This window comes from Panthera uncia (assembly GCF_023721935.1).
Source record: "Panthera uncia isolate 11264 chromosome B3 unlocalized genomic scaffold, Puncia_PCG_1.0 HiC_scaffold_1, whole genome shotgun sequence".
Classification (NCBI taxonomy): domain Eukaryota; kingdom Metazoa; phylum Chordata; class Mammalia; order Carnivora; family Felidae; genus Panthera; species Panthera uncia.
Genome location: NW_026057582.1, coordinates 65,569,780 through 65,713,958, shown reverse-complemented (window position 1 = coordinate 65,713,958; position 144,179 = coordinate 65,569,780). Strand labels below are relative to the sequence as shown.

General features: G+C 37.4%; 1 long non-coding RNA gene across 1 annotated transcript; it reads left to right on the top strand.

Moving 5' to 3' along the window:
* The first annotated feature begins 51,326 nt into the window (after positions 1-51,326).
* On the top strand, positions 51,327-128,862 carry LOC125909610 (uncharacterized). The gene is made up of 5 exons (XR_007453744.1): positions 51,327-51,615; positions 64,986-65,056; positions 84,660-84,778; positions 116,070-116,153; positions 128,555-128,862. It is a non-coding gene; the product is annotated as an uncharacterized LOC125909610 (long non-coding RNA).
* Positions 128,863-144,179: the final 15,317 nt, after the last annotated feature.

Here is a 144,179-nt window from a genome sequence, read left to right as displayed (position 1 = left end):
CTTACTTGATCATTGTCTATATCTGTTGCCTCCACTTTCTAACCTCCCATTTAGACTTTACCTCTACTAGATTACTGCTACTGTTACCATAGCTCACCCAGCACCACACCCAATGACCTCTACTCAGACCTTATCCTATGCTAATTCTGCTGATAATCCTTCTTAAAGCTTTCTTCTTATGTGGCTTTATGCATCTATTGTTTTCTTTTTCTATTTCCTTACTTTTGCTGGCAGGACCAGGACCAGGGAAAGGTAAATGAGGCACTTGCCTTGGGCACAATATTTAAGGGGCTGTCAAAAAACTCAATAAATGATATTTTAATGCAACATTTCTTTAAATCAAAATTAAATGCAAAAAAGTCTATGATGAACAAAATGTCAAAAACTGTAAACAAAACAGGATCCATGTTGATGATTAGATCAAGTCATTATACATTAGAATACTGTTACTTCCCTCTTTCCCCATCTCACTGTGTCACACCCAAATCTTAAAGCTTGCATTAGTCATATTATTTGTATTTCAAGTATCCTTATGTAGTATTTACATTACATGTCCCCAATATGCTATAATGATCCATTCATACACAGACACATGCACACTTACATATATATATTCATCTTTTTTCATTCAATTATTGTTTGTTAGAGGTTTTCTTGAATATTCTCCCCAGATTCAGCATGTAGATAATACATTCTCTGAATTCTTATGCATCCTCAAATACTGTTCTTTTGCCCAAACAAGTGAGGAGTATCTTGCCTGGATTTAGTACTCTTAGATTGCCTACTTTTCTCTTGGTAATCTTTAGATATCTTCTATTGTCTCCTATCTTCCAGTGTTGTATATGTGAGGGCTGATTGACAGCTTCTTATTATTTTTGAAAACAATTTGATCCTTCATTCTGGAAGTATATACAATTTTCCTTATATCCTTTGAGCTCAGAAAAATTATCAGACTAGGCCTAGGTGGTGATGGTGGTGGCGGTTTTGACAATCATGCCTGGAACTCAGTGAGTCCTTTGAATCTCTGGCTCAAATCTTCCTTCAACACAGGGAAATTGTTTATTTGTCCAAGTATTGCCTCTTCTCCATTGATTCTTATTTCTCCTTATGGAGCTTCTATTATTTGTATTTTGAGTGCCCTGTACCTGTCCTCAGAAATCACTTATCTTTTCCCTCCTATTTTCTCTAGCTTCCTATTTTTATTCTCAGGTGTCTTTTTTTCCATTTAATTTTCCCAAACAGTGATTAAGAATTCAGGGGGGACTATCTTCTCTTTAAATTTATGTGTTAATTTTATTAATTCAAAAATTATGAGTTTTTAATTCCCAGGATGTGAAAGATTTTAAACTATATTCGAACCTCAAGCTCTCTTAGCAATTTTTGTTCAAGTTGTTTTCAGTCATCACCAGCGGTTCTTTTTTTTTTTTTTTTTTTTTTAGGTGTTACATATTCTGTATGCTCCTCTTCCTCTATCATTGCTAGATCCCCTAGTTTTCTTTGCCAACTTCTGACTCACTCTCAGATCTCACATCCAGAGTTTGGGGTGCCCTAAACAGAAGCATCCTGCTTCCATGGGTCATCTCTAAAAGTCAATTTGTCAGTTTGTTACCTGGGCACTGGAAGGAAGATCCTCATTTCCCCTCTCTCCCTGACAGTCAAAGTTAGGGTTTCTACAGATTCTAGAGTGGGGAGTCTACATTTACGTGCTAAGCTTCCCCCCACCCCAGCTCCTGGGAGCTAGGGGGAGGGGCAATTCTTCCTTGGGAGGCAGGTGAGGGTGACCCAAGGATCATCCACAAGCTGAGCCTTCTTCAGGATGCCCAGCATTCTGGTCCTAATTCCTGAGTGTTCTGTTGTAATCTGCAGGCTCTCCTCAGGCTGAGAGCAAAGGTTTTGTGCTTGCTCCCCCACCTAAGTGAAGGCCTTGCTCACACCTTCCACATTCTGCACAGAGCCAAGGAACTCCTCAGTGTGGCAGAGATGACTGGAACTGAAGACAGGAGAGTTGGACAAGGAGGCCAGTACCTATTCATTCCAGCTCCATTTTACCAGAACTGGCCACGTGCTCAATTTTCCAACTTATAAAACTTTTCTTTCCTCTTTTCCTTATTTCAGTTACTGTCATCAGGTCCTCCTATTATGCTGATGTAAAACATGAGTCATTTTTGATAGCTGCTCTTGCATATCATCCTCTTTCAATTGGCCTGCAAGTGTGTTGTTTTTTCTTAATTGTGTCCCTATACTAGCTCTTGAATCCACTTCCTCCTTCACATTTGCAGCTGCCATACCATTTTTCAAGCCTTTACTGTCCCCGGCCTAAATTTCTGCATTAACTTCATAACTGATTTATCACCCTCTAATTTATTCTATGTACTATTGGCACATAAAGCACAATTGTGACAGAGTCATTCCCATTATCTACTGAAACCAAGTCATCCAAAGTTTTCTACCATATATCTTTCTGAATTTATCACACATGTGCACATACACACACACACACACACACACACACACACACACACACACACACAAATGCACACACATCTCCTTTTCCTCCTCTCAAGACACTTTTTAAATTATGGTTTAGAACTTTCCTAAATCCTGGTTAAGTTTATCTTGTTCCTTTCTCCTCTATCCTACTCCATCACCTTTCCAACTTCAATTCATCCTCCAAGGCTCAGCTCAGATGCCTCCTCCATGAAGCCTTTCCCTGTCCTTTGTTTTATTTACTACCTACCACTTTCATTTCCTGCAGCATTTTCTTCAAACCTCTATTATAATGTGCATTTCACTTACTCAAACTTGTAAACTCTTTGACACAATGTGTGGCTTACCTTTACTTCCTACCCACTACCTGGAACTCAGCAAGTACTTCTCTAGTAGTGAATTGAATACAACTGTTCAGATCAATATTTATTTGGCTTCTTCAATATGCCAGGCAGTGAGCTAGTGCTTGAGATAAAAGATGAAATAAACACAGATCCTGTCCTCAGGGGTTCAAATGCCAAGTTCTATATTGCAATATTGCAATTAAATGATCTGGTATGTATCAGCATTGTGTCTATCAGATCATATACATATATCTCCATCTAAATGGAGAAACCTTTTGGAAAGTGTTGCCTGTTTTGCCTTGCTTCCTAATCCGCTTTTAGAAAGCACATGTTTATAGCAGGTCCAGAGATCATATCAGGGCAGAGGAAGTAGCTCCACAGAGAAAATTAACATTCAAGACAATATGGAAATTGCAAATCAGGTAAGCAACACATTTCAAGTCAATGTAAATAATTAGGCTTCAGGAAGAGAGGGCTGGGAAGAAGTAAGAAGAAAAATAATCTAAGGCATCTTATTGGTGTACCTGTAGCTTCCTTGATTTGGTTCTCACCTAATTGTAAGTAATTCTATTGGAACTTCCCTACAGAATGGTGGGGGGTAGAGACAGATAACAGGTATATGGTGAACATGGGGCTGAAGATTAGATAAAGGCCTTTTCCAAGAGTAAGTTGGTAAACTCAACTCCAAACCTCCCCCCAGCTCCCATTCCCCCCCCCCAAAAAAATTATGAACAAGGATAAATTTATCTTTGACCAATCCTATCTATCCTCTCTATCACTGCCCTTTCAGAATCACCCTCAGATACTGTCTCAGTATCCTTAAGGTTCAGACACTTCTTCAACTCCCTCCATTCAGCACCCATGGACCTGAACACCACACAAAGCTTTCTTCCCTCCACCTCATCAAAACATTTATCTGCTTGTTTCTTGGGCTGCACCTCTCCACTTGGCAATGTGCAAAGACGATCAGTAGATTTCAACTCTCTTAACCTGAATGAGAAAAATATTTTGAATCCAGATAATGTATAAGATTCTTTCTAACAAATTTTCTTATTAGAAATCATAATGCCTTAATCCAGTTAAACTGTACAAAAAGAACTTTAGGAAGAATTATTAGCATTGAAAATTTCACATCTCAGGGTTGGCCAGCAGTTGGAAGGATTACTTGTTTGTCTTAGTTCACAAAACCCACCACAGAGTATGGTCCAACACTAGCTCTGCCTATGCCTAGCTGCCCAGCCCATGTTTCTAGGCAGTGACCAATGTTTCCTTCAGTCTCTTTAGACTGAGAAACAGAAGATGTCTTGGGTTCCATGCCAATATCCTCATCAGTTCCTATTATCCTGATTCATAATCTTTTGTGATTAAGATAAGTACACAGGATGCACTTCTCTGTGGATTATCATTGCTCTGAGTTAGTAAACTTACTGAGGCTCTGTATTGGTTCCTGATTCTGACTTCACACTGTGAGCCTGACAAAACCATGACCATACTCTACTAGGAATTTACCCAAGGGATACAGGAGTGCTGATGCATAGGGGTACATGTACCCCAATGTTTATAGCAGCACTTTCAACAATCGTCAAATTATGGAAAGAGCCTAAATGTCCATCAACCGATGAATGGATAAAGAAGATGTGGTTTATATATACAGTGGAATACTACTTGGCAATGAGAAAGAATGAAATCATGCCATTTGCAGCAATGTGGATGGAACTGGAAGATATTATGCTCAGGGAAATAAGTTAGTCAGAAAAGGACAGATATCATATGTTTCTACTCATACATGGATCTTGAGAAACTTAACAGAAGACCATGGGGAAAGAGAAAGAAAAAATAAATAGTTACAAACAGAGAGGGAGTGAGGCAAACCACAAAAGAGGGGAAATGGGTGATGGGCATTGAGGAGAGCACTTGTTGGGATGAACACTGGGTGTTGTATGTAAGCCAATCTGACAAAAAATTAGATTTTAAAAAATTAAAAATAATTTAAAAAACCATACACATACTGCGATGGGAAGGCCAATAAACATGTAGTTTTTGAGAGCTCAGATGAAAATCAGGACTATGAGGAAGGAGTAGGAACAAAATATCCCCTTACTGATATTGTTGGAGACAAACTATAGGCCTGGCTAATACTTAGATCTGATCTAGTATAGAAGTGTTAGTTTAGGGCTGTCTAAAATGTAATATATATCATGGAGGTCATAAATTCCTGCTTGAAAGGAATTAATAATGTGCTGAGATCTACATTACATGATATGAGTTAAAATCACTTCCTCCTGAGCCACTTGATTTGAGGCAAAACATTTAACCTCTCTGGTTTCAGTTTCCCATTTGGTAAGACGGAGGACTAGAACCACTGACCTTTTAGCTGTATAGAGTGATAGATGGTGGTTCTGTGATATGTTCCAGAATTAGAAAATGCTAGGTAGACCTGAATCTGCTGCGGACCATAGAAGGGAAAGACAGGAAAGTCAAAATTCCATTTCAGAGGTTTGGGAGGAAGTGCACTACAAGGCAGCTTATTAACTGCTGACTATACAGTAAGTAATAGGAGACAGAATTCTGGATTCTTCTATTTACCATTCACTGCCTAGTGCACCAGGCTGTTTTGTTGAACACACATGGATTATTCCTCTAACTTCACTCAAGCAGAAATGATAGAAGATAATTCGAAACCATGACAGCATTTGTCAAGAAAGAAATGGGTTAATGTCAAGAAGCCACTGACCCTTTTGAATTTCAGTATCTAAATGGCTATTGTTCCTCCAGAACAGAATTTTCTAGAAGACAAAACACACACTAAAGATCTAAAAAAGAAAATATCCATCAAAGATACAAAGAGACTGGGGCTCCACTAATGTAGTATGAAAATTCAACTTGCAAGTAAGATGCCAGAGTTGGATTGATTGCTGTGTACAACAGTGACATGAATATAAAGACTCCCTAAGGTTAAATTGGGCTCCTGCATTGAAATTCTAATTAGAAATATGAGTGCCCTAACTCTGTGAAAGTACATGTGTGTTTAATTATTCTTTTTCACCTTATCTCTTCCATTATTTTACACCCTTTTCCCTCCTCCTTTCTTGCTTTTCTCAAGCAACCCGTGCTCCTCACTTAATCTAAGTGTAGGGCCTTTCTTTAAGTTGGCATTAATTGACAAGCAGTGTTTAATTATTATTTTTCATGTCTGAAGAGGGCTAATATTAACTCTCCATGGGCCTGAAGGCGATCTCGGCCCCCTTGTTTCTGGTGGCACCACTCTGCCTTCATCACTGGTGTTTCTTTAATCAGACAGACATGCCACATATTCTTCTTCATGTTAATGGTATGTACTTATATTTGTGCTAATTGAGGCTGCTGGGGACCTTACTTGTCTTCTACCATAGTTTTTGTAAAATTGGCACTTTGGACAACTGAAGATTACATGATCCAAGAGGTATATTGGGGAAAAAACATAGCCTCGAGGACTATTAATCTGGAGTCTTCTTAATACCAGGAATGTGCCATGTAAGACTGGCATCCTCAGCTGGCAACAAGCACCTTATATTGTAACATAATTGATTAACCAATAACTAATATCTCAAAGGACCTGCAAACCATATGTTTATGCATTGGTGCCCTGGACTAAGTGGGGACCTCAAATATTGTCATAGTCATAATAATCTGGCTTTTCCATAAATTAATCAGTAACACTAGAAATCTATCTCGTCTACCATCATAATGGTCAACGTTCTCAATCAAAGCTGGAGGACTCTCTGTTGATACTGAGAGAATATTTGCTTTTCAAGAACATACGTTTTATTCAGTCTTCCTTATCCTCTATGTTTCATTTTAACCTCAAAAACAGACTTATTCAGGGGACTTTCTGACTCCAAATTAACAGGCAAAGAAGTTCTTGGCCTGAAATCTAAGCCTTCTCTTAAACACTTCTGGGGTTACAACAGAACCTGAATTACTAAACATAAAGGGGAAATAAAAGTTACTCCAGTAAGTAGAGGTCAAATCCAATAAGGACAGCTAAAATAGAAAAGTATCAAAGATTAGGTATAAAGGAATAAGTAGGAGATCTAGTCCAAGATCAATAGGTACTAATCCCGGAAATTCAGGTGGGAAGAATAAAAAACCAGACAGGTTCAAAGGTTGGGGCTTCCTGCATAGTCATATATTCCCAGGGTCTCAATGTCCTAGGTGACACTTAGACATATTACAGCAAGTGGAAAGGGCATGGGGTCTAGAATCAAAGAACCTGAATTCCAATCCAAACTCCGTTATATACTGAATGCACGACCTTATGCAGAACATATCTTTAAAGTCATTATAATGAAGATCTTTTGCATAGGATTATTGTGAGGATCAAATGGGACATAAATATGAAAGCACTTTAGACATTTTAATTTGCTTTATAAATTTTAATTGTTAACTTAAAACCCATATTTCCTTAGAAGTAATGGAAAATAAGAGTTCAACTGGTGCTGCGGTTGAGACACATGGGATTTAATAGGCTGGTTTTTCTCTTTTGCTAGTTAGTTCTGCCATCTGTGGAACATTCAAAAAGAAACAACAAACTTTGGAAAACAAGCCATTCATAAACCAGGAATGGCATTTGTGATTGAAAGCCTTCGACCTATTAATACTCATAAGGGGCAGAAACTTGGAAAATATCCTATGTTGAACATTCTTCTTTCAATCTAGACCTATTAACTTGCCTTATTAGTCATCAAGTAAATAAATCACAGACTCAATTTATCTCTGCCAGGCTCCATAAATACCAACTTGTGTGCTAATAGCATCAACTAAAACAGTAACTATAATTCAAAGAAATTCATCAATGGTTCTCAAAATGTGGTCCCAGACCTGCAAGAGCAACATCACCTGGAAACTTGGTAGAAAAGCAAATTACTGAGCCCCATCAAGAGCTACTGAATCAGAAACTCTGGCGATGGGCCCAGCAATCTGTGTTTTATCAAGCCCTCCAGGTGATTCTGATGCTCTTTTGGGTTTGAGAGCCATTACATTAGGCTGAGAACAGAACTAGCATCATAAGCACAGTGTTTTTATTTGTAGAATTTTTTGGGGGGAACTACCTAGTTTTAACATGTTTTAATATGGTTAAACTTTCAATACAACATGTACAATTAAAAATCAGAACTAATAAGTGTATGACCAAGACCACATAGATCTTTAGTTTGTGTCTATAGGGCTCATTGTTCAAGGAAGTTCATTTTTCCATCCTTAGTCTGAATAGACATATGTCTTGGTCAAGTCTAATTTCCTGTAATACATGAACAATTCAAACACTCAAAAAATTTGAACATATTTTTATTTACTAAGGACTTTAATCAAGGAAGAAGATCTTACAATTGGTCTTGGTAATAGAAATGTAAATTGAAGTCGGTTCATTAATTTTAGCAATACTCTTCCTTCTTTGACTTTTAATAGTATTTAAGCCTAGCTATTATGTTAATATCTTGCCTTATAAAGTTTACAATATAATTCAATAATATAAATAATAAAATCACAATTTAATATTGTAAGGCAAGAACAAAACAGATTTTCAGGAAAAAATAAGAGGCTGGTATATTTTTTCTATATAATAATTAAAAATAAAATCTTATGTAACTAATGATTGGAGATAAAAGGTTAACTTTTCTCCTCTTATTCATTTTAACAAATTCAGCTACACAAGTGTCAATGAGTATGAAAATCTAAGTCAAACACTTCTTCCTTATTAAACAACATAATTTTTAAGTGATATGTAAAAATGAAGTTTTATTGCACATATTACACCAACATTTATTTTGCCTCATGCTTAGGTGTGAGGGTAAGGACACAGAGCTCTCTGACTTAGAATCCCAGCAGCCTCTGTTACATTTCTGGGTCACTGGAAGTGATGCCGAGATAGATCCTCAGGATGCCTTATATAAATAATATAAATATTCTATAAATATTTGTGGAATTAGATTTTCCTAAAGTTCCTCATCAACAATTATCAATATTAAATGTAAACCATAGTTTGTGAAGTTAAAAATAAAAGCAGGCCAGAGCAATCACTCCTTTAACCTACTCTCATGCACTCTCCTCATATACCTGGAACCAGTATTCAGGCTTCCTTCTGTTTTCCTATTCCTCAGTGCCCAGTGGCATCCTCTTGGGAGAGCCCAACCACACCCTCCAGCCTGACCATCATTTTATCTCCAGTGAAACTTCAGTAGAATTTTTAGCCCCTCACTATTCCACCTTAATCAAAATGTTGCTCCACACAGCTTCATATGACACTTCTTGCTTAGAGAAAGTTCTGTTTCTTCCCAACTGAAAACTGGAAACCACAGAATAATATTTCTAGCCTTAAAGAGCCTACTGATGAGAAAAATGGAGATCTAGGATTTAACATGTAAATCTTGGAATTATGGTATTGAGAAAAGGGGATCGAGCTGCTAAATTTATAAAAATACCATATATCATGAATAATGTAGGTATAAAACTTAACATATCTAAATATTTTTAAATAACCCTTTATAATAGCATTTTATAATTACATTGGGCCCCTCCGGTGTGTGAATTATGGTGTATTCATGTTTAGTTGCATTGACTGTACTCAGATTTTAGCCATGTGCCTAGCAACACACTGGGTATGAATTAACGTGCAATAATTCATAGCCTGTTGTGCCTTATTAAATATAGCATTGATTCAATTTTAGAACTGCAACATAATGACTCAAATATTTTTCAAAATGCTAAGTATCCCATACAATTTTCATTTGAGAGCCTGTTTTCACATTTGCATCCCTCACTTACAATAGTAATATTTTCCTACTGCAGAGTAAAAAACAAACAAACAAACAAAAAGGCAATTGCCCACCAAAAAGTAAAATCAAACACCATGAGGAATTACCTCTTGAATGGCCCTGTTTCCTCCAATAAATATGAGTCTCCAAAAGTCTGCTTTAAATGGGGAAAAAACATATTTTTTGTTTTTCAGGCCATTTGAAAAACCACTTTAAAAGACTCTCAATTTTCTTGTTCTCCATTATTCTGTGATGCAAAATAAAATAATCATATATCACATTTGGAGGGGACAGTGCCCAGAAGCAAGTTAGGAGAGCTGTGGTCCAGTTCTAATTCTACTAATTTACTCTCAAATAGCCAGTAAGTCACAAAATCACTAGGTGCTTCAGTTTCCTCATCTGTAAAGCATTTTCCTATTTCAGGGGATGGCGTGAGAATGAAAAATATAAATCTGTGCATATGCTATAAATAGAAGTTACTATTGGCAATATGCATAGCCTCACAGTAAGTATACTTTTAGCAAAAGAGCTTTCATAACCACTATCTCACTGATAACTCCCAGTAATGTTGTGGGTAGATAGGTACTATTACTCCCATTTCACAGCTGAGCTTTAGTCACAGAATGCACTTCCTCTCAGTGAAAGATACACATGAAGCAGTGAAACATCTAAACAGAATAAACCGTGATTTCCAATATCACAATCGGAGTGCCCTCACATCCACTGGACAGAGAAAGAAACAGAGACAAACTGGCAAATAACTTAGTGGCAAAATTAAAACCCAAATCCCAGTCTACTGTCTTTCAATCAGATTAGAGACTACATTTACATTGAAAAAACTGAACAATTACCTCACTTTGTAATTTCTGGATGAGCAAGTGAGAAGCCTCTCACCACAATCTCATAAATGCAACGGAATCACTGTTTTATAAATGATAGCGTGCAATCAGGCCAAATCTCATATTGCAATACTTTTCCAATGGACAGCCTTACATGTCTTCATGTTCAGAATAACATTTTTAAATGACCCTTTGTTTTAAACATATTAAAAGATCATGGGGCGCCTGGGTGGCTCAGTTGGTTAAGCGGCCGACTTCAGCTCAGGTCATGATCTCACGGTCCGTGAGTTCGAGCCCCGCGTCGGGCTCTGTGCTGACAACTCAGAGCCCGAAGCCTGTTTCAGATTCTGTGTCTCCCTCTCTCTGGCCCTCCCCCATTCATGCTCTGTCTCTCTCTGTCTCAAAAATAAATAAACGTTAAAAAAAGTTTTTAAAAATAATAATAAAAAATAAACATATTAAAAGATCTACATTTTATTAACCGAAGTTATAGAACTTTCCTTTAGTTACTAATTAGCTATCATATTGTTTGCTATATTTCTACTTCTTTCAGAATTCCAACATTCTGCAAGGACAAGCTATAAAAAAGCAATGACAAAACCAGTATCCCATACCCAGCTCATGCTTCTGACACTGCCATTTTTAGCATGAAATTACCTCTGGCACAAATGACTAAAAATAAATTTTAAATTTTGGCCCAAGACAATTTCATTATTTCTTTTGTGATATGAGGAAACCTGAGGAAAAATAGTTTGGCATCACAACTCTCACCAGTCTTAACTAGGATAGAATGTGCTATGCACTAGGGATCAGTGTACCTTGGTGAATCCATTCCAAACATGCAAACAGGGAACATAGGAACATGGAATTCCTTTAGAGTAAGTCAAACCCAGTTTCTAATTCCAGTTTTATCATTACTAGTACAATGGCATTGGAAAGTGGCCTAATCTCTCTAAGCATAATATTATTATTTCACTGTAGATGGGACTAATAATAGTTCTATCTCTACAGAGATAGACACATAGTAAGCATTCAAAAGTGCCAGCTAATATTAAGTTGGAGAAACTACTGTGGTGGTCCAGATTTCAGATAAGAAATGGATCCAATGTTAGTTATCATAGGCCAAATATATCTCAAGCCTCATCTCTGCTCCCATCTTAATCATGGTTATCATCATAGAATTTTAATTTTTTTAATTTTTATTTAAAAAAATTTTTAGTGTTTATTTGTTATTTTTGAAAGACAGAAAGAGATAGAGCATGAGCGGGTAGGGACAGAGAGAGAGAGAGAGAGAGAAAGGGAGGGAGACACCGAATCCAAAGCAGGCTCCAGGCTCTGAGCTATCAGCACAAAGCCCAATGCAGGGCTGGAACCCACGAGCTATGAGATCATGACCTGGACTGAAGTCAGACACTTAACCAACTGATGGGCAACCCTCATCATACAATTTTATTAAATATATGATTTAATCTACTTAATATATGATTGTTCCTAGCATTCTCTTATTTTATCACCATACATCTTTCCCAATGCACTCAGCACATGACTGCATTACAGTCCATAGTCTGCCTTATACCAAAGTTACTTGTACCTGTACCCTCCTCTATATAGTAAGCATAAGAGAACGGACTCCCTCTCTATAAGTTCAAGGACTAGGACAGTGATGTACATCAATCTAAAAATCCAATAAAGGTCGGTTGAACTGTGTTGAAGATAACTAGTTTAACAAGGTATTTGATGCAAGGTTTGGTGTTGGGACACCACAGAAAAAGGCATCTGCCAGCCAATATTTTCTCATTATAACAAAGCAGATAGTTTTGGGTAATGGAATTATTGCTTTCTGTTATAACTAGTACCAGAGGTGCAAGTGAAGACCATCTATGAACATAAGAAACATAGGGAAAATTAGACAGCTAGCCCAGTTCAATGGGTCAGGCTTTTTAGAATTCAAAAGATTCCTCCGAACCCTGGAAAACAAAGGGTTAGGCTCTTCGTGATTCTGAAACACCAATGACTTTTTCATTCTTCAACGCAAAATAAAAGCCCATTTAGACTTCCTTTTGCAATTATCACCTATTTGAATTCTGGTAACACTTATTTAGTTAGCAATCTAGCTCTTTTCCCTGTTTAAAAAAAAATAAATAGCTGAGTGAGGTTTTTTCTTTAATACATTGATATGAGGCATCCATGATTTTGACCTTCTTTAATATGAAAACAGAGACTTGTTTAGCTGCAACAAGTCTTTTGAGGCCTGATCTCTTTCCACTGAGTGAGCAGAGGAGAACAGAAGGCAGGTAGACCTCTTGGCATGAGGCCCTGCTTCTGAGAGTTCAGGTAGGTGGAATCCACCCTCCTCGCCCAGATACTGTGAGAAAGAACAATGGGGTGGACAACTGCAGGAGGGGTGATGCCAATTCCTGAACAAGTGAGTATCCCTTGTTTCTCCTTTACAGGGAACTCCCTGTTATTCCTCCCATTCTCTTCCTCTTATCAACCTTCTGGTTTGATAACACACAGACAAAATAACCATACAGATATTTTTGTGGAGTATGCTTAGAGATTTTCAGAAGAAAGCAAGATGGACAAAGCTGCCAATATTATCCCTGTCTCAAAGAAACCCTTACACGTGTAACATGGAAATTCAGCTGTCATCACCCTGCCTCCTTAGAGAAATCTGTATCCTATTCTTCAAAGCATTGGAGCACAAATTAGGCAGAGCAGCTAGTAGTATTGCTAAAATACTCTGACAGGTGTGGATAGACTTTACTGCTTTCCCCACACAACACACACACACACACACACACACACACACACACACACACAAAACACACACACACAATGTGTGCACATGCGCAGGCACACCACTCACCACTTACCTCTTTAGAGATCTCTATTCATTGAAAACATTTTCCAGTGTTCTGTCATCAAATCTCAGAGATCTTGCTTCCACCTCCATTGTAGGTGGCACCATTCTCCAGACCTTCAGCTGGAACCCCCAAGCCGATACCACTTCATGCTTTTATGGAAGTTATCCCATGGGATTATCAGAGGCAATGGAACATAAAGGTTATGCATGCAGACTCTGGAGCCAGACAGCTAAATCTAAATCTGGGTTCAATCACTTACAAGCTATTTTTTTTAGACAAATTTCCTAATTTATCAATGCTACAGTTTCCTCATTGGGATGACAGTAATAGCAGCTATTGTGAATGTTAAATAAATTAATACATGCTGAATATTTAGAAAATGCCTGGCACACAGTAAGTGCTCAATAAATGTTCTCACCTAATGATGTTCTATCCTCTATCATCCCCATTTTCCACTTGATAGGACTCTGTGCTTAGTATTTTAGTAATCTTAGAGTTCTGAACTTCAGATTTCTTTCCTTTGTGTGATATACTTCTAGAAGGACCTTCTCTTTTTCTTTTCAGTTTAAGGTACTTATTTGCACAGTCTTCTTATGATGGAAAATGAGATAGAGAGAAAAACTGCCCAGAAAGCTTGATCTTCAGACCAAACTCAGGGTTAAACAGGGCCTGTTACATAACAGGCTCTCAGTAAATGCTAAAACAAATATATTTGCTCTCCCTTTCTCATGGAGCACAAAGTGGCTAATCCCAGAAGAGGAAAAAAATGTTTTTCTATCAAACAGATATCAAAAAATATTTTTCTATATTTTCCAGTCAAGTGTGATTGGTTTATCTCCCCAAATAGGCAAAGGGACATAATATTGAAGCTTATAGTCCTTTGAGTTATTTGAGTGCTTCATAGAATCTGGGGCCTAATTCATTCATTCAACTGCAAACAGAGATGATCTCTCCCTATTTCTCTATTTCTTTTGAACACTTTTTTGCCTGCCCTCCTAGCCACCAAACTCTCCTGCTATTACTCCTACCTCCAGCCACTCCTTTTCAGTCTCTTTTTCAGATATTCCTCCTCTATCCAAACCCAAGAGCACATCTTCTCCCTCAGCACCCTCCTCTTCATATCCCTGCATACTTCCTGCATCATCACCTCCCATCCTATGGCTCCAAAGGCATTCTACATTTCCAGGACAAGCCTCTCCCATGAGATCTAGACTTCTAAACTCAATTGCCCTCTCACCCTCTCCATTCAAATATCAAACACACATGTCAAGTTCAACACATCCAAAACAAAAGTTTTGATTTCCTACTTAAACATGCTTCTCCCCCAAGCTTCCCAATGAGTAAATGGAAACAGAACTCCCACAGTTACTTGGACTCAAAATTTAGGCCCCATTGTTGATTTCTCTCTCATACACAATCCACCTTCTTATCACTTCAGCAAGTTTTCTCCACCTTCAGTATATGTCCCAAATCTAACCTCTCCTCACTGCCTCCTCTTCTGTCAACCCCATCAAAGCCACTATCATACCCCACCCAGATTGATTCAGTGACTCCTTAACTGGTCTCTGCTCCCAACCTTCCCTCCTCTGCCACCCTAACAGTCCACTTAATGTAGCAGCCAAAGTAGTAAAAACAAAAGTCAAATCGGGTCACACTCCTATTACAACATGTCAGTTTTTAGATTTTCCCACTTTAATGGAAGCTCCAAGAGGGCAGAAATTTTGCCTGTCTTGTTCACTATTTCTCCCTAGCAACCAGAGCAATACCTAGCACAGGATAGGTACTTAATAAGTATTTGTTGAATGAATAATGACTTAATTAAATACTCAGTGAGTGTCTGCTTGGTGTTTGGTCTTGTGCTGAGTTTGGGGTACATATCAAAAACAGAACAAACAAACATGGCCCATGTCCTCAATGCCTAGTGAGGAATGTAAACATTCACAAACATAAACAGTAACAGATAGGTTAATGTTACTTGGGTGTGATGGTTAATTTTACGTGTCAGTTTGGCTGGGCTCTAGTACACAGATATTTGTGTACACAGATTATTTAGGATGCTCCTGTGGGGGTACATTTTGAATGGGATTAACATTTTAATTGGTGGACTTTGAGCAAAGTGAATTATCCTCTATAACTTGGAAGGGCCTCATCCAATCTGTTGAAGGCCTTAATAGAATAAAGACTGACCTCCCTCAAGCAAGAAGAAATTCTGTCAACAGACAGCCTTTCAACTTGAACCGCAACAATGGTTCATCCCTGGTCTCCAGACTGTCAATCCACTTCATCAGATTTTGAACTCTCCATGCTTCCATAATCCTGTGAGCCAAATTCCTTATCTCTCCCTAGCACACACGTACCCTTCCTATTAGTCCTATTCCCCTGGAGATACCTGACTCACACATTTGGGGAATGAAGGGTGTTATAGGGGTATTTAGGTGATAAGTATATACGAGGGTGCCAAAGGGAAGTCAGCAAAGGTGTCCTTAAGTATACATCATTTAGGCCAAGATTTACACTGTAGGTAGATGTCAGATAGCACCAGTTTTACACTGGTTTCAGGGGAGCCAGAACTATTCTAGGCAAAGGAAATTGTATTTTCAGTGGCCCTACAGTAAAAGAAGTGCTTTCTAGGCTCTAAGAAGTCCGTCATTGGTTGGTTGATTGCCCTTATATGAGAGGTACAATCCAGATACTTTATTTGGCAGGCCTCATGCTAAGAAAGTCAAGCATACTGTCACACAATCCCTCTCAGCAGAGGTCGCAGTCAGCCTGATCCAAAGAAAAACACCATACATATTCATCTCTCCTGTTGGCAAAGTTCATGCCCTCCCTCTCTACACAGGGATATAATCAGTGAAGTCTGACATAACTCCAGGCTGCATACACCCAAGAAAATAGCAAAGTCCTTACAAGGAGAGACCTAATTCAGCCTCAGAGTAGTCCAGTCAGCAGTCACTCCGTTCTGAAACCTGTCAGACTGCGATGCTGCTCAAGGCTGTTGTTTTGACATTAGCTTGACACATTCACATGTCACCCTCATTGTGTGAACTCCTACTCAGTGTTTTGTAATAACAGCAAAGGCATCAATATTTAAAAACAATCAAATGTATGTTTGGTTTAAATAGGCAGTTGAACCACAATCACTTGCAAAAAAGTCTTTTATGTGTATTTGCCTGTTACATATATTTTAAATTAACCATTCATATGGGAAGTCTCTTAACTGTTTCAATTAACTACAGAGGGTCAATAATTTAATGTGTCCTCTTAAAAATATTGTAATCTAGGCATCTGACTCCTGATATCGGCTCAGGTCATGATCTCATGGTTTGTGAGTTCAAGCCCAGCACTGGGCTCTGTGCTAACAGTGCAGGGCCTACTTGGGATTCTCTCTCTCCTCCTTTCTCTCTGCCCCTCCCCTGCTTGCACTTTCTTTCTCTCCAAATAAATAAATAAACTTAAAAAAAATGTAAGCCAAATTATTTCCCCAATTTATATCCTGTTCCATTATCCCTTTAAAGACGATACAGGATTCTGTAGACTGAATGCCCTTAAAGTTACTCATAAGGTATAAACATCTTCAGACATTTCCTTCATGGAGGCAAAGTGCTGAATTCATTCATCTAATTTTCTCCTGTTTGGCAAGTGGAGATGAGGACTTATACCAGGTGCTTATGGAAGTGACTCAAGTGCCACCTATGTCCTAACACATGTTTCCTCAGGTCCCTAAGGTAGATAAAAGGCATATTTCAAAAGTCTGATGAATAAGGACTGTTTGGAAATTACGACAGGCTGAATGTGCCCACCCAGCTCACCAATGTTGGATAAAACCATTTTAATCCAATATTCTTTCTGTGGTATCAAGGTTGGAAACTTAAATGAAAGAGGATAGTTGGAAAGAGTCAGCTAAAGAACCAGTCTTGGTTGCTTGAAAGCAGCTTTTGGATCTTTGGACAGAGTTTTGAACTAGAATATACCCAAGGAATAGGTATACCCCTTGTCATTCATCCCAAGATGTTGGCTGAAGTTCAAAATCCCCTCTAGAAAAGTCTCTATAGGCATGATGTGGTTCTCCATATATCCTCAACCCTGGTAGACCCCAGAAAGTTTTTCCATCCTGCATTCCTCAATGTTGGCATTCCTCAAAGATTGAGTAAAAGCAGAAACAGGCATGTGAATTATATTTAGCATCGTGAAAGCCTAATGGCAAATATATATATATATATATATATATATATATATATATATATATATAAAATAAACATAAATATACATACCAGGTTTTCTTTCATTTTGTTTTCTGGGTTTTTTAAATGTTTATTTATTTATTTATTTGAGAGAGACAGAGACAGAGACAGAGACATAGTGTGAGCAGGGGAGGGGCAGAGAAAGAGGGAGACACAGAGTCCAAAGCGGGCTCCAGGCTCTGAGTTGTCATCCCAGAGCCCAATGTGGGGCTCAAACTCATGAACCATGAAATCATGACCTGAGCTGAAGTAGGACGTTCAACTGACTAAGCCACCCGCCCCATCTTTTATTTTGTTTTAATTTTTATGGCATTATATCATCAGTAACACTGGTTACCTGGTTATCATATGTCAATCAAAAACTCTGATTCACAGTTATCCCTAGCTTATCTTAATAAACAGGAAAAATAAAGCCATTATTACTTGATAAATGCTGTTTGGTCAACAAAATTGTTAAAGTGTAAGGTCCCTAAGGGAAGAAAGCCAATTTTTAAAAAGATTTTGAGGATGACAAAGGGAGGAAACCTTGCCCTAATTGTACTTATGTCTCCAATTGTCTGCATTACCTCTCTGCATTCACTTCACTTGAAATGATCTGGTTAGGCCAAGTCACTCTGAGTGAGGCAAACGTGAGGCTTAAACAAGTCATTCCTGGTCCCCATGTGCCTTCTCCCCTACCGCTCCTTACAAAGACCAAGTCTAGAGCAGAGGCAACCTGGACACCAGAGAAAAAGAGTTCAGAGAATGACCACAGTATTCCCTTAAGAATCAAAATTAGTATCTCTCCTCTGACACATACCTGCAGACAAGATGTATGCATGCACAAAAGGTGGAAATATATGACTTTTGAGAGGATACTGCTCATAATCAGCAAATGAGTGGTAATCAGGATCTAGATGGCCATCTCAATTTTTCACAGGAGGTCTTGATTCAGACCCAATGTTAGAAATGCCAAGTACTGACACAGAACATCCCCAGTGGCTCACTCACATAAAAATACTTAAATTTAATTTTCCTTTCATTATTTGGCCTACATTAGCCACAGTTATTCACCTCATTCCTGGCCTTTATTAAATTGTGCTAATAGTCAAAATAAGCCAGGCCATCTTATAGTGCAACTCTGAAGTCATCAAAACTGGTTTTAGTACCCTTAACATTTGGCCCTGCCACCCCAATCTCTTCCATCTCAGGTGACCCATATTTTCCAGTTCCTCTCCTATCCAGCATGGTCCTAGAAAAATGTCTTAGAAATTCATTCATATGAAAGGATAAATGATAGTTAGATGTGACTTGATCAGTTTTTCATCCTAGGGGTACTCTTCTCTATACTGGAGTCAGGATCCAGATGCTCTTGGTTAAAGGAGCTAGATGATCCTTTCTATTTTACCAATGTTTATTTGCGTAAGTAATAGTCACAAGGGCTTTGTAGCAGGCCCCTGGGAGGAGGCAGATAAAGTCAATGTAGGGAATGGCATGGTCTCTATCTTCACCTGCCTTCCTACTATCTACACAAAAAACCTAGCCTGATAGCCTGATTTTGAACTCCTATAAGAGACAAGGTTAATGTAAGAAACAGAAAGATCTATGTTCATGGTAGACTGAGAGAGAACTACTTTGCCAGCTCTACCACAGACAACAGCCTGCATGGTCAAGACGGCATTACCACCCCACCTTCCCACCCCCCACCACCAAGGAAAGGGCAGTTGTATCAGCAGGGAAGCATTCATATAGAGGCCACCAAGAAGAAGGCAATGACAAGGTCCTTTGACAAGGAGACAAAGACATCTGACGTGGCTCATTCTAGAGTACATATGAGACACGACCTGACCAAAGGGCTCCAGAAATACCTAAAGAGGAGTTTGGGGATAAGAGTAGTGTGAGGTTTGAAGCCTACTGAAGCTTAATTAAGAATTATACCCAATGAAATTTTCCCCATAATTTTATAAGTTAGGAGAAGTATTTGGGAGTCATATTGGCCAATCTTGTAGCTTAAGTTCACCCCTTGCAGGCAAATAACTTTTCAGGAAATCTCCCTTCGCTAGTTGTATCATCCAAATAAAATGTATTATTAGTAACATCATCATTATTGTCATTAGTTAATATTTATAGTTTCATGCTATTTTTCATACCTTCTATTTTCAGCTATGAGATAGTATGGCAACAAGTACCTTTGAAATTGGCATATCTCTTTCCTTCTGCAGCAGTTTAGTTGCCTGGTACCAAATCCTGAATTTAAAGAAAATAACTATGACTTCACACTGGCCCTGCCCATTAATGCCAAATGAATGCATTGCTGTATCAGTAAATATCAAATTCACTATGGAGTGTTACTAGAGCTCTTACAAAAGAGCCACTTGAGTCAGATCATACCTCAATCTCTGTGCTGCCTTTGCGTGTCATCTACCTACAAAGGTGATGCTTTGAAATCGTGTTAAGAATTTTAATCACAGATAGTCTCTGCACACTGTGTAGATAGGGAAGAAAAAGGGGCTCCTGCTTCCCTAGACTCCAGTTCAACCCCTGCAGTTTTCCTCACCTTGGATGATGTATTCAAGATTTTGATTCATTTTTCCATATTATAACCATCTCTTTCACAGCTGGGGTGAAGGGAAGGAGAGAGAGTGTTAGATAGCTACAGGGAAAGTCATAATTTAAGGGTCAGAAACCTTTTATAACTGGTGTGCTAAGGTTTGGGGTTCTTTTGTTCTACCATATTTAAGAGGGCTATGCTGCTGCCACTGACCCCTTCTATTCGTCATGCCAAGCAAAATCTGGCCATGTGTTAGCATCACTTGGCTAAAATTGAGCTGCCCACTCTGGCATTATGACTATAATTCTTCAAAAAATATTTCATTTAATTATTTCATTTAATCCTTTCAGCATCACGAAGAAAGCAGGTGCTATTATCAGCCCCCACTTTATACAAAAGAAAATGGCAGTTTGAAGAACATAAATAACCTCATCTATGGGCACACCAGCAATAAGGAGGAAACCTTCAAACCCAAGTCTCTGTGACTCCAAGCCCAAGTGCTAAATCCTGTGCTGGTCAGCTGCCAACGAGCTGTAACAAGGAGAATGAAATCCAGGGCCCAGCTAAATAAACACCAGAACATCACACTAACTATGCAATCTATTTTCCTCAGAAGGGGGCCCTGGTTTTGATGCCTTCAGTTCACATTTCTGTAATGTTTATTTATTTTTGAGAGAGAGAAAGTATGAGCAGAGGAGGGGCAGACAGAGAGGGAAACAGAGGATCCCAAGCGGGGTCCCAATGTGGAGCTCCCCATGCAGGGCTTGAATTTGCAAACCATGAGATCATGACCTGAGCCAAGTCGGATGCTTAACCAGCTGAACCACTCAGGTGCCCCCAGTTCATATTTTTAAAGCAGCAGCCCCAGGACTATGTGTGTTTGTGCCAATTACTTAACCTCTCCAAATAAACATTGGTTTCTTCAGCTGAAAATTCTAGAGTTTTTCAAACTGTCTGTGCTGAAGGATCAGATTGTTTTCTTTTTTTTTCTTTTTAAAAAATATTTTGGGGGAGCATATGCAGGGTAGGGGCAGAGAGAGGGAAACAGAGGATCCAAACAGGGCTTTGTGCTGACAGGCTGACAACAGCATGCCTGATATGGGGTTTGAACTCACGATCGGGACCTAAGCCAAAGTTGGACACTCCACCAACTGAGCCACTCAGGTGTCCCTGATTTTTTTCTTCTTTAAATTACCAGTTCATGTATAGACTGACACTTTTGTACAACACAGTGAAAATGAATTCCTAGAAATACTTAAAATTCAACAGATGTAAAATGATTCTGTCAAACTGTGAGAGTATCTCTCTCTCTCTCTCTTCAGGTGACCTGTTAGGGGGCTATGATAAATCTTCAGGTTCTAACTTGGCTACTTTGGTTTGTAAGAAATCAGCAGCCCTGCTCATTATTTATATTCAGCAGCTCCTCCACAGTTTCCTCCTTGTGTCCATCAGATCCTGTACAGTCAGGCCAGTTTGGAATACCATTCCTACAATTTTCATTTACAGTGGGGTTTGGAGTCATCACTCTATGCTGCACTATTTTTACTCCTTGAGTTTTACTCCTTGAGTGGGATTATTTCTGGCAGTTGGATTCTAAAACCCAGCTGTCAATTAAAGGACACCAGAGGGAATCTGCATGAGCGACATCAACATTTTTCCCTATCCCCTGCCTCATCAAGGGCAATTTATCAATAGCAAAACAACCTTTCCTAACTGGGTGGAATATGCCACAAAGAATCTCTGTCTTTTATAAAAGCATTCAAGTCCCCACCCCACCCCTGTCTTGACATTGTACTTTGACAAAAGAAACTACTAATATGGCCAATGTTATCAAACATCAGTAGAACTACTTTTTAAGACTGTGGTACCTGTCCTCTTGATTTGAAAGTCCTTAGAGAAAATCTCCCAAATAAACCAGGATAAATGTAAACCACCAATAGAAATCAAATTTGCAGACAGATTTGTCTATATTCAGAACCTCTGCTCCCAAACACTGGGCAAAGCAGAAAGAACTGAGCTGTCAGGGTATAAACATGTCTGTCTCCTGCCTACTCAAGTTGACAGGATTAAGGCTCTATGCACAAAAGACTGCCTTTTTATTTTTTTTAATTAATTTTTTTTAAACAGAAGATAAAACTAAAAAATATCTTGACCAAGAAATCCCAAATTACATTTCTGGGAGCCATGGGGTTTCTGGGAAGATCTCATATGATCATGAGAGATGGAGGAGGGAAGGAAGGAAAAGTCAGCCAGGTGAAGGGTAGGTCTCTGTTCCTTCTTTAATCATAGTAGCCTTGCTTTTATCCATTTCTAATTTTAGACTTCTCTGTAAGATTCAATGTGAGGAAAAGATTCTACTCTTTCAATTTTTTTTTTGAAAACTACTTATTTAAGTACAATTTTGTTCCTAAACATTTTGGTTTGATTTAAATCAGCAAGTTTTAAGCCTATTTTAGAATTGAATTGGATTTTGATTTTTTTTTATTTTTGTAACTCCAAACTTTTATTTCAGAAATATTTGGCTGTAGAAATGAGTCAGACATCTCATTTTAACTGAGAGACATTTTTGCCAAACAAAATGAAAGAAAATATGAATATTCTGTCCTCTTGAAAGAGAAATGTTGGTACAGGATCTGATTTTCTTTTGTTATAAGAATTTCTTGAAGACTTGTTAGGGAAAGTTTAATGATGAAAATGGGAAGACAGCAGTGTCCTGTCTCTACTAAAATTTTCATTTGCATTTTAAAAGATTCATTGAGCTATTTCGTAACTGAAACTATTCTCTAACATCTTGATCTGCAGACAAGAAAAAGGTTCTAGCCATGCAAGTGCTGCTCCACTGGGCTCTATGGTTAACCAAGGCCCTATGTTGATAACACTAGGAATCCTATAAAATCCATTGAGAGATACAAGTGGAACAAAATAACCCATGACATACTAGGTCTGCAACCTAGAAATCAATAAATCCAGGTGTGATGGAGCCATGCCCAGAGATATTTTCCATCTTGAATAATTCCCAAGTTACAATTTGGCATTTGGTCAGTTTTAAAACGCAAGTATTAGTACCACATTAAACTTATTATCACCTTTATAGAGCAATCTGGACCCCATTAAAAGGCTATTATTTTATAATTCTTTTCCACAACAATCATAATTACTGCTCTTGATTCTTTATGTATATTATCTTTAATATTCATGGTAATCTGGTAAGAGAAGTATTATTACAACCAATTTACAAAAAAAGGAAGTCAGGACTCTAAAAGTTAAATGATTTGCCTAGAACCATTATAGCCAAATAAATAGTAGCTCCAAGTCCTTCTAAGCAGAAAGGTCATCCCATGAGATTAGAATCCATATAGAATCCATATATCTACCTTGAGGGTGTGAAGGAGGATATGAGTTGCCATCACTTTTATTGAATGCTTACGCCAGGCATTGGGCAAAGCATTTTACAAACATTACCCTCCTTAATCCTCACAATGCCTACTATGGTATAGTAGATATTATAATTATCTCCATTTTACATATGAAAAATTAGCTGAGGTTTAGAACAGTTAAGCAATCTATGTCACACATCTTGGAACATATGAAGTCAAATCTAAATCCCAGATCTCTCTGATTCCAAAACACAAAAAAACAAGACCAAATTTATACTTCTAAATGAAGAATTCTTCTCAGGAGATTACATACTTAGTCCCCTGATGCTTCCATTGTTTATAATTTTTCTAAAGCTCATCCTCTAAAATTGCCTTCTTAGAATCAGTTTGTGAACCAATTGGGAGAAAGTGGCCCCTTAAACCCACTTTATGGCAAGACTATATTCCGGATGACTATTGAATTTGTCTGTTTTTCTCTTAAATAAAGATTTGACATCCCTGAAAATTTTTAAAAATGTGCCCCTAATTCCAAAGTAATTCCAAGAATGTTTTGAATAATTATAGCACTACTGGATTAAGTTTATAATTTCCCTGGATGCATACTATGAAAGAGTATACTCATTTAGGGACATAATTTATACATGTTCTTTTTAAAAAACAAATCAGCATTTCAGAGTTCATGATTATCTCTCAGTCCCATTGTTCAACACAGTGTGTTCCTACACAGTGCCTATCCCCAGGCATATTTTATATGCCTCCCCTCACATAATGATTCATTGAAGAAAGTCAGACATCTCTGTAGGGAAGGAGCACCAACCAACAGCAAGGAGTCAGGGGAAGTGATTCTTTGGGAGAACTCCTAATCACCCAGAAATCTCTCCATAACAGCTCAGAACTTTCCATTCTTCTTCCTATAGATTTTAAAGTCTAACCTGGCAAAATGGTCCCACATTCCCCTGGAAGTGACAGATCACTTTCAATGTTAGCCTGCATTTGTGGAAATCTTAAAGGGACAAATCAAGGTTCTATATCGGTAGCCACTGAGCATTGTGATTAAAATCAATGTAACTCTGAAACTCCAAATCACTCATAGGATATCACTTTTGAGCTAAAATCCTACTAAGTTGGGGAGAGATTGGCATTTAAACAGATGTCAGCAGTGTTTTGGGAAATGTAAATTGAGGTACAGATGGTGACTGCTAGGGAGTTAAGAGCATCTGTGTTCTATGAAGAAAAAACTATATTTGTGAAAAAAATTTTAAATAATAACTGAAATTCCCAACTTGATTTTGAGAGAAGACAAGAAAATATTCTCGTTGGATGGCACTGTTTGATAAGTTTCTTATCATATCAAAGACTATTTGCATTTCTGGGTACTGGATATTAATTAGATTCAAGATGGGGAGTTAAGCCTACATCTTCAGTAAGCCAAAATCAGAACTTTTACTTTGAAAGAAAACTACATAACCTTGGTAAAGATTGCAGATTCTTCTATTTCAGCCATTTTTGTACCTAAATTCAAGTTCTGAGGAAAATATCAGTTATCTGCCATATGTTGGTAAAGAGCAGGAGTCAGAAAGCCTGAATTCAAATTCTAGAACTACTGCTTGGTAGGTGTGTGACCTTAGGACACACTATTTAACTTCTCTAAGCCTTAGTTTCTCCATTTGTAAAATGAAGATAAAAATAATAGTACTTTTCTTCATAGGATGGTTGTAAGGATTACAGTTACATGTAAAGTGCTTGGAGCCTATGGTAAACATCAATAAATATTAGCTATTGTTATTATAGGTTTTCTTCCTACCTGGCAAATCTATAAAGGTCTAGATATCACTGACCTATTATCTCCCCAAGTATCACATCTTCATCCCCATCTAGACCTAACACGAACAATGACCTAGAAATCTAGATCAGATCCATATTTATGCAGATCATTAATAATCTAACAAAGGAACTTTGTTCTCCTTTTTAATGGGCCTCTAGACATTCTCCATCAAAGAATCAACCATTCCAAATAGGAACACTTACATTTTTTAGGTTAGGCCCTTTTGTGAGATGCAGAATCCTTTTCAGGTCACCACAACAATTCAAAAAGTCATATTCCTTTTAACATGATTAGCATTCTAGGAGCCTGAATGTGCTGAAACAGTTTTCCATGAAAAAACTAGAAGAGGCTGAATCAACACCTCTCCATTCTATGTATTGATTTGTTTGTTTGTTTGTTTGTTTGCCTTTAAGGATTCTTATGCTCAGCTGCTTTTATTAATCCAGTTTTTCAATAAGTTTTCTCTTTTAGGGCAAATCAAGAAGCAAAAAAGTTAATCAATTAAGTCATATTAGGAAACTATGTAGAAACCATATAGGAATCCAGACTCCCAGGTTAGAGTTTAATGTGCTATACACTCTGCCTGATTGGAATGAGTTTATGAATTAGATCCCATACACAAATGGATGCATTTATCTTCGTTCACAGCATATCCGCAAACTCATTTACCAGATCCATAAGCACTTGTAAACATTGCTAATGGAGTTTGCTAAATGAATATTATAAACGTAATCCAAATGAGCTCTCCATGGAAATTGCAAATCATATGAAAAATATAGTGCATTTGGTTATAGCACATTTCAGGAACGGTATATTTTAGTTAATTGTGTTAGTACATTATACATGGCTAAATGTCAGTGCTAGCACCTAGGAGAAAAAAATTACCTCTTCCTGCTTGCTTTATACCATTCAACCTAGGATACTGAATATTATATAACCCATCATTCAAGTTCTTTATTGCTAAGGCAGATCTTCCTGGTTCACACTGTATTCCTCAGAGGAAGCTAGGGCACTTGGAAACTGTGCAAGCTCCTTCAGCTGGTTAGAATTTTAATAAGATCCCTGAAACAGTTTTCAAAATGGTGCCTTGGTGGCAACTTTCAGGACAGCCTAATGTACACTGGGACTTGACTCAAAAGTTATACTCTTTAATTAATAAAATAAAAGTACAGAGGAAGTTGTAAACATATGATAGTCTTTTTTCTTTTTTAAATATGGTGATATTTTCAATTACATATTCTGTAATTTTAGAGTTATGTTATTTGAATGAAAATTGTGTTTAGTCACTTCTTACCCAAAGCACAAGCAAGCCATACTCTGAGACTTCCAAAGGTTTTCTTACTTGGTGATGTTTTATTTCAGGCATTTGAAAACTAAAAATCTATGAAAAAATCAAAGTCTGATAATACTTTTAAGAGTTCAATTCTCTGAAAATGTAAACTTCATTTTTTGTTTTATGCAGTGAGAGACTGAATACACATAGGGACAATGACCAGACCATATATAAAAATAGAACACTGACCCACAACCTGAAGCAACTTGCCCAGGAAACCAATTTGTTATCTACAATAGCCAGCCTCCTACAAGTCAAGACTTGTCGTAGTCAGACTGCTATCTCTATTAACAGTCCAGGAAACCAAACAATGAACCCTGTAACAGTCAGCCCCAAACATCCAGGTCTTGAAGAATAACTGACAGCTTCTCTAATTTTTGTTCCTGCTACCAACTTAAGACCAACCAGGAAAAGACAAATATGTGCCCCTAACCAATAACGTAGAATGCCTGACTTCTAGTTAGCTCACCTACAGCTTCTCCACTTTAACAGCCTTCAATTAGAGCACATTTGAAGTCTTCCCTTTTTCCCCACTCTAAAACTTTCCCATTCCCCTGCCTGCCTTTTAAGTCTCTGCCAAAATCCAAATGACATAAGTGGCTGATTTCCCTACTATAATACTCTCTGAATAAATGGACTTTGCTAGTTCTCATTTGGTTGGTCTTCATTATTTGTATAAGAGAAACATAGATGATGTTTTAAAGACAAGAACAAATGTTGAAATACATTTCATCTAGATTATGGAAAGGACTGTTGGGGTTTGTATCCTGGTAGAGATTATCCTTTGAAGCATTAAAGGGTCTTTGTCATTCTGGAAGAACCCATTCCCCAGATGTTACTTGTTATATATATAGACTTCCCAGGAAAGAAAAGCATGAGCAAAGCTAGTATACACATCATGAAACTTATTTCTTAGTAGCTATATTTCTTCAGTCAATACTCAGCCCAACTTGATTATTAATCTTGCTACCAAGTATTAGATTCTGCTCTTTTAGAGCTCATCTTGCACATTATTTCTCAGTCCTCCTTCAAAGTAAATTCAAACCCTCACTCCTCCACCTCCACTCCCTGCTCAAAAGTCACCAGGCAACCAGAGAAAAGAAAAGCAGTGCCTGACCTTTCCTTTTTTTAGTATGATTTGCTGTTTTATCTTTATCTCATTTTCCTTCTTTGTTAACTTGGATGGAACTTGGAGGCTAAACAGAGACTAGAAAACAACTATAATAACTTATCTTTGGTGGCCAATGGTGGAATGTGCTGAGTAAATAAATATTATGGTTAATAAATTAGTAGACCAAAAATAAATGCCCAAGCTTTAGGAAAATAGGTCAAATTTTATTTATTCAGCTATACTGAACTAAACTTGTTTGTATTTTTTGTTTGTTTAGTTTTGGATTTTTTTTTTAATTATGGAATTGTTTTAAGAATCAGGCAATGACTTGGAATTATCATTACGAATACCAATTACCACTAAAAAAGTGAAGCACAGACAAGTATCAGATCTGGCCCAGATAAGAGGTGTTTTCTGAAAAGACATTATAGGTTTTTTCTTAGAAGATGCTACCAACTTATACTACCTTCAACAAACTCAAGACACTATTTAAAGATAAAAATGTCTTGATTACCCAACTCTAGAAACCACAGTGCAAAATATGAGTGCTTACTTTCTCTTTAACAGGCATACCTCAGATGCTAAGAGTCAGAAATGCCTTTTATATCACTATAGGATTTTTGCAACAGGAGGTCTTTAAATGTGACATAAAAATATACCCTTCATAATGAAGCTTATCCTATATTTCTAATCAGTTTAGCTGACCTTCAGCACATTTATCTGTTTCTTCCATTCCATTTTTATGATGAGGTGACAAAAACTCAACATAATATTCTAGACAAGGATATGCTGTCAATTTATATAATGGCACCTTAATATTTTCCACATTATTCTCACTCCTTTTCCAGTGACTTATTTTTAGCACCACTGCACATTGAGCAAAGCTCATGATCTTTTTCTTGGAAGGTTAGGGCTAATTCAATATCCATCACTGTGTATGATTAGCTTAAATTGTTCTTTCAGATGTGCATCACCTCACACTTGCCTGTTTCAAATTTCATCTTCATCATATTGTCCAATTACCTAGTTTTGTTAAGTCTTGCTGGAGTCCCTTGTGGTCCTTATTGGACTGAAAATTTAGGGTCATCGAATAATATCATTCCTTTATTCACCTCATCTTATAAATGGTTAATAAATATATTAAACAACCAAAATCTTTTCTGGTACAGATCTCCAGGGCATTCTGCTATTAACCTCATTCTGCATCCACAACTAGGCCCGACCCCCATCCACTCAGGGCTCTTTTCTGGTCTTTTTAGTTCCTCGTCTGGCTTCTACCTCTAAGGCTACAATAACAAAGTTTTCTGATCAGGTGTTTGGAAGGTAATTTATCAAAATTCCTGCACAGGTCCAAAGAGCTCATATGTATTCCTGGCTGTGTTCTTGTGATCAAAACTTAAGTAGCAACCAGTGTACACAATACTGTAGCCAAAGTTATGCGGATGAGCCATTTTGTATTCCACTCTGTTTATTCCTTCTTTTTTCTTTCTGTTATATGAATAAAATGTTTACTTTCTCTAGTTATTTATAAGCCCTCTAGGCTCCTCACACTGAAGGTTTTATAGTCTTTGGACCTACCATCTGCCCACCCTATCACTTTATCTGCTTAGAATAATAATGGGATTTGACTTGAACTGACATGACTTTGAATTGGCTTATAATTCATACAGAGTGCATTATTTACCTTCTTCTATGGACACTACACATCCTAAAGAAAAAAATTAAGTTTCAATGTTATCCTAACAGAAGAAAAGGTTTACACTGCTAAATGATTCAATATGAGAAGTAACTCCAAAATGCATTCTAATGCACATTGACCAAGTAAGGGAATAAAAAGTCTCAAATAATGTGGCTATTCAAATCCAAGGCATAGTCTGACTTAAATATAACTTTCTAATAGGATGCCTTTAACCATAGAGAACCAGGGGTATCTCTTGATAGGTGTTTGACTCTCTATAAATGTGAACTCTTAACTCAGATTCACTGGCATTACAGCCTTGTCATTCTGACTGTGCAGAATTTTTCATAGTAGCCATATCTAACATAATTCTCTTTTGAGTCCTCCCAAATTCCAAAATGCTACTTCAAAGCTGTAAGGTAAGTAGTGTCTTATTTAATCACATAACTTGCAGTTGGAGATCACGTAAAGGGTGATCAATTCCATGTGTTTGAGATTCTAGCAGCAATTGAAAGAACTGAGAGGAGGAAGCAGTTATTGGAGCAGGGCAGCCATTTCAAAACATGTATTGTACTTTCAAAACTCCTAAAATCACTAATGGTAAGTCATTTAAGGGGTACAAACTCTTTCCTCACCAAGGAACATTCCCTTTGATTCCCTCCTTTGTCTTCCTATGAAATAAAATACATAGAAGCAATGGAAGGCTGTCCTTTTAAATCAGGAAAATAATGCACAGCAAGAGCAGATGAAATAACAATGTGCTTGGGAAAAAGTACATCCCATGTTTCTCAAATCCATTTTCAAACCTCAAATTGAGAGTTCAGTTTCACACCCACATAATGTGAAGATTTAGGCTATTGCAAAGCTGTGATGTGTTGTGAAATCATCCTTAATATCCTGATAAATACATTTAGTATTTATAAATAATTATGCATTTATTATTTTATCTTAATAAACTACATTTAGAAAAATGGTCCTTTAGCACTAGTATTGCTACTACTACCATAAATCAAATACATTGGGATTGTTTAAAGTGGGGAGAAAATCAAATCAAGCCAAGAAAGCAAACCCCAAAAAGAAGGTGAAATCCTCAGAGGTAGATAATATCTAAAAGGAAGATACCATGTCTTACATTTATTTCCTTCACTTCTCTATAGTTCTAGACATTTGGTTCAACAAAAAGCTGCTTTAGTGAGTTAGACAAGCTTGTGTCCTGGCTTGGCCATTCATTTCTCTCATTCAATACATTATTGACTGACACTAAACATCATTACCCACAATGCACAGGAGGCCCCACATTGCCTGGATTTCCTCACCCTAATTTTGCTTTGACATTTCTATGATTTCCAGACATTTTGAAGATGTGACCACACAGAGAACGGTGGTCAAGTACTTTATTTTCCCTTATTGGATTTTCCCTTGCCTTCTCTACTTCTTTTATAGAGCATGTAGTCATGCTAACCAAAGCATCCAGAATGTAAAATGCAACAGCATGGAGAACATGTTTTGGTTTTGGCTAAACCCCAAAAGCTTGAACAGTCATTGAAGATATTCACACAAAAACCTGGCTGATGTCACCCATTCCTGGCATCAGGATCCCTGAAATTATCAGTTCTAGTGAATTTCTATTTTCAAATCTATTTAGTGAAATGAAAAGTGTTTCACCATCAGTAAATTATTCTCTCATTATAAGGTCCTATTAAGTTTCAGATATCATCAAAAGACATGAGAGAAAAAGAAGAAGCAAAGTTCTAAGCTAATGCTATCCATGTTACTGGAGGGCCAGGAATCAGGAGGTAAATCATTTTCTCTTTGCGATGATGTATTTTAACACAAATACTTCATTTTATTTTTGCTCTTAATTTGAATTGACAGCATAAAAATAGCTTGGATTATTGATCCTTCTAAGCTATTTCTTTTTTGTGAGACTTATGTTGTCCTATTAAGGCCCTTTAATTTTTTTTTGTTCTGATTACTCAAAAAATCTCTGGTGCTTATGTTATGATAGACTTCATGCCATTTAGCCCTATCCATAATAGATGTTTTTATCACATTTTGTCATATTAATATACAAAAATATAGTATTTTAATTTTTATGAAGAATATTTCCAATGATTTCCAAACATTACAATTATTGCTACCCCCAAAGTCTTAACTAAAATTGCTCCACAGAGTGAAGCCACTTTTTCCTCCCTGATGAGGACTCTCCCAAAGCCTAAGAGGGACTCATGAATTGTGTTTCTCCCAGTTACCTCTTCCTAGTCTCTGACTATCCCTTTCATTTCCTCTCTCTCCAAATTTCACCTTGACCTTTTTCAACCCTTTCCAACTCAAGCAACCTGCAAAGTAGCCAGAACAGGATAAGGGAAATAAAGAGCACCTGCCAAAAAAATGAGGAATGGAGAGAAAAAGGAAAAGAAGCAGAAGTTAAGAATACTGACTGTGCTTCTGGATTTTCTGGCATTGCTTGATAAGAATGGCTGAGGTCCTGGTAAGTAGCCATTGGGACCTCTGTCTCTCTGTTTGTCTATTATTGTATTTACAAGGAGTGCTGAAGCCGTATTGCTAAACACTTAATCCAATCCTTATTTTCCTTGTTCCACAGCCTCAATTTGGGCCTCAAAATAGGAAGGGGAGAAGAAGAGATTGGAAAGTATAAGAATGAAGGAAAACATATTGAGTGGACCTTTGCCATTTAAAAACATCATAAAGGGTTCTGTTTATGATATCTTGAAGTCTAGTATTCATTCCTTCAGAAATTTATTTTCAAATGATATGTAAACCAGTAAAGGAACATTCCACCTGTTTCCCAGAACTTAGCACAAATTCTGGTGTAATCCAGTCTTAAGAAAAAAATAATATAAGGAAGCATATAAAGTTTTAAATAACTTATTAAGTTTAAAGTTTATCTGAAACTTTAAATAATAAATATCGCATAAATAGTTTAGGCAATAACATAAACTATGTCAACAACAGGTTCTCTATGCTACATAATGCAGAAATATATCATCCTTTTTCTAAAGCTGTGAAACTGAAACAAAAGTCTTCCCCCAAAACAACACAAAAAGTAAATGATGACTAACTACAGTGACTTGCTTCTAATTTTCTGACCAGCCTGTGCTGTGTTAGAGCCCTGCCCCACCCCAACCACAGGTGTTGGAAACAAGAATGACTCTCTGCAAGAAGCTTGTTACCTAGGAACCGCATGAAGGTGCTGAGTGTCACAAAGTAGGCTAGATTATGAACCTGTATTTGCCTCTCAAGTCCCTTGGTTTTATCATCCTCGGAAATAATCTCATAACAGCAAATGAAATGAAATAAAGGTTTATCATCAGGCAGCACTGAATGAGCTAGACAATGAACAAATAAACAGCAAATACAATAAAAACAAAAATAACTGCAAAAGAGTGTGTTTGTTAAATGACCCTATTCTAAATAACCCTACTTAAAAGTTGCAACAAAAGAATAAACAAAATTATTTACAATGTTTTCCTTCATTTCTAACACAAGAATAGGTAAATTCTCCTATTTTGAAGTTGGATCATTTACAAAAGAAGTCAAAAGTTTCAAGGTAGGTTTGATAGAACATGAAATATGGGGTTGATTAATACCTGGTAAAGACATACTGAGCTGAGGCATTAAGTTACCTTATTTAAAAACTCCTAAATATCTGGTCTACACTCAAAAAAAAAATTGTCCTTATGAAACGGAGTTTGGCAGGGGTCCAAGGCAGACAAAGAGGTGTGGGGACAGAAACATAGTACAGGTGATACAGTTGTCGAAGGGGGGCAGCACACAAATCCACAAATGCAGATGGCCTCTACAAGGAGGAAAAGGCAAGGAGATGGAATCTTTTCTTAGAGCTTCCAGAAAGAACACAAAAGGAAGGCTAAACATTGACTTTAACCCAACAAGATTCATCTCAGACTTCTGACCTCCAGAAAAATGGCCCCCCAAAATAAGATAATAAAACTGTGTTGTTCTAAGCCCCCTCCCCAAAAATTATTTTCAGAACAAGCATTATATAAAATATACACAGAATATGAGTAAGTTTGAGTAGGGAAAAACAGTAGTGACATTAAGCCCGTCAGCTCAGACATTCATCCATAGAACTAGAATTGTCTGAGCTCATTTTTTAATGAATACAAGAGTCTTTCAATAAAGCTTCAATATACCATCAAATATTCATTTCCCTTCGGATTTTTAGGAACTAATTTCTAATATGTTCTTTTCCTGAAATATTGTGCTTTTGAATAAACCAAACAAAACAGTATAATGTAAGCTGCTTCGGTGGAGCCTTTTCAAGCCTCTGGAATCCTTGAATATTTGCTTTGGCTATAAAGGTGGTGACCCAGGACCCTGATTTTGGTCATCATTTCACAAAAAGTCAATTTAGTGACTTGATTTAAAAAAAAAAAATTCAAGCACAGAGTCTGAATAGTAAATATTTCTACTCAAAGTGTGAATATAAACATGTTTTCTTAACAGTTTATCCACTGGGAAATATTTTTAGAAATAGGTGATGTTGTTCTTGCTCTAAGTGCTCCTAGAGCAAAAATGTGTGTGATTTCTTTCAAAATCCAAGAAACAGTATTAATGAAAAACCAGGTGCCAAGAACCTAACAAAATTAAATAGTGCTTCCAGTGCACTTTCCTATGTTTTATCTTCTATGAGCTTTTCTGGCCTTTGTTCAGTCCCTCCGGGTTCCCCTGTTGTTTGTTGCTTTCATTGCATGTTATACCCTAGGTAAGCCCAGATCATCATCCACATAAGCCCAAAGCAATTTTAATTAATAAAAAAAAAAGGGCATTCAAAATGTGAAATTCAAGACTTTAAAATACATAGAGAAGTAATACCAAAAAAAAAAAGTATAATTATTCTGTTGCTAGAGTCTAGGTAAAGTAGATTATTGTGGTTGTTGGTGCTTTGTGACCTGGAAGGTGAAAATGTCAGAAACCAAAACCTCTACAAGTTTCCATGTAAAATGACAAGTTGAGAGAAAACTAGCCAGAAGAATAAGAAAGTTTAAAAGCAGGGGTTTGTTACTTTACTAAAAACTCATTTGGGGGGTGGGGGCAGCCTGGGTGGCTCAGTTAGTTAAACCTCCAACTCTTGGTTTTGGCTCAGGTCATGATCTCAAGGTTCCTGGGTTCAAGCCCCGCATCAGGCTCTGAGCTGGCAGTGCAAAACCTACTTGACCTTCTCTGTCTCCCTCTCTCTCTGCCCCTCCCCCTGCTTGAGCTCTCTCTCTCTCTCTCACACACACACACACACACACACACACACACACACACACACACACAAAATAAATAAACATTCTGGGGGGAAAAAAATTGGGGAACCAAAAATCTGAATGGGAAAATCTTTAATGAAACAAAGAAACGTACCTAGAACAAGCTTCTCAGACCCTAAATATAATTTCCTTATGATGACAGGATGAGGGTTTGGGGGGCTTGCCCAACTGGCCCCCACATACAAATCTGAGCAGACAAAATAGAGAGGAGACACACAGCAGCAAAGCAAATCATGATGGCTATCTTAATTACTTAGCGGTCATGTTCATGACATGTTCAGTACAGTGACCCACTCTCCAAGGAAATAATGATAACTAAAACTTTTTTCTTAAATAAGTAATTTTTTTGGCTGTGATACTTTCAAAACCTTTCTAGAATCAAGAGCATATAGGAATTCCAAATATTTTAATATTTTATTCTTGTTGTTTCAAAAAGGAAGTGTGGCTTTATGTGCTTGATTTCAGTAAATCCTCCCACAGCACTCCAGGGTAGAGACTGTTTGATACAGTAGCCATCGTGCCTAAGGTTTATCAGAAGCAAGTCCAGAACCAGGACCCAGCTATTTTTTCTCTTAAGACTTAATATTACATTTAAGGCTATAAATGCCAGGGCAATTGGCTTCTTAACTTTAGGAGAGATAGGAGAAAACCTTAGTAAGAGATGTATGTACTGTTGTTGCAAGACAGTAAAAGTGGGAGCACTAAATGTGGACCTATGTGTCAAAGTCCACCAATAGGAGCCCCTAACTTATTTATCATCTGATTCTAGGTGGACAGTATTTTTAGCCATTCAGTATGGTAACATTAAACTCATTATCTTATTTCCTACATAATACCAAATAGATGCCAAATCAATGACATGAATTTTTAAAAATCTATTCTAACTCTCGCTAGACAGGTAGTAAAATGGATTTAGAGAAAGGTAGGGCCACTTCAAGACCACTCTTTCCATCCTGAGCCTGGGCACCACTGGCTTATGATACCAAAAATCAAAGAGCATTGTTTGGGGCAATAACAAAGGCAAACAGTTCCAACTTCTTTAAAATATGCCATTTTGCTGATGAGTATCTGAAAGTTGAGTAAAGTGTATGTCACGAGCATGAACTCACCTACATATTGCACTTGATATAGTCTTTACTGATTCTTTGTAATTTAATCATTTTTCTTTTTGAAGATGTTGAGTGATATATTTTGCCAATTAATCATTTTTCCCCCAAAAAATCAGAGCTGGTATTCAAACAGTTCACACCAGTATAGCCATACCAGTTGTTCACCAGTGGCATCCATTCTGATTAGTCAGAATTAGTGTCTGAGTTAACCAGCTGGTGAATATTTTGAGTATCATCCCTCTGTGCCTGAAGTCAGTATCTATGTTCATTTTTTCTATTACTTGTGTTCATTATTGAACCAGATGGAGCTGGTAGAAAAGCCAGACTTACCTTTGACAGCCTGGATTTTAATCCCAGCTCCAATTCTTAATTAGTTGAATGACTAATTTCTGGAGATCAGTTTCTTCATCTGTAAAATAGAAGCAATAATATATGTCATTATCATATACATATCTATAATAGGTCTACTGAGAAAATTAAACTAATTAATTCTTGGACTGTGCTTTAATCCGTGCTGGCTCATGGTAAAGTACTCAATTATTGGCAGCTATTATTATTAGGCATTTAAAGGCCAAACCTCGGGCTGCCTACACTCTTCCCACACACTTTGTACATTCTCCTACTGATAAAATAAAGGAAGGGAGGATGTAAAACTAACTTCATGATAACCAATGCAGCTTACCTGACAGAAAAGGGGGACAGCAGAGTGCAATTTTAGGATAACCTCTTGGAGCTCAGGACAAACTTCTTATAGAGACACCACTGCCTGGAGATAAGACACAGATATCAGGTGAGTTCAAACATGTTATATACTGTGCTTTCAAGTTATTTCGTTCCAAGAGCATTGGTTTGTATTCTGTGAGAAAATCTACTTTTTATTTAGTTAGTTTTTATATAATACAAGTCTTTGTAGAAATCTGTGAGCTAGTTTTTTCCTTAGTGTGATATATGCCCATCGGAGCTAACTGACAGTTAACATTTATTGAATGCTTATGAAGTATCTGTCACTATTTTAAACTGTTTTGTATATAAAACTCACTTAATTCTCCCAACAAACTTATAAGGTATAGGTACTATTATTCCAGTCTCACAGAAGGCTAAGTAAGCTAAGCCACAGAAAGATTTTAAAATTTACCATAGATTATACACCTAGCAATGTTGCAACTAGGATTCAACCTAAGCCATCGGGCCCTAGAGCTCTTGCATTAATGACTGTACTATACAGCCTCTCTTTGGAATACCACATATGTATAACTTTCAAAAGTCTTTTAGCAGGTCTAATTATTATTTCTTTGACATTCAGCTTTAGATTCACACCTGGGCCCAAATATACACCTACCATTTTGAGCTTTCTACATAGATTGTTCCAAGCAGGTATTTTAAATTAAATTGATTACAAAAGTCTTTGAAATAAATTTAAAAATTAGAAAGTTGACCAAGTAAATTTAAGAGGTAAATACTCAAAAAGGAATGAAAAAGGAACACTGCTAAAGCAAGATGTGCTTTCTTGGTTTACTAATGATATTCAAGAAAGGCATTACATATTATATTTGGATCTGCCTGTTTTAGGTAGATTTCTATTATGATACCTCATGGTTTTATTTTTTTAATAATATTGGCTTAGAGTAGAAAAAAAGTGACCTGTGATCATTGTTGAAAAATAGGAAATACAAAAAAGTACAACTGATAAACCAAAGTCACCCATTATCCTATCTCCCTAAAATAATCATTCATTAAATAATTTACTTGAGTTCTTTTAACTTATATTTTTCTAGGTGACCAAAATATTACATAGAGTACCATATTTTTAACTGATAATCTTATTAACATATTTCAATGTTATGCTATAGTTGAGAAGATCTGAACTCACAGTAATAAATTAACCATGCAAGGTGTAGGAAATATTCATAAATCCATACAAATGCAACAAATATATATATGCAACTACATATGAAAAATATACAGGCATAACTAAGAATATGGACTTTAGAATCATGGGTTCACAGAGCTGGCTATAGTCTTTGCTTAACTGTAGAACTTTGGTTAAGTAAGCTCTCTGTGCTTCAAATTCCTTGTCTGTAAGGTAAGAATCTATGCTGTAGGTGTCTCGGGGCCTTACAAGAAGGGATACATGAAAAATCCTTAGAGCTATTCCTAGCATTCCCCCTTCCTCCTCTCTGTGCTATTGGGCTAGGAGCACACTCATGTCTTCAGTAGTAGAGGACATTACTTACTTAATTATTTAGCTAGTAAGTCCAGTGATTACTTAATTCAACTCAAGCATGGGCAGTCTCTATCAAAGATCTATTTCTGCTAACTTTACTTCATTTCATAATCATTTATAATATCCAAGTTTCAAGATAAGACAGTATGGATTTAAACCTGAACAACTCACAAGTACATAACTGATGGCTTTGGCTTCAATTACAATTATTGATCTAAGCCTTCTGTGTAAAACCCAGCAGCAGCCAGCTCTTAGCTGAGTGTCAGTTGGTTAGGATGGAGAAATTAGGTAATTAGGGAAAACAATTTTTTTTCTTCAAAATCTCAGGTGAACTACAACCCAGTTTCAGATACAATTAATTTGATTCACAGGCCATATGATGGACAGGTACGGTTTTCAAAAACTCTCTGCTGAACGTGGCTAGTTAATGTCTATCTTTAAGCAGATTCTTCCTTGACCTCTTAGTTCTGTAAGGTTCTGAGACCCCCATCTCTGTTCCATACTATTGGTGTTTGGTCAGTTTCTGTATCAGAGCTGACTTCCTGATTGCAGAGTTCTTGGGCTCTCTGCCCATAATTACTCAAATTTGCCATCAGGGCTTTCTACAACTGCACAGACATGGTCAGCCATATTGCTATTGTTCTGACAATTCCTGATCCTATTTACTCTTACCTAAATTTCTGTAACAGAAAATTCTGGTGGCATAACATTCTTCAAGTGCAAGCTTTTCCTGTAAATTTTATATGCAAAATCACTCCTTTCGCCAATGAATGAGATCTTTAGATATTACTATGAGAAGAATGTTTTATTTTCGCTGTCTTTAAATGGGGTAAAGAACAAGTACCAAGCTGTTTCCTGGAAGATTCTCCACTGTTACTCAAAAAGTTTCCTCTAGAGTTATTTCCTTTTTGCTCTTTTCAAATATCTCACCTGTCCCTAGTTCAGCAGCTGAGGTTAAATCTCGTCCTTTTGCTGCCTCATATGACTTTATTGTTTAACATATATGTATATATGCATACATACTTACATATATAAACATACATGTGCATAATATACATATTTTATATACACATGTGCACATATTTATGTATCATTAAATTTTACCATAAGAAGTAATGACACTTGCAGGAATTCAACTTAAATGACGGCAAAATTAGTTTTCTAATTAAGTCACTGCATGTTGTTTTTCTCAGCAGCTCTGCTCTCAGATGAATCCCTTCCTCTCCTGAAACCCACGCACCATCCATAGTTTGTTCTCTTCCTTCCCACTGTGCCATCCTTTATCAACCGGAGCAGTCAAATCAACCCTTGGGGTGTTCTTAAAAGCACCATATGCCCAACAGAAGAGCACTTGAATTACTCTGCATACCATAACCTGCTGTACATCACAACAGATTATTAACAGAGACCAAAAAGTAGGGCATGATGTGATCTTAAAACCCATCAGAAACTTTCACCTGAGAGCACTCCTTGATCCATTCATTATATCTCCCAGAATCTCATTTCTATCAACTAAATGAATCAGGCACTTACAGGGTTTTTGGATGCAAATGACTTCTGACCTAAACTTTAGCCATATTTAGAAATATCCTGCCTATTTCTTTATATGCACCATGTATTTTTTTTAGAAAGTACTCGTGAACAAGCTGGCTTCTACATAATGAAAAAAAGAAAGCAAAGGAACTTTTCTAAGTAACTTACCTGAGTCACTTTCTTTGTGGAGTTTCCCCCACAAAGAAGTAGTGACAGAGCAGACATAATAGTTTAGAACTTAAATAACACACACTTTTTTTAATATATAAATACTCCTGAAAGATTTTTTTTTCAATTCTATGATTTACCTTTTATATTCAAGGCCTAGCCCTGCCTTGTGAAAAATTTTCAGATTGCCTCCATTGTGCTTTCTAACTTCCCTAGGCTTAAAAATTGTACCTTTTTTCACACAAGCCTGATAGCCTAAACAAGGCAGTATGTATTTTATTCTCATATCAATTAGTTTAGGGTCAGAAAGAGTGGATAGCCTCCCTTGGCCCTTACCTGCTTCCAAAAGGGAGTCACTTTGAAAGGATATAGGTATGATATGCAACATATCATTGTGCTTACCCTGCAAGCGAAGTATGTGATAAGCAAGATTAGATGTTAGAACCTAGTGAAATGCAGTTTAGTCTTGCAAGATGTGGCAGGTGAAAAGAAACCACAGAGGAAGCTTCTCACAGTGACAACAAAGAGAGAAGGCAGGGTTGGAAATGGTCACTTGACACAGCCTTGAAAGGAATGGTTGTGAAAACATGGCACTGAGCTTATTACAATGAAAGCTATGATAGAAAATAACAATTTCAGGGTCATGCTCTTCCTACACATAAGTTTTTCCTAGAAAAAAAATATATTTCATAGGCATGAACAGTTGATCTAAAGTAGCTGTTAAACTGAAGTATCTAAACAAACATTACACTTTAAGATAAAAACCCACACATGAAATTTGCTGAAGTCACACAACTATCCTCTGCCAGTTATATAAAATTACAAAGGTGAGGGGCACCTGAGTGGCTCAGTCGGTTAAACATCCAACTCTTGATTGCGGCTTAGGTCATGATCTCACCGTCGTGAGATCAAAACCCATGTTGGGCTTCGTGCTGAGCATGGAGCATGCCTGGGATTCCCTCTCCTCCCTCTGACCCTCCCCCACTCACATGCACATGCTCTCTCTCTCTCTCTCTCTCTCTCTGTCTCTGTCTCTGTCTCTCTCTCAAAAAATAAATAATTAATTAAAAATTCTAAAAATTGCAAAGGTGAAACTAAATTCTTAACATTTAGCATATCAAATTATATTCTCTGGGTATTTGTTTTCAGACATTTCATATTCATTAGATACATTAAAGACTTGGTTTCAAAGTATAAGGATGCCTTGAGAAACAAGTACTCTGTGGGATATTATACAAATGAAAGATGTTAGTACATAAAGCTTTGGGTACTTAAGAAAAGTTAGATAACTTACCCACACGGCCATGATGGATGGATTACAGAGTCAAAATAGTTTGAGTGCTGTACTTGTACTCTTTGGTTTCCCAAGGAATCAATTTTTTTTTCTCAAGAGGGTTTGGATGTGGCTATCAACTTAACATTAAGAGCACATTTCATACGTAGATATATAATATTTGGATAATATATTTATATACATTTTCTTTTCACCCTAAATGAAGTGACAATTAATTGGATATTAGCATAGTAAGCTGCCACATGAAATACACAGAGCTGGTCCCTATTAATCCAGGTAAGAAATTAAGATAGGAAATACTCTCTTTTCTTGCAAGAGGGAAAGGCAGGATCAGCAGGTGCAAAGATTTAAGTAATTCAGTGGCAACAAGTTGCTCAAGAACTAGAATTAAGTTCCTAAGCAAAATGAACTGCTAAGGAGAAAGGAGAAATTAAATATAAGAAGCTATAATTATCATTACTTGTGTCCTCTAAGTAGAAGTTAGGGATCAAATCCCATAGCATCTTGGCATCTCCTTAAGAAAAGCCATTCCTTAAATCTTCTTGTTATTCTGTATACAAGTTCTGCATCTCCCTACAGTGAGGCTACAATAAGGATAGAGCAAGATTTTGCCAAGCATATACCTTCAGCATAAATTGTGACTTTGTATGTCTTCCTGAACTGAAAACTACATCTCTGAGGCTGCCTTGCAGCTAGGATTCCGGATACAAATTAAGTCTCTCCAATTAAATCACTTAGATGAGATCTGAAAGGTGGCAAGCATGGGGTTTCTCAGCTTTATGTCCAGTACCAGTTCCCAGCTTCCTGGATATCAAGAAGCAGCAGCATCAATGGTAGGAACAGTAATATTCTGAATATTCTGTGTTCCCTGTCCAATTAGCAGCTTCCTGTGTGTTGAGAGGGGGTGGTGGTGGCTTCCAGATCCCAGCTTTCTGATCCCTGGGTTACAACTACAGCAGTGTGTTCTGGAACTACAGAATTTCATTTGCAGCTTCCTGATTCCTTCCATTTCCAGTTGCAGCAGCATAAGTGGAGGCTCAGTTCTGTAGTGTTCTGCGAGTCATTGCTGGAAGTTTGTCCTCCAGTCCTCCAGCAATTCTGTAAGCACCTAATTCCCTGTTATCATATCCCTTTATGCTAAAAATAGCTAAAGCAGGCTCTGTTTTATGAACTAACCAGTGATGATGAAGGTTTTGACTCAGATGCCTACTTCAATTAGTTGGTAATAGCTGCCTAGAGCAATGTATTTAGAAGAATTTTGAGACTGAAGCCCAAGCTCCATGAAAAATATGTTTTATACCTAGAATGGGAGCATTACAGGTTTTTCCACCTTAATATACACTTACTTAACAAATTGCTGAGTGTGTGGGTGTGGGGGGAGGAGTGTAGGAGGGAGGTTGTGTCTACATGAATAAACATAAAATTTGAAAAGATAGGTAATATTACAAAATTTCATTTGTATTCAAATAGAGATATAGTGAAAATGAACTAGGCATACCAAATTAAACACAGATTACATAGAGGGAAATGTTGGATTTGTTCACAGGAACTCTAATTGTACCATACACAAGTTACAATTTATTATACTCGAAACAGCAAAAGTTACCTCAATACAATCCCTCTACTCTAAATCCAATCTTCAAGGACACAAAGGTCTGGCCATTTTGTTCTCTCAACTTGCTGAATTGCTCACTGCTGGAAATGATTTTAAAGGATTAATTTTAAAGAAACTTCAAATGGAAAATCAACGTATTAGAAAAGAACGTTAACAACAACAACAATAACAACCCCTCTGTTCTCGGGACTTCATAACTGTTTACCTTGGAAGATAGGTTAGTGAGGGGTTTTTCCCCCATTCTGAAAGGCAATCATTTTTTTTCCTGAGAGTGTTAATACTTCAGTCATTTAAGCTTCCTAATTTGATGCTTTTTGGTTAAGAAGGAAACCTTAAGTGAGGAAAGGAAATGCTGAGAGGAAATTACTTGAACAGAACTTAATAGTTTTGTGATATGAAGCTGTGATCACATTTTTTTCACAGTATGAGTCAGTCATATAAATGTTTGGTTTACTTAGTTTCTTAATTTGATATGAGACTAAACTGGGCAAAACTTGACAGTAAAATGTTATTTTTCATGAGTTAAACTATATTCATTTCATTATTAATATACTATCTCATATTTGTAAGTGAAACTGGTATAAGTGGGTTTTGGTCAGCATAAAGCTCACTTTTAAAAGTATGTTTTTAAATGAATTACTGGCCTGTGCTATAATTTCAATAACGTTGCCTCACACATAGGGATTCGAAGATCATGGTTATACTTACTATTAGTGTCAACACAATGTAAGTAGGGTTCATTAAGAAACTCTCTGGGGATTCCTAAAGTGATTACATTCTCTTTGTAATCTACAAAAAGGAAATCTTCAAAGGATAACAATTCAGTGAGATGAGATGAGAACCATCTGGTTCACTTGTAAATCCTATCCTTATTTTTTGTGGTATGTCATTGCTGTTCTGTCCTATTAGCACCAGAGAATGAAATTCAGAAAGGTTGGTTTTTATCATTTTTTTTCCTTATAAAAATGGAAAAGGGATTGGACATCAGCTATTAGAGTAGCTCCCTGCCTAATCTCTGACAAAGGCCCCCATCAAACCCAATTCCCCAAACCACCTTTCTTCATACAATCATGTATGTTCCCTAATGGTTTCATGTTATGAACAAATATCCAGTACAATTTTTTAAAATTTTATACCAATCTTTTTTCATTTTTCTATTATCCACATACTATTCTCCTCAAGCATACTAATAGGTGATAACCAACTGGCACCTAGAAGACTCTCATGTGCTAAATATCTCTGACTCAAGTGCTATAGTAATAAAAAGTCTACTATTACCAAAACAAACTAATTTAGCTCATGATGACAAATGCCAACCTATATTGCCCTCATCAGCTTCTTTTCAATTCAAAAAACTAAGAAATTCAGTGGTTCTATGAATGCCTTTGGGTAATACCATCCTCTTTTTACATGCAAAATTCTTGGGAGGGGTAGCACACTGAGTCCCTACAATTTAGAAGGAAGTGGTGTAGTAAATCTCTTTCCAAGTGGGTAGAGGACAACATAGGATATGGGATTTCTAAGGTTCCTGAGGCCCTAGGAAAGAAGGTGGTGTTCCATCTAAGTCACAGACTTGATTTTCTGCCCCTAAACTAACTTTTCCCTCAGAGAGGTGAATTTATTCTTTTTCTCAAATGCAAATCTCTTTCTTCTTCTAAGGGAGCATTTCCAATGGAATTCAATTCCAATTCTCTGTCCAACCTCTTGTGAGAATTCTTCACGCTTCTATTCCACCTCCCACCTCACCATATCCTAAACCCAATCCCATCCAGCAGCATGCTATTTTACAGCTTGAGATGACATTGCATGGGCTTTGGAGACAGACTTAAGCTGGAGTCTTAACTCTGTCAGATACTGTATGATCTACAGCAAGTTATTTCACTTCTCTGAGACTCAGTTTCCTCATCTCTGTATTGGGGTTAATAATACCTACTGTATACTAGGTCTCCTGGGTGGCTCAGTCGGTTGACCATCTGACTTTGGCTCAGGTCATGATCTCACAGTTCATGAGTTTGAGCCCCACATCGATCGGGCTCTGTGCTGACAGCTTGGAGCCTAGAGCCTGGAGCCTGCTTGGAATTCTGTGTCTTCCTCTCTCTCTGCCCCTCCCCTGCATTCTCACACATTCTCTCTCTCTCTCTCTCTCTCTCTCTTTCAAATGAATAAAAATTTAAAAAAAATTAAATAATATGTACTGTATAGAGGTTATGGTAGACCAAATAAGGGCACCAAAGAAGTCCACATGCTAAACCCCAGAATCTGTGAATGTTACTGTACAGGCAAAAGAGACTTCAGAGACACAACCCTGCTGACACCTTGATTTTAGCTCACTGAGAACTGTGTCAGACTTCTGACCTTTAAAACTATAAGATTAAAAATGTGTACTGTTTTAAGCTACTAAGTTTGTGGTAATTTGTTTCAGGGACAATAAGAAACCAATACAGAAGTGTTGTAAGAAAGTATATGCAGAAGGTTTACCTTAGTGCCTGGCACAGATTAAGCCCTAAACGAGTATTAGTTTCCTCCAACAATTTACCTAGGAAATTCTAACTCTTTTATTTTTTCTTTTTTTAAGTTTATTTACTTTTGCAGAGAGAGAGAGATAAACAGAGCATGAGTTGGGCAGGGGCAGAGAGAGAGGGAGACACAGAATCTGAAACAGGCTCCAGGCTCTGAGCTGTCAGCACAGAGCCCAATGCAGGGCTCAAACTCACGGCCAGCGAGATCATGAACTGAGCCGAAGTTGGACACTAAACCGACTGAGCCACCCAGGAGCCCCCTGGGAATTCTAATTCTTTTATACACACACACACACACACACACACACGCGCGCGCGCGCACCAAATACCACATTCTTTGTGCCAGACACCATTCCAGAAACTCATGGAATTTACACCCTAATCAAAAAAACAAAATTGTTTTATATGCTGGGGTAATTTTTCACTTTCTACACACACCAGCCTTAATTAGACATTTGTTTTTCTCAACTATTATGCCACAGGCTCCCACATTCATACTCATACATTTCACCAAGACCCAAAAGAGGAAGCACTACAGAAGAGTCTGTTTAGACCAGCAGAACTGCCTGGCCTGGCCTTCCCCACTCCACCCTTCCTAGAGTACTTCCAAATTTATACAATAAATCCAGTGCCCAGAACCACAGTGGAGGTGACACAACTCTCTGACCAGTTCTTGGGACAAAATGCTTTTGAATGCAAGGGGCTAAGAAGTCCTTCATTATCTTGCCCATGCTGGATGCTGTAGCTTCTGTCCCAGAATGACTCCTCCTGGTAAGACTAAGGCGATTCTGCTTCTAGAAGTCAAACTTAAAGTTCTCTTTCCAGAGGTAAGAATTCCACCCCATACATGAACAGCTGAGAGCTAGTACCCCCTGAAGAGCACTCAGAGAAACACATTCTCACTTTGTGATGACCTTTTTAGCTTTACTCTGCTTCCAAGTATCCCTTTCTGCTATATTTGAATCCCAGTGAATACAGGGAGACCTACTAGAGAGGTGCAGACTTTTATTAGAGCATGGTCCCTGGTTAGATAGGTTAGCGTTTTCAGCAGGGGATTTGCCAGCCTCACAAAGTGATGTTTGCCCCATAATTGCAGCATCCCACTGTCCAGGAAAATCAAGTCTCACTGTCAGATAAGGAATCCAATCACTTCACTCTGGAATGATTCTGGGAGTCTGTTAGATTGGTGGAACTCTCCTGGTTATTTCTCTTTCTTCTCTGTGTGTAAATGTCTGTGTGATTTTTTTTTTAATGTTTTTATTGATGTCAAGAAGTTGGTACAAAAACAAGACTAACAGTGTACGATTCAGGCTCCTGATTTCCCACATCTCCCCATCTCCATGAGCAGATGGCATAGCTGGAGGACTGTTTACTCTATGGCTTATTTCCCCCTTATCTTTGATGTCCCAGGATGTCAAAGGTTGTAAATTTAATATTGATTTTATAAAGTAGTTTTACTCTAACATGTCAGTTATGATTAGCTTCAACCTGGAAGAAGCTCTAGCCACTGATCTGGATTTGCACGCAATGTGGCTCCCTGGCTTTCAGACTCTCTGAGTGAATGCTTTATTTATTAGAGTGGCAATCGTTTGTAAAGGCCAGGACAGCCTGCAGCCCCCAGCTCTCTCTGTGCTCTGAGCCTCCAGCACCTGGGCCCTTTCATTAAGCTTGAAAATCTAAGGAGATCAGAGAGCCATATCATTTGCTGGCATGTCAACAGACAGAAGCGTTTATAGATCACATTATACCCCAGTGACTATAACCAGAGAGAAAGGAATGAGAAGTCTTACTTGGATTTTCATCCCTCCCTTTCTTCAGTCCCCCAGTGCCCTCATGTTCCACCACCAGAGTGGGGGCTAGTGCTATAATAATAGTGATAAAAGCTGACATTTATTGAATATTTTTATGTGGTAATCACCTAATAAGCATCAGGCACTGTACTAAGGGTTTTCCATGCATCATTTCATTTAATCCTCACATCAGGCCTATGAAGTATTTATTATTACCATTATTGTTATTTAATACTATTATTACTTCCATTTTATAGATGAAAAAATCAAGGAACACCCAAGGTTATCCACTGCTACAACTCTTGAGGCTGGAACTCAATCCCAGGCAGTCTGACCCCACTCTTCCAGCCCCACTAGAACCCACACGTTCAACTCCAATGCTATAAAAAGCACTTTATCAGAAAATAGGGAAGTGACATTTTTGTACCAACCATACTAACACATTTCGCTTAACATTCTCTGTTCTCATATTTTGATACAAACTGATCTTGAAGCAAAATAGTAGAATTCATCCCCAAACTCCATTTTCTTTCTTAAGAAGAGGTAGGCAGGTGCCTGCATGGCTCTGTCAGTTAAGCATCCAACTTCGGGTCAGGTCATGATGTCACAGTCCAAGAGTTCGAGCCCCGAATCAGGCTGTCTGCTGTCAGCAAAGAGCCCACTTTGGATCCCCTGTCCCTCTCTCTCTCTGCCCTTCCTCCACTTGTCCTCTCTCTCTCTCTCTCTCCCTCCCTCTCTCTCTCTCTTTCAAAAATGAACATTAAAAAAATACATTCAAAAAAATAAGAAGAAGAGGAAGAGGTAGGCAACTGGTGTGTGTGTCCTGCTCTACTGATCCTCTCTCTCTCTCTCACCTTGGAACAATTCCTCTTTGCAAGATGAAGCCCAGGATGTTCATCGCTTTATGGTGGAAAGCTCTTCCTGAAGCTGTATATCCATGTTCCTAGTCACTAGGTGCCACAAAGGGGCCACATGGCCTTCTAAGTTGAGGAAACAGATCACAGCCTTTGTACCTTGAGGAATCTCAATTCATTGTATCTAGCATTGCTGAGACTAATTTACCAGGAGGCTGACAGAGGACACTTGGGTACTTTATCTCCCAAGTTAAATATGCATCTGGAGCTCACCTGTGTGCTAAAGGCCTCCATTCCTCTCTCCAGGCTGAGACAGACCAGGTGAAGAATCTCTCTGGAACTCCTTTCCCTGATAATTTCCTTCTTCCCTCTTCCTAGATCTTGACAAGGGGGGAGGAGGGGGGGATGTATTAAGGCAAAATAAAGATCAGGCCAAATTCTTTGACATGCCTTCCATTAAGAGGCAAGATGTCTATCCCATCCCCTTGATTCTAGGTGGGCTCTGTGACTGCTCTGACCAACAGAATACAGTGGAAATAATGCTGAGCCCATTTTCGGGCCAAGTCCTTAAGCAACTGATAGCATCCAGCTCATAGAAGTCCCAACTACTCTCATGGAGAAATCATATGGTGATACCCTGAGACCACAGGGAGAGGGACCCAGCTGAGTCAGCCAAGGGACCCAAACGTGTTAGTAAATCTGTCTTGAACCCTCCAGGTCATCCCAGAGACCAGCTGAATGTCACCAATGATGCCAATCAAAGCACAGGGAAAAGAAGTACCTGAATTCCTGATCCACAAAATTATGAGATATAATAATATAGTAGCTGTTTTGCAGTGGTGGTTTACACAGCAGAAGAGAACATGTATAGGCATGTAGGTGCCTGAGATGGACCACTTCAGTTTTTAAGGCTCCTGGACTTTTGGCATGCACTCACAGATGGAAAGCTGTTCTATCTAGCCCAATTCAGCGCATTCAAGCATAGGGAAAAACATGCTGCTTTCCCCAAATAGCTCTTAATTTGTGACTTGATACCATTTCTGCAAGACAAACACTGGTGTGCTGTCCTGTGGAGCAAGTCTTCTCAACTGATTACACACTGTTAACAAAGTATTAATCTTTTAGTATATTAGCATCTCATAATTCATGGGCCACTTGGAACCCAGGTGTAAGCCAAACACACTGAGCCTATGCTTTGTTTTTCCCTTTAATTTCCTGAGCTGCCACATTATTTTCAACAGTCAGAAAGTAAATCTCTTCACTTCGGAAGAAAACCCTGCTCCCAGGTAGATAAGGAAACACATTCTTTGTTGTAAGGCCTAAGAATTATGGCGAAAGACATAAAGGTAGGCACTTTTAGTTAATGGCTTCCAAATATAATTTCATTCTTCTATTTAATTATATGTATCTCAAAGTATACTCTAAATGACTGTGAGAAAGAAGACAGCATATTCTGGAAACATAATGCACTTTTTTGAGTATCCACAGTTTGTCAAACCATAATATACTTTCATGGAAATGAAATCAATAAGAAAAACAACCCAAGAGAGAGAAATAAGGGAGACTTGACAAGTAGTCAGTTTGGTTTTATGCACAAACTACATTTGGTCAAAGTATTTTTTGAAGTGAAGTAATTTACTATGGATGTGCTTATTTTCTATACTAAAGTTTTTGTTGTTGGTTTGTTTGGTTTATTGTTCAATTGACACAAAAACAAAAGCTGAAGAGAAAACTTCCTTCAAGAGAATCCCATCCCAGAATTCTATACAAAGATGTGCTAATCCTTGACCTTCCACACGCAGGTTAATATCTCTAGAAGCTTAAAGAAGAGACATTTATGAACCTTTTATTTCAGACTTACCCCGACAATCACAGAACACAGAACTCTTTGCTGGCATGGAGAGATCAGTCTCTTAATCTGTAAATTGAGATTGATAATATCCAACCCATAGGTTTTGTTTTGGGAATTATATTTTGGAAGAAGAGGAATTAGCCAAAACACAAGGAAGGGTGGGGAAGAATAACCAAAAGGCAATGTCATATAGAAGTTAAGGGAGAGGATAACAATCTTTTATCTGGGTGGTGGGATTTGGGTTGCTTTTTGTATTCTTTGTAATTTTATATGGCTTAATTTTTTTTGTCATTAACATGTGTCATATATTTTAAAAAATAACAAGCCAACTAGAAAATCAGGAAAAGAAAATATTTCAAGGAAGTGTAGTCAAGAGGTTTTAAAGAGGCTCAGAGATCCAAGAAGACAATGGCTTTTTAAAATACAAGTACCCCTTCATCCATCCTAAACTTTTTGATGGTACCTTGCTAGGTGGAGGGGAATCCTACCAGGAGCCAAATCAAAGAATGACTGGAAATACTGGTTTGTAAAAGTCCCTGTTTAATGATTAATTGCTGTACCTTATACCCGGGGCTTCCCAATTTCTCCCATTTTATGTCCCATATCTCTGTATGGGGGAAGCTTGGCCATTGTTGTAATATTCTGGATTCAAAACAACCAAAGTAGTTTAGGATATGATGCTGATTCCTTTACAGGTAGCTGTAAAGTTTTCAAGATTTTCAAGACAAATTGGATAAAATCTACAAATAAAAACTTTATGGTCTGTGAATGCTATTCCATAACTAGTTAAAGCTCTTTTTATTATAACAGAACACAAACATGACCTAAGTATATTAAATGCAGCCTATCTTCATCTTATTTCAATTTTATGAAATGTTTAGTATTTTCCTATTAAATAATAAGCTTTCCAAAAATTTAGGATGAACAATTTTGCATGGCCCGCTTTAAAATGTGCAAGAAGTTCTGGGGTGCCTGTGTGGTTCAGTCAGTTAAGCATCCTCTCTTGATTCCAGCTCATGACCTCATAGTTCCTCAAATGGAGCTCCACCTCAGGCTCTGCACTGATAGCGTGGAGCCTGTTTGGGATTCTCTCCCTCTCTTGGGCTGTCTCTCTCTCTCAATAAATAAATAAATAAATAAATAAATAAACTTTTAAAGAATAAAAAAGTAATAGGCTAAAAACATGAGGAAGCTAACAAAGAGGGTATTGGTGAAAAAATTAAAAAATGAATAAATAAAAAGTGCAAGAAGTTTTACAAAATTCTTAGGCTATACTGGCTTAACAGAAGACGTCCAACAGGTTTTGGAGGTTAAAGTCCTGGGTTTCAATGCCGGATTTGCCACACCATGGGTGTGTAACTTACCGAGCAAGTTACTTCAACAGCATTCTCTTCAAGTACAGACTGAATTTTCTTTAAGCAGCAGGCATTGTGCTAACAACTGAGAATTCAAAGAGAACAGGGTACAAATGGTTCTCCCTCATAATTTCTCTGGGCCTCCCCTATGTAAAATACTTACCTGATATGACTGTTACAAGGACAGGAGTGTACCGTATAGGGTTCTGACACAAAGTTGTATAACAAGCCATATTACTATCATTGTGACTCTAAGGGCAAAGGGTAAGAGGTCGTACCCTGCGTAAAGACCATCGACCCCCACGATGGGGAAAGCCAGAGGAAAGCAGGTGTGGCCTTCTGCCCCGGAATCCTCACCTCCTCTCAGACCACTTTCCACTAGAGCCATCGCTGTGGTGAGCAGCCAGCGCTGGAGGAGCAGGACCACGCCTGCGGCCCACGCCGGTTTCCCATCTGCCCTCTGGGCTCTACACCCGCGCATGCGCAGCCTGTGAAGGTCCGGCTGTTGGCCCTGAGGGGCGTTTCCTGAGTCCCGGGGAGATGGGTTGGAGCTTAAACGCCCGGAGTTCTACGGCTCTGTCGGTAAGACCCCTCAGACGGAGAGAACCCACAGGCCCACAGTGGGCGCAAACTCAGCGAAGCACATTTGTATGGACTTTCCCGCCTTCTCTGTTTGACTGTCTCCGGTCTCAGTCCTGACATCCGCCATCACTTCCCTAATGAATGACAGGCATGCAACCCCTTGTCTCAGGCTTTGCCTTAGAGGGAAAACCAGGGTAAAATACTATCTATAGAAGGAAAATATTAACAGAATTTTGTTATTGGAGGAATGTGTGAAAATTACTATACAGTGGGGTGCCTCAGTGGCTCATTCGGTTAAGCGTCGGACTCTTGATGTTAGCACAGGTCCTGATTTCACTGTTCGCTCGAGTTGCAGCCGGCCTCCGGCTGTGGGGAAATGGCACCCAGCCAACTTGGGATTCTCTCTCCTTCTCTCTGCCCTTCCCCTGCTTCAGTGCTCTCTCTCTTAAAATAAATAAACTAAAAGAAAAAAAAAAAGACAAGGGGAGCCTGGGTGGCTCCGTCGGTGAAGCGGCCGACTTTCGCTCAGGTTATGATCTCAAGGTTTGTGAGTTTGCGCCCCCTCCAATCCCCTCTTAGCCCCCTCCCTCAGTAGGGAGGGTTTAGGGGCGTTCGGAGGGCTCCGTGCTGATGACTCAGAGCCTGGAGCCTGCTTTGGATTCTGTGTCTCCCTCTTTCTCTGACACACCCCTGCTCACGATCTCTCTCTCTCTCTTTCTTTCAAAAATAACCATTAAAAAAATGACTATACAATGAAATAATACATGGCCATTGAAAAGAGCGAGGTAAACCAATCCAGTTAATGTTAGAAACTTCTAAAACATACTGTTAAGAAAAGGAAGATGCAGATCAGTTTATGTAATATCTTATTTTGTAAAAAACAAAAAAAACCTCAAAAATTTCTATATCTGTATGTAAATATACTTATTTATAAATGTATAAAAATGTAAACGTTTATTTTTATTGTATTATATTAATATATTATGAATATATATATAAACTTTTAAAAGGATATGTGCTAGTTTGTTAAATGTGTTTGGGGGTTGGAAGTAGAGGAGAGGAGCCTTGTTAAACAAAAAGAGGTCTTTATTTAAAAACCGTATATGTGACATATTATTCCATTCAGGTAAAATCATACAAATATGAGTATGTGCTTATGACAGATGAAAGAGGGATAGTCACCAGTATGCTAATGATCATCATCTCTGGAATGTGGGATTTCAGGTAGACTTTTACTTTCTTCCTCACACTTTTCTTGTTTTAAGTTTTTCAATAATTGTAGATTTAAAACAAAATATAAAGAGGCAGTGTGGCATAGTGGTGAAGAGTACAGCATCTGGAGCCTGATAACTACATTCAAATCTTAGTTCTGTCACTTAGGGTTGTGTGATCTTGGACAGGTTATTTCATTTCTTTGGGCTTCAGTTTCCCCAACTGTAAAATGAAGATAATATAGTACCTACTTCATTAGGCTGTTAAAAAAATTAAAAGGGAAATAGAGGTAAAGCTTTCAGAATGGTGCCTGGAACATAGTAAATGCTACATACAAGTTAGCTAGTATTATTTCTTGATATTCATTGAAAAGAAAAATAGCTGATGGACTTAGATGCACCTCTGGTTATGCAGTGAGAAAAGATAGCCTTCACTGTCATCATGGCCTGGGGAGCCATTTACACACAGCCACTCTGCTCCTGTAGGTCAGCAGCTTCTGCTTCCAGAAAGAAGGGAAAACAAAAGGGAGAAGAGGAAAGAAAGGAGAGAGAGACAGAAAGGGAGGAGAGAAAAGAAGGAGAAAGAAAAAGAAGGAGGAGGACAGGGACAAGGAACGGAAGAAAGGAAAGAAACAGAATAGTTCCAAATGTTCCACTTGGATGCTGGTGGGACAAGGCAAACGTCCCCCTCCTCCCAGGTTTCTGGACTGGCTCTGAAGGATTCTCTTCCCAGGTTCCTGGTAATCCCAGTTCTTCAAGAAGTGTGCAAATTCATGTTGGTGGCCTATTTTCTTAATTGAGATGTAACTGTTAGTATTGTCCATATTGCTGACATTCTTGTCATATTCCTAGATATTAGATAAAAAAGTTTTAATCAGTTATAAATGAGAATGTACATACAATAATTCTAAAACTGTGTCTTCATCAAAGTTTGCTTGCAACTATGATACATGTGGCTTTAGTGCCAATTCTTATTAAGTGTGCAATGCAGTGTGCTGACACCCATGACACATTTCCCCTTATTCAGTCACAAAAATACTTCTAATTAGCCATAAATGAGAATGTACACACAACATTTCCAATAGCTACTCTGCTCCTATCAAAGTTCACATCAGAGAAAATTTAAACTGTTGCCACTGAGCTGCCTTGCCCCAATTCCAACAACTCTTATTTCAAAAATGCTTAGAAAATTGAATCTTTAGATCTCGCTGGGTAAACAGATCTGAGGTAGATTTATTTCAACCCAAGTCCTTTATTTGAGATATGTGTGCTCCTGAACCCAACTAAAATGCATACCATAGCCATTTCAAAGGCAGTGATAAAATTACTTGGTTAAATATTTTGGCTAGATTTCCTGTTTCCAGAGACCTGGGCTTTGTATTCTGTGGCTTCTGCATTGCCATGTGGTGATGTGGGCGGTATTAAATGGCACCACATCTGCCAACCTCCATAAGCACTATGCCCCACAGGGAAAGCCCTAGGCACCCATTACCACTGCGAGCCACAAGGACAAGACAACGCCAAATCCCAATAACCACCTTGAAATTCTCAGACCTTTGGCTTTCTTCAGGAATCCAGGCTGTAAGCTTCTTAGGATGACTACAGACCACAAAATACCGCCTCATTTCAGTGTGGAGTCTATAAAATCACTTTAGTTATAATTCAGATATTCTCCAAACTTGAGGCTGCGAAACATTCCGATCTGCTCTTAGATTTCTGTATAATCTCTCCTTCGTTTTATAACATTCTTTGTCTTCTGTTGCTCTGTGCAAATACCAGTGCTTTACAAGTCATCAGGCCATGATTTGTGCATGGCCTGATACATGGAGGTGAAAGGGGAGCTTTATGTGCGGCGGGGAAACGGTTCTGTTAAACTTTGCTTGCTTTCACTACCTTTAAAACTCATTAAATACGATTCTGCCTTTTACTTTGCCAAAGTGTTTAAAACCCATTTTAATGAAAAATTCTAATCCTATATAATCACACCATAAGCACTTTCTTTCTGTTCAAAGAGGAAACAGTGTTAAATTTTAATGCATACCTCTGGCAGGCTGTATTAAAAGTGTTTAGTCAGTTTTAAATCCGATTAGTGTAACTGTTACAGATTAGAGAAAAATCCCAAGTGATTGGAGCAAGTCCCCAGCTCAAGGGAACTAATTTAGGGCCCAGGCCTGATCACGCCAGAATTAAAAGGAACCTCAAGACTCTTGCATTCAGGTTGTCCAAATTTTGTTCATAAGCTAATAAAATAAGGTCCTGTGCTAGGTATTGCAGCAATATAAAGACAAGTTTTCAAGTAGGAAGCAGATGAGACATAAAGCAACGCTAAACAAAGTGGAATGAGGGCAAGAGCAGAAGTGAGAAGCCCCTAAGAGAATTCAGAAAGGACAAAAATCGCATCCCAGGGAGAGAAACACTGACACTTCTTAGAGGATGTAACTTCTAAAAGAGGCTTTCAAGGAGAGACAGATTCCATAGATGGGGAGACACTGCTAAGATTGGAAAAGGTAGAAAGTTTTCCAAAAAATAGAAAAAGTCTGTTGACAACTTGAAGGGAAGGGGGATGCCTCTTTGTTGAGCAAAGTGTTGAGAAGACACTATACGAGTCATCTACATCTATTTTCTCATTTACCCCGCCCCCACAACATTCCAAGGAGATGGTTATTATTATCCCTATTTTATAGATGAGAAAAATGAGCCTCAGAGAGATTGTCTAAGGTTAAACTTGCCTAAGGTTAAATAGCTAGCATGTAGTAGCACTCAGGAGAAAAATATGTTTGAGCTTTTCTCAGTATTTAGTCTCAGGAACTCCCTGCATCACACCTTCCTCTTAGCCATTATTAAGGCCCAATTTGTTGTAAAAGACTTTCCTGACCACATGAGTTAGAAATGAGATTTCCAGTCCCTGAATTCACAGCACTCTTATTGTCTGTTACCCAAGTGGCATTTACTCTACCCTGGCTTCTATTTTTTTTTTTCTTTCCTCATGCAAATGTTGACCTCAGTGCTTCTTAATTGGTTGGGTCAGTTGAGCAGGAATACCAAAAACATCTGAGAAAATATGCATATATATATTTAAATATTTATATTTTTGAGACTGCCCTCCCACCCACGTCACTTTGCCTTCCTCAGTAGTCTGTTCTAGAGGAGAGGGTAGTTATCCAGACCCTAAGAATGCATGCCAGCACTTGTGAAGGCACCAGCCATCAGTGTCTTTTAATATTCCCTTAGTAGTCCTCATTCCCACCCCATCCCAGGTAAGAATAATTAATTAAGCTAGCTGGACTGAAAATCAGGTGATTTGACTCCAGGCACCTGGGTGGCTCAGTCAATTGAGCAACTCATTTGTGTGTGTGTGTGTGTGTGTGTGTGTGTGTGTGTGTGTGTGTGTATGTGTGTGTGTGTGTTTATTTTTTTGAGAGAGAGAGAACAGGAGAAGGGAGAGAGAGAATCCCAACCAGGCTCTGTCCTTGAACTCAGGAACTGTGAGATCATGACCCGAGCCAAAATCAAGACTTGGATGCTCAAGGCATCAGGATGGCTTAGTCAGTTAAGCATCCAACTCTTGATTTCAGCCCAGGTTATGATCCCAGGGTTGTGGAACCAAGCCCTGCATCGGGCTCTGTGCTGAGCATGGAATCTGCTTAAGATTCTCTCTCTCTCTACCCCTGTCCTCAACTCATGCTATCTCGTTCTCTTTCTCTCAAAAAAAAAAAAAAAAAAAAAATCAGGTCTCAACTCTGCCACTTAGTAGTTGTGTGATCCTTTGAGACCCACTCTTATCATCTATAAGTTGAAAATCTATGTATCTGCTTTACCTACATTTTAGAATTAATGTAAGAATCAAATGACTAAGTCTGTAAAGTATTATGTAATGATATGGTATTAAACGTGTCTGGATCAGAAACACCTTGAAAGCAGGACCACGCATCTTGATTTTATATATATATATATATATATATATATATATATATATATATAGTGTATATATAGTGTATATATAGTGTATATATATATATATATATATATACACTAAGTGATTGCACATAGTGGATATTTAATAGTGGTTATTGACTTGCACATGTATGTCTTAGAACCTTACAGAAATAAAGCATATTCAACTAAAATGTCAGGAAAAGTACTGAAATGTCCTCCACCTGGAATACCATTTACCTCCCAACCGCCTCTCCCACCTGGATACATTTTAAAGACAATGCCTGTTTAAAAGTCACGGATGTCTCTGAACAGGCTCCAGATTGTCATTATCTATCATCTTTCTTTTTTCTCAGTCCTCATTCGGTGCCTCCAAACCAAGATGCTCACCTATATCTCAGGCAAGATGGAACTCTGCCTTAATAAATTAATGATTACTCAAGAATAGAGGACATGTTTTACCTTTCAAAAAAAAATCTTCTAGTGAATGGTAAGAAAAAAAATTAATTTCCTCATTAAAAAAAAAGGGCCAGGAAGGGGAAATGAAAGCCAAATACAAACCCCCCCTACAGTAAGAGAAAGGACAGGAAAAAAATAAAAACAAGGATTCATGAATGCAGGAAGAAATTAAAACAAACCTGCAGGCCCTCATAAATACAGCAATCAGGCAGCTCCATGCATGCATCCCATATTTGAATTTTTATTTTACATGAAGTATTTTTGTATCTGCTTTGCCTAAATTTGGCCTCTTACCAAAGCCTAATGACTCTACTTTATGTTAAGCTTTTCGAAGGATCTAAACTTAAAACTAGGGGGAGAAAAACCTGTTAATTTATCTTGCAGGAAAAGGTGTTATAATTTGAATGAAAAACAGCAAGCAGACAGATAAAAAGGAGCTGGCACAGAGCTCAGGCAATCAGTAACATTTTTTGTACCTGCAGGCTGAGAAATTGTCTCCAGTGTTGTATGATGTTATTACCATTGCCTATTTTCACTTGTACGTTAGGTTCAAGCATAATTGTGTGAAGATTTGAATGTTCTCCACAGATTTACTATTTTAATAAGCTCATAATGTTAAAACACTATATGTGTTGACAGTGGTACTTACACTGTATTAAGGAAACAAATCAAATCATTTCCTTTAAAATGCTAAACAGCCTAATTTGACCTTTCTACAGGCCCTGGTCATATCAGAAATAGTTCAGATAATAGTCTTCTTTCTGACTTTTCTTTTATCCCATCCATCAGCAAAGGTACTGTCCTCATAGACCATATGACCTTATCGCTCCAGAAACTGTCTTTGTCCTATTGAAGTTTATGGGGCAGAGTGGGGCCACTATGAGCCATATTCCTGAATATTCATAGTAACAAAAATAAGCTCAGGTACCAAAAAGCAAGTGTGTCATCTCGTTCATAAATCTAGTTTATGAAGTGAAATTTAGGACACGGTAGGATATGGATGTATTAAAATAGCAGGAAACATTAAATCCATGCAGCAAGCAGAAGGGAAAATCATCGGCATAAGTAAATTCAAGATCAGAGACAGCTGGATATTGACATTGAGTTCAGTATTGAAACAGAGTCCTGTCCCCATTATGAGCAGATGCTTTTGGTCTCTTCTTTAGTTGAAGAAATAATTTCATAATATTTGTTAAAATACAGATCTGTTTTTTTAAAAAACTCAAAAATATACACAAGCATGGAGGAAAAAAAAAATCAATGATTCTATCTCTCAGAAATGATCCTTGTTACTGATGTTAGATCTTATTATTCCAGGCTTCTTCTGTACATGTTTGAATCTAAAACAAACTGATTTTTAAGTTGGTATTTCTCTTTCCACTTAATGTTTTAACATTTTTCCATGTGATTAAATACTCTCCAACTACAGTAACACATTAATAGCCATATAGTATTCCATTAAGGAACACTGTGTTGCCTATTCTTGGATATTTAGGTTGCCTGGAGAACCCAATTAAGATGGTACTGAACTTATAGCAAGTTCTTTTTGAATACCAAAGCCTGTCCATCTGCACTCCTTGTGTGACATTTTGTAGCTCTTAAAGCCTCTGGCTTTTGTGAGTTTAGTGACTTGAACTTTTCTATTGACTTCCATTTAGTTTTAAAGATATATTACACAAAACATCGCTTTTGTCTCCAGACTTGTCAAAATAATTGTATCTGCTTCAATTAACATTTTACTTCTACAATTCAGTATTGTGTACTTTGTATATAGTTGTTTCTGCAACATCATCCTTAGAATAAGTGTATGAAATAATATGCACACTTAAGAAGCACTGCACCAATTACTTCCACCTAATCCAAAGACAACTCTCATCTATTTATTGATTCATTCACCAAGTACTTATTGAGCACCTACTGTATAACTTCTATGCCATGAGCCATGGAAGAAATATTTAAGCATCTACACTGGGTATGTCTTTACTTCAAAGTCAAAGCCACTAGGAAATGTTTGTTTTTCCTATATTTTCCGCAAATATCAGAAGCAATATTTAATTTATGTTATAAAAAGATGTCACCCTACTTTTGAGTAGCATGTAGACCTTTTTTAGCTTGTTGACCAGTTAATTAATCATAAATTCTAACATATCTCTCTTGACGGAAATGTAATCTATACCAATTTTAGCCAAATCACCAGGATTTTCAGCAGTTCTATACTTCTGTGGCCCTTAGATAACGGCCAATAGATATGTTATGCAAGAGACTCATCTTGGTAAGTGTGATGGGCAGTTATAGTAACAAATTTTAAGGGTCCCATCACCTCCACATTAAGTTTTAGAACCTACCCATCAAGATCATCCAATATCTCTCTTGGCTATCCTCAAGCTAAACTATGTTCCTTTATCCCATCATTTCACTTTTTAAAATGTCTACCTTTACCTTATCATTTCTTCAGTGATTCAGCTCTAAACCTAAGACTTCACCTATTCTATCTCCCAGCCTTCAACACCCTCCCAAACTCCCATCAAACTAAACAATGGCCCTTTTCTAGTGAATACTTCAAAGAACACTCAAAGCTGGCCTCTTTCTCAAAATCTTTCCTGACTGATTGGAAGATAAAGCAGCTTTCCAAAGAGTTCCATCTCAACAGCATGCCATTCCCCATGGAATGTGTATTTGGATATAGATAGCGTTGTTACATATGTATGAGAATATGTTTTACTTATTCACCTGCCTTTTTTCAGCCTGATTGCAAGCCCCTGAAGACTAAGAACATGTTTTCTCTCTATTCTGTAATGATCCCACCCCCACAGAGTTATACTGCTAAATGTTGGTGCCACCTTTCTTCAAAGCATTTATCAATAATCAAAACATTTTAACTAGCTAGATCTTAGAATACAGATTTTTAGAAGTAGGAGACAATGTTAGAGGTTACCAAGTCCATCACCTTCTTTTTCTTTTTAAAGCTCCAATTTATTTAGGATCTATTACATGCCAGATACTATGCTAATCTCTTTATGTGAATTATCTCAGTCTTCACAAAAACTGATACGGTAGAAACTCTAAATATTTCCGTTTTTGTGTGCATACCAAAACCCTCCTTACACCTTTTCACAATAAAGTACACATAAATGAAGGAATAGTAATAGCTTAACATAGGCTGAGAACTAGAATAAGATAGGAGAGGCACCAGGGAAGCAAAATTTAAGGAGGCTTGCTCTTTCAGAGTTGTAAAGCACCTCCTTAAATTTGAACCTCTAGATACCTCTCTTGCCTCACCCTAGTCTCAGCCCTAGCCAAACCTTATTGTATGTCAGGTACTGCTCTAAGCATATTTATGTAGTTAATGTAACAGTCTTATGAGATAAGTAGTATTATTCTCATTTACAAATGAGGAAATGGAGATGAAGTAATAATATGCCTAAGGTCTCACGGCTAGTAAGTAATAGGGATGGAATTCAAATCCAAGCATCCTGGTTGGAGATAGATAATTAAATGAATACTTGAAAGAAGGAATGGATGAATATTTTTTAATTTTTTTTTAATGTTTATATTTATTTTTGAGACAGAGCGCACATGCATGAGCGGGGGAGGGGCAGAGAGAGGGAGACAGAATCCGAAGCAGGCTGTCAGCACAGAGCCCCACGCTGGACTCGAACTCGTCAACCATGAGATCATACGTGAGCCAAAGTCAGACGTTCAACCAACTGAGCCACCCAGGCACCCCAGGAATGGATGACTATTAAGGCCACACTGAAAGTTTTAGGCAGAACTGAACCCAGAATCCTGATTTTCTGACTCTCAATCTAGTACAGTTCCCCCATACCTCTAAATATTAAACTTTCTTTGATGGCTTATCAAATTAAATGTGAGCAATTGTTGATTTTTCTCCAATTGAACAATTTTTTTAAAGCAGGTGATAAAGATATTTGAATCAAGCACATGTAAAAGGTACCTGTCTATAATTTCTAACATTAATAGACATTTTTTTCTCCAAATTATTTAATCTCCATAGGTGGGTCAAAGTCAAATTTCCAAACTATTAGAAAAATTATGAACTATAACTATATGCTACCAGACTGCTCATTTTCTGCCAAAAATTATAGATTTGAGTATCTTCTCAGATGCTTTCCTGGACCACTTTCTAGGTTGTTTCTCTGGTTCTGGTAATACTTTAGTGGATTCCATAACCCAGAACAATGGAGATTATCTTCATAAAAAGATCTAATACTTCACAGAATATTAAGTTGTTGCTTTATCTTCCATAGAATATTTTTTCTCTGTCTTAAAGCTTTCTTCTCTTAGTAAGACCATCCCTTCCTTGATTTTATGTTACCTTGGTAACTCTCACATTGCAGGAAGTTCCCTGATGATGAAGTTTATAATACTTGCTTCTCAACAAAAATCAGTGAGTTTGGTTACCATTGATATTAGCTTAGTTTTTTAATTTCTTAATCTTCAACTCTTCGAAATGAATCTGATTGGCCCAGATCATCTTTCTAGGCAGGCCCAAATCACCTATGTCTAGCTGCCTATGGACTAATTCCCCTTAAATTAAAGATCCGTCTATAATCTAATCAGGCTACAGAGGTAAGGATCCATAGTAGGGGCAGAGACCCATAGAAGAGATATTGGCAGTTTAGGGAAGCTTCATATAAATGGAACAGATTGGAAAGTGAAATAAATAAGCAGAACAAGGAATTTTTTTTATACTTTGATATGTATTTCAGAAACAATTTGGAATAGGGTAGTCTCTGTGAATTAATTAGAAATAAATTGGTTTTTAAAAACTGCTCAGTGAGTGTTATCCTCTAAATACAGAGCTAGAACAGTGGGAAAACTTGGAAAAATCAGGAAAATGTCATCAGGAAAATGTTGAAAAAGACTTCAGTAGCAGCAACTGTCATGAATGAGTTAGAACATGTGACCTGCCAGTCACTATTAACACCTAGATATGAACATATAAGACTGACTTCAGTCCCTAAAAGTACATCCAAGAAGTTCATGGACACACTTGATAATATTTCACAGTTGGAATGTCAACCATTTTATTTGAATGCATTTATGTCGGTTTCATGTCCTTTTAGAATAAAAGTTTCTGAAGACACTGCTTTGCTATTTAAGATTTGCCTATGCAGCATCTAACCCCACACATCAGTCCAGGCAATAAATAAATAGAACACTATAAAATGTTGGGAAATAGAAATATTTTTATTTTTCATATTTATTTTTAAATTCATTTCTCCATTTCAGGGAAAAAATAATATAAGCCTGCATAATAAAATGGAACCGGGTGCCTAGGTGGCTCAGTTGGTTAAGCATCCAACTTTGGCTGAGGTCATGATCTCCTGGTTTGTGAGTTTGAGCCCCACATCAGGTCCACACTGAAAATGCCTGAGATTCTCTCTCTCCCTCTCTCTGCCCTGCTTGTATGCACTCATTCTCTCTGTCTCAAAATAAATAAACTTAAAAAAAGAAATGGAACTGCTATAGATTTTGGAGCTAGACAGGACTGGGGTTTTTTTAATGTATTTTTGAGAGAGAGAGAAAGAGTGAGAGAGATAGAGTTCATGGGCAGGTTTGGGGCGGGGGGGAGGGACAGAGAAAGGGGGACAGAGGATCCAAATTGGGCTCTGCACTAACAGCAGCAAGCCCGATGTGGGACTCAAACTCACTAACTGTGAGATCATGACCTGAGCCGAGGTTGGATGCTCAGCCAACTGAGCCACCCAGGTGCCCCTAGACAGGACTGATTGTGAACAGTGCTTTAACCTGAATGATCTCATCTTATAAATTTTTATGAGGATTAACCATAGACTATGTAAAGAAAGTACAATGCCAGCACTTGTTAATACGTGTAAAGTAACTTTTAGTATTTCATCATGTATATTTATGGAGGAGAATCACAGCATAGAAACAACAACAGACTGATATATCTAAATGCAAATGTGGCCAACATAGACAAATCAAATATTGAGGAATTCTGTATCAATCAGGGTAGGCTAAATTAATGAATGAAAAACCTGGCAGTGTCTCAGCTTCATTTACTCAGGGACTAGGCTGACAAAGATACTACCTTCTAACAGCTACCCCTTCTGCAACATGCAGACTCCTCAGTCACTAGCAGGGTAGGAAGGCACTAGAGGGTATCAACTGCTAAGCATATATCAGTATTAGAAATGATATGTATTAGTTTTACCCACAACCAATTGCAAAAGGTAGTCAACATGGCCCCATCTAATTGCAAGGTCTTAGAGCAATGTAATCCTTTCATATGCTTGGAAGGAAAGGAGAATCAGACATGGTGAACACTAGAAGACCCTACCAAAAGCATTTCCTTAGTTCAGAAGACTATCAAAAAGGAACCATATAATTGAGTTTATAATAAGGTTTTGTTTTTTAAGAAATGCATTTTATCTTCATGGTGACTTAGCATGCTATTTGGTCATTTTGGGTGTGGGGAAAAACCTTACAAATAATCATTGCTGGAGTTTCCCTGAGTATACCAAAATAAAAGAAGTTGCCACCCAGAAAGGAATTTTGTACAACAAAGTGTTAAATGAAATACTACCAGACAAAAAAAGGTAATACTCTTTTGCTGTCTAGCACCACACAAGATGCTAACTAAAAGAGTAAATAAAAACATTCAACATGCATTTAGCTTTCATAATTTACCTTCTGCAAGGTTGATTTAGAGTATGCAGAATATGCCACATTATTTAAGCTGTAAAAAGGAGCTGCTTTACACTACCTGCCATGTACAATTATAATAATCTGTCAGACAAATATAATTACAGAGTGTGATGTCTGTTTGAGTGTGAAGGCTTTGATTGTGTGGTATTGTCTGCTCTACACTGTGGCACAGCATAAACAATTGTACTCTATGGTAACTCTCAGCCAGGACTGATGCTCGCATCAGGAACGCCCCATCAAACAGCACAGATGGTTGGGTTTGTTTGTTTTTTCCCCAAACGCTTTTCCAAGGCAAACTTGACCACAGTAAGCCTTCTGCAGTACAATGTGATAGGTCTCCAAGAAATTGGTAATAAAAGTGAGCAGGAATTGGAGACCAAGGCAGGATATGGTCAATTAACAAGTACCAAACATTTTAATGATAAAAAGTAGGTTGTGAAAGGAATGCAAGGGTCACTTTAATAATTAAAAAACATAGGTGACACTCCATGGGTTTAAAAGATTAAGTTGATATTTTATAGAAGAAATTGTTATTGTAATTTATTACTAGACTCTCACACCAGCTGACAAAATAGAGAAGTGTCTTTAATAATAGTATTAAAGAAATTGGAAGGGGGCGCCTGGGTGGCTCAGTCGGTTGAGCATCCGACTTTGGCTCAGGTCATGATCTCACAGGTTGGTGAGTTCCAGCTCCACATTGGGCTCTGTGCTGACAGCTTGGAGCCTGGAGCCTGCTTCAGATTCTGTGTCTCCCTCTCTCTGCCCCTTGAACTCTCTCTCTCTTTCTCTTTCTCTCTCTCTCTCTCTCTCTCTCTCTGTGAAAAGTAAATAAACATTAAAAAAAGAAGAAGAAGAAATTGGAGGTATGTTAGGCTTTAAATTAATTGTTTTCTTGCCATACCATGTATGCAGGTTGGATCAGGCTATTTTTTTCTTCCAAATTTTTATTTAAATTTTAATTGGTTATATAGTGTAATTTTGATCTCAGTAGAATTTAGTGATTCATCACTTACATATAACAGCCAATGCTCATCATAACAAGTGGGATCAGGGTATTTTTAATTTATTTTTCAGTTGATGATCTCATCACTGTGTCTGTGACTTTCAAACCAGAGATTCTGCTGTGGGACTTCTCTCTCGACAAGGTATACCTTTTGCTCTTTAAAATGAGACTTGCCTGGAAAGGATTTAAGAGGTATTCACTTAGCAAATTCTGCTCTGTTATAATTCGTGTGGTAAAGAAATTTTATATTATAATCCAAAACACTACACCTGAATAAATGGTCGGCCCAAAGTAACAATCTCGATTTGGCACCTTGTTTTCTTTTAAATTAAAAATATATAATGTTCTGATTATATCTGAACCAGCTCAGAAAGATCAAACAGCTTTTCATTAACAACACAACTTTCTCTTATCTCTGAAAGAACACTGATATTCTGTCTCTTCCAACCATATCTCTCCCAACTAATCCAGAGAGTAGTTCTTATACAGCTGATACCTTTATGCTAGAGATGTGAGTTTTCTGGATGAATTCACCATTGAGAAGAAATAGTATTTTTATGATGTTTCAGTGTTTGCGTCTTCCATTGTAGGTCCCAAAGACAATAGCAAATCTATCATAATATAACCACGGAATCATGAAATCTTTGCATTGGAAAGACCTCTACCTAATAGAAATTATTACTTCATTCCTTGGACTTTAATGTGACCCGTGTAGCTTTCTTTTATGGTTATTGAAAGGATAATATGCCTACTTATATTGGTCTACAGATTCCTTAAGACCAGAAATTATTCTTTACTCCTCTTTGTCTCCCTGATGCTTAAAATAGGGCCTAGGGTAGCACGAATAGCTGAATTGATAGATGGATAGAAAAAAGAAAAAAATACTATATTGCAGTAATGGATATTTGTTGGACCATCTCCAGTATCTACTCCCTCCCTTCCTTTCCAACAGTCCCAATTTCTGTTTGAAGATTCAAGTCATTTCAGAGAGGCTCTTATTATCTCCAACTCCAGGAGTAGAATATGTAATCTAGGTTAAACCAATTAGCACATTCCATCCATCTAACAAGTTTTTGGCTCTGCCTTGAGCACATGACCTAACTAAAGATTTTCATTCAGAGTGAATCTCAGAATTATTTCTGGGAAGGAAGAGACAAAGATGCCTTTTGCTGGATGCAAATGTGGAGGCATGCAGCCCTGGAGCTGATGGCAGCCACCTCAGGAGCATGAGGGCAAGTCTTAGAATAGAACCAACATTAAGAAAGGTATATGGAAGAGACAGAAAGAAACTGGAAGCCTCATTTGAACCTAATCTTATCTCTGGACTTTTCAGCTACAAAAAAAGAAACAAAGAGGAAAGAAAATTCCCTTATTTTTCATGTTAGCTTAGGTCAGATTTTCTGTTTCTTACAACACAAAGCATCCTGATTCAATTGTAAATAATGCCATTGAACAGATGTGAGCTGAACAAGCACTATGTACTTCAGAAATATTGGCAAGCCCTAATGCAAACCATTCCACAAACAAACCACAAACCAAAAGTGATGAACACTCCTAATTTCCATTTCCCACTGAAAGAAATCAAGACTTCCTGAAGAAATGGTTAATTCCAGGTCTTGTGTAGGAAAGGTACAAGTTGAGACTGGGATATCTAGTTATGTCAAAAGGCAAGAAAGTTCTCAGAAGCTACTATGCTAAGCCAATTTGAAAAGGTTCCTATTAGCCAAAAGTGGGACAGCTTGAGCATCAAATAATAATAATCAGTATTACCATTATTATTATATATAAAATGAAATATAATATATTAACAGTACAATAATTTATAGCTATTATATTATTATAGTTAATTATTATTAATTATTGTTATAGATTGAAACTGATCACATATGTTAAAATCAATGCATTCATAGTGGTACTAAAGGAAATAAACCTCAATGATCAGAGAGAGTATTAGGAGACCACCTAAATAAAGAGAAACAAATATTTAATTTGACTTTCTTGTAAGAACTATGCCTCAGGGAAAAATAATAGTTGTTAAAGAAAAGTTTCTCACTATAGATATTTTCTAGCAAAGAAATGAAGAAAACTCCATGTTGCAAACCCTTAATGCAATAATAGATCTAGGCAATAAGCATCAGTTGATGCTTACATCCGAAAAAATAAAAACCACACATTATGTGTTTCTTGATGGAAATACACTATACCACTTATGAAGTATTCTTGTCAAATAATCAAACCTGAATCATATCAAGCCTCTTAGTCTAACTACTATTCCACAGGAAATAAAAAAGAGATGCAATCAACAAAATCCAAAATGTGGGAAGCTCTACAGAAAAAATGACCCAATTTTTATAAATAAATTGCAAGGAAAAATAGAGGTATAACTTACAGATTAAAAGATTCTTGGCGCACCTGGGTGGCTCAGTCAGTTGATATCTGATTCTTGATTTCAGCTCAGGTCATGATCTCAGTCTGTGGGTTTGAGCCCTGCATCAGACTCTGCACTGACAGTGTGGAGCTTGCTTGGGATTCTCTCTCCCTCTATCTCTGTCTCTCCCTAACTTGCACACACACACTCTCTCTCAAAAATAAATAAAAAATTGTTTAAATAAAAAAATAAAAGATTCTTAAGAGACATAACAATCATTTGGTAATGTGCAGATCTTGCTGACATTCTGGTTTGAACAAACCAATCATAAAAAATAGGAGACAGATTATTTGTTTTTCAGGTGTGGAGTTTGGTGAGTTCTTTATAGATTTTGGATATTAGCCCTTTGTCTGATATGTCATTTGCAAATATCTTTTCCCATTCAGTCGGTTGCCTTTTAGTTTTGTTGATTGTTTCCTTTGCAGTGCAGAAGCTTTTTATCTTCATGAGGCCCCGATAGTTCATTTTTGCTTTTAATTCCCTTGCCTTTGGAGATGTGTCAAATAAGAAATTGCTGTGGCTGAGGTCAGAGAGGTTTTTTCCTGCCTTCTCCTCTAGCGTTTTGATGGTTTCCTGTCAAATAATCCAGTGAAGAAATGGGCACATGACATGAATGAACACTTCTGTAAAGAAGACATCCAGATGGCCAACAGGCACATGAAAAGATGCTCAACGTCACTCCTCATCAGGGAAGTACAAATCAAAACCACACTGAGATATCACCTCACACCAGTCAGAGTGTCTAAAATGAACAAATCAGGAGACTATAGATGCTGGAGAGGATGTGGAGAAACGGGAACCCTCTTGCACTATTGGTGGGAATGCAAACTGGTGCAGCCACTCTGGAAAACAGTGTGGAGGTTCTTCAAAAAATTAAAAATAGATCTACCCTATGACCCAGCAATAGCACTGCTAGGAATTTACCCAAGGGATACAGGAGTGCTGATGCATAGGGGTCCTTGTACCCCAATGTTTATAGCAGCACTTTCAACAATAGCCAAATTATGGAAAGAGCCTAAATGTCCATCAACTGATGAATGGATAAAGAAGTTGTGGTTTATATACACAATGGAATACTACTTGGCAAGGAGAAAGAATGAAATATGGCCATTTGTAGCAACGTGGGTGGAACTGGAAGGTATTATGCTAAGTGAAATAAGTCATACAGAGAAAGACAGATACCATATGTTTTCACTCTTATGTGGATCCTGAGAAACTTAACAGAAGACCATGGTGGAGGGGAAGGGAGGAAAAAAGTTAAAGAGAGGGAAGGAGGCAAACCGTAAGAGACTTTTAAAAACTGAGAATAAACTGAGGGTTGATGGGGCGTGGGAGGGAGGGAAAAGTGGGTGATGGGCATTGAGGAGGGCACCTGTTGGGATGAGCACTGGGTGTTGTATGGAAATCAATTTGACAATAAATTTCATATTAAAAAAAAATAGGAGACAGAGACATTGGGATGCGGACTGGATATTTGATGATAGTAAGGAATTATTATTTTTATTGGGATGATAATGTTATCATTTTTGTGATTTTTTAAAATTTCTTATCTTTTATTCATACAGAAATAGTTATGGATGCAAAGACATGGTATCTTTAATAGAACTGTAATAGAGGAGAGGGGAAGTAAAGGTAAAACAAGATTGACCATGAGTTCATTGTTGAAGTTGAGCAATAGGTATATGAGGGTTCATTATACTATTCCTTCTAATCTTGGGTAATATTTAAGATTTTTCACAATAAACTTTTAAAGTATATCATTCCATTATTATTCAAAATCATATACACATGCCATCCTTTCTTGCTTTCACATAAACAGACTGTCATTCTTCAATCATGTTTTAATTTCTCTACATCGTAATTTACCCACATACCTACCATAGTCTGTGATATCTGCATACCTTCTTCCCAGACAGTGGGCATTATCCCATACATGCACACTCATCCCCATGGAGGAATTATAAGAAACCCATCACTCTCCAAGCTCATGTACAAAGACTTCATTTTTATAGACATGATTTTCTTCCATTCATTTCCTTATACCTCTATTCTACTTTAATGGCACTGTTCATTCCAATTCCCATACCCCCCTTTAAAAATGAACCATACTCCCTAACTCATCCAGAAAGACCTATAGCCAGCACTAGGTTGAAAATTTCCAACATCTACATTTCTGTGGGCCTCTATACATAATCTGGCTCAGTGTAAACCTCTTAAGTGAAATGCTCTCCTGGAAATAAAACCTGCTCTCTATGTTCTTCTATTTTATTTCAAACTCAATACAAAGCAATGGTCCCCAAAGAAAAGTTATGCTGGAGTTAGGTTCACACTATTTCCCTGAAATGTAATATGAGATTTAAACACAGATGATATGACTGGTTAATAAATGTCACCATTGAGTGGCTTTGTTCACCTAATAATATCATTCAGATCATTATAAACAAATTGAAGGGGTTCTTATGTGAAACAAACACGGCAGGACTTATTCCTGCGAAACACAAGACCAAGGCAGGGCAGCCAATCCTAATGGCCTTCAAGAAGGGGCAAAGCTGGCGTGCAGCTTTGTGGTATCCCGGGAGGATTTTATTTCCAAATATAAAATTCATGCCATGCTCACAGGCAGAACCTTAGAATAGTCATAATGATCTAATGGCAGCATTACTATGGAAGGCTGCTACTAATACTTTGAACCACTGCCGTTCTATACAGATCCAGGGATATGATTTCAAAGCTCATGTGGAATGAAGACTGCCCCAGCTGAAAGCAATCCACCTGAGTAAAAAAGAGAAGAAAGAAAAGAACAGGGCAGAATGCAACTGAAGCCCACAATTTGGGATTTCTAGGATGGGGAGGTCGGAGTTGGTTCTTTGATTATGGGGTTTCTTTTATTATTGTTGTAGTTTGAAGAAGGAGTGGCAAAGAAAGAGAAAATATCTCTAAATTGGAAGGCATTGCCTGACTCTGACTTTTTGAATTACCTCTAACTTAAAGATTATAATGTGTTTATTTCCTCATCTAAGAAGAGAAGGATAGTAATTGCCTCCCTCACCCTCATGCTCTTTTCCCTCTGCTGTTGAGGGAATAAGAGCTTATCGATGACAACTCCCTTGTGCTCAATCTTGCTTCACCACTGACAGCAAAAATAAAAGAAATAGCATATTAACTGCAAAAGAATTGGGAACCCCTATAAGTCCGACCTAATAAACATCCAAGAACTGTTGGGTCTGTCACTTGACTTTTGGACAAAAATAGCTGTTGTTGTATTTCTAGAAATCAAGGGAAACATCAGATCCTTTGCAAACAAGAAAACTGCAAAACAGTCAAGTGCCTGTATTTATAGGTAACATTCACTGTTTCAAAGCTAACCCTGAAATTCTCATGGAAAGAGGTTCTGACAGAGCTAACAAGCCTGGAAAAAAAAAAATAAAAAATAAAATAAAAAATAAAAAAATTAAAAAAAAAATATATATATATATAATTTTTAAATGCTGCTAAAACTTCCTTTCATTCCTTCAATAATTTACAGTTAGAATTCATAATTTTAGCAGTATTTCTCACATATAATGCCAAATTTGGAAACACCTGTTTAAAGTATATTGTAGCGTGTTTAAGACACATTGAGTCTTTGGAGAAAGGTGCTGTAGAAATCCAATAAATGAAAGCTCATTTTTGAAACTTTATAAAAATACACGCATTTGAATTCATTTTTAGCTAGACAATCTCCTTGGCAGGTAATATGTAGAGATCCCATATGCCTCAGATTTTAAGGCTGTGGAGTATGGGAAGAAAAAGGTCATGGCCTAAAGAAGTTCATTCTGAGTGGAATAGTTCTCAACAAAAATCCAAGAGGAATGCCAATTTTGGCCTTGAAAATGCATTCACTTATGCTATTTGGAATGTGAAAGAAATTTCAAATATATAAAAAGTAGAGTTATAAAGGGCAGCTGGATTCAACCACATGGCCAAATTTGAATCAGCAAACTGACATTCTCTGAGATAACACACATTATGTCCTTTAAAATTAAAAAAGGAAAACAAGAGCCAAGTATCATTACTCATTTGTTATTTTGTGAGCTGGTTCAACTCAAGAATACATAATTTTCTGGTTATAATGCAAACTAAGGAAGGATGAGAGCCAGATATAAACAATCTCCTCCTTCTGGAGTAAAATATACAGCTATCCAGGGATTCGACATGATTATGAAGACAGACGCTTTGATTCTTGGATGCTATAGGACCTGGCCTGGCAACCTATAAGTTTATAATCAGAGAGGTAAAAATGAGTCTAAGAGATATAAAAAATGTAAATAAAATGCTTTGTAGTGAGCTAAAGTGGGGTTGAGTTTATCATAACCAAAGTAGGGTGATGCAGAAGGTGCAGAAAAAGGTTTCACCAGAAAACCAGTGTAGTATCATCTTAGCTAAAATACGACATTTGAACTTTTACACAGAAGCATGAGTTTCTAGTGCACTAAGCTTTGGGATTATATATTGGACAAGTTCTTACCCTTATTTTTAATTTTTCTTTGATGATTTTGTTGACTATTATGTATTACCAGTATATATATAGCATGTGATTAATATGTGTATTTTGCAGAGATGTTTTATTTAAGCCAACTAAATAATGTCATTCATACATAACTTCCAAATTTAGGACAAATATAGAAATATTTTTTATGCTACTGTCATTTATTATATTGAAATTGCCCTGATCATTTAATTTCCCTGTTTGCTAGAGTTGGAAACAGTTTACATACCACACCATAAATGACTTGGTCTTCCAGTATCTTATTTTCTTATTCTAAAAGTGTAATATGAGATTGAGGGCAAAGTTGGGAAAATGACAGTAAGAGGACCCTAAGCTCACCTTGTCCCATGGATACAACTAGATAACACATCAGCATAAATAACCCAGAAAATGACCCAAAGACTGGCAGAACAAACTCCACAACTAAAAATAGAGTGGGTAAGAAGGGCAGAGACTTGGGGCAGGGAGTGGGAGATCCAGGGGCATGGAGAAGGGAGAGAAATAGATTATAAAACTGGAGAATCCACATGGGGAAGATGAACCCCCTATAACATTTTGCTTTGAAAGTGAGAGGGGGTGAATTTCGTGGGTTCTTACAACCAACAGGACTTAAAGCCTGAGATTTTAGAAGTCAGTGGACTCAGATCTGGAAGAGCCCAGAGGGTGAGAGGAAGCAGAGTCCCCACCCTTAAAGAGACAACACAACAGTCTGAGGAGATAAAGCCTAGAAGCAGCAGTTTGAAAAATACCTGGGACATACGGAAGGGAGAGGAGTTGACTCATTTTGGAGCACATCATGGAGTGGCAGGAACTGCTGAGGAACTTCTCCAGGAACAAAGGAACTGGCTGGCACCATCTCCCTTCCCCATCTCCTAGCATAAACACATGGCCAACTGCAGGAGCCACCTCTACGCCAGCATTCACTATCTAACTTTCTACATCAAGCCTCACCCCCTCACACTTTGGTGGATCCACTCTTCCCAGTCACTTTTGCCTCAGTCCCAGTGCTGTGGGCCTCCTCCCCCAGAAGACCTGTGCAAACCTTGCCAACACCTTGTCTCCTGACCTGCATGCTTTGTTAAGCCTCAGTCCTCATGGTGGTGGGGGGGCAGCTGACACTGCTGAAGCCTGAGTCACACCTTGTTAAAATCGCATGCTCCACCCCATCTGGAGACCTAACACTTTGCCACAACAGGCAAAGAGAGCCTCTGCATGCAGCTGGACTGAACGAAAATTTGATCAGGACAATGACCTATGCATGCGACACACATAGGAGACACCCCTTGAATTACCAGCTTCTGAGGAACATGGTATACCACACTGCAGGGCACTACAGGACCTCTTCTTCATAAGGCCATTGCTTTTAAGAGCCGGAGACATAGCTGACTTTCTTAACACAGAGAAACAGACACAGAGAGACAAAATGAAAAGACAAAGGAATATGTCCCAAATGAAAGAACAGGACAAAACCACAGCAAGAGACTCAGCAAAAAGGATATAGTAATATGCCTAATGGAGAATTTAAAGTAATGATTATAAAACTACTCCCTGGACTTGAGAAAAGAGTGGAGGACATCAGTGAAATCCTTAACAAAAAGATAAAAAAGAACCAATCACAGATGAAGAACACAATAAATGAAATTTTAAAAATATACTATATGGAATATAGTGACCCCAAGACCAGTAATGGAAAGTAATCAAGCTGGGCAGGTGAAAAAAAATTATACAAGATATGAATAGACTTAGGGAAGTCAGTGACCATCAGCATTATAGGGATCCAAGAAGAAGAAGACAAGTAAAAGGAGGCAGAAGAAGAAATAATATCTGAAAATTTCCCTAATCTGCAGAAGGAAACAGGTATCCAGATCTAGGAAGAATAGAGATCCCTAAACAAAATCAAGCCAACAAGATCCACACCAATACACATATTAATTGAAATGGCAAAAAGTAGTAATAAAGAATTTTAAAGCAACATGAGAAAGAAGACAGTTACATACAAGGGAAACCCCATAAGTCTATTAACAGATTTTCAGCAGAAACTTTGTAGGCCAAAAGGGACTGGAATGATCTATTCACAGTATAAAGGAAAATATCTACAGGTAATAATATTCTATTTAGCAAGGCTATCATTCAGAATAGAAGGAGAGATAAAAAGTTTCTCAGACAAATAAAAGCTAAAGGAGTTTATGACCACTAAACCAGCCTTCCAAGAAATGTTAAAGGGAACTCTGAGTGGAAATAAAAGACCATAAATACGAGTAAGCAAAGCAGTAAAAATAAATATATCTATAAAAATCAGTCAAGGGATTCACAAAGCAAAAGGATACAAAATATGACACAATATACCCTAAATATGGGGTTGAGGTGAGAGGAATAAAGAATGGGTTCAAACTTAAATGACTATCAATTTACTATAGACTGCTATGTGCATAAGATGTTATATCCAAACCTAATGGTAACCACAAATCAAAAACCAGTAATAGATATGCAAAAAATAAAGAAAAAGGAACCCAATATATCACTAAATAAAGCCAGAAAACTATGAGAGAGTAAAAGCATAAAGGCTCAGAGAAGAACTACAAAAATAACCACAATATGAGTAACAAAATGTCAATAAATACATACCTATCAGTAATTACTTTGAATGTAAATAGATTAGACATTTCAATCAAAAGACATAGGGCAACAGAATAGATTAAAAAACAAGACCCATCTGTATACTGCCTACAAAAGACTAATTTCAGACCTAGGAACGCAGGTAGATTGAAAGTAAGGGGATGGAGAAACATTTATAATGCAAATGGATGTTTAAAGAAAGCTGGGTAGCAATACTTATATTGGACAAAATAGACTTTAAAACAAAGACCATAACAAGAGACAAAGAAGGACACTATATAAAGGGGACAATCCAACAAGAAGATCTAACAATTGTAAATATTTATGCACCCAAGCTAAAAGTACCCAAATACATAAACCAGTTAATAACAAACATAAAGAAACCAATTGATGGTAATGCAATAATAGTAGGGGCTTTAACACCCTACTTACATCAATGGACAGATCATCCAAACAGAAAATCAATAAGAAAACAGTGGTTTTTGAATGACACACTGGACAAGATGGATTCAACAGATATATTCAGAACATTCCATTCTAAGACAGTGAAATACACATTCTTTTCAAGTACACACAGAACATGCTTCAGAAAGTATCACATTATTAGACCACGAAAGAAGTCTCAACAAATTCAAAAGGATCAAAATCATATCATGCATCCTTTCTGACCACAACATTATGAAACTACAAATCAATGACAAGAAAAAATCTGGAAGAGCACAAATACATGGAGGCTAAATAATATGCTACTAAACAATGAATGCATCAACAAGAAATCAGAGAAGAAATCAAAAATTGCATGGAAACAAATGAAAATAAAAACACAATGGTCCAAAAATCTTTGGGATGCAGCAAAAGCAGTTCTAAGAGAGAAGTTTACAGCAATACAGGCTTACTTCAAGAAACAAGAAAAATCTCAAAAAAACTGACCTTTTTAATCTAAGAAGGCTAGAAAATAGGAATGAACAAAACCTAAAACCAGCAGAAGGAAGGAAATAATAATAAACATTAGAGCATAAATAAATGATATAGAAACTGAAAAACAATAGAACAGATCAATAAAACCAGAAGCTGGTTCTTTCAAAAGATAAACAAAATTGATAAAGCTCTAGGCAGGCTCATCAAAAAAAGAGAGAGAGAGGACTCAAAATCCGAAATGAAAGAGAAGAAATAGCAACTGACACAACAGAAATACAAATGATAGTAAGAGAAAATTATGAAAAATTATATGCCAACTAATTGGACAAAGTCCTAGAAACATATACCCCACAAAAACTGAAACTGGTAGAAATAGAAAATTTGAACAAATTACCAGTAATGAAATTGAATCAGTAATCAAAAAACTCCCAATAAACCAAGATCCAGGACCAGACAGCATCACAGGGAAACTCTACCAAACATTTAAAGAAGGATTAATACTTATTCTTCTCAAACTTTTCCAAAAAATAGAAGAGGAAAGAAAACTTCCAAATTCATTCTATGAGGCCAGCATTACCCTGATACCAAAACCAGATAAAGACACCACAAAAAAAGAACTACAGGCCAATATCTCTGATGAACATAGATGCAAAAATCCTCAAAAAAATATTGGCAAACCAAATCCAACAATACATTGAAAAAATCATTCACTATCAAGTAGTATTTATTTCTGGGTTGCAAGGGTGATTCAGTACTTGCAAATCAATCAACATAATACAACACATCATTCAGAGAAAGAATAAAAACTATGTGATCATTTGCCAAAGCATTTGACAAAGCACAACATCCATTCATGATTAAAAAAAAAACAAAACACCTCAACAAAGTAGACTTAGAAGGAATATACCTCAACATAATAAAGGCCTTATATGAAAACCTACAGCTAATATCATAATAAATGAGGAAAAACTAAGAACTTTTCCCCTAAAGCCAGGAACAAGACAAGGATGTCCACTCTCATCACTGTTATTCAACATAGTACTGGAAGTCCTAGCCACAATAATTAGACAACAAAAAAGATTTAAAAGGCATCCATATTGGTAAGAAAGAAGTAAAGCTTTCACTATTTACAGATGTCATGATACTATAAACAGAAAATTTGAAAAACTCCACCAAAAAACTACTAGAACTGATAAATGAATTCAGTAAAGTCACAGAATACAAAATCAATGTACAGAAATCCATTGAATTTCTATACATTAATAATGAAGCAGCAGAAAGAGAAATGAAGAAAACAGTCCCGTTTACAGTTGTACCAAAAATAATAAAATACCCCAGAAAGTAAATCTCCCAGAAAATAAAATGACAAAGAAATGTGTAATAGGAAATAAATGAAAAAAAATTAGAGGCCTGATCCAAGAGGTCTGTATCTAAGTTCAAAAAGAAAGAACAGGGATGCCTGGGTGGCTCAGTTGGGTAAGCTTCTGACTTCGGCTTGGGTCATGATCTCACAGCTCGTGGGTTTGAGCCCTGTGTAGGGCTCTTGCTGACACCTCAGAGCCTGCCTGCTTTGGATTCTGTGTGTGTCTCTCTCTGCCCCTCTCCCGCTTACACACTGTCTCTGTCTCTCAAAAATACATAAAACATTTTAAAAATTAAATAAAAAAAAAGAACAGAGAAAATAGTAGAGTAGAATTGCAAAAAACAAGAAATTTTTCCAAATTGAAGTAAGTCTAAAGGTGGAAAACAGCAAAATGAATAACAACAAAAAAACTCACATGAAAGCACATTATCCTGAAATTTCAGAACAATGTGAATATTAATGCTACAGAAAACAATAACTTTATTAGAAAAGAAACACAATCATGATTTTCTAGTTGACTAATTATGGCATCTGACTGGAAGAGACAACATAGATCTGCCAGAAAGTTTGCTTTGCATCAGCTCAGGGGTTAATACTGCCACAGGTGTCTATACATTGCAACTTCCTGTCCTCTCTTACTAGCTGGTAGTCAACTGTCCTGATTAACTAGACAACATAGTGAGTCAGCTGATGTTTGATATTCAGCATTTTAGGAGTATCAATGTATGATGTATGAAAGCATGAGTCATATGCTAGATGACTGTTGTATGGAAGTTGAAGATGGTCTGTAATAATAACACTAACATTTATTGAATTCTTACTATGTTCCAAGTGTTTTCCTTGCTTTATCACTGAAGGTGAACCTTATCTATCATCAACTCCACTTTACAGATAAAGAAATTGAACTTTAAAGAGACCAGGCAACTTTCCCAGGTTGCTAGGCCTCGGATTAGAATGCAGGCAGTGTAGTTTCAAAGTCTGTGCTCTCGACTGCTGTTCTCTTCTACCTAAATACATACTTAGAGAAATACTGAAAGGGATAGAAATTTGGGAAATCAGGGTGGAAAGAAATCTCCTCTGGTGGAGGTTGTAGTAGAATGAAGTGAACTAATGCCAGACTGCAGGAGTCAGGAGGGATAGGAGGCAGATTTGTCAAAATTGAGAACTGGTGTGATTTTGTTAATGATTCATTTAACTTATGGAGAGATGCTGATAAGCTTCTTTACTGAAGAAGGCAAGAACATTGGCATCAAAATGGGTCTTCTGAGACTCTCCCTTCATCCCTTCCGTGTCTTTTTACTACCATTTCTTTCACTTCTCATTCACTTTAATCACCAGGCTTCCCATTACAAGCAGAGAAATCCAAGCCTGGCTTCTCTTCTTTGAACTTTTCTTCGCTTCCATTTGCCCACAGCAGTCTTGGCAACTAGGCACAGTGATGGCAACCTGAAGGCAACGAGGACCTGGTTCTCCCTCCCACCCCCGGCCTCATTAAATATGGTGCAGTTCCTACCAAGAGGGCTGGGGGTGGAGGCTGTGTGGGCAAAAGACACAGCTTCCAAATGTTCCTGTAAATATTCATAAAAACATGTCAGTGTTGCTAAACCCACAGCAAATGATAATCATCCGTCCCCCTATACCCTGAATCCTTTTGCTGTTAATCCTTTTGTCTGCCTTGAAATCTTACCCACAATTGTTTCTTCCTCTATCTTTGTACATTTGAATTGCTGCTAGCGACCCCAGCCTTTGCAACCCTTCATGAAAGTCAGTGGTACCCTTTTAAAAACAGTAGTCCTCTGTTGCCAGCAAGAGATGTAAATGACATCCGCCATCCTAGGGATGTTGCTTCGTCTCATCTCAATTCCTTGCTCTTGGGGAACACAGCAATTATTCTGCCCAGGAACTGATGGGGATTTCTGAACAACCTGGCACATCTAAAACATTTTTCTGACTCATTGAGCTGGCATATACTGCTAGATCAGCACTGGCCCTGCTCCACACAGCCTGTCACCAACAGTGGGTGTTGTTGTAAGCACTAGTTTTGATTGTGGCAAGATGGGCTCTGTGACTCTCCTCTTGTTCTGTTGAGTTCAGAAAAGGCATCTGGACTCCATTCACATTACATTTGACAAGAGTCCAAACCCTAAATGAATGTTGCTAATAAAGAACTGTAAGGAAAAAACATGTTGAGAACTACTGAGTGTATTCAACACATATCAAGCTTAGAGCAGGGGGATAGGGAGGAGAATAAATGCACTGGGTTAGGATCACCAACTGGAGGGCAAGCGCTCTGGGCTCTGTTCCTGGCTCCATCCAAGAATTGTGCCTCAGATTGCCTTCTTTAAATTGAGAGTGCTCAAAAGTGCTTTATGATGCAGAAGAGACTACATGTAACCTTGCATATGTTTAACTCTGCTGTTGGTCAACTAAGTTTCAAATGAGCTAGTATTAATTGAACAACCACTCTGTGCCTAAGTCAATGGCTGCCAAGGGGTGGCTTTAGCCTCTGCATAATCTTTACTGGCTCCTTCTCTCCAAATTCTTTGATCTGGATAACTGGCATGTCCTCTGTCTTTTATATAGTACATTTAAACTTGGCCTATGCCCAGGTCCCTTTTATCTTTCACTGGCATATTTCTTGTGTTTCAAACTCTATCTTGGTCCCAGAAGACTTAACCAGCACAGAAGAATTTATTTCTAAATTGGTCAGAGTAGGCTGAAAAATTTTAATACATGTAAACTTAAACTGTATGTCAATAAACCCCCCATTGAACAATGATTATTTTCTGTCTAAATATGAATTATCTGCAAACTATACATAACCAGAGTAAATGAGGAAACTTTTGAAAGAATATCTTAAGTTTTATGAGGGTTGCCTAGATGACTCAGCTGGTTGAGCATCGGACTCTTGTTTTCAGCTCAGTTCATGACCCAGGGTCTTGGGGTCAAGCCCAGTGGGATTCTCTCTCTCCTCTACCGCTCTGCCCTGCTCATGCCTGTGTGTGTGCTCTCGCTCTCTCTCTCTCTCTCTCTCTCTCTCTCAAAAAAAAAAAAAAAAAGAATATCTTAAGTTTTAGGATAATTATTAAATTCCTCTTTCAGATAACATTTAGCTAAAATAAAATAAAATGATGGATTCTAGATAACCTTAGATAATCCTGATAAAAATTATATGATCTATATATGAAACATTGCTTGTCTTTATGTTATCTAATATAGAGGCAATATGCCTGGCTCATTAAAAAGTGCTTTCACATTCACTGTTATTCAACATAGTATTGGAAATCCTAGCCTCAGAAATCAGACAACATAAAGAAATAAAAGGCATCCAAATAAAGAAGTCAAACTTTGACTTTCACAGATGACATGATACTCTATGCGCAGACGACATGATACTCTACATGGAAAATCCAAAAGACTCCACCAAAAACCTGCTAGAACTGATCCATGAATTCAGCAAAGTTTCAGGATATAAAATCAATGCACAGAAATCTGTTGCATTTCTATACACCAATAATAAAGCAGCATAAAGAGAAATCAAGGAATTGATCCCATTTACAACTGCACCAAAACCCATAAAATACCTAGGAATAAACCTAACCAAAGAGGTGAAAAATCTATACACTGAAAACTATAGAAGGCTTATGAAAGAAATTGAAGAAGACACCAAAAAATGGAAAAACATTCCATGCTCATAGATTCAAAGAACAGTGTTAAAATGTATATACTACCCAAAGCAATATACATATTCAATGCAATCCCTATCAAAGTAACACGAGCATTCTTCACAGAACTAGAACAAATAATTCTAAAAATTGTATGGTACCAAAAAAACCCTGAATAGCCAAAGCAATCCTGAAAAAGAAAACCAAACCTGGCATCACAATTCTGGACTTCAAGCTATATTACAAAGCTGTAATCATCAAGACAGTATGGTACTGGCACAAAAACAGACACTCAGATCAATGGAACAGAATAGAGAACCCAGAAATGGAACCACAAACATATGGCCAACTAACTAACCTTTGACAAAGCAGGAAAGAATATGCAATGGAATAAAGACAATCTCTTCAGCAAATGGTGTTGGGAAAACTGGACAAGTGACATGCTGAAGGATGAACCTGGACCACTTTCTTACACCATACACAAAAATAAACTCAAATTGGATGAAAGACCTAAACATAAGACAGGAAACCATCAAAATCCTAGAGGAGAAAATAGGCAACAACCTCTTTAACCTCAGCCACAGAACTTCTTACTCAACATGTCTCCAGAGGCAAGAGAAACAAAAGCAAAAATAAACTTACCAAGATAAAAAGACCTCATCAAGATAAAAAGCTTCTGCACAGTGAAGGAAACAATCGGCAAAACTAAAAGGCAACTGGCAGAATGGGAGAAGATATTTGCAAATGGCATATCATATAAAGGGTTAGTATCCAAAATCTGTAAAGAACTCACCATACTCCACACCCAAAAAACAAATAATCCAGTGAAGAAATGGGCAAAAGACATGAATAGACACTCTTCCAAAGAAGACATCCAGATGGCTAACAGACACATGAAAAAATGCTCAACATCACTCATCGTCAGGGAAATATAAATCAAAACCACAATGAGATATCACCTCACACCTGTCAAAATGGCTAACATTAACAACTCAGGCAACAGATTGTGGCAAGGATACAAAGAAAGAGGAACCCTTTTGCACTGCTGGTGGGAATGCAAACTGGTGCAGCCACTCTGGAAAACAGTATGGAGGTTCCTCAAAAACTTAAAAATAGAACTACCTACAACCCAGCAATTGTACTATTAGATATTTATCCAAAGGATACAAAAATGCTGATTCGAAGAGACACATGCACCCCAATGTTTATAGTAGCACTATCAACAATAGCCAAAGTATGGAAAGAGCCCAAAGGTCCATCGACAGATGAATGGATAAAGATGTTGTATATACAGATATACAATGGAATATTACTTGGAAATCAAAAAGAATGAAATCTTGCTATTTGCAACAATGTGGATGGAACTAGAGGATATCATGCTAAGTGAAATTAGTAAGAGAAAGACAAGTATCATATGGCTTCACTCATATGTGGAATTTAACATACAACACAGATGAACATACGGGAAGGGAAGCAAAAATAATATAAAAACAGGGAGGGAGAAAAGACATAAGAGACTCTTAAAGAGAATAAACTGAGGGTTGCTGGAGGGGTTTTGGGTAAGGGGATGGGATAAATGGGCAAGGGGCATTAAAGAGGAGACTTGTTGGGATGAGCACTGGGTGTTATATGTAACTGATGAATCATTAAAATCTATTGCTGAAATCATTATTACACTATATGTTAACTAACTTGGATGTAAATTTTAAAAAACAATAAAAGTGGCATCACATGAATAAGAAGCAAATATTCCCAATGAATATTTTAACTGCTTTGTTCAGAGAAATTTTCTCTATCTAAATTTTTGCAGAAATAGTATGATGCAGGCAAGGTATCTATATGTTAAGACTGTTTAGTTTTAGCCTATGACTCTAAGACTTTAACCAGTTCAGTTTAAAGACTAGGAAAAGTAAATAAAAGCTATAAATTATCTAATGTTGCTGTTGGTGGATTATTTCATAGTAGATAAGCATGTCAACAGCTTGTCTACTCCACAGGTGAAACACTGGGCCAGGAATTTAGAGTTGTAATTTGTCAAGCAAACATCTAGTATACAGTGTTGATGGAACATTATTAATAATGCCCATATTATTTTGGGGTAGTAGAAGACTGCCCTTTTTGAGGATGGAATGTCTATACTTGGATCTAGCCATGTATAAGCACATCTGAACAAGTAAGGATTGGAACACAGCATTCATAACATAACAACGTTCAAATATCTCTATAGGTAAAAAGTCTTCGTAAAATTGGAAAAATATATTGGCTGACTTAAAGGGGGGAATAGTAATGAGTACAGTTGCATATGTGGTAAGTTCCAGGCACTGGTGAAGCAGTCAAGCATCAAGGACCCTGAAGTAGCTAGAAAGGTAAAATTATAGGGTTGAGGGATAGATTTGGGATTCAGCTGCTGAAACCATATGAGTTGAGCTCCTAGAGAAGGAGCATACACAGGAGAGAACAGGGGTCCAAGGCCTGAAGCTTGTGGGACTCTTGTGACTACAAGTCAGGAAGGGAAGTTGACAGAAATGTGGAGACAAGTCAGAGAAGATGATAATTGAAGAATGAATCTCATATTTGGGTTAAAGCAAATCACTCATTTAGATAATCAGCTATTAAACCAATATTTAGAGTGCTTATTTGTACCTGCACCTGTGCCAGGAGCTGGAGATATAAAGATAGAAGGATGCATGTCTTGCTTTTTAGTGTTGGAATAGAAAACTAAGCAATATTATATAAGATGATAATTGTTTCTATTATGAGATACTCACAAATTACATGGAACTTTTCAGGGATGTCTTCTTCAACCCTCAATTCCCTCCCATTTAACCAAATTTCCTCTCTCCATCACAGCCAAATTTTGACATTTGCTGTTTCCACTTCTTTACTTCTTATTCCTCAACTCATTCTAGGGTAGCTCTTGCAGCCACCACTACCCCAAAGTTGCTTTCAAGTGTCCCTGCTAAATTCCAAGGTAATCTTCAGTCCTTATATGCTAGACCTCTTGTCAGAATTTGATATCCTTAATCATTCTTTCTTTTTAAAATACTTTCTTTCTTTGGCTTTGCAAGGCAACACATTCTCTCTCACCTTATTGGCCAGTTCTTTGAAGAACTTCCTCTACACCATAAATATCAGGGATCCCTAGAGCTCTATCTTATTTTTTTTTAAGTTCAGTTATTTATTTTTTAGAGAGGTGGGGAGGGGCAGAGAGACAGAAAGAGAGAGAATCGCAAGCAGGCTCTGTCATTGCAGAGCCCAATGTGGGGCTCAAACCCACAAACCACAAGATCATGACCTAAGCAGAAATCAAAAGTCAGATGCTTAACCTACAGAGCCACCCAGGCGCCCCTCTCTTCTTGTTATGTGTACCCAAATTAGTTCCTCACCATACTCATCATACTTCATGTTATTTCATTGTCTTTCCTACCACTGTAAACTTTGTGAGGCCAGGATTATGTCCCTGCTCTATTTCCAATGCTAGCCCCATGTATGACATGAAGTTTGTGCTTAATAAATATTGACTAAATGAATAGTGACTAACTCTGAGAATCCTTTAAAAGTCATATTTGAATTGAGACTTAAAATAGTAGGAATATCAAGAAAGTAGATGGTAAATGAATAGAGACATTTGTGGAGTTTTGAACAGATGAGTGATATACCAAGATTTGAAAGTTGGATCACTCCAGTGGCAGTGTGGGAATAGATGGGAGAAGAGGATTCAGGACAACTGATATTGCAGTAGTTATAGTAAAGAGGCCAATGGCTATAGAGATAAAGGAAAGGGGAAATGAATGGTTCAAAACATAATTAGGAGGTTGAACCAATAAGCCTTAAAGATGAATTGGCTACAGGAAGTGACAGAGAGGAATCTTGGATGCCTTGGATTCCTTCACTAGCATAGGACACATAGGAGAAAGGAAATTGGGGAGAAAAGATTAGGAGCCAGTGAGATCTAGGTTTTTAAGTGTTCCATTATGGGTGCAGAAGTTAGAATACATTATAAAGTCTAGGAGTTCAAGAACCATGTCAGTTTAATCACATAGTTCATCCTAATGTTGGTGCTTGATAAATTCCTTTGATGGTATTGATGGAATACCACATTGCCAATACTGCATTGCAGTTCCATCTAGGGGATCCCCCTTATACAAAGACGTGTGTTTATTTACTCATCCCAGTGGGGCTTTATGACTAGGTTGCCCTTTAGATGAACATTATCTATTTTTGCAGATGCTGTTTCAAAATTGATTAGTTCTCCAACCCGCCCACTGAAATCATCCAACCTATTGAAGAAGCAGAATGGGATGTGGATTATAGGGTTTCAGATAACACCAAGTCCCTTGTGAAAGGTATGTTATTTCATTGCTTTGTTCTGCTTTTGGAAGAGTGTAGCTGTGTTTTCTTTTCTCCAACTGTATAGGTCACAGCAATTTTTTTTTCCACCGGGAATTACAAGCTATAAGGAAGATTTCCAGAGTAGAATCACAGTCTCACACAAATGCTAAATACAACTAATCAGGGCCTGGAAGGTACACAGAGGGTAATTAGTAGGTTATATTTGGGTCAGTACTAAGGTCATTTATGAGATACTACAAGAAAAAGACTGTTTGCCTTTCTGTAGAGAAAAATGGAAATACATTCATTTTGTGCACTATAATATATGCATTAAAATGGGTTAAAGGCATTTTTGGTAATTTCACATGTATATGTATCTCCGTATGTAAGATGATTTTAAAGCACAAACTGAAACGTTGTACTCTATTCATAATGAGAGTATTAAAATTGGTAACAAGGAATTGCATAAGTTTGTCCACTATGCTATAACTAGTGTCAGAATTGACAAAAGGGGATGTTCATTCTTAACATAGTAGGCTTCTGCTACTAAAGAGATAGATACTTATTTGGCAGTCTTAAAGCCTTCACTGTACAACTATCACTAATGAATTCATAATAATAAACCATGTCATGTTTATAGTAGATCTTAGTTCCATGGCCTTTGTGGGCTTTTCAGGGCTTCCCTGACTACTGTGAACACTAAATGAGAGAAAATAATGTTAACTCAAAGTGCAAATGTAGGATACACATTTAGGAATCACTGAAGACAGTGTAGGATTATCAAATTGGTGAACTACAGGAATGGACTAAAAACAAAGACATAAAATCTCTTCTTCACATACTCATACAAGTTGATCTCATTTTCACCCATTGCTTTAGCCACCACTCTCATGGAACACATTTCTCCTCACTCTCTCTCTCTGGGTCAGACCATCCCTCTTAAAGTACAGATCCACAGATCCAACTGCCTTCTATATCTACATCAATTTCTGTCTAAATCCACAACTTTATCAATATCTTTTTATTCCAGTGTTCAAAGTTAAGCTCATTATCTTCTCCCATAAACCTCTCCTTCCTGCTGAGGTTTCAAATAACCCAAATGTTTAGACCTGGGTATCACCCTCCTTTCCTCTCTCTCCTTCACTGCTTGTGTATAAACAGGCACTTCTTAGAATAACTTGGCCTAGGGGCGCCTGGGTGGCTCAGTTGGTTAAGCGGCCGACTTCAGCTCAGGTCATGATCTCGCGGTCCGTGAGCTTGAGCCCCGTGTTGGGCTCTGTGCTGACAGCTCAGAGCCTGGAGCCTGTTTCAGATTCTGTGTCTCCCTCTCTCTGACCCTCCCCTGTTCACGCTCTGTCTCTCCCTGTCTCAAAAATAAATAAAACGTTAAAAAAAATTTTTTTTAAATAAAAAAAAGAATAACTTGGCCTATAAATATCTATGGAGACCATTCCTTTTATTCCCTTTTGTCAGTCTTAATTCAGGTCTTCATGATTTTTCCCCCAAATGATTCTAATAATCTCTTAATGGATCTCTCAGCTTCAGTGTTTTCTGATCTTCTCTCTTTAATTCATTCTTTGAATCTCTACCAGAGTGTTTTAAAATACAAATCTGGCCATGTAACTCCCCTCCTTAAATCCTTAATCTGTCTCTCTTGCCCTCAAAAAAATGACCCTTAACTTCTACTTCTCACATAAAATAAAAGGCATCAACCATGAACACTCTTTTTTTTATGTTTATTTAGTTTTTTGAAAGACAGTGTGAGTAGGGGAGAGGCAGAGGGAGAGGGAGGCAGAGGATCTGAAGCAGACCCCATGCTGACAGCAGGGAGCCCAACACTGGGATCCAATGGGAGATCATGACCTTAGCCAAAGTCAGATGCTTAATTGACTGAGCCAACCAGGTGCCCCAAGCATGAACACTCTTAACTTTATTCACCTCTTCCTGTGTGCGTATGTATTTTCACTATTCCTATCTGGCAAAAGCAAAGTTCTGGGCCTGTGATCTGTGTCTCTTTTCTCCCTCCCCAGGGCTCTCAGACCATCATTTGTAGCCATTCTCCTCATTCTCTACTTCTCTGCTGCCTCATTCCTCTTAATATACAGACATGTCCAAGTTTCCTTGATCTTAAACAAATGAAAGTCATCCCTCAGATGAAACAAGGCCAAAACAGAACTCACCATTTCCCCATAGCACCTGTAGTTAACTGTTTTTTGTCCTTCAAAACAGAGCTCAAGCTGTACTCCCCACTCCAGCTCTGTGCTATTATATCATCTTCAATATTTACCTATCAAACACTTCATATATCAGAGTTAACTATTTATTTGCTTGTCTTGCTTATTAGACTGTGAGCTTCTTAAGTGTGAAAACAGGTATTATATCATTATTATCAGAAATTAATTAAGTAATGAGTATATATGTCAAAACATAATCTCAGGTCTGGACACTATTATTTGTATAAAGTTTCTATTTTTAGCTCTCATTTTGTGAGAAACTAAAGTTAATCAATCAGGTTTTTTACCCATTCCCCTACTCCCTAAAGAGTTGTGTATAGATTCCAGGCAGGTTATAAAGTACTGATGCTGGTGGAGGTAGGGCATGGGACATGTCTGGTCCCAAGTTGCCCAGGCTGCATCTCTGTGATTCCCCATTCCTGCCTGGTCTCCATTTAGTGTACATTCAAATGTCTGCACCTTCCTGATCCAGACAACAAACCGACCTGATTTCTCTCAACTACTTTCTTCTCTCAGGAGACATGAGAGAAATTCTCAGGAATTTCTCTTGTTCCTTTTCCATCCTGAGATTAGGACAGGGGTTGAGCACTGAGTAGGACCTCATCCCAGGAAATACCAATTTCTTAGCTTTTTCTTACTCTCTCTCTCTCTCTCTCTCTCTCTCTCTCTCTCTCAATCTGCCTCCCAGAAACAGCTGTTATCAAGCTGGCTTTGACTGTTGCTTCTAAATCTGTTAGCATAAACTTTATGCCCTGAGTATTTCAGGGGTTAGGTCTTTGAAACTCCAAATCCTAGTGTATTAGTCCTGATGCTTTCTACTGGAAAAGAAAAAGAAAGAAGGAAAGAAGGAAAGAAGGAAAGAAGGAAAGAAAGAAAGAAAGAAAGAAAGAAAACCCGAAACATAGCCTCCATAATGAAAAGCTTTAATGATCTCATATAAGAGGAGATTCAGGGGTAGGGGGCAATTCTTGGTTTGGTTCACAGACCAGCATTGTCAATGATTTTTCAGGTTTTTTCCTTCTCTCTGTTACTCCATCCTCTGTATGTTGGCTTTTTTCTCAAACTTGTTTGAGACCTCATGGTCTCAAGATGATTGTCTTTCTTATCATTAGGGAGGAATATTTATCATACTTTTTTTATTTAATTTTTTAAATTTAATTTTAATTCCAGTGTAGTTAACATACAGTGTTATATGTTAGCTTCAGGTGTACAATATAGTGATTCAACAGTTCCATATATTACTCAGTGCTCATCAAGATAAGTGTACTTTAATCCCATTAACCCATTTTACCATTCCACTACCCAGGTCTCCTCTGCTAACCATCTGCTTGTTCTCTATAGTTAACAGTCTGGGTTTTTTTTATTTCTCTCTCTCTCTCTTTGTTGTTCTTCATTTGTTTTGTTTCTTAAATTCCACATATGGGTGGAATCATATGGCATTTGTCTTTCTCTGGCTGGCTTATTTCACATATCATTATACACTCCAGATCCATCCATGTTATTGCAAATGGCAAGATTTCATTCTTTTTATGGCTGAATAATATTCCATTGTATGTATAAATAGATACAGATGATACAGATATAGATGGATATATAGATAGATATATAGATATAGATGATGTAGATACCACATATTCTTTATCCATTCATCAGTTGATGGACACTTGGTCTGCTTTCATATCTTGGCTATTATAAATAATGCTGCTATAAACATAGGGGTACATGCATCCCTTTGAATTAGTGTTTTTGTATTCTTTAGGTAAATACCTACTACTGCAATTACTGGATCATAGGGTGGTTCTATTTTTAACTTTTTGAGGAACCTCCATGCTGTTTTCCAGAGTGGCTGTGCCAATTTGCATTCCAGCAGTAGTGCATGAGTGTTCCTTCTTTTCCACATCCTCACCAATACCTGTGTTGTTGATTTTAGCAATTCTGGCAGATGTGAGATGATATCTCATTGTAGTTTTGATTTGCATTTCCCTGATGGTAAGGGATGATGAGCATCTTTTCATGTGTCTGTTAGCCATCTGTACGTCTTCTTTGGAGAAATGTCTGTTTATGTACAGAAATCTGTTGCATTTCTATACACCAATAATGAAGCAGCAGAAAGAGAAACCAAAGAATTAATCCCATTTATATTTGCACCAAAACCATAAAAATACCTAGGAATAAACCTAACCAAAGAAGTGAAAGACCTGTACTTTGAAACTATAAAACACTGATGAAAGAAAATGAAGAGGACACAAAGAAATGGAAAGACATTCCATGCTCATGGATTAGAACAACAAATATTGTTAAAATGTCTATACTACTCAAAGCAATCTACACATTTAATGCAATCCCTATTAAACTACGGATAGCATTTTTTATAGAGCTAGAAGAAACAATCCTAAAATTTGTACGAAACCACAAAAGACCCTGAATAGCCAAAGCAACCTTGAAAAAGAAAAGCAAAGCTGGCGGCATCACAATTCTGGACTTCAAGTTATACCACAAAGCTGTAATGATGGTACTGGCACAAAAATAGGCACAGAGGCCTATGGAACAGAATAGAAAATCCAGAAATAAACCCACAACTATATGATGAGTTAATCTTTGACACAGCAGGAAATAATATCCGATGAGAAAAGGACAGTCTCTTCAAGTGTTGAGAAAACTGGACAGCAACATGTCTAGAGATATTTTAGAGTGAAACAATAAAAAGCTAACTCAGAGTGATTATTCAGAAATCCAGACTTTTCTTGAGGAGACCCCCAAATATCAATATTCATAGATCTTTTCTTAGGAACTGGTCTCTTATCTTCTGCCAGGCATATATACACCTGGCAGCCAATATTACTGGAGCTTAGCAACAGAAGAGGCTGTGTAGGTCTTCTCCCTTTCTATTATAAAAACTTTTATCCAGACTCTGTGCTTTCAGTGAGTATCTCACCCCAGCATTCCACTGTGCTTAGTGTGCCAAAGTCCAAACGCTCTCTGATTCAATTTCTCTAATAAATAAATAATGTAATATCATATATATATATACAAATAACATACAGGTGGCGGTATACTATCCACATTACTCTGTCTTACTCCTTTGCTTTAAAGACTTGTCACAAATACTATTCTGTGTCAGTACACATAGCTCTAACCTCCACTAAGGGTATCTGTTGCCCAAAGGCATCATCCTTAAAATGAAAATTGAGTATGAAAATCAGGTTACCTCTTTAAGCAAAACTTCCCAATCAAGTGAAAACTCATTTGCCTAAAATTGGTATGTGATGTTCAATAGACCAGTCACATCTGACATTATCTTAAACAAACAATAAAATCAAGATGTGTCATAATTTGTTATTTATGTTCTCATTAATATCATTTACATTTAAGTTCATCCATCCTTACCACCTCTCCACTACTCCCAAAATCACTACACTTCGAGAACCCAAAATCTTTTCATGAAAAATCCAGTGAATACCCGACCCACATGCCTCTATTTTAATCCAAATATAGATTTCTATGTAAAGTAACAATGAAAAAAAATTAAGTAGGGGGAGGTACAGACTATACAAATGTCTTTAAGCCTGTTGATTAAATGTTTAGCTAAGTAAAGACTCCCTCTCTTTCCCCTCCCCCTCCCCAAAAAAAAGATTCCCTCTCTCCCTAAAACAAAAGAGTAAAAGCAAATTCCAATGTTTCTTAAAAAAAAAAAAAAAAAAAAAAAAAAAAAAAAGATGTCTCATTTTTGCAATTTTTTTTCTGAGGGGTTTTAATGGGGGTGTTTGGCTGCAGTTATTAGAATCCACTCTTACTATGTTAAGCCAGTAATTAATATATTAAAAGACATTAGGTTACTTGCCAGGGAAGACTAGAAAAACAGACTTGAGGCTAAAAGGTCTAAAGTTAAAAAGATTGCCATTGCACCATCACCCTGCCACTTCTTTGTCAGGAGTTTACCCTGACAACCACTGATGTCCCCTAAAGCAGGACACCTTTGACACAAGCGAACAAAATGGAAGCTATTCTATTTTGTTGCTCATTTCTGAATTAAAGTGCCTGAGGATTTTTTTTAATAATAAGAATGGTAAGCATGTGTATTAAATGCTTTTTAAGTTTGGCTGTTCCCAGTGCTTTACAAGTATGAAATCATGAATGCAAACATCATCTCAGCTCTCATCTTTAACAAAAAGTTGAATTATTCTTCTTTTAGAATTTCTTTATTTTTTCCTTTGGTTTTTGTAATTTTTTCAGCTTTAGTAAGTTGTAAATCGATAGTGCAGTAAACTGCATATAGTAGAGGTATATAATTTGATACATTTTGACATATGTATACACCTATAAAACCATTACCATAAAAAGATCATGAACGTATCTCTAGCCCCTAAAACTTTCTCTATACCCTGTGTAATTCATTCCGCCTCCCTCATATTTCCCTGTGCCAGGCAATCATGAATCTATTTTCTTTTGCTTTAGTTTTCATTTTCCAGAATTTTATACAAATGGAATTATAGTTATTCTTTTTTATCTGGATTCTTTCACTCAACATAGTAATTTTGAGATTAATCCATGGGATTTTATGTATCAATAGTTCATTCCTTTTTATTTCTCAATAGTATTCCATTGTATGGATATAGCATATTACATTTATCCAGTCATTGTTGTTGTATATTTGGGTTGTTTCCAATTTGGGCCTTTACAAATAAAGCTCCTATGGATATTCATGTGCAAGTCATTGTGCAGATGTACGCTTTCATTTCTTGTGGGTAAATACATAGAAGTAGAATGTCTGGGTAAGTAATATATGTATATCCTACTTTTTAATAAGTTGCCAAATTGTTTTCCATAATCACTACACAAGTTTACGTTAGCATAAGCAGTCTATAAGAGTTCCAGTAACTCCAGATTCTCATTAACAGCTGACATGGTCAGTATTATTAATTTAAGCCATTTAACTGGGTGCTTATTATAGTTTTAATTTACATTTCCAAATTGATTAGTGATGTTGAGCATATATTTGTGTGTTTAACTGCCATTTCTATATCTTCTTTGATGAAGTGTCTGTTCAAATATTTTGCCATTTTTAATTGAGCTATTTATCTTAATATAATTAAGTTGTAACTTTTCTTTGTATATTCTTAGTATAAGTTCTTTGGCAGATAAATGTTTTGCAAATATTTTCTCCCATTCTGTGGCTTGGATTTTCATTTTTCTAGCAGTCATTCAAAGAGTAAAAGTTCTAGTTTTTCTTTTGTAGTTTATGGCTTTTGTGTAGTGTTTATGAAATCTTTGCCAAATCCAAGTTAACTAACATTTTTTCCAATGTTTTCATCTAGGAATTTTATAATTTTGGCTCTTATATCTTAGATCTATGACCCATTTTGAGTTAATTTGTGTATATAGAATGAGATCATGGTAGAGGTTCACTGTTTTGCATAAGCTATCCTGTTCTAGCACCATTTGTTGAGAATATCATCCTTTCTCCAGTGAATTTTCTTAGTATATTTGTCAAAAATTATTTGACCAAACCTATTTAGGTCTATCTATGGAATCTCTATTCTATTCCATTGAATTATATGTATATCTTTATACCTATACCATCCTGTCTTGATTATTGTAGCTTTATAATAACAAATCTTGAAATCAGATGATGTTAGTAGTCAAACTTTCTTTTTCATGGTGTGTGTGCATGTGTGTGTATTTGTGATTAATTTAGGTTCTTTGCATTTCTATAAAATTTTAGAATCAGCTTGTCAAAAGAATGCTGGGATTTTAATTCTGATTCCGTTGAATATATGGATCAACTTGGGAATAGATGACATCTTAATAATGTTGAGCCTTATGATCCATGAATACAGTAAACCTATCTATTGATTTAGGCTTTCTTTAGTTTCTCTCAACAGTGTTTTGTAGTTTTCACTGTACATGTCTTATACAAATTTTGGCAAATTTATCCCTAAGCATTTAATATCTTTGATGCTATGATGAATGTTTTGGATTTTTTTTAATGTTTTATTTTTTGAGAGTGAGACTAGGACAGAGTGAGAGCAGGAGGGGCAGAGAGAGAGGGAGACACGGAAGCTGAAGCAGGCTCCAGGCTCCAAGCTGTCAGTACAGAGCCCAACTGGGGGCTCGAACTCATGAGCTGCAAGATCACGACTTGAGCCAAAGTTGGACACTTAACTGACTGAGGCATCCAGGCACCCTAATGGTACTATTTTAATTTCAATTTCAATTTAATTTAAATTATTTTAATTTAATTGTTTACTACTAGTATATAGAAATACAGTTGGTTTTTGTATATTGACCTTGTATTCTGCAACTGTTCTAAACTTACTTATTAGTTCTAGTAACTTTTTTGTCAATTCCATAGTATTTTCAACATAGATCGTCATGTCATCTGTGAATACAGATAGTTTTACTCTTCCTTTTCCAGTTTACATACCTTTTTTTTTTCCTTGCCTGACTAGAATTTCTGGTTCAGGGTTAAAGGAAATTGGCAAGGGACCTAGGAATTCTAATTTAGGTGGGCAGAACTTATAAGTTAAGAATTTTCCCAAATACGAAATAAACTACCTAAAAGGAGATGGAGAATCATAAATATGACAGTCACTTCAAGAGAGGAGAGATGGGCAGCGAACAATAAAAGGAGAGTCAAAGAAATAAATCAAAACAAACAAAAATAAAAAAATACCTTTGCCAGGGCACCTGGGTGGCTCAGTCAGTTGAGCATTTCACTTTTGCTTAGGTCATGATCTCCTGGTTCATGGGTTTGAGCCCAGTGTTGGGCTCTGTGCTGACAGCTCAGAGCCTGAAGCCTGCTTCAGGGATTCTGTCTCCTTCTCTCTCCACCCCTCCCCCACTTGTGCACGTTCTCTCTCCCTCTCTTTCTCTCTCAAAAATAAATAAACATAGGGACACCTGGGTGGCGCAATCAGTTAGGCTTCCAACTTCAGCTCAGGTCATGATCTCATGGTCCCTGAGTTCAAGTCCCACATCACGTGCTGTGCTGCCTACTCAGAGCCTGGAGTCTACTTCGGATTCTGTGTTTCCCTCTCTCTCTGCCCCTTCCCCGCTCATACTCTCTCAAAAATGAATAAATGTTAAAAAAAAATAATAAATAAATAAACAAACAAACATTTAAAAAATGTTTAAAAATACCTTTCCCCTCCAACTTTTTTTTCCAGCTTGAGTCTTTCTACAATAGATTAAGAAAATGGGCCCAACTAGGAGGTTAAAAATACAATGCTAAAGGTGAAGTAAACTGAACGACACATGTAAAATTTATTTTTACAGGAACATTGAATTAATTTCTCTCATAAGCATCTATGACACTCAACAACTGTTAATTCACTTTACTGCTAATTACACTACAATGAACAGTTTTGATTTTGTGCATTGTTAGGCTGTTTAACATGTTTGAGAGTCTCTGGTTGAAAAGTGCCCCCTCAAAATTCGTGTCCATCCAGAATCTCAGAACATGATCTTATTTGGAAATAGTCTTTACAGATGTAATTAGTTAAAATGATCATACTAGATTAGGGTGGGTCCTAAATCCAAAGACTAGTGTCCTTATAAGAATGCCATGTGAAGACACATAAGGAAGAAAGCCATATAATGACAAAAGCAGAGATTGAGTGATGTAGCTATAAGCAAGGAATGCCAGAGGTTGCCAGGGAACACCAAAAGCTAAGGAAGAGGCAAGGAAGGATTTCCTTCAGAGGGAGCACAGCCCTGCTGATACCTCGATTTTGGACGTCTAGCCTCCATTACTGTGACAGAATAAATTTCTGTTGTTTTAAGCTAGCCAGTTTATAGTACTTTGTTACAGAACCCTCAGAAGCTAATGCACACATGGTACTGAGGAAGTGGGCGCTCCTATAATAAATACCTAAAAATGTAGAAGTGGCTTTGGAACTGGGTAATGGATAGAGGCTAGAAGAATTTTGAGATGCATGATAGAAAAAGCTTAGATCGCTGTGGGGAGAAATGGTTAGTAGAAAGATCGACATTGAAGGTGATTTGATGAAGTCATTAGAGGAAATGAGGAATATGTTTTTGGACACTTGAGAACTGACAACCCATGTTATAAAGTGTCGAAAACTTGGCTGATTTTTGTTCTAGTGTTGGGTAGAAAGTAGTACTTAAAAGCAACGAATTTGGATATTTAGCTAAGATTTCCAAGCAAAGTGTGAAAACTTCAGGCTAATTTCTCCTTACTGCTTGTTGTGAAATGCAAGAGGGAAAAGATATATTGAAGAAGGAAATTTTAAGCATAAGTTACCAGCACTTGATGATTTGGAATATTCTCAAACTACCCATAGAGCAAAAGATGAGAAAGGGTCTTCTGGAGAGAACACCAATGGTGTGGCTAAACAAACTTTTGGTAAAGAGATTAGACATACGACTAACTCATGGATCTAAGCAACCATCTCAACAGAAGTCCAGAATGAAGATGGGTTATCCAAGAAAGATTTGTAGAAGACCCTCTTGTGTGATATCTTGGATCCCTATGAAGTACACAAAAGACCAACAAGGTTTTTGAGAATGTTATATCAGCAGAAACACTACCAACTTGGATTAAACAGACATCACTGGAAGGAAATGAAGGAAGAATTAATCCAAGGGTAAAGCCATGGATTCAGGAGGCATCCTTGAACCCAGACGTGGAACATGAAGCTATAGATGACTATTTTCAGGACTTAAAACCTAATGTAATTTGCTTTGCTATTGTTAAGCACTGGACCCTAGTGGCAGTTTTCCATGATGTATTCCTTACTAAATGTATTTTGTACATGTTTGTGATATATGGGCATTCTCAAGTATAGGCTCCAACATTGGTCTTTTTTGCAAGTGTTGAAGTCTAGTGTTCTTAAGTAAGTATTCAGTAAAGGCAAAATGGCAGTAATTTATATTATCTTATATCACATCATATATTTATGTTATATTATATCATATCATATTATATCATATATACACATATATTATACACACACACACATATACATATATAACTGGGCTCATTCTTCATTGGGTTTATCCTTAACTCAATTAGCCAGTGTCCAAATTCAGTATATTAATTTTTATTAGAGGTCTCTATTTTGATCTATTTATAAAATTAAATGCTAAATTTTTACCTTTTTAATATGTTGGTAACTAAGCAATTTTACATGGTTTTTGTGGAAGTCAGATGAGACATTTGATTTATTCTGATTTTGTGTGCATGTTTATCAGATAATACATAAGTTATGGCTATTAATTACATGCTGTGTCTTTAAAAAAGTATTTTATTGGTTGAGCTAATTGATAAACACTATGTCAGCACATTTATTTAAGTTATTGATTAGAGTTAGATGAATGAATGATAAGGTCAGAACTAATACATGTGATAACATGAAAAAATGAAAAGGGAGGAAATCAGCATCTATTTTATCTAATTTATTCCAAAACAATATTTTCAAAACGATGCCTGATTAAATAGAACTAAAACTTAGAAAGATGCATTCAAAGGGAGTTTGGAATCCAGGTTCCTGACACAAACAGGCCAAACCATTTGAGAAAATTAGTGTTTCTCCAAAGAGATAAGCCATGACAGGTTGATCGTGACTGAACTTCTCAATGCACCAAATGCACATACAATGTTTCAATGAATTTTAACATTCTGAATTGGAATCTGTGTTGTTAATGGCTTTGCTGCATAATATTCACAGAGAAGCCTCAATAGTGAGCAAATGATCAAAATTAACATCAATGTGCAAAATAATTTAAGTCAAAATACACATGACCCAAGCCTTTTAGCAAGTAATGAGTTATTTTAATCATTTCAAATTATACTTTAAAAAGTTATTCAAAATTCTAAGTGAATAAAATACCTTTTTTCTTTTAAAATCTTTTTTTCATATTAGCTTGTCAAGGCCAAAATGATATATCGTTACACACCTCAAATATGACTGCTTTTCAAACACAAAATGTCTACAATAAAAATCAGATTTACCTGATTAAATTAATACTAGGGCTTGTGAAGAACATTTTTTCAATAAAAGACATATTTTGAAATATACTCACTGCTTCATACCAGTTACTTTATATAAAATCAACACATTTCAAATAAAAGTATTCCAATAATATGTTCTTAAACTCAGCTGAAATGAATTTGAATGTTTTATCTTATAGTTGTTCTCCCAAATTATAGGGCATGAACATTTGACCAGTTTGAAGGGCGGCTCTAGACAAAACAAGCATTATAGTCACAGTGGTTCTAAAAATAGGAAAGCAGGAGCAGCTGGGTGGCTCAGTCAGTAAAGCACAACCAACTCTTGATTTCAGCTCAGGTCATGATCTCTCGGTTCGTGAGACTGAGCCCTGCTCTGTGCTGACAGTGCAGAGCCTGCTTGGGATTCTCTCTCCCTCTTTCTCTGCCCTGCTCTTGCTCACACATGCTCTCTTTCTCAAAACAAATAAATAAACATTTTAAATAAATAATAGATAGATAGATAAAGGAAAGCAGTGGCCCACCAACATCGAATCTTTCTCTACCTCTAAAATAACCATGGACGTTCTGAGAACTGTATTTCCCCAACTATGGAGTTGACGAGGAAGTGACCTGCCTTTCTCCTACTTGACCTTGACCAAATCAAAGCTGTTAGTTCCGTGCTGCTATGACAGTACCGTGCTTTATGCAGTCATAGCTATTCATAAAGCAAACAGTCCTTGAGATTTTTTTGTTGTAAAAAGTTTACTTAATAAATACACAAATCATGTATGAAAAAGCAGAACAATATAGAAAATCAGAAAAGAGGAGTTATGGGGAGGGAGAGAGATTAATTACTGAAGAATGTTATAACAAGTAACTTAGAAAAATATAAGCATATGCCTCTTAACACAAATTTTACATTTTAAATTGTTTTAACATGATAGCTTGTGTAAGACAACATAGTATGTAAACTGCATGCCTTTTGTTTCCAAACTCCTTCTGTGGGCAGTGGGTGTTCACCCCAGGGTGAGGAGTTTCATAAACTAGCAGATACAAAGAAAATAATAAACACCCACAATCCTCCAACTAGAGATAATATTTGTGCTGGTTAATTTCTGTTTGGACCTCTAGATCCACTCTCCATAATTTTCTGCCCTGCTCTGCTTCAGAAGGCTGATCTCTAAGGACAGCATTACCAGGTTTCACATATGCTGTGCCTAGTGGGATATCAGATCACAGGATAGGAAAAGAGGGAGGTTAGGATCTTCCCCAGCTTCAGCTCTGGTTACTGTTCCCTGCTTTTGCCTGCCTGGGACTAAGGCTGGTCACACCACCCTCTGTTGCTAAGTCCCTGGATGGTTTCTTAACCCTCCCACACCTCTATAAATCATCCCTTTAAACTTTCTTCAGCTAAACCCTATTGGGTGTGCCATCTGTGTCCTCCTGGGACTGTTACTTGTGGATCACAGTTAATATTTTGTTTTATTTCCATTTAGTCTTTTAAGTGTATGCTTTTATTTTGCTTAATGTATTATAATAATTTTCCCATGTTATTGAAAACATTTTGCAAAAATCATGTGTGACCTAATTTACTTAACTTTTTGTTGGACTATCCAGATTTTCAATAACATAAACAATGTTACAAAGAACATCTTTGGATATAAATCATTGGATTTCTGATTCTTTCCATGGGATGAATTCACAGGATATGATTACTGCATCAAGAGTAAGAACACATTTTAAAAAAAAAATTTTTTTTTAAGTTTATTTGAGAGAAAGAGAGCACATGCAAGTGGGAGAGGGGCAGAGAGAGACAGGGAGAGAAAGAGAATCCCAAGCAGCCTCTGCACTCTCAGTGCAGATCCTGATGTGGGCCTGAAACTCATGAGCCGTGAGATCATGACCTGAGCTAAAATCAGATGCTTAACCAACTGAGCCACCCAGGCACCCCTGAAATTTTTTATATGTGCTTTCCACATTGTACAGATTGTCATAGTTATCAGCATAGTGCTCAACATGCTACATCCCTGACAGCATTGAATATTATCATTTTACATCTTTACTAATCTCGTAAGTGAAAAGGTATCTTTTTTTCCATTTGCATTTTTGTATTACTTATAAGGGGAAATTTTTTAACATTGGTTAGTATTTTTCCTTTTATTTTTTTGAAATTATTTATTTTGAGAGAGAGAGAAACTGAGCACACAAGCAGAGGAGGGGTAGAAAGAGAGGGAGAGAATCCCTAGCAGGCTCCACACAGTCAGTGCAGAGCCCAATGCAGGGCTTGAACTCATGAACTGTGAGATCATGACCTAAGCCAAAGTCAAGAGACCAGTGCTTACCTGACTGAGCCACCCAGGCACCACTCCTTTATTTTTTTTGAATAGTCTTGTTTGTATATTTATTTTTTAATTGCTTAAAACAGGCTTTATTCTGAAAAACTTTAACTATATTTTTTAATTAGAAAAAAATGTTCTAATGAACCCTAATGGATGCATTATCCAGCTCTGACAATCATCAACACTTACACTGCCTTTGGAAAAATTCTTAAACAAAACCAGCACAGAACAGGGTTCTCTAAAAAGCCAGTGTTGCCCCATTTCTGATACCCAGACCCCAGTGCTTCTCACTCTCCACTAGACTGTCTACTTTACATACTGCTCCCGCTTAACCCTCCCATAGTCCTTCATTCCCAGCAAGATGTTCATTTACAACTTACTCAGCGTCACTAGCTACCCATTCAGGAGCTAAACCTCAGCTCAGAGATGAGGCTGAAGTTTCCTGGCTAATAAGAGCCAGTTTTGGTTTGGTTGGTTGGTTGGTTGGTTGGTTGGTTTTTATTTTATGAGAGAGAGAGAGAGAAGAGAGTGAATGGGGGAGAAGGGGCAGAGGGAGAGAGAGAATCTCAAGTAGGCTTAAGCTCAGTGAAGAGCCCGACATGGGGCTCAATCCCAGGATTCTGGGAATGTGACCTGAGCCAAAATCAAGAGTTGAACAATCAACCAACTGAGCCACCCAGCCTCCTCTATAAGAACCAGTTTTTGTTGTTATTGTTGTTGTTGTTTTAATGTTTGTTTATTTTTCAGAGGGAGCTTGTTTATTTTTCAGAGGGGGTGGAGGGGCAGACAGAGAGGGGCACAGAAGATCTGAAGTGGGCTCTGCACTGACAGGAAAGATCCCCATGCAGGGCTTGAGCTCACGAGCTGTGAGATCATGACCTGAACTGAAGTCGGACACTTAACTGACTGAGCCACCCAGGCACCCCTATAAGAACCAGTTTTAAAGCAATAGCTGGCTACTCTTCTTCCCTAAAGAAATGCAGTGCCTTTAAAAACAAGCAAAGCTACTCTTTCCCAAGAATGGCCCTCCTATTTTAGTCTTTTTCCCCCTCTTTTCATCTGAGAATGAAAAAATTTTGAGACCCTATGCCTACTCCATACCCCTCTAGCCACCCCTGCCTACCTTTTATGGTGCTGATGATAAAGCAAAGAGGAAAGAGGCAAGTCAGAGAGATAAAAAGCCACCCCAGTAGCTTCCTGGCCTTGCCTTGTCTTCCAGGTGGGACCTGACATCTTTCTAATTGATTGTGGAAAATGCTAGGCAGTAGAGATGGCAGGATCCAAGAGGAAAGAAAAAGCTCTGGTTGAAGTGCTTTTTCCCAGTACCCAGGAGAGGAGAGGAAGGCCAGTGTCCTAGGAGTGAAAGCACCAGGCCCATTAGTTTCCAGGCAGAACCAGGCTCAATGGAGACCTTTCTGATGCTAATTATTTTTAGCTCAGATTCTTCCTTCAGAGGGAAGAGGAGTGGCCACCAGGAGAGACGGGGTCCTCTAGCTTTATTTGCCATTTTATTTACAGCTTGTCATAAGGATAATTGATGAAGGCCTCAGATCCCATGACCTAGAAGAGCCAGGATTCTGGGGAGATCCCAACTGGAAACAGGCAAGAATGCCCTCAAGTTCTGGCTCAGGTACCAGTTTCTCATCCTCACCCCTCTGTTAAAACTTGGGGTTTGGAAAGCCACACCTCACAGGATGGTAGAGAGGGCTCAAGAAGATAAGACAGCACATGTGAAGTGACTGGCATAGAATCTAGCATGTAGGAAAAACTCCATAAATGGTAGCACTGCTGCAAGCTGTTTTCTTTCATGTTCTGCAAAGGATGTAAAAATAAATCCAACAAAAGGCTCCTCCACCCTCACCTGACTGCCCTGGCCAGGCAGCTGGCCACTAGAGTGGCTCTACCTTCTTTCCCCACACTGTGACCTCGAATGCTGACCCTTTTGCTGGTGATTTTTCCCACAGAGAGGGAGACAAAGGGGAGTGTGTGATCCAAGGCATCTCCCAGATGAGAACCAAGGTGGATGGATTTTGACAATCTGATTACAATCTGATGGAGAAGCCAGGAAATGACTAGGAAGAGTGCAGCACCCTTTGAAAGGATGTTTTATTTCATGATGCAACACAGTGGGACTGAGCGCACATTCTGAAGATGACCATCCTGGGTTCTACGGGGGCTCAGCCACTTACCAGCTATGTGCTCTGGGACAAATCTCTACTTCTCAGGCCTGTGCTTCCTCATCAGGTATTGCCCTGAACCAGGCCTGATGGGGCTACCAGCTGTAGGAAAAGCAGAGTGAGCACTTATGGCCTCCAGTGCTGACAGGTGTGAACATCATGGGTCCTGGATCCTTTGTTGCAACCTTTGTAAACAGGAGGCAGGAGACCACCATGGTGTATGCTGCTTGGAGGTGGCAATCCAAGAATGGTCCAACAGGTAAATGGCCAGATAGATTGCCAGGTGTTAGCAGAGTCAAGATGTCCGCAGAGAAGCTCTTCAGGAGTGGAAAGTGGGCTCAGAAGGCAGGTAGTTTCAGCACCAGTGCAAGGGATATCTGAGGAAATGTGCCCTTCCCACCACAGCTCCTCCATCATCACAAAAAGAGCACCATGATCTGAGGCTACTGGGTCTCAGGGCATATTATATCCCTTCCCATGCGTGCATCTATATTCTTTATTTATCTACTGCGATTTGTATCTTTAAATAGATTTATATCATTTCTATTGCAAATATTTCCCTAGCCTGTATCTTGTCATTTAATATTGCTGATTGTACAGCTTTTTTTTTTTAATGTGGTCAAATCCATCAATAATTTATTTTTTCTTCCCTGTATGAAGCTCACAAAGTTCCCCTTCACTTGGAAATGAAAAATATATTCACCTAAAAAATATATATGCATATCACCTATACATTTTTTTATAACTTTTTGTTTCAAAATAACTTCAAATACACAGGAAAGTTGCAAGAATAACTTAAAGAGTTCTCATAGACACTTTATCAAAATTCATACATTTTTAACATTCTGCCACATTTGCTATTTTGCTTTATCATCTCTCTCTTGCATGCTCATTCACTCGCTGTCTCATGTATGTGCATGTGTGTGATGTATTTTTTCTAAATTATTTGAAAGTAGAATGTATACATCATGTTCACTTCCTACTGCCAGGAATATTCCTACAGCCACGGTACAATAATGGAGTTCAGGGAATTTAACATCAATACAAGATTTTTATCTAATCTGCAATCTATATTCCAATCTTTTCAAATGTTTCAGTAATGTCCCTTAAAGCATTTTCTCCTCAAGCACAGGATAGAATCAAGAATCATGTACCACATTTAGCTGTCATGTATCTTTAGTCTCCTTTAACCTGAAGCAATTTTGCAATCTTTCTGTGTCTTTCATGACATTTTAATTTTTCAAAAACATAAGCTTGTTATTTTATAGACTATCCCCCAATTTGAGTTTTTCTAATGCTTCCTCATGAGTTGGAAGTTATACACCCCATGAGATGTGCCCTACTCATGTTATCACATCCAGAGGTACATAATATCATCAACACCAATTGGCGATTTTAATTTTGGTTCCCCAGTGATGGTATTGTATGATTTTCCTACTGTGTGATTAAGGATTTTCCTTTTTCAATGAATAACAATCATTATTATGTTATTGCATGAATAACATCATCTTTATCAAACTGTCTCCCTAGATTTAGCATCCACTGATGACTCTTGCTATAATCAGTCTTCACCATGTAGTTGCAAAATACTTATTTTCCAACTCTACTACTCCCTCTACACTAACTGGTGGGCAGAAAAATCCTCTTCTCTCCTATTCATTTGCTCATTTATCTATTTTTATTAGTATGTCTTCATTTTTATTCAATGTTTATTCTAGTTGCTTGATTTTAAATCTTTTATCTGCTTTGTTAATTTTTAGTACAGCTTGTTTTATTATTTATTATGAAAAAGCTTTATTCTTAGAGAATTTGCAGAGGCATTACTGTAATTTCAAAATATTTTCATAATCATTATCCATTTTATCCCCATTTGAGTTCTCTGTTGCTGCATAACAAAGCATCTCAAGCACAACAATTTATCATTTCTTATAATCCTGTAGGTGAATGAGGCAGTTCTTCTGCTAATCTCTCTTGGGCTCCCTTATGTGGCTTCATTTAGCTGACAGGATGATACTGAATAGCCTCACTCATGTATGGGTCATCAGCTGGGGCTCTGTCACCACCAGGTTTAGCCTGGGCTTCTTCACATGGTGGCTTCAGGGTTCCATGAAAACAGGAGTAGAAACCGCAAAGCCACTTATGGTCTTGCTTGAAAGTCACATGTCACTTTTCACCATATCTTATGTGTTGGAGCAAGTCATCAAGCCAGCCCCGATCCAGCAGGTAAGGAGATAGACAGTTTCTCTTTATAGGAACACCTGCAAAGTGGTTTTAGCCATTTTTAATTCACCATAATCCCAGTAACAATTCTGAGAGATAAAGAAAGCCAGTTATTGCCATCCCTTTTTTACAGATCAGGAAACTGAGGTATGAAGAGGTTCATCGGTATAGTATAAAGCAGTTCTACTTTTAAAATGGCCCATAATGCAGCTCCATTAATATCACCTGGGTGGTTGTTAGAACCGCAGATTCTCAGATCTCACCCGAGGCCTACTAAATTACTATAGATAATAGAGCTATTACAGCAATAGATACCATCAGTACTATTCTATAGTATTACACATATCATACTTTGGAGTAGGTCCCAGGAATCTGTGTTCTAATAAAGTCTCCAGATACTACTTATGCACGTAAAGTTGGAGAAGTAAATGGATTTGAAGTGAGTCGAACTGAATCACACTCGTCCCAGTTTTGTCACCTGATAGCTGGATGACCCTAAGTAGATCACTTACCCTTTTGAAACTTCAATTTTTCTTATCAGAAAAAAATGGTAATATCTGCTTTACCTACTCCAGCAGCCTATTACAAATATCAAAAGAAAGAAGATGTTACATGCAAAAGCAGCCAGGAAAATAATGATGAATATGGTAATGTTGCCCAAGATCACAGAATTTATTAGAGATAGAATCAAGACTAAAACAGCTGTATTCCTGGTCTTAAACCTCTTCAGGGATAAATACTAATTGGGCCAGCAGCTTTTCAGTCTTTTCCAGATCTTCAGAGCTATGGCAAACTGCAATACTGATTGCAAAGAGCCAGCAAACAGTGAATGTGACCTGTTCTCATTGAAACAAAGAGCCCCTTCCCTCTCCTGTCTCCTTCTTCAGTAACACAGACCCCTCCACTCCCTAAACAAGCTCACACAAGGCCATCACAGCAGGGCATGGCTATCTTTTTTTTCTTTTCATGGGAAAAGATTACTGAGTGGGAAGTGTTCGGGATGAGTGAATGTTACTGGGGAGTGGGAGGTGGAGTGACAATCCTGGCCTAGATTCTGTTTTTCAAGTTTGATGCATGTCAGTGGAATGGCATCTACAGCCTGCTGAAGCTTTTGGAGAGTCAGAATTTGAGAGCTAGTGGGTGAGAAATTGCAATCTCTTACTGATTATTCACCTCCTCCAACCTATATTTTTAATTCACCCACTCTTAATTCTAATCTTCCCTCCCAGCAATTTTCTAAAACTCAGTCTTACCAGCTTTCTCAGTCTTCCTCAGGCTCAATCTACTTAGAAAGGAGGTAGTGAAGTCTAAATGATCCCCTCACCCTACTTAACTGAAAACCCAATTTTGCAACCAAGTTGACAGAAAAAAAGATGTAACTAGGCATTAAAAAAAAAGTGCAACATAGAAAAGGAGGTAGCACAGACTCCCTGGGCTCAAAGCCCAGCTCCATTCCTTACCAGCCTTGCGCACACTTAACTCTGTTCATTTCCTCTTCTGTGAAATACGGTTTTATGAGGGCTCCATGAGTTAATCCATGTAAAGCCCTTAAGAAAAGTGCCTGTCACATGCAACAACATGGAGCATTATAGATTTTGCCACATTGTACTACATTACCACAACTGCCTAGTCTCCTGCCTTTAATGCTTCCTTGCATCTAACTCATTCTCCCATGATTAATCTTTCTCAATTACCATTAAGTCCCCTTTCTCCCACCTTATAGAATATATTACCTATTGCACAAACTCTAAGCTTCTTGGCTTAGCATTTAAGACATTTCTCATCAGTTCCCTCCAACTCTGTCCAACCACATTACCCAGTATCTTTAGTGATATTTCACTAGTGATTTCACTTTTCACTCTGTTGACAGTGTCCTTTGATGCAAATTCAAAGAATCTTGATTTTTAGTGCCATAAAATCTTTGAAAGACATATCTCAAAATAAACATAAACCTACAATATGTAATTTAGTACTGTGCACATAAAATGTGTATTAGTTTTCTATTGCTGCTGTAACAAATTACCATAAACTTAGTTGCTTAAATATTTAGTGAAAAGATTCCCTTGGCACTGCAGACATTTTGAGCTGGGTAATTCTTTGTTGTGGGAGGCTGTCCTGTACATAGTAGGATGTTTATCAGCATCCCAGTCCTCTCCCCACTAGATGCTAGTTGCAACACTTCTGTTCTGAAGACCAAAAATGTCTCCAGATATTGTCAAATGTCCACTGGGGATAAAAATCTCCCCTAGTTGAGAACCAATGCTCTACAAAGACCCCTTCTCTTGCTATGTTTTTTTTTACCATTTCTCAAACATGCCTGGACTAATTTCATTTTGTATCTTTTACTCAAAGTATATTAATTTTTATTATGGTAAGATATATGTTAAATTGACGATTTTAAGTATATAGTCCAGTGGCTTTATGAATATTCACATTGCTGTGAATTCACCATCAGCCATCTCCATAACTTTTTCATCTTCCCGGACAGAAATTCTGTATTCATTAAACAATAACTTTCCATTCTTTCCTCCCCCCCAACACCTGGCAATAACCATTCTACTTTCTGACTCTGAATTTGACTACTCTATCTCATAGAAGTTTTATCTATCTCATAGAAGTTTTTTCTATCTCATAGAAGTTTACTCTATCTCATAGAAGAATCATAGAATTTTTGTCTTTTTATGTCTGGCTTATTTCACTTAGCATAATGTCTTCAGGTTCAACCATGTTGCAGAATTTCCTTCCTTTTCAAGTCCAAATAACATTCCATTGTATGTATATGTCATATGTTGTTTATCCATTCATCTATCAATAGACAGTTTGGCTATTGTGAATAATGCTTCTATGAACAGGTGTATAAATGTCTGTTCAAGTCATTGCTTTGAGTTATTTTGGGTATATACTCAGAAATGGAATTTCTGGATCACATGGTAATTCTGTGTTTAATTTTTTGAGGAAGCATCATACAGTTTTCCATAGCAGCTATACCATTTTGTATTTCTACCAACAATATACAAGCATTCCAATTCTCCACATCCTTACCAACACTTGCTGTTTTCTGGGGGGTTTTTTGTTAATAGACAGCTTGACTGTGTGAAGTGCTATCTCGTGATTTTTGTCTTGCATTTCCTTAATCATAAATGGTGTTGAACATCTTTCTCTGTGCTCACTCGTAATGTGCATATCTTCTTTGGAGCAATGTCTGTTCAAGTCCTTTGCCCATTTTTTAATGGGGTTTGTTTGTTTTTGTTATTTTTGTTGAATTACAGGGATTCTTCATATATTCTGAATGTCAACCACTTATCAGATACTTTTGTCTCATTCTGTGGGGTGCCTTTTCACTCTGTTGATAGTGTCCTTTGATGCACTGAAATTCAAAGAATCTCGATTTTTAGTGCCATAAAATCTTTGAAAGATGTATCTCAAAATAAATATAAACCTGCAATATGTAATTTAGTACCGTGCACATAAAATGTTAGTTTTCTACTGCTGTTGTAACAAATTACTATTAACTTAGTTGCTTAAAACAATATAACTTTATTATCTTATAGTTCTATAGGTCAGAGTTCTGAAATGGATCTTACAAAGCTAAAATCAAGATGCCACAGGGCTCCTGAGTGGCTCAGTCAGTTAAGCCACTAACTCTTGATTTGGGCTCAGGTCATGATCTCATGGTTCATGGAATTGAGCCCCACATTGGGCTCTGCACTGTTTGCTCAGAGCCTGCTTTGGGTTTTCTCTCTCTCTCTCTCTCTAACTGCCCCCCCCCCCCCCCCCCGCCTTTCTCTCTCTCTCAAAATAAATACACTTTAAAAATTAAATTAAATTAAATTAAGATGTCAGAAAGGCTGCATCCCTTCTATAGGGTCTAGAGGAGAATATATTTCCTTGCTTTTTCTGGCTCCTAGAGTTCAGCCGCATTCCTTGACTCATTTTCCCTTCTTCCATTTTCAAAGCTAGCAACACTGTATTGCCCTCTAACCATTCTTTCATAGCCATGTTTCCTTCTGACTCTCAACTCAGTCAGGAAAGGTTCTTTTAAGGATCCATTTAATTAGGTTGGGCCCACTTAGATAATCCAGGATAATCTCCCCAAATCAAAGTCCTTAACCTTAATCACATCTGCAAAATTCCTTTTGCTATGAAAGTTAACACATTCACAGGTTCCAGAGGTTAGAGATCTTTGGGGTCCCATTATTCTGCCTATCACAAAGAGGGGGGAAAATGTGAAACAGAAGTAAACCTGAAATTAGTATTGTTATATGACTTTCTGAGCACATTTTCTCCCTCTCATCTTAGCCAGGCAGCATAAGTCTTCATCCTCTGGACTTTTGGATGCTAACTGAATTTCTATAGATTCTTAAGACCATCTGCTTTACTGACCAAGATATTTCATGAATTCACACTCTCTTTTCTGGTTTAGAATAATCAATATTAGAAACAGATGGGGTGAAATTTTTCAAAGTTTTGTCATAACTTTAGTAAAAGAAGAAAAATCTAGCAAATTGAAATGCTACCTTCATACTATTAGTACATATATATATATGTATATTAAATATACATATTGGTAAGTGTGTTAATAACTTTTATACTTGTATAAGTAATAGGTATTCAGCCAAAAGTGGGCAATGGGATTTTTCTCTTAAGTATTAGGGCCCCGAGGATACCTGGCACTAGGTAATGGAGGCAGGGTCATCATGTTAAATCATGTAGTCTGTTTTCAGCACAAGGTACTCCAAACCTAATTTGTATTCCATCCCAATCCATGCCCCTGAATTATGTTCATCTAGAAGAAGGGGCATTTTTTTCAAATATTACAAAGGTGCCATATGAGCTAGTGGTAGCCTCACCTGGAGAGTATTCATAAAGAGGGGAGTGCACCCTTGGCAACTCCTTTTTGGGTCACAGCTATACCTAGGACACTGAGAGAAGCTACACATACACTATGCGGAGTATTCTAGTTCACTGCCAGAAGAGCATAGAACAGCCAATAGAAATATATAGCACCTACCCTTAGACATATAGCTGAAATACTTTGAGAGAATGTGGCCAGGGCAGAGTCAAGCTCTGACTAGCTAGCAGGTCTGGAGACATAGGTTAATAAAAGGTCTTATTGATATTGTAATACATAATAAAATATAGTTAGTATGCTATCAGACATTATGGCCACCCTGCAGATAAATAGAGAAGTAAAGAGAGTAAGGAGAAGGAGGACAAAAAGAGGCAGAAAGAGAAAGATGCATTAGAAATCACCCAGCATAACCTTATATACAAAGATAAAATTCATCATCATCCAAAGGATTCTCTGAGATGCTCTTTGTTAAGAGCCCACAGTTTGCTTGTTCCGATGTAAAAATGTACTATTCAAACACTGACAAACAATATCTAAGAATCCCTAGTAGAGATAATACTACACCATTGGCTTGTCATTCATTTTAAGGATTTTTTATTGTGGAATAGGAAAGATCTGAAAGAAATGATTATGGTTCTGTAGAAATATATATTTCAGTAAAATCACACACATTTCTATAGATCCATACACTGAATGTTTCTTTTAGAAATCAGATACAAATAAATATTGGTGGAAAGAAACGTATTCAAATTTGTTTTCAAAATCATAACTTTAGTAAAAGAAGGAAAATCTAGCAAATTGAAATGCTACCTTCATACTAAGTATTAGTACATATATATGTATATTAAATACATATATATTTTTTATATACATATTAGAAGAAAGAAAATGCAATCCTTTACAGGCGCAATGAAGTAAGAGCGTATCCTACAACTCTAGGATTTTGATGAGGAGCACATTCTCTTTTTAAATTTTTTTAATGTTTATTTATTTTTTATTATAAAGAGACAGAGCACAAGCAGGGAAGGGGCAGAGAGAGAGGGAGACACAGAATCTGAAGCAGGCTCCAAGCTGTCAGCACAGAGCTTGACATGGGGCTCCAACTCACAAACCGTGAGATCATGACCTGGGCCGAAGTCAGATGCTCAACTGACTGAGCCACCCAAGCACCCTGAATGAGGAGTACATTCTAACTCAATATTCAGTAGACAAATAAACATGCAATTCACAGCCTGACCACAGCTTTGGTATTTCTAGACTCCTGTCCAGGCTTTCCCCGTTCATGCCACTCTATCTGTAACCACACTAAATTTCACACTGTTCCCTGAATTTTCTGACCTCCATCCCTTTGGACAGACACTTCCCATTACCTGGAAACTCCTCACCTCCTTATTTATCTGACAAACCTCTATTCATCGATGAGGCCCAGATGAGATGCCACTCTTATTAGTTTCCCTAGTGTTTCTTACTCCATTCCCCCTACTATAACTGCAAAATTATTAACATTTGTGTTTCCAAAGCACTTTATATGACATGTGTGTCTATTATAACACTACACAATGCATTATTATTTGTGTATGTGTACATATGCCACTCACCTCTGGACAGGTACTGGATTTGTTCATCATTTTTCTAGTACTCAGCAGGTAGCATATTACATGGCATAGACTGATGAATAGAATTGAAGAAACACATAAGAGATTAACTTTCTTTTCCCTGAGATGATATCCGTTCCAGAGAATATAGAAATATCTTTACAAGACCAATAATGAGCTTAATGGTACTTAATATCAATTATGTTCAATCTTCAATTTTAGAAATAGCTTCAGATGTAGGGTTTTTACCAATGGCAGTTAAACAAAGATATTAAATGAAATTTTATTGCAGCAATTGCTCAAGTTGAAACAGGTTTGAGAACAAATCCAATTTAAATACATGCTATTTCCTTCTATTTACCTATAAGATGTTTAAAATGGAACACTTTGGGGCAGAATTATAAAAGTCTCCATCTTCAATTGCAAATTGTGAGGAAGTCTTTTTTACAGCTTTTCAAACATTGTACTGTGGTTGGTTATTCAAAAGTTCAAATTATGTCAGATTATTCCACCACCATACATCACTATAATGTTCATTCAAATGAACCTATCCTCTCTGGAAATCTCTTTTCCAATGGACTGACTGTAGACTTCCCCAAGATGGCACAAATTAGGCCAATTTCTCTAGATCATGCTCTGTAAAACTCCAGGCTCCCATGGTGGTGGGCAACAATTCAGAGCATAGGTTGATGAGGAAGACTATACCTCCTCCAACTGAGTTTTTGTTTAAAAGCCAGAAGCTGGCAAAGATCTTTAAACTGATTATTAGATCTTTAAACTGATTAGATCTTTAAACTAATTCCCAGTTAGTGACTTTGGGGGAGCTAGCATTCTCATAATATTTTGATGAGTTTGGGTAGTATAAAATAATAAAACTAGTCTGGAGAGTCAATCCAAGAATATATATCAAGAACTTTTTAAATCTTCAGACTTTTTCTAGTTTGCCCCTAAAACTCTCCCATAAAGATCTGAATGATATTTCTAGCTGATTTCTGAGTCCTTGCTGTGTGTAACACTTGGACTTCTTTGTGCTATTTGCTTTCCAAAGAGTAAGCTTATCTTCCATTTACCCAAAGGATCTGGAAGCAGGCCTGTTATTCATGCTGGCACTTCAGCTTTTCCTCTGGAGTCCATTTTTCTCTCACTTGAATGGTTTTGTGAGTATATTTTGTCATTATTTGGATATCTTGATTGTATTTTCTTTCACTTTTAGAATAATGTATTTTGCTTTATATCATTGTAGTCCTACTACTTTAATTTACCATAAAGTTAAAAAAAAAAAAGTTCCAGAAAGATGTTGCAAATGAGTCCAATGTTTCTTCTACCCTTCGCATGCTACCTTATGCCCCAAAGTATTCATCTTTATGAACCTCAGTTTGGAGGCCAGTCTGGAAAGCCATGATACTCTCAGGGCCTATAAAGGTAGGTGGGTTTTCTGGCCCCACACTGAAAATCCCCAACTACTATACTTGTCATGTTTCCCCACTTACTATCAAGCCATAAGCTGTCTCTGTATTTCCTTTCCTATGCCTGATGTAACAGCCTTTGTCTCACTTTTACACTGCTTCTTACACACTGTCATGATTAGGACACGATTTTAACAAAGATTTTATATTGAATGTAAAAATTTGAATAAATATACCTGAGTGAGTGTCTGAAGAATTCTTCTCTGAATAAATGTATGAATGTTAGTGTGTGGACATTTTATCTACTTTGGCCACTCAGCGAACCTTTTTATCTCTTCTAGTTCTTGGCTGCCGTTACAGATAAGTGAGATTTCTGGTAGCTAAATTCTGACTAGATAAACTGTTAACAAAACTTAGGTGATAGGGTAGACAATGAGTATCCCACTTAAATTAACAAATAGTACTTGATAGGAAAAGCTGTGCTGTTATCTATTGCTGCATTTTTTTTATATCAGCCCCAAAGCTTATGCATGTAACAGTAAACATTTATTCTCCTGCTCATGAGTTCTCAAGTCACCTAGGATTCAGATAATCTAAAATGGGCTCATCAGATGACTTCACTTCCAGATGTGGGTCTCACTGGACTGAGCTCTGATGCAGGTTGGGCTAAATTCTGTTCCATAGTGTTCATTCTAGAATCCAGACTAAAAGGGCAGGAGCAACCTGGGCAAGCTCTTATGATGATGCACAAGAGGGCAAGACCATCTAACATGAGCACATTTCAAGCCTCTGCTTATGGAATGTCTGCTAACACTCCATTGGTCAAAAAAAGTCACATGACAAAGTCCCAACATCAGAGGGCAGGAAAATATCCTTAACCTACCATAAGGTCATGGCAAAGATGTGGATGCGTAATACCTCTACAGGAAAGTGAATAAATTGTGAGAAATTCAATCTACCAAAGGCTGGATGACCTCTGACTACAACCACTAATCACAGTGCACTTTCTAGAAAAAAGAAAAAACTTTAAGGCAATTTCTGAAGGTGAAAGATAGGTACCTTGTGTAATAGAAAGTGAGAGGTTTTGGGGCACCTGGGTGGCTCAGTCGGTTAAGCATCCGACTTCAGCTCAGGTCATGATCTCACAATCTGTGAGTTCAAACGGTGCATCGGGCTCTGTGCTGACAGCTCAGACCCTGGAGCCTGTTTCAGATTCTGTGTCTCCCTCTCTCTCTGCCCCTCCCCTGTTCATGCTCTGTCTCTCTCTGTCTCAAAAATAAATAAAAACATTTTTAAAAATTAAAAAAAAAAAGTGAGAGGTTTCAAATATGATTCATTGAATAAAGGACATTATGAAAGAAGTGGAAAGTAGTGCTTCCTAATGTGGCAATTGCATTAGGATGCATGTAAAACTGAGATTGCTATAGGCTGGCTTTATAAGTGATAATTGATTGCAAATTATATTGACAGTTATTGAACTTAATTATTCACCACAGGAACCATCCTTAATCAATTAATCAGGGCACAATTCAACTTCACTTCTTGCACGTGGCAACAACCAATCTTTTTTTTTTTTTTTTTTGTTTTTTTTTTTTTTTTGCTTTTTTCTTTACCTACTTTGTTTGCTGTTGTTGAAACATTTTAACAAATTAATTAGATGTTAATTCTTAGCAATAAATGAAACCTTGAAGGTGCTTAACAGCAAGTAAGCTCCACAGCAAAATCTATTTATTTCCAAAGTTTTTCCTCAGACTCTGAATAAATACAATCTCCTCCAGAGATTACAACCAAAGAATGGTTCCAAGACTATCCTCACTGATATCAGCCAAAAGAGACATCTCCAAGGATATACTATAGGTCTAGCTTATTTTTTGTTCAAATTTTAATCAAATGCCTTGTAAAAAAATAGATATCGTATGTTTTCACTCATATGTGGAACTTGAGAAACTTAACAGAAGACCATGGGGGAAGGGAAGGGAAGGGGAAAAAATAGTTTCAAACAGAGAGAGGCAAACCATGAGAGACTCTTAAATACGGAGAACAAACTGCGGATTGATCGGGGGGTGGTACAGGGCAGAAGAGGAAAATAGGTGATGGGCATTAAGGAGGGCACTTGTTGGGATGAGCATTGGGTGTTGTATGTAAGTGATGAATCATGGGAATCTACGCCCAAAACCAAGAGCACACTGTATACATTGTATGTTAGCCAACTTGACAATAAATTACATTAAAAAATAATAATAAAATTATTTTAAAAAAATAAAAGACATAGAAACCCTGTTTTTTGACATTTCAGCTGACACAGTGATGGTAACTCAAACTTCTGAACAGGCTGAATGATGCACAGAAGCTTACAAGATAAAATGTAGTAGGAAGAAAAGTCATAACACATTCTCAATGGTGGTGTACAACCAAAGCCCCCAAATAGGATGGGGAATAGAAAGTAAAACCCACTCACATGAAAAGAATCTAGCTGTATTGATTAACATCAAATAATAGAAATCAACATTGAAATGTAACTTCAGAAACATTGGTGAATAGGTGGACTGCATGCATATCCAACGAGTTCAAAATAAGAAAAGTAATAGTTCCCTTATTCTGTTTTGGTCACACTCCAGGGAAAGTATTGTATGTATTACTGTGTTATAGTTTTCAGGAAATTGAAATACAGAAATGTATGTACAGAAGATTGTGATTAGGGTAGAACATCATTTCAATATCAGATCACGTGAAGAATGATAGCAGGAAAAAAGATATATTGTCTGAGCAAAGGAGAAGGTAAGAGAACAGGAAAGTTGACTTTAAATATTATAGGATTGGCCTGAGGGAAAAGGATGAAGATGGATTCTGAAAGAAGATTAATTGACAAAAGCTTCAGGAAGCTAGCTGTCAGCTCCATACAAATCTCAGATTTCCCCTGCCCAAACTCTCATCTCACAGAGGTGGTCCTCAGTCATAGCCAGTCTGTGACCGAAAGTGCATTCCAGCCCCACAGTTCTAAGATTCTGTACAGGGAACAGATGTGTCAAATTTGTTATTACACTGAATTTTTTAAGTTCTTTCTTCTATTGAAAAATCAAGTACATCTTTGCAAAATAAAAATAGAATTTTATTATAGCAGTACAAACATTTTATGCCATTCTTTATAGTTTCAAAACTATGAATATCCAATCAAACTTCATAATTGCTTTCATAAGTGCCTAATTAAACTATAAATATTATTAAATATATCCACGTACAGTAAGAAATGGAAACATCTGGATGAAAAATGAGAAATTTAGACAAGCAGCTGGATATTTTACCTACACAATGCTAGATACCAAGATATTCAAAAACATCAAATGGGTGATAGAATTTTGGCGCGTCATCTGGGTATTTGACTGTATCTTCTTCTTTATTTCACATTACTTCTTAGTTTCTCAGTTTCTCTATTTTTTTAATGGGAATATTTTATGCATTTCTCCTACTAAATAGCATTATCCAGTCACAGAAAAAACACTGTTTCTCCTTTGCTGTCAGTTGACCCTCTACTCTGACCTCACTCCCTTTGTTTCACCATTTTACCGGGATATCGGCACTGCTGACACAAAAATGACACAGAATATTGGAAATTCAGGAAAAATCAAGTTAGGGGCTTTGGAATGCACCCCTCCCATCCTCTCCCTGACAGTCTGTGATGACTATCGGAAAACCCATCTGGCCTCAGAACCCCCCACTGTGAAATGTTCCCCAAACTATCCCCTGCCACCCCAACCCCCTACCATGCTTCTACCTTAGATGCCAGGGATCCATTTCCAATTCAATATCTTTCTCTGACTCTGGTTTCCAGGGCACATTGTCCCTTGATTTGCCTGATGGCCCTGGTCTTCATAGAGCTTAGAGTCAAAATAATAATGATGAAAATACTAATTCCAACTTATGAGCACCTACTATGTTCAAGCATTGCATTAAGTGGTTTATATGAATTAATTCATTAATATTCAGAACAACCCTATTAAAGCAGTGCTATAATTATCCTCATTTTGCTGATGAGGAAACTGAGATGAGTGAATTTAACAATTTGCCAAAATTGTCATAGACATAGCACCCCAAACCCCAATACATATTCAGGCTTTCTCACTTTGGAGCCCCTCTCTTAACCACTATACTATGCTGCCTCTCTAGTAGTCTACTCTAATTTCCAAACATTTCACCAAATTTCAAGGGATCTCAAACTCAAAGATGGTTATCATAGATTTATTCCATGTTTCAAGCAGGATCTGACACCCTTCTTCTTTCTAGAAACGTGTGTACTTGGTATCAGGAAGATGATGTTTTGTCCTAATTGAGCAATTCAAACTGCCTTCCAAGGATTTAAAAAAAAAAAAAAATGCACTTGTCCTTTGCGTGTTCTCATTGTTCTCAGAACATTATAGGCACATCAGGTAATCCTGCACCATTTAAATATTTTTTCATGTTTCATAAAGGTTAATCCACATAAATGAAATATTTTATTCATTCATTTAACAAATATTTATTCAACTGTTCTAGGCACTGATGATACAAAAATGACACAGACAAAAATCTCTGCACCCATGGAACTTACATTCTCTTAGAGGAGACACGGTAAGCAAGGTAAATATATAAATTATACAATATATAAAATGTTGAAAAGTGCTAATGAGAATATAACGCAAAAAAGGGAGATATGCAATATCAGGGAGGGGGTTGAAATTTAGATACTGGTGTCCAGGGAAAGCATCATGAAGAACATAACTTCAACATAAAGACCTATAGGAGTGAGGGATCTCCCCATGAAGATAAATAGGAGAGGAAGCAGGGGCAGTCTAAATTGGGAGTATGCCTGGCATGTTCCAGAAACACCAGGAAGTCAGTGTGGCTGGAAGACAGAATATGAGGTGGTGGGAGTGGAGGATGGGGTGGGACAGAAACAAGAAATAAGGTCAAAAAGTAGAGGATGTTGGGAGTGGAGAGATGGCGGTATTCAGATCATGAAGAACCTTGTAGATCATTATAAAGGATCTGGCTTTTATCTGAATAAGCTGGGAAGCAATTGGAGGGTTTTGAGCAGAGGAGTGACAAGAACTGACTTTTGTTTGAATGGGATCCTCTGGTTGCATACTGAGAATAGACTGCATTGGGGCAGGGGTAAAAGCAAAGAGTCCAGGTAGGAGATTATCACAATTCATGTGATAGGTGTGGTTGGCTTGGTGCCAAGGTAGCAATAGGAGAGATAAGAATTGATAGAATTCTGGATACGTTTTGGAGGTAGAGCTGATGGAATTTGCTGACAGACGTGGGGTATGAAAGAGAGAAGCCAAGAAAGACCATGAGGTGTTTTGGTCTGAACAAATAAGAGAGTTGATTAAAAACTCCTTGAAGAGAGAATGAGCCACACATATTCACTTAATAAATAATGAACATAAATTTTAAAATGTGACATTGATAGTCCCAAGTACCCCCTAAATAAAAAGAAAGGCTTAATTCTTTCCACAGTGATATTCAGCTAGTAGATACTGAACACAGCATAAAAATATTTGCCAGAAAATCTGATAGTCAGATTTTGATATTTATTAAGGACTTTCCATATTGAGTTTAATTAAGGATTTGATTATGAATTCTACCTTGAAGGCATGATTACTACTTATCTCTTCACTCTTGGGCCAAAGAGAATTACAGATGCTGAATATCTCTCTACTGCATCTATGAAATAGTCATTAGTTTGAAAAGGCATCTCTTTTCTTAGTGCTGAAAATTGCCTGGAGAAATTTAACTCATTCAGCTTTTATAGTAATCCTATAAGGAATCCTGGGTGTATTTTTAATATTATAACTGAGAAGCTATATGAGTCATCACAACTAATTTCCTGATAAATATGCAATTGTCTTTTATTACCCTTTTATTATCACACATTAGGCTTTTATTCCTGTTAATATGGTCAAATATGATAGAGAAATAATGTTACTTTCTCAGAGGGTATATATAAAGTTCACTACCCACTTTCATTATTTAACTAAGCATCTTCTTTTCTAGCTTTCCCATTTCTAACATGTCAATGGAAAAACATCACCATGGAAGACTCGCTCTTTAAGGAACCCTATTATTAACTAAATCCTTGGATATCATAAAGAGCTGAAAGGTTACTGCAATCCATTTTAGCTCTTAAAAACTTTTGAAACATGCTGTTAAATGTGTGAGGAATCATATGGCTATTCAACAAAAAGGAACTCCTGGGACATAGGTGGTGTCTCTTTCCTAAGGAATTGAGAGGCTAGAATATCATAAACTGGCAACATATGGCAGCCCCACAGTCCCTCCAAAAGTAATGTTGTTCTGCCTTGTTCTAACTGCACACTCCTATCTTGTCTCCTTTCTGCTTCTTTCCACCAACATCTGCTATGACCCATTCTTAGCCTCAGAAATATTTAGAAACTTTAGTTTCCTTTGAAGATGGTAAGAATGGTTAAAGAAGCAATAATCACATTGTACAATCAAGCAGTAGGAAGGGAAAACAAGCAAGAATAAATACCTCCCCTTGCTCTCCCTTTGCAAATAATCTGGAAAAACTAATCCAAATGCTAGTGAAGTTTAAGAGTATTATGTGAAATTAATGACCAAGAAAGCAATGATCAAAACTGATTTAATCCAATCACTTAAAACAGCTACAATTTTTCAACCCCTGTATTTGAATGTGTAAAAATTATAACTTTATTAATTTCTTCTGTAACACCTCACTTTATGTTCAGACACACTCCTCCAGTAATATGGTAGAATGGGTTTGTACAAACACAAAAGCTGGATTATTTTCATCTCTCAGGTTCATACTTTGTGACATCAGGTTGGTAGTTTGAAATTGGCTGTGGTAGGAGTACTTACTCCATGGAAATCATCAAATATTATAAATTTGAATTTTTTTGTGTTTCATTTTGTTGCAGGACAACCAGCTATTAAACATTTACCAGTATACTACTGCTCCCTCCATGACAGAAATGTAATCCTAGGCAGTTACAGATAAACTTTCCCTTCCTCCTCTTTCCCCTAGAGGAACGTCTACAATCTAAGGTGCTTCTGTATTATCCATGCATCTGGGGAAGAGCTCTAATCATCACCTAGCATCTGTCTACCATGACATCCTCTGGGATGTTCATATAATACATCTAGTCCTCAGTTATCATCTCCTTCCATGGTGACAACCATCAATGATATACCACTACTCCTGAATTGTGTGCTCCAATCTGCCTTCCACTATAGCATCTCTTTGTTACTATTGTGAAGTCTCTGGGTTTGCCTACTCTCCCTTGACTGACTTCTGCATACCTCCCTCAGGGACCAGGAAAATGTGCAATACCAGCAGGTTACTCTTGGTCTGGGAAATGCAAGTTTTGGTGGATTATCTCAGACTCTTTTCAGGCCTGACAAAATCTTGTCATCATAGGCATTCTGTTGCTGCTATACCACACCAGGAGTATAAGGAATTCCAGGCTTTGTCATTTGCTGAGACACTTCCTAGAAGATAAGACATGCATCTTCATTGCTCAGGTTGCAAGGTATGTCAGAGGTTCGGTTCCTCTGCCCTGAGAGTCTGCCTAAGGAGATGGCAGGAGGCAGGGTCCCTGCTCAGTGACCTGTAGATCCCTGCTTTTCTGTCTAACACCCCACTTTCTCTTACTCCATCCAAAGAAAATTTTTATTTTCCCCCTTCGGTAAGGGAATGGCAGGGGAGCGAGTAGGGAAACTATCTTGATAAATACTTTTCTTTATCTGTCATTTATACCAAGATCTTGGCCTTGAGTTCTTTTGGCAGGTACATGGCCTCCTCAGCTATATGTAAAACCTCTTGCTTAATGTGGTAGAGACGGATTACAGAGAAAGTAAATATCCAATTCCCATTTTTTTCTTCTGCTTTAAATCCCAAACATAAACATGACAATTTTCCAGGAAGGAGAAAAAGACAATATTATGTTTTCCATCACCAATGTGAAGATGCAACATGAGAGTTTACCTTTCTAGTTAAAATAAAGAAATATGAAGTGTACCTGGGTAGCTCAGTTGGTCAAGCATCTGACTTTTGATTTCAGCTCAGGTCATGATCCCAGGGTTGTGGGATCGAGCCCCACGTCAGGCTCTGCACCAAGCATTGAGCCTGCTTAAAATACTTTCTCCCTCTCTCTCTCTCTCTCTCTCTCTCTCTCTCTCTCCCCCTCTCCCCTCCACTGCCCTCTCCCCTGCTTGTGCACTCTCTTTCTCTAAAATAAAATTAATAAATTGATTAATGAAAAGAAATATGAAAGGGGGTGTGTTTTCTCTGATCCTTCTCTGATGTGATTCTTGATCACTTCAGGTTTTATTCTTTGCTCCTTTCTCTATATTTATCCATGGATTAAGTATCATTTATTAGTGACATCTCCCACCATTTTAGACAAAGTCAGACAAAATTAAAACCCTCCATAACCTGCTCCTCCAGGACTATGGCCTAGTTTTAATCTTCACTCCTTTCTCAGTATTCCTGCTGGAAGCCATCACATATTCAGATTGTTCTTCCAATCTCCACATTAATGGTTGATTTCTATAATATTCCTTTCAGAAAGGCAGCCTCATCATAACACTGGAAATAACTGTGTTTTCAGATGTTTCCCTAATTGTCTTTCATGCAATAATAAATATAATTAAAAGAATATTAATAAATTGCAGTAAATCCATTTTGAGTATTAAAATTTGTGGAATCAGTTTTCCTACCAATATTCTTTGAGAATCACATTCAGAACTTAAACTGCAAATGTTTATTTTTATTGAAGAAAGGTAGTTTGCTAAACATATTTAATATCAGGAATAAATATGAATTTGTGTGAGAGAGAATTGATTTAGTGCCAATCATGTGTCATTGTTTTAAAGGTAAATTACAGAGCTGTTCCCAAAACAAATTTAAATAAAAACCTCTCTCTCTCTCTCTCTCTGTCTCTCTCTCTCTGTCTCTCTCTCTCTCAGACAAACATTTAAACATAAATATGCAAGGCAAAAGATCCACTTTCATCTGGGTAAAAATGTATGCTGAAAAAATTGTTAAGAATAAGACAATGTAATCCTATGCTAAGTGCCAAATGTTTGGTAGCAACAACAGAAAGTACTGACTGCAAGAATTTAAAGGAAGGGAGCACCCCAAGCTAAGACTGTCAGTCAATGAAGATTCCAAAAAGGAGGCAGAATTTGAGGAGGGCTTTACAGGATACCAAGGATTGAGAGAGTTGTAGAGGAAATGAGAAATGTTTTGGAATAGGGAGAGTGGCATTATCATGGTGACCATACTTAGTTGTTTTCAAAAATAGAAAATGAGGGGCGCCTGGGTGGCGCAGTCGGTTAAGCGTCCGACTTCAGCCAGGTCACGATCTCGCGGTCCGTGAGTTCGAGCCCCGCATCAGGCTCTGGGCTGATGGCTCGGAGCCTGGAGCCTGTTTCCGATTCTGTGTCTCCCTCTCTCTCTGCCCCTCCCCCGTTCATGCTCTGTCTCTCTCTGTCCCAAAAAAAATAAATAAATAAATAACGTTGAAAAAAAAATTTAAAATAGAAAATGAATGCATCTCATTAGAATGGGTAGAATGAGAGCTCAAGAAAGGTAAAACTGGAAGAGCGATTGGGAGCAGATCTGGAGGTCTTTAGATGGCCCATCAATGGGAACTTCAAAGGATACTATCTAAAAAGTGAAAAGACAACCCACATAAAGGGAGAAAATATTTGTAAATCATTTATCCATTAAGCATCTAATATCAAGATATATAAAAAATTCTTACAACTCAACAATAAAAAGACAAATAGTTGAGTTAAAAACTGGGGAAAGTACTTGAATAGACATCTCTCCAAGTAAGATATACAAGTGACCAATAAGCACATGAAAAGATGCTCAATAGCATTAATCATCACGGAAATGTAAATCAAAACCACAATGAGATTCTACTTCACACTCACTAATATGGCTTTAATCAAAAAGATAAATAATAACATGTTAACAAGGATGTGAAGAACTCAGAACCATCCTACACTGCTGGTGGAAATGTAAAATGGGACACCCACTGTGGAAAACAGTTTAATCATATGTTAATCATACGTTTATGTTGCCATATGACCCAGCAATACCACACCTTGGTATATGCCCAAGAGAAATAAAAACACGTTCACACAAAAACTTGCACACAAACGTTCACAACAGCATTATTTATAATTGCCAAAAGATAGGAACAACCTAAACACCCACCAAGCAAAGAAAAAATACATAAAATGTAGTGTATTCATGCATTGGAATATTATTTATCCATAAAAAAGAATGAAGTACTGATAAATACCACAACATGAGTAAACCTTGTAAACATTATGCTAAGTGCAAGAAGCAGACACAAAAAGCATACATTATAATATTCCATTTACATACAAAATATTCAGGATAGGCAAACCCATAGAGACAGAAGGTAGATTCATGGTTGCGAGGAGCTGGGAAGAGGGGTGAATGGGGAGTGACTGTTAACCGGGATGGAGTTTTGATGGAAGGTGATGAAAATATTCTGAATCAGTTAGTGGGATGGTTGTACAATTCTAAGAATATACTGAAAACTGAATTGTATATTTTAAAATTGAGACTTTTATGGTACATGAATTATATCTCAATAAGAAAGAAAATCTACATTAAGAAAAAATAAGGAACTGTATCTTTTAAACCTTAAGCAGCCACGGAATATTTTTGTGTAGGACAGCAACCTGTTCACATTTGCATTTTGTTCTGTCTTGTCCCTTGACCTACAACAGTGTTTCTCACAGTGAAATGGTTTCTTTCTTTACTTTTCCATGCAGCCTCCATTTCCTGACCCAGTCTTGCTCCCTGACCCTTGCCATCTGGCACCCAGTTTCATCACATTATTAAAATTCTTCTCTTAAAAGTTACCAAAAAGTTTCTTGCTACTAATCTAGGAGGTAGATTCTTATTTGTGCTCAAGAAACTAAATCTTTTTGTTTTGTGGTAATGATAACCACATTTTCTTGTAATTCCCTGTTCCTCATCTCTCTGAACACCTTTTTCCCCCCTCCTGTCCCGTAAAGGAAAGATATCCCCCTCAAAGATGTATTTCTGATCCTTTTACCATCTGGAGCTGTTGGTGATCTTATCCAACCCCTGATTTCTGTAGGACTTGAAACTCTCTGCCCCAGCATCTCTCCACAGCTCCGGTCCTTCATTCCTTACTGCTGGCTGCACCTGTCTACCTAAATAGACGGAAAAGTTTGCTCAGTCTCAATTTGACTTAAATGAAGCATACAAACTTTCTCCTATGTTTTCTCTATCTGTCACAATCTTAGTATCTTCACAATCACTCCAGCTCAAAAATCATAACATTTTTTCACTCTTTTTATCCAACCAGCTGCTAAGACCTATAGACTCTACATTCGTATCTCTCACTTCTATGCTTTATTCTTTGTTCCCACTGAAAACAACCTAATCCAAGTATTCATTTTACACCTTGACTGGAATATCCTACCTTATATCTATGTCATATTCATCCTTCAGTACATGGTTCAAACACCACTATGTCCATAGTGCCTTCTCCAACTTCTCTATGGAGAAGTGACCTCTCCATCCTCTAAAGGCTTACCATGCTCTCTCTACATCCTCACAGTTACAGTAATTCGCATCAGATAAGGTAGAGAATATTAACTTCCCCACTACTGGAAGCTCCTGGAGTTAAGAAACATTGCCATTAGGATATACTTTGCCATTTAAAATATCTACTACATTGCTTTGTACCCAATTAGTTCTTAAAGGAATTTAAGATAGCCAGTGTTTTATACAAAATAAGCCTTCGATAACTTTTTGTTCACTGAACAAATGTTCACATAATCTTTTATTTTTTATAAGAACTTCTCTTAGGTATCACTGATCATTTGCAGCCAGAATTAAGAAGATAAAAAAAAATACTTATCACAGACAGGTCCCCAGTTTATTTATGTCCCACACATGCAAATAGGACCCCATCTAGACTAAAATAGGAATTCCCCTTCCCTCTGCTGTTACTGCTACCACAAAGTTCTTATCCCTTCAGAGGGAGAAAACCACTGCCACTGCACCCCCCCCCCCCCGGCCACTTTCTGCCATGCACAGGGGATTGGTGAAGATGAGGTCAGAACTTTAGGCCCCTGGGGGGTATCATTTCCCCCAGCCATTTCCTATCATCCCTATCACCCTGGGCATCTCAGCCCCCTGACTCCCGTTCCAGTCCCATAGCCATGCTCATTCAACACCCTATCCTGCTAAAAATTCTTCTCTGGCCACAGGAACCACCACTGGTGCCTTCAGTCCCCAACACTCCAAGTCCTGTGGTTGCAGACTAGGAAGGGCTCTGACTTAGGATGGGGAGAATGACCTGCCCTGACATTTTAGGGCACTCTGAATACATTTTCTCATAGATATATTATTGAAGATAATAATTACCTTCACATGTCAACCAAGAAACTCCATAACCACTTTTTACAATGTTTTCATGGAAAAATGGCTTCTGAGTTTTAAATTCAGGAAACAGTGCCTTAGGCTCTTTTGGACAAAGCGAACAAATATTTTGGGTGAAACCCAAGTAGGTACTTGATTTTCCAACTAACTTAAATGTGTGAACTTTTAAAAGTGAAATCATTCAAGGTTTTAATATTTAACATGATAAGAACTTTTTAGGCACCCTTCAATCTGCTTTAGATTTCTCTACATCACCTTAGGAAGATGTTATACTGCTGACAACTAGGTGTGATTTTGTCACATCAAAATACGTATACACCTGCGCTTAAGACAAAAAGGTGATTGTGAATAAGGCTCACAGTTCGAAGGTACAGCAGGATGGTATAGAGCAGACGGTTTGATAATGAGAAATTATAGTTTCCTGCAATTCTTGAGGACCGAAGGGAGGGAATTACTTGCTTTATGCTGGCAGCAATTTCCTTAAACCCTGTGAGATGGCATAGCTCAAGCTGTTGCAAATGTAGGCAGAGTAGCTACCAGCCACAGTTCTTGGTTGGAGCAAGATTCCCTGAGGCATGAAATACATTGAAAAGCCTTTCTAAATAGGATTGATCACTTAATTTGACTGTTTTAGAGAAACTCCTACATAGTCTTCAATTTCCAGCATTTGTTCACAGCTTCCTGGAAGCTTATTAATTATTTCTACCATATATGTGGGTATATACATTCATATATATTTTAATTAGGTACTCTAATCATAGAGATCATCATCAATATACTGTATTAAAAGTGTTAGACATTAGTTACAGAATATTCCTTTAGCTTGGCTTTCACAATATGGTACCATCAACACCAAGCTCTTCCTCTGAGAGAAAAAATTAAGTCTTTAGATGCATGTTGGTGTCTTTTTTTTGCAAGATGGGTGTGGTGACATCAACCATTGCCACTAGTCCTCAAAACAGAGCAACCAGCAGCACAAAGCGGATCATCATGTTTAAAAACAGAGAAGCTGGTATCTGTTTTGTTAACTGCACACTTCATTTCGAGGGGTTAACTTTTGCCTCTCACTTATACTTTCTCTTTCATGAATGAGCAATTAATTACTTAGCTGCTGTCGCTGTTTCAGAGCTTCAGTTTACAATAGCCTTTTGTTTTCTTGCACACTAAAGAGCTTTGAAGGATTTCAATCTTCAAAAACACAGAGCACTTTCTTTCTCTTTATTTCTGAACACAAAAAAAGTGTCTATTCTTATGTATATTTAATAACAGTCTTCAAAAAAGAGCCTTATTGTGCACCTTAACATGATCTGATTGATTCTTGCAGCTAAGTCAAAGGAACACATACAAATCTTAGCTCTGGGAAACATTTTCTATTTAAGAATTTTAAAGTGTAAACTTTATAATAAAGTAGGGGAGAACATGTAAATATGTTGTATTTCATTTTAAATACAGTTAAGCACAGTTTAAACACAGCCAACTCTTTCCAGATGATAATGTGACTTGGATAATGAAGTGCTTCGTCTTAAGTCACAGAAAGTTCAGTGCTGTTGCAGCTTACAATTACAGGGGGAGCTCTGTATGTCCTTATTTAAATATGTTTATCTCTTGACAACAAGGAGATGCATGTATTTATGTATACACATATATACAGTCTTCACAGGCAGAGGAAAATAAAAGACTGAGGCATTATCTGATAGAATTACTGTCTGTTGATAATACCTGAGACGTAAGTCCCTCATATCCCTCTTTTATTTTTTTTAATATATGAAATTTATTGTCAAATTGGTTTCCATACAACACCCAAGTCTCATCCCAAAAGATGCCCTCTTCAATGTCCATCACCTACCCCCCCCCACCCCCCATCAACCCTCAGTTTGTTCTCAGTTTTCCCTCTTTTATTTCTTAAAAACAGATGTGGGTAAGACAATGAATCTGGCTAGGATAATAAAACTTCCATCAATTTTGAATGTATTTTTGTGTATGGTGTAAGAAAGTGGTCCAGTTTCATTCTTCCGCATGTTGCTGTCCAGTTTTGACCACTGGGTGTTAACATGTAAGCGATGAATCACTAAATTCTACTCGTGAAGCCAATATTACACTATATGTTAACTAACTAGAATTTGAATAAAAACTTGAAACAAAAATAAATAAAAATAAATAAAAGCTCAGATAACAGCATTTTTCTGCAATAAAGTATTTTTTAGTTGTTAAAAAAAAAAACCTTCCATTATCTAGAATGGTTATGGAATTGAAATGTTAATTTAATAGTCTGATTAATTCAGCATTAAGTAGTACATACTTTCTCCTTTAACCCATGAAATTAAAAATGCAAATAATTCAGTTAAATATATAAAACAATTTCTATCCCTGGTAAAGATGAGCTGAACTTGGAATATACCTTTGTCTTGATATTAAAAAAAAAATTCTAGTCCTGACACAAGTTTACTGATTATCAATCACTTCTTTCTCATAATATTGCTGAGATCCCATGAGTGAACACACACATGCACATCAGTTAACAGAGGGCTCTAAGTAGTTAAATTCCAGCAAATTGAGAATATACCATAAGTATCTCAGCTTCTTACTTAATTTTATATTTTACAAATACAGTATTTTGCATTAAAAAATTTTTTTAAGTATTTGTTTTTTTTAATTTTTTAAGTTTGTTTGTTTGTTTTGAGAGAGAGAGAGAGCAGGGGAGGGGCAGTGAGAGAGGGAAAGAGAGAATCCCAAGCAGGCTCAGTACTGACAGCACGGAGCCTGATGTGGGGCTCAAACTCACAAACTGTGACATCATGACCTGAGCAGAAACCAAGAGTCAGACACTTAACTGACTGAGCCACCCAGGCACCTCTGAATTTTTAAATGTTAGTATCTTCCTGGCCCACTAGAGAGCTTAATAAAGCATACTCCCAGCATTTATGTCAAAATCTTGTACAGAGTTAGACAGCAAGGCCAGGTATATACTGACCTGACAACCCATTATACGATCAGCTCTTGGCTCTGGTGGTCAGATACAATTTGCACTCTGGTAGTCGAGGTGACCACTGATGATGTCCTGGGCTTGGACATATCCTTTTTCATCATCCTTCATTCAGTCAAACAGGGTTCAGAGTCAGAGTCATTCTACTAAGCGAGGCCCTTGGAGAATATCAGGAATCCAGTTAGGTTAGATTGACAAGAACCCAATTCTTTATTTATAATTACCTCTCTGTACCACCATGGCATTTAGCGCCTCCATTGGAGACAGGTGGAATTCAGGTGATCAAGAACTTCTCCACTGTGGGAGACCAGGATGATTTGGTTAATTCTGGCTACATTATCAGCTTTCCAATTTTGTAATTCTATCTTAATATGACTACATTGAAACATATATAACATATAATGAACTGTTTGAAAATATTTCATGTTTTGGCTTAAATTATCTCTAGGACACACTATCTCTAGGGCAATTTTGAATATCTGAATATGTTATCCTATTATGTGGCCATAGTATAATTTATTTAACCAATCCCCTGATGCTGAAAATTAAGATATTTTCATTTTAACATTAAAACACCACTCTGCCATAACTATCCATGCAGTTGTACTCATGAAAGGATAAAGCTCAGTGGTTAAGGGCATAAAGTTTGGTGCCCAGCAGAGGGAGATTTGGGTCCTGTCACTTTCTAATGGTGTAATTTTGGATAAATCTCTTAACATCTCAAAGCTTTAGTTCTTTCATCTGTAAAAGGCAGATAATTTGACCTAATTCCTAGGGATTTTAAGAGCATCCAATGAGGAAGTACATGTGAATTCATGGTAAATAAATTAGTTTGCTCTTAATTAGCTACCTATACTTATTTCCTTAAGATGAATTTATAGCGGTACCTGAGTAGCTTGGTTAGCTAAGCATCTGACTCTTGGTTTCAACTCAGGTCACGATCTCACAGTTTGTGAGATGGAGCCCTGCATCAGGCTCTATGCTGACAGCACAGAACCTGCTTGGGATTCTCTCTCTCCCTCTCCTCTCTGCTTCTCTCTCTTTCAAAATAAATAAATAAACTTGAAAAAAGATGAATTTATAGACATGAAATTATATTGTTAATGTACATTTTTAAGGTCCTTGACCCATGTTGCCTAATTGCCCTCATAGTATACAACTCCCAATAGCAATATCACATTATGCTGTAATAAGGTATGTGTTGGTTTGTATCTAGAATTAACCTGTGAAGTCATCAATAGGAGTTCTAGGTCTCGTTTCATGTGGGTACCTATCACAGGGACATATACACAGCACATGCTCCAATCATTGTTTGTTTAGTGAATATCTATACCTTTCCTTCTGATATGAATAAGCACATCTGTTTTTTTTTTTTTGTTTTTTTGTTTTTTTAAAAACAGCACCACCTTTTCAGAGACAAGGCCCGCCTTGTCATCAATTCTGGAGGTCACCACTGCAGGCAAATAGAACAAGTGGGCTTCACAGTCAATGGCAGTGGTTCTCATCTAGGGAACGTATTTTAAAATGCAGATTTCTGTGTTCCGTTTGCAGAGATTCTGATTCAGGAAGTTCCATTTGTGGCCCAGGAATCTAATCTTTATTTACCACCTTCCAACCAACACCATTTCTGACACAGGTAGTGTATGTGTTCTATCCTGATAACCACTGATCTCTATAGTCTTTGCCTCACAATGCCAGAGTTCTTTAGGTTCCTTCCAATCCTGTGACTCTATAATGTATTTTTTAAAGGCATCACCCATCAAAACAAGCTCAGAGGCCTTATAACTTATCCATAATATTTGATAATTATTAAAAGATGCATTGTTGCTAAACTAGCCAGGCTTTCTGCTGATTTGGGGGAAGAACAAGTGAAACAAAGACAAATAGTTTATCCTGGTACCTGCCCACACATGCCAAATTCATCCTGGTATCTATTCCCCGCATGGCAGGAACCGAGTTGGTCTGCTCCATTTTGACCAAAAGTAAACATTATGTTATCACTCCATATCATTCTCCTTGATCCAAATGCCCACAGAGGGGCTGGAAGTGGCCTCCAAAGAGGGTACCAACATGAAAACCCATGAAGGCAGAGCTAAACAGCTTTCCTGTCTCTTGCTGTCCTTAGTGAGCAGCCCAAAACCAACAGGCCCAAGTGAAGGTTTGAAGAAGGTGGCCCTCAGAAAGTTCTTCAAGGAAAAGTCGAGGGTCACCAAGAAATTTAGCAACTGAGACCTAGAAGCCAATGCTCCTGAGAAAAGAGCATTCAAAGTGAAAAAGACAAATGATACTAGTAAAGAGCCTCTCTTAAGCTTGATTTCATGTAGTTTTGGCTTTGTGTAGTTCTTGGTACATCTATATCCAGCTTTTCTCAGAATGGTTCCCAATTACCCACCTACCCCAAGCCTCAGATAAGAAAACAAATGCTATCATACATCACTTTTCTCTTCTTATATAAAATAAAGATAGGGTTGTTAGGAGGATTACATTTGATGACTTAGCAGAATGCCTGTTACATAATACAGGTGGTCAGTCATTTTCCTTCTCTCTTCCTCTCTACCTTCACCCATCCTCACTCCCAAATCTGTCCTTCTGTATCTAAATAAGACTGCTAGTTCACATATCTCTATGTCTTAATTTTTAAGTAACCAACAAGAATTTGTTCAAAACATCATTAAATACCAGCATATTCATTATGGACTTTATAATAAAAATATAACTCATGATTTATAACCTCAATCAATTTATAATCTGATAGGAAAGAGAAAACGAACATGCATATAGCAACAGGAGGACAAATAAAATTTTATTAAATGTTATTTATTAAGTAATTTAATTTATTACTTAATTTATTAAAACTTAATTTATTAAAAATTATCTTCTGGATCATCAATAAGTATGGTAGCAATTCAAAGAAAGGAGAAAGCTATGGGTCTGAATTTCCAAAGAAAGCTTCAAGGAATAGTCAGGGTTTAATCTTGGCTCTGAAATAAAAACATCTATACGTTACTTACTATGTGTCAGTTACTATACTAAATAGAGATAGGTTTATCTTTTATCTCTATCATTACTCTCTTCCTTTTTATGAAAGAACAATTCAGTTTGCATAGAGGCAAGGACATTACAGATATGAGGAGTGGGAAAAGAAGCAACTGAGACAAGAGAAATGTAGGGATTTGTTTCATGCATTTTTCAAGCAACACCACTGTCCAAATAAGCCCTTTTGAACTCCAGCATACCAGGCTTTATCTGTACTTTCCCACACAAGTCAATTATAGCCTGGACCATACTTCCTACACAATTCAAGTTCTCATCATTTATTGATAAAATAGCCCATGGCATTGAAAAAAAAAAAGTCTTCCATGCAAAATCATGGCAAATTACATGAGGAATAAGAATATTTTATTCTTGGGGCACCCGGGTGGATCAGTTGGTTAAATGTCTGACTCTTAATTTCTGCTCAGGTCATGATCTTATGGTTCATGGGCTCGAGCCCTGCATCTGGCTCTGTACTGACAGAGTGAAACCTGCTTGGGATTCTCTCTCTCCCTCTTTTTCTGCCCCTCCCCAGCTCCCTCTGACTCTCTCTGAAAATAAATAAATAAACTTAATTATAAAACTTAAATTTAAAAAAGAGTATTTTATTCTTTAAGTTGTAGTCATAGAATTAACCTGACTTTCCTTGAACAATGAAAATGTTGCCAGGAAGAAATGATGCAATCTGAGGTAGTGGAAAGTATAGGGACTTTGTGACAGGTCACCAGAATTAGAATTCCTCCATTCCCTCCACCCCTGCCATTTGCTGTATGACCATGGATAAATAATTTAGTCTGAGTATGTTTCCTTGTGTGTTAATTGAAGGTATAAAAATAATACCTGTAGTAGAAAATTTTTGTGAAGATTAAAGGAAATAATCTAGTCGAATGCCTTTTGGAAATCGAAAGGATTACAGAAATATTATTATTATTATTATTATTATTACTGCTTTTATTATTTGCTGAACTAGGTATTGTTACATCAGGTGAATAAATTTAAGTTTGCTTAGAAGTAAATGATTCCTATAAAATATATGCTTGGTCTCCCTTCAGGCATACTAAACTTCAGCTCTGTAATATAAGCATTTAACTGTCTTTTCCACATAAAACTTATTTGTGACTCACACAGATTCCTTTGCCTTATGAGGATGTTCAAAACACCTCTATCTGTTCTAGAAAATAAAATTTCTGAAGTTGTTGCTTTTTTCTCCAAGCCTAAGTGCATTTTTCATTTACCAAAGAAAGATGAGACAGCCAGAAGAATTGGTCTATTGCTGCCTCTTTAAAAGACTCTCTCTCTTCTTTCCATCGTTCCTGGCTTGTATTGAAACCAGATGGTAAAACCAAGACTGGAACATCCTTTGGTGTCCAGAAGGAGGCCAGTCTGGCCAAAGCATTGTCATTCTTGTCAGCAACCAGAGTCAAAAACATTTTTATAGTTAATCATCAGGAGTGCGTACTGGCTCTAACAGCCATGTATGCAGTATTTGTCAGCATGAAGGTTCTATCCACACCACAGATGACGCCATGTCGGCAAGAAATGTGTTTCGATATCCTTTAGCAATGAGCTGAGCAAATTTTCATGGCTGACTCCCAAAGCAAACAATGATATAAAATTTAGTGCCGGACTTCTTTTTCACCAAATTGTGTGGATACTAGTATCTTTCATTTATAAAACCTAACTCCTTCACAGCAAATCTGCCCTGGAATACTCTTTAAAATATGGAAAGTTAAAGAACTGCAGCAAATTACTACAAATATTTTTAAAGAAATTAACCCACCCTAAAATGAACTTTCATTTCCAAAGATGAAGAGCTGCAGTCTTAGACTCTGAGGAATCAGAGTAATTTCATGGATGAGGGCCCACCAATAAAATCCTGTCTCTACCTATATTCAGTAATTAATTATAGCAAGGAGGCAGGGAATATGAAAATAGCATAATTAGAGTAAATGCAGTATTCTCTGGAGCTCAAATAGAGAAGTTTTGGTGGCCACAGGAACGGAATACTAACATTGTAAAACATGGCAAGGGCATAAGTTTATTAGGTCTTATATATAGCTGATGGAAGCTATTCATTTTTCAAGTACTATAGAAAAGGAAATCCAGATATCTGGAGAAGGACATTCAAAAACAGCTTCTCCACTTTACAGTTGAGGCTTGTCACCATATCAGAGGGACTCAGATGAATATTTCATGTGAAAGGTTCAAGTAGAAAAATTTGAAGGAGATGCCTAGAGCAGCAGAACTAAATTACGGTTACATATTACATACAGTATTGCAAGAGGATCTAACATAGGTCTGACTTTATTCTATAATGAAACTGTATATGTGTAATCAGCAAAACAGTGTTCAGGGCACAAACCATACAAGTTTCAGGTTGTAACTGATGAATGCTTGTAGAAACCAGAATCCTGTAATACTGACGTTACTCTCCCTACCATGATATATATATCCATAGTGTTTGTAATTCATAATTTTTGCACAAAACAAAATAAAAATTTGTTGTGCTAACCCTAATATTCCTCAGCTAGTGAAAGTTAAGATCCATAATGAAATGCATATTTATTTACTTTGGATTGATAACATTTGAAATATGATGACCAATGTCTTTTTCTTTAAAAGTGCTTCCAAAATTATCTAAGATATGTATGTGTAGGATGATTTGGTTTGGTTCGGTTTCTCTCCTTTTGAAATTAAGAGTGACTATCTTCCCATAGATAAACCCAGGTTTATCATCAGTAGTGCTCTGTTATTTTTGAATTAACACTGAGAATATTAATATGGTACAATAGCCATTAAAAGGGACAGAGGAAATTTTAAATAGACAGTAGTTAAAAATCATTAAGACTAAAAGATTAGCATGTGCTATTTTAAAAGAGTAACAATTAAAAAAATATTTTAGAGAAAGAAAAAATCTGAGAAATTTAGTCAGAGTTTTTGGTTTATATACTGTTATGTTATTCCTTGTCATCGCATGGTAAAGCATAAGAAAAATAATGCATCACAACTTTAAAAAGATAGCAGTAATGTAGGAGACAGTACATGGATTTCTTTCCAAGAGCTCACTGACTAATTTAAATGTCTTTTGATTGGCCAATCATTTTCATTCCCAAGCAGAAATGATTGGAAACAAGCTTTCTCCAACCCCCCACTTTAGTTGTTAACTGAGCCAATCATTAAAAAGACCAGTTTTGAACCTACAGAGTAAATAGGTTCATACATTTAAAGAAACGTGGCTTTCTAACTGCCTTTGTTAGATTAGAGATGCTTTATTTCATTCCTCAAGGAAAAGTTACTTGTTTTGCTTTCTTAAACATAAAGTGAGCTGCAAACAGCTTTACAATAAATTAAAATGTTCTGAAAAGAATCCTAATACTGAAAGATATCTCTACTCGTTAACCAAGGAGCTACTCATTCTGAATGATAAAAGTTGTATTAGGTTAAAAAGTATTCTTCAGAAAGGAGTTTCAGGATTCTGACCTTCTTTTACTTCGTTATTATATAAAAAGGGAGCTTGAAATCATCCAGAAATAATAAAAAAAAATTTAAGCAAGGCCCCTGATACCAATTTTCTCTTCACATTTATATTAAGAAGCTAATAAAATATAGATTAAATAAAGCCAGAGGATCCATATAAGCCCTCACTTGTTATGTAAGGGGCCAGACCTTATGTAATATGCATTTTCTTACTAATTCTTCAAATTCTGAATGCTTTGTGTGATACCAAGGAATACTGAATACAAGGGATGTTTAATGTTTTTATAATACATATGCATTTGCATATGCACGGAGCATATGAGCTACTTTTGTCAGTAGTTTGGTGACATCTAGTGGAAATAGTGATTTGTAACCTACAATAAAGTTCAAATCCCATAGCAAAAGGGAATGGTTTGGGGATCAAGAACATGGATAAACAATTGAAAACATTTCCCTACCTTCTGTCCTAAGTAACAAAAATGAGCACATTTAGGTAATCTTTCTGTGGAAAAGTAACTTAACATCCATGTCGATTACATTAAAAAAAATTTCTGATCAGAAAATACATGGTCTTGGCAAAAAATTTAGAATATAAACATACAAGAAAACAAAAATTATCTATAATCCTTCCACCCCCCCCCAAAAAAAAACACTCATTGATATAGTGTGCCTTTTTCTCTAAGCTTATATATATTTGTTTTTTTACTAAATTTGGAGTTCCTGGATATACAATTTTAAATTCTAATTTTTTCACATTGTGTGAGCCTTTTTATCACATAAAATGTTTATGAGCATGTTATCAGATAAAGAAATAATTTTAATTATGAGAAACAGAGAACATTAATATTTTTTATTTTCAGAGTAGGATACAAGCGTATAATTTTGTGAATTCTATATGAGGATCCAGGAATGATACAAAAACATGATTTCAGTAAAGCTCTTTCATTAGCACTGTTTTTTAAAAGACCTATCCATAGAAACGCTAAATATGTATTTTACATCAATAAAAAACCTTATTAAGGGTATTACCAGATCCAAGGGTATTGAAAATGAATGAAACCCCATACCTTACCTGTGAAACACAAGTAGCCTAATAAGGAAGAATTAAATATTTTTCAAATAAATAATATTGTAACCAATATATAGAACTGTACAAAGGAGGAAGTTATGATCTTTAGGGGGAAAAGAAATGGAGAAACCCTCCAAGAAGAGATGACAGCTGTGCAGGACTTTGAAGAATGAAGAAGGATGAAGGGTATTAGCTGAGGCAAGAAGCATGGAATAGCTTGGTGTAAGTTGGCATCCCTAGAGAAAAGTAACGATAGAAGATGTGACTAGAGAGGTGATGGCAGATGGTCAAGGATCTTTATCATGGAGGTTATGGAAACCCACTAAAAGTTCTTTTTTACGGACAGTAACATGATTACATTAGCATTTTATAAAATCATGCTGACTGCAGTGTGGAAGATGAATAGGAGAGGAGGGGACCAGCCAGTAGACTGCCGCAGCAATTCAGAAGGGAAATGGGGAGGCCGGCACTGAGAAAGAGCAGTGAGTTTAGACAGAAAACAAACAGTGGAAGGTTCTTTAAGAGGGGGCAAGTCATGGAATTCAAATATGCTCGATGATAGACACCTAGGTACTAAGAATGACCCTGAATCCTGCTTTAGGTCACTAATACCTAGAACAGCATTCAAACAATTACTAGTTAAGGAGGAAACGTGTGATTTTTAGATTGCACACTGCAACATGTGTAAGCTTGGACAAATCTTAATTTATATTATGATCATATGATAGATAGCAGGGAAAGAGGTTTGTATGCACACCTTATCAGGCTGGTTCTGGTTATTGAATAGGTTTTCTTTGACAGAGGTCAAAGAAAAAGAAAATTTGGCATGTCCTCATTACCCCAATGATTAAATAAATAGGTAGGTACATAGATAGATGATAGATAGATAGATAGATAGACGCATGCCTCCACTGTGGGCGAGGAGTGGTTAACGTCTCTAATTGGCCTTAGCACCAAGCCAAGGCTCGGAGAAGGAGGAGTGCTAAAGAGGTTTGAGACATAATCAAGGAGATTCAAAGGAAAAAACCAATTTCAGCTGTCTCAGAGATTTGTCTACATGCAGTGTCATTAGAAAGAGTAAATGACCTGCTGAACTCTTGGGTATCAAGAAGACATTTCTAAAATGTAGAGATCAAAATTATATTATTCAAAAGCTACATCTACGTGCCTCTGTGCATATGCCTCCATACATACAAAGTGGAGGGAGAGCTTTTAGAGCATGCAATGAAGACGTGGATTCCCGGAGCAGCGGTCCACTAGCAATCAAATTTACTAAGTTAACAGGAGCCATGTGTCCTGCACTTACCATGTGCTCGAGTCACCTGCTGCCAAGCAGTAGCTGTTTTTAGCTACCACTGATGGAGTGCTCACCTTGGGCTAAGTGCTTTACAAACATTCTCCAGTTTAATCCTTTCAACAACCTAGGAGTTTAACCCTATGATACTTAGGGGGAGGTTAAGCCATTTGCCCAAGGTCACTCAGCCAGTAAGTGGAGAAGCTAGGATTCAAACTCTTCTCCAACTCCAGATCTGTGCCCTTACCCATTACGCTGTCCTAGGTCAGCACTGTTCATTCATTTGTTCAAAAACTCAAGTTCTCTTAAGTTTTATTGTTATCGAATGCTTTTATGAACATAAGGAACCATCCATACCAGTAGCTAGATTCTGATATCAACATAGAGTTTCCTTCCTTCCTCAGACGTGTAGCTACACAACTGACTGCAGTGTTCTCTTATTTTGTTTCAGAGCATACAGAGCTGGTGTGTGAGAGACAGGTGGCAGCCAGTTGCTATGGCAATTGCCTGTCATTAATGATAAAGGGTAATTACTGCAGCAAATATCTGTTTAACTTGAAAAATCTGACTTGCCCGCTCCCCATAGGGGGCACACCCTTTATACCATTCCCTCTGCTCACAGAAGCCTATCTTCTTGTATAAACTCTGCCTGGACAATGTTGCTTTGCTGCAAAGAGCTAAGTAAAGCCTGACTTCTTAAAGATTTAGGAGAAGGAAGAGGAGATGAGTCACAGAAAGAAAAAGGCTAAAAAAAAAAAAATTAAAGATACACATTTCCCTCCTCTACAGACTGTCTAAACGTGTTTCCCTTTAATTAAAGTGTGAAGGAAATAATCCCAAAATATGGCACAATCATGGACAAAGTTCAATGGCTGTTTGAATAACCACATGTGGCTAATTACTAGAGGCTGACTATAAGATCAAATAGTGTTTTTAAACTGACTTGGAGAACTATGGAAAAGATGAAGATGTCCCAGAGGAAATGATTCTGAGAAATCCCTATACTCAGTATTATTTACCAATTTTTCCAAGTCAGCTAACAGCCCTTTTGATAGGAGAATTGTGCTTACTCTGTTGGGGGATAATGTAGAGTGAAAAACTTCATTAGTACCTTTTAGTTCAGCGTTCTAGACAAGTTATAAAAGGACAGTCTCTAACTGTAGTACATTACAGACTGTGCTAGGTAAATGTTATCATTAAAAAAGATGTCAAAGTAAAAAGCCCAGAAACTGGGACTCAACATAAAATCAAACGCCAATTTCATCTCTCTTTTCTTCCCACCCCAAACCTGGAGTTCAAACACTCTCCTCCCATTGATGTTTTTTGAAATGCTGGCCATTTTTGCTTGACACACCAGTGATGAATTTATAGGCATTATTCTCACAAACAGGAAGTCTAGTCTAAGGCCTGTTTCATAATTATCTTTTTCTTTTTTAATCCAGTTCTCATTACATTTAATACCCAACCTACAGACAAGTAGACAAGCTTTTGATCCAAGATAATGGACCATTCCCTACAAGAATATTCTTATTCCTTAGAGATTAATGTTCCAAGATGTCCAGAATCTTATCCCCAGAGTTTGGCCTGGTTACTGAGGTCATGTTTTGCTCTGTCTTTTATTATTATTATTATTATTAAGCCATAGAATAGCTAGAGCAGAAGGAGTTTGGGTGGGAAACAACCCAAGGGCTGGCTCACCCATACAGACTGCATAACACAGGTGGGAGAGAGGAGGGTTCACCAGTATTTATAATCCTTGAAACCGTGATTCTGAGAATCACAGAGATTCAAGCACCCTGGAGCCTGTAGTGTAATGACCAGGCTCCTAACCCAGAAGCAAACATATTTTGATCAAGACAGGATGATTCTTTTCCATCTTGAGAGCCTACGACTGATGCAAAGAAGATTGGGAGTTACATACAGTCGTATTCAATTCACCTATTGCATTTCTTTTCCATGGTATGGAAATAAAAGCAGGAAGCCTGGAGGAGAAAGAAAATTGAGAGCAGAATGAAGGTGAAAGAAAAAAAGGGAATTAATTGGGTTTGAGGTATTTTGGCCAGTAGCACATCCTTGTTCATTGGGGCTATTACTGCCCTAAAAGGTGGGTGGAGAGTTTTGCCTGTTTTGATCCCTGATGTATCCCAAACCTCCTGAACAGTGCCTGGCACATGGTAAACTCTTGATAAATATTGTTGAATATATGAATAAAGCCATTTAATTCCATTTTATGCAATATTATTCTTTAAATCTTTACATCTTTGTTTAGAAAAAGCAGATAGCCTATTAGGCTATAAATTAGTGCCTGGAATAAAGAAACATTAATAAGAGTAAGCAAATCCCTGGGGCGCCTGGGTGGTTCAGTTGGTAAGGTATCTAACTTCAGCTCAGCCCTGAATGAGGCTCTGTACTGTCAGTGCAGAGCCCACTTTGGATCCTCTGTTCCCCTCTCTCTCTGCCCCTCCCCACTCACACTCACTTGCTCTCTCTCGATCTCTCTCAAAAACAAGCTTTTTTTTTAAGTTAAAAAAAAAAAAAGAGTCAGGGAGCCTGGGTAGCTCAATCAGTTAAGCATCCTCCTCTTGATTTTGGTTCGGGTCATGATCTCATGGTTTGTGGGATAGAGCACCATATCGAGCTCTGTGCTGACAGTGTGGAACCTGCTTGGGATTCTCTATCTCCTCTCTCTGCTCCTCCCCTATTCTCTCTCTCTCTCTCTCTCTCTCTCTCTCTATATATATATATATATATATATATATATATATGTGTGTGTATATATATATATACACATACATATATATATATATATATACATATATAAACATTTATTTTAAAAAATAAGATACCACCTCACACCTGTCAGAATGACTAACATTAACAACTCAGGCAAAAACAGATGTTGGCAACGATGTAGAGAAAGAGGATCTCTTTTGCACTGCTGGTGGGAATGTAAACTGGTGCAGCCACTCTGGAAAAGAGTATGGAGGTTCCTCAAAAAGTTAAAAAGAGAACTACCCTACGATCCAGTAATTGCACTATTAGGTATTTATCCAAGGGACACAGGTATGTTGTTTTGAAGAGACACATGCACCCCAATGTTTATAGCAGCACTATCAACAATAGCCAAAGTATGGAAAGAGCCCAAAAATGTCCATCAATGTATGAATGGATAAAGAAGATGTGGTATATAACAATGGAGTATTACTCGGCAATCAAAAAGAATGAAATCTTGCCATTTTCAACTATGTGGATGAAACTAGAGGGTATTATGCTAAGCGAAATTAGTCAGTCAGAGAAAGACAAATATATGACTTCATTCATATGAGGAATTTAAGATACAAAACAGATGAACATAAGGGAAGGGAAGCAAAAATAATATAAAAACAAGGAGGGGGACAAAACATAAGAAACTCTTAAATATAGAGAACAAACAGAGGGTTGCTGGAGGGGTTATGGGAGGGGGTATGGGCTAAATGGGTAAGGGGCTTAAGGAATCTACTCCTGAAATCATTGTTGCACCATATGCTAATTAACTTAGAAGTAAATTATAAAAAATAAATAAATTATAGAAACTTAAAAAAATAAATAAAAAATTTTTAAAAAATAAGAGTTAGCAAATCCAAATGAAATTAGCCTGAAAATTTAAGATATGGCTTCAATTTCCTTACCTGCTTCCTGCAATTTGCTTTGTTGGAGGAGATAAAAGGCACAGGTTTATTCAGCAGGCCTTACCCTAGTGAGGGATGTTCTCTAGGACCAAGGGAAGGGTAATCAGGAAGCCCCCATCAATTACTAAGAAAGTTAGTGAGAGGAGCAGAGATATAAAACATCCTTACCTACCAACCTCTAGAGAGTCCCCAGGAACTTAGGACAAACTGGACACAATAAGTGCTTCCTTTGAGTTCACCCTTCCCTTTTCCTCTCTTATTGACAGCAGGCTGCCTTTGTCAAAGAGGAAAATCATATTTGGATATCCCTGTTTCTTAATACACTTCCTCTCCTTCAACCACAGGCAAATTCCCTCCTGCCCTCCAGGAGACAGGGCAATGTCTAGAGGTATTTTGGTTGTGACAATTAGCAGGGGATGCTACTAGCATCTAGTGAGTAGAGGCTAGGGATATTACTAAACAACCTATAGGCTCCTCAACAAAGAATTAACTGACCCAAAATGTCAATAGTACTGAGGGTGACAAACAATGCTCTACGTTATCTGGCACTTAGACTATGCCAGGTACTAATGTTAAATGCTTTTTATGCCTAATTTCATGTAATCTTCACAAGAATCTTTGAAGTGGACATTAGTATTATCTTCATTTTACACATGAAGACAATAGATGTTTACAGAGTTTAAGTAACTTGTCCCAGTGTCACACAGCCCATTAGTAGCAGAGCCTCTCTCCAAGCCCAGATCTACCTGACTCAGAAACCACACACTACTGCCCCTCCCAAGTCCCACCAAGATGAGTTCAAATGCCCAGCCTTCCCTTAACAGATCATTACACTTAGCCATAGACACTACTCACTCCCAAAAAGTAGCTCCAACTAGGGGTATGTTTGGATACTTTCATTAGTTCACATTTTAAAAGTCACAACCCATATAATAATAAGGGGCACATAGCCTGTGATTCGTGCCAGACACCATTACAAGGGCTTTGCATTGTATATATTGACACATTGAGTCCTCCAAACAATCACATGACATAGGTTGTAGTATTGTCCTCATACAGATGAGGAAAGTGAGATTCAGAGAGGTGAGGTCACACAGCCAACAAAATGCAGAGATGGGATATGGTGGCAAAATCTCCAATTCTAGTTTCTCTAATCCTCTATTCTATTGTGTCTAGTATACCTACAAAGCTGAAATGGCTGTTGAAGCCACTCAGTGGACTGTGACCCTTCATCCTTCACAGCCTGCCCCTCGAGTACCTCATCTCGATGCAAAGATGCAGGAACTCATCTATGCTCCCTTTGCTGTTCTTTGTAGAGCTGCCAAAACCTCAGTAGGTTGTGATACTGAAAGTAGGAAGATCAGAAATGAACTCTTCTCCAGTTCACTAGGCTCTGAAGGCAAACCAGCATCACCCTCACTTACTGCTTTGAAATTCTCTTTCATTGTTTGCATATAATTTCCTTTTATTAAGTGTGGGATTCAAGAAGGTTTTCAAATAATTACTACAGTTAGTCTAAATGTAAAAAAAAATTAAAAGGAAAACTGTTTGCAGTTAGGATTTGCATAATTTCTTTAACGCTGCCTAAGTTATCCACATTTGCAGTTAAAAGTAGGACAATATTTTGGATGAAACAAAATGAATCCATTTGCCAAGCTGACCTGATCTTTGACATTTCTCTTAAGCCTCTCAATTTGTTATGGGAACTCAAGTAATTAGATACTTGAGCACTTTTTCAGAGAATATTTGTTTTATATCCTTGCTTATTATGTCTTAAATGAACTTTATAAAAGTAAGAGGGTTAATTTATGGGCTTTCAAACATGAGTCAGTAGATACTGTGAATCATTTTTCCTCATCGATGGCCCTCGCGATCTCACAAATTCCATCAGAAAAACGTTCAACTCTTCTCCCTTAAAAAATGCATATTTTAATGGTACCTATATATAACTATAAATTAACATAAATATATACATCACCTACTGCCAATTAGTATGCACTTACAAGCAGTGCCCAATAACCCTGATGATAAGTGAAAGTACATCAACGATGAGATATCCCTGGGAAATGAATGGGAATCTCAGCAAGTATTTAACTTAAGAGTTGGTGAAAGAGACTCATTACTGGCCTGGCTTGTTGCCTTGTTCTGTTTGAAACTTTGATTAAAAGAAATAACAAACATGAAACACTAATTAAACTGTTTGACCAATTTCAGCAAACAAGCAGGTCTAATTTGGGGAGCAAAAAGGGGATAGAACACTGCAGCTCTGTTTTCCTACATCAGTTCTTTAATTCCTGATACCAGAGTTCGTGACCCAAAGGCCTCCAGGTCTGCAGGGTAACTGACTCAAGGGTAAAGACAGAGGAAATCATATCAATTTGGTAAAGCTTGCTACAAACTATAGTTTGCATGCCTCCCTGAGATTACAGGCTATGACTGCAACCTGTCCTGATCCTGGACCTTAACCTAGCAGGGCATGTTGTAAGCTGTGAAGAAAGTGTTTACATATAAATAGTCTTGCCTGGCTTGAGCAAGTAAAACTGTTCCTCTAGTTCTGTGCACACACAGCTTGGAGGCCAGTGTCCTGGGCATACCAGTTGTATCTCCACGTAAAATGAATGTCAGCAATACCCTAGTATATAATATTGTCTATTAGACAGTGCATAAAGGCCTACACTGTGTATACATACTGTAGCCACACAGAAAACATTACCAAATGAGCCTGCTTTTAGCCCACTGCCTCATACAGTGGTAATTAAGGAGAACCGCTTTTTGATTTGCAACTATTTGCTGTTCTACAGGAAAAACAGAGCTTAGACCATCTTGTTCCATTTGTTGTTTCCATGCTTAATCTTCTGATTCACGAGGAATTATTACACCCAACACCTATGGCGAATTTAATTGTTTGGCTCCTACTCCTCTGGCAAGTGTAATTATGGAGGAGGAGGATCTATAGATTAACATTTTTTAAAAGCTTTGTCCAAGAAAAAATAAATAAAAGGAGGTGGAGTTTTTTGTAAAACCTCATATTGAATAACACCCAGTGTTGGAAAAATGCCAGTACTGAGTTTAAGAGAAAACATTAATGCCTAAATGGGAGGTCAAACCAGGGCCATGGAACCCAGAAGTTTGATCCCATCACCATTAACTTGGAGATCAGCATACTCCATCTATCCCATAAATATTTATAGATAATTGGGATACATTTTGCAGGTGTGTATGAAAATAAAAAATGAAGTGGTTTTAAATGAATTGGGGACAGGAAAGTTTTAGGTCTATTTTCATTGCTTTTTAGGGATAAAGTTCTATTTTTCTGCAACCAGAGATGAATAAGGGAACTGTATTCCCCCTAATAGTTGGTAAGGCAAGAAAGATGTGATGTTTCATATTGTGGCAATACATTTTTGGGTGCTACTAGCAGTTGGTCTGCACACAAATGAATGAGGATTGTATCAGACACCACGAGGGTCCCACCCATATTCCTAAGACCCTCCCAATTCATCAGAAGACTTCTAGCTGCCAGCAGCATCAGCACCTCTGTACCTGAGGTTTTTTCCTAGAATTGTAGAAAAACCATGTTGCCTAGAGTGGCAAGCCAATGACTCTTGAAAGTTGATGAATAATTAACCCAGCTACCTTACCCCTCAGATGGGGTAATTTGCAACATGTGTTTTAAACCCTTTTCCAGAGTTTCACTACAGGATTAGCTCCAGTTGCCCACAGAGGTAGCTAGCTTATTACCACATCCTTTATTGGCTGCCTTTCCTTCCTTGAATCACTTCCCTATTTCTCTACAGGTATTTTCTGCAAGGTATCACTCCTTGTCTCACAATCTACTCTTGAGAAACCCAAATAAAGACAAGGTAGCTGCCTTAAAAGGGCACACCATCTGATTGGACAAATGAGATTAGTCAAGAACAGGAGAGGGATACCAGGGTGGTTCAGTCAATTAAGCGTCCAACTCTTGATTTTGGCTCAGTCATGATCTCACCATTTGTGAGATGGTGCCCCATGCTGGCAGCACAGAGCCTGCTTGGGATTCTCTCTCTCCCCCTCTCTCTACTTCTCTCCCCTGCTTGAACTCTCTCTCTCTCAAAATAAATAAACATTTTAAAAAAACAAAACTTTTTTTAACTAAAAAAAAAAAGAAGAAGAAGAGAATAGGAGAGGACCAGAGAGAAAATAAGAGGAAAGGGAGAAAAGGATGGGGAAGGGAGGGGAGAGGAGAAGAGAAGATCAATTGTATGGTAAATGTAATCATGTTGATCAGATACCATGTGTTAACAAATGTGATGTTTTGTTTCTTTGCTTATGATCTCTTATCCCTAGACATTTGATTCATTCATCCAACAAATATTTGTTGCACACCTACTACATGCCAGGCAATGGCACAGTAACAAATCAAAAAGTCCCAGCTTACATTCTAATGTATATATGATCACTCACAGATCATGTGGTTATAAGTGTTGCAAGGAAAAATGAAGCAGAGTGTATTAGTCTGCTCAGGCTGCCATAAGATATATGGACTGGGTGGCTTAAACAACATAAATCTATTTTCTCACAGTTCTGGAGTCTAGAAGTCCAAGATCAGGTTGCTACCAGGGCTGGTTTCTGGTGAGACTTCTCTTCCTGGCC